This window comes from Artibeus jamaicensis, unplaced genomic scaffold, assembly GCF_021234435.1.
Source record: "Artibeus jamaicensis isolate MK-2021 breed Jamaican fruit bat unplaced genomic scaffold, CSHL_Jam_final scaffold_537, whole genome shotgun sequence".
NCBI classification, from domain to species: domain Eukaryota; kingdom Metazoa; phylum Chordata; class Mammalia; order Chiroptera; family Phyllostomidae; genus Artibeus; species Artibeus jamaicensis.
The window spans coordinates 28064954-28209132 of NW_026522047.1; the positions used below are offsets into that span (position 1 = coordinate 28064954).

At 38.2% G+C, this 144179-nt stretch overlaps 1 protein-coding gene and 1 long non-coding RNA gene across 4 annotated transcripts; one reads left to right on the forward strand and one right to left on the reverse strand.

Annotated features, from left to right (window-relative positions):
- Positions 1-3338: 3338 nt before the first annotated feature.
- On the reverse strand, positions 3339-30453 carry LOC119034631 (uncharacterized). Its single transcript, XR_008390298.1, has 4 exons — positions 30369-30453; positions 27069-27221; positions 6456-6631; positions 3339-4786 (listed from the first exon to the last, which is right to left on the reverse strand). It is a non-coding gene; the product is annotated as an uncharacterized LOC119034631 (long non-coding RNA).
- On the forward strand, positions 28450-74190 carry GASK1B (golgi associated kinase 1B). 3 transcript variants are annotated; one of them, XM_037125725.2, is made up of 5 exons: positions 28450-28593; positions 29806-30949; positions 47009-47223; positions 67989-68215; positions 71163-74190. In XM_037125725.2, exons 2-5 carry the CDS (start codon positions 30040-30042, stop codon positions 71368-71370), a joined length of 1560 nt encoding a protein of 519 aa, XP_036981620.2. In that variant the 5' UTR covers positions 28450-28593; positions 29806-30039; the 3' UTR covers positions 71371-74190. The 3 variants fall into 3 exon arrangements, with proteins under 3 accessions (XP_036981620.2, XP_036981622.2, XP_036981621.2); XM_037125727.2 differs by having other exon boundaries at positions 28450-28588; XM_037125726.2 differs by lacking the exon at positions 28450-28593 and adding an exon at positions 28858-29116.
- Positions 74191-144179: the final 69989 nt, after the last annotated feature.

Consider the following 144179-nt stretch of genomic DNA (forward strand, 5'->3'; position numbering starts at 1 on the left):
CTCTCCAAGAAAACATTACAACCCAGTGTATCTACCTCACAATGCAGTGTCAAAATACAAGGCAAAACAGGTAAAACTACGAGAAGAAAGAAAGACGAATCCACTATTTTAGTTGGATCTTCAGTATTCCTCTGTTGATAATTAATAGATGCAGCAGGCAGAAAATCAGTAGGGAGCTAGTGAAACCGACTAGCACCATCATCATCTGGATCTAATTGACAGTTATATAATATTTCAACCAACCATAGGTGACTAAACATTCTCCTCAAGCTTGCAGAGAATATTAGCCAAGATAGACTGTATTCTGGGCTATAAAACACATCTTAAAACATTTAAAAGAATAGACATCATACAAAAGTATGCTTCAGACCAGAAACAACAGATGAAAAATCCCAAAATGTTACAAATTTTAAAAACATCACTAAATAACTCATGGATCAAAGAAGAATTCTTAAAAAATATATATTTCAAAGTGAATGAAAATGAAAAGGCTATTTATCAAATTTATGAGATGCAGTGAAATCAGTGCTTAGAGAAAAATTTACAGCATAGGATGCATATATTAGAAAAGAAAGCTCTGAAATCAATAATTTAAGATTGCATATAAGAAACTAAAAACAGAATAGCAAATGAAATCCAAAGTAAGCAGAAGAACAAAATAACATAAGTTAAAGTAGAAATTAAGGAAACTGAAAACAAGAAATCAATAGAGAAAAATCAATGAAATAAAAATCTCCTTACTTGAAAGATCAATAACATTGATAAACCTCTAGACAAGCTAACTAAAAAAAGAAGAAAGATGACACAAATGCTATGATTAGAAATATAGAATTTCCAGTCAAGATGGATGTGTAGGTTAACTCAGCTCACCTCCTTGCACAACCACAGCAAAAGTTACAACTAAACTGCAAGACAACTCTCACCAAGAATCGTCAGAAAATTGAGCTGTGTGGAAGTCCAACAACCAAGGAATCACATTCATCCAGATGGGTAGGAGGGGTGGCGGGGTGGAATATGTGGTCCGGAACCCACATGTGGTGGATTTAGGAGGGATAGCTCAGGAGTGAAAGATCCCAGACCATGTAGCCCAGGGTTCTAATGCTAGGCAGTTAAGTGCCCATAACTTCTGGCTGTAAAAACCAGTGGAGGTTGGGGTGGTGGAAGAAATTGGGGGATCCTCAGGTGTCTTCTTTTAAAGGTCCCTCAGTGGACTTAGGACTTACACAGACTCACTGCCTCTGGGCTGCAGCACTAGGGCAGCAGCTAGACAGGTACCAGTGGCATACGGGGAAAAACTGAAGTGTCTGGCATCAGCATGAGTGCTGTGGGACAGCTCTTCCTGGATAAAACTCCAGAGGCCAGTCAGCCACCATAGTCCCCTTTCTGAGCCCTCCCTGACACAGAGCCTCAGAGTGGTGACACCATATCAGAGACTCCCTCAACCCAGTTCACATGGGTTGCCTTGCCCTAGCAATTTTCTAAGGCACTGTGCCACCCAACTTACAGACGTGCTTTTCTACAATAGGCCACACTTCTAAAATAGGGAGTCAAAACATCTCTACCTAATACACAGAAACAAACACAGGGAAGCTGCCAAAATGAGGAGACAAAGAAATTTGGCCCAGATGAAAGAAGACAACAAAACTCTAGATAAAGAGTTTGTTCTAAAGAAACAAACTAAGAGTTTGTTCTAAAGAAAGTGGAGATAAGCAATCTATCAGATGCAGAGTTTAAAATACTGGTTATTAGGATGCTCAAGGAACTCATTAGGTACTTCAGCAGCATAAAAAAGACCCAGGCACAAATGAAGTTTACACTAAGTGAAAGAAAGAAAACTTTACAGGGAATCGACAGTATAGTGCATGAAGCTGAGAATCAAATTAAAGATTTGAAATGTAAAGAATAAAAAAAAAGCATTCAATCAGAACAGCAAGAAGAAAAAAGAATCTAAGAAAACAAGGATAGGCTAAGGAGCCTCTGGGAGAACTTCAAATGTACCAACACTTGAATTGTAAGGATGCTGGAAGGAGAAGCGGAAGAGCAAGAAATTGAAGTTATTTGAAAAAAAAGAAAGAAAAATTTCTTAATTTGGAAGCACAGAGTCCCAAACAAGGTGGACACCAAGAGGACCACACCAAGACATATCATAATTAAAATGCCAAGCTTAAAGACAGAGAATCTTAAAAGCAGCAAGAGAAAAGCAGATAGTCACTTACAAAGGAGTTCCCATGTGACCGTCAGCTGATTTGTCAAAAGACATTTTGCAGGCAAAAAGGGGCTGGCAAGAAGTATCCAAAGTGATGAAAAGCAAGGTCCTAAAACCTAGATTACGCTATCCAGCAAAGCTATCCTTTAGAATTGAAGGGCAGATAAAGTGCTTCCCAGACAAGGTAAAGCTAAAGGAGTTTATCATCACTAAGCCATTGTAATATGAAATGTTAAAGAGACTTATTTTAACAAAAAAAGATGATGAAAGCAATGAACCCTAAAATGGCAATAAATTCACAACGATCAATGACTGAATCTAAAAATCAAACTAATGAAACAAGCAAAACAGAGGAAGAATCATAGATACGGAGATCATTTACAAGGGTTATCAGTTGGGAGGAGGAAGGATGAGAATGGGGGTAAAGGTGCAGGGATTAAAAGATACAAATTGGTAGGTTCCAAATAGATAGGGGGATATTAAAAAACAGTATAGGAAATGGAGTAAACAAAGAACTTATATGCATGACCCATGAGGATGAACTAAGTGTGTGGGGGGGATTGCCAGAGAAAATGGGGGGTACCAGATGAATGGTGCAAAGGGGGAAAAATTGGAACAACTGTAATAGCATAATCAGTAAAATATATATTTTTTTAAATCAAAGGGCTACTGATACCATGGATATTAAAAGAATGAAAAAGGAATGTTAAACATGACTTTATGCACACAGATATGATAACCTAGATGAAGTGGAGCAATCCCTTGGAAAAAATAGTAAGCCGAGACTCTGCCAATAAAAAATAGAAAATTCATGTGCCAAACAGATGAAGCTCGTTGCAGACCTTACACTTCTCACATAAATTAACTCAACACATATCATACACTTAAACATAAAACACACAACTTTAAAACTCATAGAAGATAGCATAGAAGGAAATCTATGTGACATTGTGTTTGGTGATAAGCTTTTATATACAATACTAAAAGCTCAATCAATGAAAGAAATAATTGATTAGGAACCAATGATAGTTTTAATCATCTATTCTGAGTTTAATAAAACAATATTTATTTATATTAACTTCATAAAGACTTTGAAGCACTATAAAATGGTAACATAATAAAATAACAGGAATAAAGGATAATAATAGAGAAATTACAAATAAGAAAAATAGTAAAGACAAAATAAAAGATGCAGATTCTAGGGACCCACATAGATACTATAAATACTAGCACTAAATTTTAGAAGCAGTTTTGTAAACTGGGGATGATTCACAAAAGGTCTATATTCGAGGCATTTTTAAAGGTACTATTAACTGGTACTCTTAAAGGTACTGTCATCCTTAAGATTTGAGGATTCATTTGACAAATCTTTGTGGAGTATGAACTATGAACTAGACACTGTTGTAGAATATTGAAAATAGACAAAAATTTATGCACCAACTCAGCACACAACTAGTAAAATAAGCTAGACAATTATATATGGTATGTAAAATATAACATGTGCTAAGGAGAAAAAATAAAGGAGGTAGAAAACTGGAGAATGTGTGTGTGGGCCGCTGTATGTAGGGACGCTGCATTTTTGGAAGGGTGATCAGCAAGTCCTCACTGGGAGAGAGAGTTACTTGAGTAAAGGTCTGAGAGAGGTGGGGGAGGAGGAAAGGGATGGCGTGAGCACAGAGGACCTGAAGAGCATGTGAGGAATGGTGAAGAGGTCATGATAGCTGAAACTGGGGTGGCAAAGGGGGGTGGCAGAAGATGAAGCTAGAGAAGTAACAGATAGTGAAGAGGGTGTGAGGGGTCTTGTGAGACATGAGGACTAGGGCTTTTCCTCTGAGGAAATCTATTCAGATCATAGGAGATGTGTTAGTTATACAGTGCTGTGTAACAAATGAGCCTAAAATATAGTGGCTTGAAGAACACGAAACATTTATTCTTTCTCTCAGTTTCTGCAGGTCCAGAATTTGGGAGCAACTGGGAGAGGGTTCTCAGAGTCTCTCGGAAGGTTGACTGAGGCTCCAGTCGTCTGGAGGAAGGATGTGGCTGGGCCAGGTGGCTGCACATCCATGGTGGGTGGCCCACTTACAGGGCTGGCAGGTGGGCTGGAGCTGCTGGTAGGAGACCTCACTTCCTCTTCGTGCAGGCCTCCTCGGAGGACTGCTTGAATGTTCTCATGACACAGTGTGTCTTTCCCCAGAGTGAGAAATCCAAGAAAGTGGAAGTGTCACTCTCTTTTATGACTTAACATCTGAGACCACACACCAGCACTTCTGCAATATTCTGTTGGTCACGCAGTTCACCCCTGATTCAGTGTGAGAAGGGATAACATAGCAGCCTGGCTCCCAGAGCTGAGTGTCAGTGTGGGCTGTCTTGGGTGCTGACTACCAGGGAGAAGAAAGAGAATGACTGCATGGATATCCTTGTGTGGGCGCAAACACACGGGATCTAGGGCGACAGCAGAGAGAACAGCCCTTGTGAGATGCAGAGAGGTCATCCATAGTACATCAGTGCAGTTGCAGGAGGTGGGGAAGATGTGGTGGTGGGAGCTTGTGAACGTTCTTTTCTGATTTCTTTCCTGCTTCTCTGTGAAACAGAAAACAAAGTCATAGGTCAAGAACGAGGACCTGGAAGGAGGATTTGGAGCTTCATAAATATTTCAAGACAGGGTCTCATTGTTATATTACTTTTGGGTCTTACTACTAAAGAGGAAAAAAACCCTCCTTTTTTGAAACAACAACAAAAAAGATTTTTAAATTTATTTTTAGAGAGGGGAAGGGAGGGAGAAAGAGAGGAAGAGAAACATCAATGTGTGGCTGCTTCTCATGCACCCTCTGCCAGGGACCTGGCCTGCAACCCAGGCATGTGCCCTGACTGGAAATCAAACCAGTGACCCTTTGGGTCACAGGCCGGTGCTCAATCCACTGAGTCACACCAGCTGGAAAAAAAGCCCTCCTTTTGATCACTGTTGTATTATAAACTGCACAGCCTGAGTCTTAGTAAAGTGAAAGAAAACCAACTCTGTGATTTTTTTCATTTTAAACAGCTTTTTCTTCTTTGGTCTCAAGAACTTTCTCTGTAGCATGGAAAAGTTTATGCTATAAACAACCTCTGGTTTGTAATTAGATTAGTTCGTTACTTCTGCTTATGGGGTAAAATGTAATACACATAATTAAGTGTGCTTAAAAGGGCACTTAAAATATAAGACATGATCTTTTCCTAGTCCAATCAGCCTAAAACCACAAGGGATTAAAATGTAGACAAACTCAGGTTCACTGACTTGTTTAAATATTAAAATATCAAAGGAACTGTGGGATGTTTCAGCAAAGAAAGGAAAAGAGAGTTGCTTTAGGACATCGCAAAAGACTGGAGTTTAGGTGCAGTGGAAATGAAGCAGTGTTTGATGGGCTCAAAGCAAAGTAGCATTGTGTGTAAAGGGGTCAATATTGGTTCTAGACTGTAAAATGGACATCCGGTTCTGTTTTCTTGGAAAGAAATGAAGACGTCAAGTGTTATGTCCAGAAACCTGCTGCCTGAAGCTCTGCACATGGAGAATAAATCAGGCTTCTCTCTGTCACACGACCTAACTCCTACAGACAAGAGTGGGATGTTTTATTATTACTGAAATAAGTTCAAAGAGATGTTCTGATAGTCTATAATTTGAGAGAAGATGATGTCTTAGTAAGAAATAAGTAGACACTCCAAGAGTTGGGCTGTTATAGCATTTTACAGCAGTCCTCGTATTTGGGAGAAATACTGTTTTCTGATAAATCTGTACTTGGCTTTATCTGAAGTTCTAATTTTGGATTGATGAATGGTAAGGAAGGTACTCTTACTGCAAGCAAATTTTTACTTTTCCAGTCTATATCATATAACTTACTATATAGTTCAAAATATTGATGCATAAGTCACTTGCCCTGAATAATCTTGGCCAAGATACCTGAAGAGTTTGTGTCACATATTTTTAATTTATAATATAAGGGGGTTGGAAGAAGTCCTCACCAATCTGTTTACATAAAATTAGAGCTCTTTTATTGGAGCCTGAATCACAGTGCCCCCTGCCTGTGTTTACAAGACCTTAGCATCCATGGGTACCATTACGTCTGCTAGTTTCCAAAGGAGGCCTCACACTTTCAGTGTGACACCTTCGTATTCTAACTTCCTTGTGCTAGCCTCCCTGGCTAACAACTACTACCCTCAAAGTTGTCTGAGGAAGACCCCCTGCTGCTGGAACTCATGGCATGGGGCATTATACCTGTGGTCCCATAGCTGCCCTTCCCGAAGTGGCGGGCAGAGCATTGCTGAGTTCTGGAAGAACCGCAGAGAAAGTCTCTCTTCACCATCATGTCTTCTGGGCCTTGAAGCAATCCTGCTCATGCTCAGTCTTTCTGTAAAGCTGCCTGTCTTCGTGCCTCATCTTCTGCAAGCAATCTTCACAAGGGAAAATAAGTAAAACAAGAACAAGCAAATAAGTCAACCAATAAAGAAATGAAGTCAATACCCTCAGAGACCGAGCTCTGAGTCTCCCTTACAGTGAGGATGGACCAGACCACAACAGTCACCATCAGCCTGGGGGGCCCCACAGTTTTGTCAAGAACAAAGGACTTGCTCCAAGTGTGTGCAGTTAAAGGGAGCATCTGTTGTTTTTCTAAAAACAAAGGAATGGCCTGTCCAGCTATTTTAAGGTCCCCATGATTAGAAACCAAAAAACTTCTCAGGGCACCACATTTAAAGTTTTTACTTGATCTTACTCAACAAAAAATTCACATCTCTGGAGTCCAATCTTATCCAGATATTCATTCTATAGCTTAAATAACCATTAAAATGCCCTCCGGTGAATACACGTGGCCTCTCCTACTTTACCTGTTGACATGACCACGTGATTTTTCTTCAAAAGAATTTTCAGCCAATGAATTCATGGGATGAGAGTCAACATAATACCTCTGGTGGGAGGACAGAGAAGGGTCACTGAGGGCACTGATGAGAAGTATCCTTGATGAGACCTAGTGAGGACACTGGGCTGGGTGGGAAATGACTGAGGAAAGAAAGACACTGATGAGGCTCTAAAGGGAAGCCCTCCAGGTGGTATATAATAGCAACTAACAATTACTGAGCATTTATCTGGGCACTCACTGCACAGAGACTCTTATCTGCAGTGTCTTGTTCACTTCCTAGAACAATTTGGTGAGTTAATGCTAATCTTATCTTCATTTTATGGGTGAGGATACAAAGCAAGGTTCGAAGAGCAACTTGCTCAGAATCACACAGCTGATACACGGTAGTGCTAGTTCTCAAGCCAAAATCTCTCTGATTTCAGTGCTTGGGTTATTAACAACATATTTTCCAAAGTATTATGAGATATGAACCTCATTCTGATCTCTTTAAGGAGCTCTTAACTGGACAGGAAAGCAAGTATTTGAAGCAGATAAAAAACTGTAATGTGTCTATGTTACTAAATTCTTAATTTGGCTTCCTCCACTGCCAATCAACTACATCTCGACTTCCTTGTTTCTGACTCTTGAGTGTTCCTATTTTAACTCTATTCCCACGATCCTTATATTTTTTTTAGTGGATGTCTCTTTTTCAAACTTAACATACTAATTTCTCCCTTAGGGATCTCACTTCAATGTTATTTGATTTCGTGGACCAAACTCACTAGTAAGAGACAGCTTTACAGTTGCCAAATAATCACGAGAAAAAGACCACACATGTTTGAAAAAATTGTCAACCATAGGCTATTGATCTGATACAGGAAGTTTGTTAATGACAATTCATAATGGATCCAGCAATCCCATTTCTGGATATATAGCCAAAGGAAATGAAATCAATGTCTCAAAGAGATACCTGCTTCCCGTGTTCATTACAGCATAGCCAAGGTAGGGGAACAGTCTAAGTGTCTCTTGACAGATGAAAGAATAAAGAAAAAGTGGTATATAATGGAAGATTATTATATATTTTAATGGAATATTATTCATCCATAAAAAAAGAAAAAAGTCCTGCCATTTGAGACAATATGGATAAACCTGAAGGAGTTTAGGCTAAAATAAGCCAGTCACGGAAGGAAAAAAACACTTACATGTGGAATTGTAGAAAGTCAAACTCATAGAAGCAGAGTGTAGGAGGGTGGTCACCAAGGGTGAGGAGGGCTGGGGGACATGGGAGATGTTGGTCCCAGGGTACAGACTTTCGGTTATAAGATAAAGAAGTTCTGGGGATGTAATGTACAGCATGGTGACTATGGTTAATAATACTGTGTTGCGTATTTGAATTTGCTAAAAGAGCAGTTCTTAAATGTTCTCTTAACACACACAAAGTAACCATGTGAGGTGATGGATGTGTTAATTAGCTTGGTTGTGGTAATCATTTTTATATATGTGCATATATGTGTGTATGTATATATATGCACACATATATATGTATACATATAAATATGATCACTTATACTTCAATAAAGCTGAAAAATTGTAGTGAATATCTGACACCATGAAGGTCAAAAACTTAACACAGGCAACAAATCCAATATGAGGACAAATATAGTTCCTTTAATTTTGTCTTTAGTAGATTTGGTCTTTCGCCCCACCTGCTGGTATAAAAGAAAATCATTGGCTTTGATTTAGTTTAGCCTGATTTGTCCACTTAAACACTAGCTTTCTTTAATACTCAGGCTCTCAATCCCTCAATGCCCCATCTGCTAATTATCTCATCCAGGTAGTGTTGCTGTGGATGGGCAACAGGGTTTGGCTAACGAGTCATTATGATGATAAATGATGCAGAGTCCTAAGATGTCCTATGCATCTTCTAGTTTCCAAAACAGTGCCCCACTTAAGTTCTGTCTTTCCTATTGGGATTTATGGCTAAAGTAGAACTCTTATCTTTTGCTCCCATGACTCTATAGAAATTGTCCAGATTACCAATCCCAGCTAAATTTAATAGTTAATCCTCTGTCATTATTTATGTGACCCTTGAGCAGCATTTGCCACAGTTGTTTTTCTCATGTTTTCTAATCACACACTTTTCAAAACACCACATTCTCCTTGTTTTCCTCCCATACTCTGGGGCTCCTGCATCAGTCTGCTTGGATAGTGTTCTGCCTGGGTCTCAGACTGATATCCATCCCTGTCGCTGGACCCGTCCTGTGCTTCCTACTAGGATTACAGGCTACCCTCAGCAATAATCATCAGGAAACTGGGGGAGAAAAAAGTTTACTACTTACAGGTTCTGTAAATTACATAGGGCAAGTGGGGCCATACAGTAAGTTCACAGGAGAAAGAGAAAGAACCGGGCCTGGGGTTCTGCTTTTATTGGGGCCAAGGGTGGGATGCAGGGTACTGAGGCCTCATTCTGCACTGGTGAATTTAAACATTAGAGCAGGAAATTTAAAGTGCTGGTAGAGAAGATGAAATGTGGTCCAAATGGTCAGTATTGAAATCAACCAAGAAGACCTCTAAAGCAAAGAGCCTTAGGGTGGGGAGGTGGCCTGGCTCTTTATCGTGGTGTTTACCTGAGATAGACAAGAAGAAGTGGATGCCTCTTTGAGGTGGATGCCTAAGCTATGGAAGCTGAAGTCAGGCACTTGCATCACAAAAGGGAACACCACCTGTCAGGGCCTGCGCTGCTGTAACCACGGACCTCCTAACATTGGAATGCCAGATTGCGCTTGTGAAATCCAGTCCCCTATTTCTAACAGATCACTTGCTATCTTCACTTACAAATCTGAGAGAAAACTCCAATTTATCATCTTCCCCTCCTTAGTCAGTGGCAACCCCATCATTTCAGTTGCTCAGAGCAAAAATCTTGGGGTCCTTAGGCTCTGCTAGCCCACGGTCTCATTTCCTGCCCAATGGGGGAGAAATATAGATTGGGACTTTTTGTTCCTAAGGTCCTGCCTCTGTGATTCACAACCCTTTCTCTTGTTTTACTTCACAATGTCCACTCTGCTCTTGGACAAACATTTAAAAAATTATTTAAAAAACTGGAGTTGTAGGTAAACTTGCGGTAAAATTATATACAATTCATAGTTTAAATTTCAAGTTTATAGTCTGAGATTTTGTGTTTCATCAGAATCAACTATGTGCATCAATTGTCTCTTACAGACCAATAATAGTTTTAACTGGCCACATTTCCTTGGCCTCTTTTGGCCTGTCACAGGGTCTCAAATTTAACATGTTTAAAACATTATCCTTCCAGTAAGGGATACCTATAGTCACATTTGTCCTTCTTCTGGGAATAAAACTTCTGTTCTTCCTGGAAGTATTTCTCTCCATCCTCTAACTTTATTTTCTCACATGAGTCCACCCTGATGGCCTTGTTTGATTAGTTTGGGGATGTTACGTTGGCCCAAGCTCAGCCAATTACATTTCAAAACCTAGCTCACAATCCATTGATCTATTACATGACACAAAGTGGGTTGATTAGAAGCCTTCCTTAGCATTTTAAACTTGGAAGCACAAAGAGTAAAAATCATGGAGTTCATCTCTGCGCTTCCAAGTGTAAAAATATAGAACTAAGTTCAAATATAGAACCTATGGAGATATGAAACAAGGAAGTCATCGGTAGTCACATTTCCAGCTGAGTAAAAGAGAGTCATATGTGGTGAGAGAATAAAACAAGTATTCAGGGACGGGTACAGATAAAAAGTGGAGGACTAGATTCTGGTGACATTGCAGTCCCTGAATCGATTTTATCCCAAGGTCCACTTATATCTCTAGACTTTCAGCTGGTATTAATGAAGAATCTTACACTCTTTGTATTACAGGGACCTATTGCTCTTTGCCTAAGGGGGGAAATGACATTTATTTTCTGAAATGGTTAAGAAGGATATTGAAGAAGCTAATATGAGCAAAGAAATAGTTGTATTAACTAGTCCTCTATTAATGTCTGGAACTGCCACTTCAGACCTGCTGGGTCACTCTTTTTATTCATCCCTCATCACTGCTTGTGTTAGTTTTAACTTGGTCTCAATTGAGCTTCATGCAGTTAGACTTTTTCTAGAGGGCTGAGGGAGGGGGTTGCAAGCTGTGTCAGCCTTTCATCCTTCTTACACAGCAACAACAAAGACAAAGCTCTAGGGGAAAAGTCTCTGCTGGCTTTAATGGAAAAGTCTCATAAAAGTGCTTGATTGGCATAGCTCAGGTCTGCTCTCTACCTCTGGTCTACTCACTCTGGTCAAACGCATAGGTTCTCTGATTGGCCAGACCCAGTTCACATGCTCGTTTTATATCTGTGAGTAGGTCAAACATAACTGCACTCAAAACATAAAGATTGCTCCTAGAAGGGATGTTAAAATCCATTCTAAGAAGACAATATGGTAGCTACCATAGTCTACTGCACCATCGCTGGTTTAATCTTTTCTTAGATTTCATACAGCAAGAAAAGCCTCCCCCCCCACAACCAGTTGAGTTATTTTCTCAAATTTGCCATCAAGAGTCCTGATGAATATATATTTTCTCATCTCCTTTTCTTCTCCCTTAGATGCCTATTTCACTGAAGGACACTGTTTACTGAATCACCCTAGTTGGATATGAGGAATCCTCTTTAATTTCTCCCCATTCCTTCCTCTCCATATGTAGTAATGTGGGAATTATCCTCAATTTCTGCCCATCCCCCCTTCTCCATATGTCCAATCATACATGCTGCATCAGTTCTAACTCTAAAATACCTCCCAAACCAACCTCATTATTCCATCCCGACTGTCACAGTCATTGCTCATGCTTTCATCGTCCTTTGCTTGATTTGCCTTCTTAGTATTCTTCCAGTCACATTTCTTTGCATTCATCTTCTACCCAACTGTGCAAGTAAGATAATTATGCTATTCCCCTGAATAAAATTTTCTCTTTGCTCCCATTGCCAAGTTCTTGAGAATGTGTATTGGACCCTTTGTGAACTTTTGCTTAAGGATGACTAATGTGTCCTTGGTGTTTAGGTCCCAGCATCTGTTCTGACCTATGTATTTATATTTGGCTGCTGTGTTAATTTTGTCCTCTTCCTTTCAGGCATTACTGCTCTGGCCCTAAAGTTTAATCTCATAATTAGGTGGCTTTTATTTGCTCTTGGGACTCCTGGAAATCCTGATTCATTCTGACTTTGATATTTAACAGGCACCCAAACCTGACATTATATGTAAATCACTTATGGATTATCTTTAGAGGGGAAGGGAAGGAGAGAGGGAGAGAAACATCAATGTATGGTTGCCTCTCATGCGTTCCCTGTTGAAAACTTGCCCACAACCCAGGCATGTGCCCTGACTGGGAATCAAACCATGCTTTTTTGGTTTGCAGGCCCACACTTAATGCACTGATTTACAACAGCCAGGACACTTATGGAGCTTTTAAGAAGCACATATTTATTTCCTTGACCCAACACAGACAAACTGCATCAGAAATACTTTAAAAAATAACTTGTGGAGATTTGAAGCATAAGGTTTGCAGAAGCAGTCATTCAGTAAATCACCAGGCTTGACTGTCTGCTATCACCGGCTATTGGAGTTCACTGATGCCTCTTTCCTCCATGGGCTAGATTTCCTCCTGCACCTACTCCTGAGACTTTTGATTAGCTGACCTGACTTTGAAGTCTTTTCAGGTTTGTATCCTAATCTTCTCTACACTGGACCCTTGTGCCATCAACCAAGAGTCACTATTTCAAACATTTCACTCTCCTATAGTTATATAGCCCCTTTGTTAACCCATATCTTTGGACTTACTGTCTATTTTTGCTTTATCATCTATATTTCAATCTCTAGTTCCAGTCTAAATTATTTTGCCCAACTGCTTGGGCTACATCTCCAACCATAAATTCCTCTCATTCAGGAGCCATGAAGTGCCTCTGCTAGATGTTCACTAGCACTTTAGAATTATTGTAAAAGTTCCAGTTACTGGTATACAACAGCTGAGGGCAGATTGTAGGTATGCATCTCCTCAAACTCCAAAGTCAACAACATCATGTTGTGTGAAATGGACTGTGGTAGGAGTACATACACCACAGAAATCCCCTAATACTCATCAAGTATTACTGTTTTTCCCTGAGGGACTGAGTGGCGGACTCCAGCCAGCAGAGTCGGCCTGTTGTGACTGAAGAAGAGAATAAATGCACAGGTGACAGCAATTCTGTGGAGAAAAGGGGGGATCGCATGGCTGCTCTCTCAAGGGGAGAGCACCCCGACCCTTGCCTAGACAGGCTTTTATTATTTTTCTTGGTCTTACATCAAAGGATTTATTATCTATTACATAGAATATTATTGTCTACATTTTAGGTACAATCAAGGAAATGAAAATAACACATGCAGAAGGGAAAGGTGGTGAGCTGATTAGCTCTGTCCTTGGGAAAATTCACACAGACTTTGGAAATTACCTTGAGGATAGACAATGCACATTTGTTGTTTTAGACCAGGGTGATGGAGTTTTAGCAAGAGCAAGCCATAACAGACTGTATGCATTTTCTAGGCCTGATTCCCATGGGAAAACTCAGTTTGAAGGTCTGGCTCCTGCCCACCACCTCACTGCTGTAGGTTTTCCGTACAGAGCTGAGTCCCATTTAACAGACCCAAACAAGCTCGTCCCCTGCAGTGCTGGTAAACATTTAATATCATCCTGCCATTTGCAGGAGAATAGCCAGCTGTGGGAGTCCTGGTGGCATCCTTGAGTAATTGATATAAACCGGAGTTAAGGAGATGTAGGGATCCAGAACAAGTCACCCCAAGATGTGCCTCTGAGGTATGCAAATTAATTTGAGCTAAATGCGACTGAGACCCTGGAAGCTCATGGGAAATGTTTACCTCTTCTTTAAAGTTGGGGCCTTGCCTGTAAAAAGAGTTATTACCCAAAACTCTTTATGACCTATCCATAGGGCAGGACAAGCTTCAAATGACTAAACATTTTCTCGCATTGTCCTGTGAAGGACCTTCCTCCCTTCTATAGCCCCAAGGCATCTTCTTTCACCCTTAGTTCACAATGCCATCTCTATCTTATATTAACTTTCTGTCCTAGAACTTCTCATATGTGGGAAGCCTCTGACTCTCACCTGTATGTGGGGCTCCCATACATATATACGTGATTAAATTTCGTTATGCTGTCTTGTTAGTCTGTCTCATGTGGATTTAATTATTAGACCAGCAGAAAGCACCTTGAGGGTAAAGGAAGCGTCTTCCTTCCCTGCCGAGGGTACACCATAGACTAATAATACTGGTTGAGAGAAAAGGGTGACTGAGTCTGGGCAGGTGGGGAGTTAGTAGTTTCTAGTCCTTGAAAAGTAAAAATGTAAGCTCCCCACCCTGCTCCAAATCAACTCCATTCCTACATTGATCCATGTGCAAGGTCAGTGAATGGTAATAACTTTCACTGGGACCTTGCACATGTCATTTGAGCAATCCATGCCAATGACTCATCTATAAAATTGGGATTCTAACAACATCTATCTCAGAGCATTGTTATAAAGAAATGAGTCACAACTGGCAAAGTACCTAGAATAATGCCTGGCACAGTAATGGTTTCCTGAAACAGTATGTAAGTGTTTAAATAATTGCTCAGACAAAGACTCTTAGAATCAGCCTTGACTTCATTCTTTCTGTCATATCCCATGTCAAATCTGTCAGGAAACCCGTTTCTCTCAATTGAAAAAAACAACAAAAAAATAAATATCTGATTCTGACCTCATCTCACCACACCTCCTGCAACCAACCATCCTGGATGAATGAAGCCTCCATCATCTCGGTCTGAATTTTTTGATGTCCTGCTGAGGGTTTTCCTGCTTCCACTCTTTACTGCCCCCCCACCCTGTGAGTCTGTTTCTAAAATAACAGCTGGATCAAACCTTTTCTATTGCTTTTAGACCATGTCCACTCTTCAGCTGACTCTCCATTTTCCCAGGATTGAAAATCAAAGTCTTTACCTCAGCCCACAAGGCCTTCATCCTTCTATGAGCTCCACTCTGACACTTTTTATGACACTCCCTCAATCCAGTTTAGCATTTCTAGCCATTCTATAATGGAGTGACAGAGCGAAGTATTGTAGGATTGTGAAAAGAAGAATGGGTGAGAAAGCAAAAGGGAACATAGTGAATGAATGGGTGCAGGCCTGGAGGGCAGGGTTTAAGTAATACAGAACAAAATGTACAAGTTGGATAGAGTAGAAACAGGTCATGAATTCTGTCCAGAACAAGTTGAGTGAAAATGATCTATTCCCAGCCACCTGGAAATGAGCCTAATAAGAAGGCAAGAAAACAGCCTCAACTAGTAGCCTGCAGAGCATCTGGCAACCTTGAATGTGTCTGAGTCCTAGGCAGAAATGGGCCAAGTGTGGTCTGGCCTTTTTTGCAGAGGTATTCAGTGTTAGGAAGCCTGTGCATGTCTTGACAAAAGTATTTCCAAACTTGCTGGTATGTTGAACAAACTCTATTAATGATATTGATCTGCTCCTATCCTAGAAAATTACTAATGAGAACTTAATGTTCCTTAGAAACAGCTCAAATGGGGCTAAGATGAGGGCAAGGACTGACACAGCAGAGAACAAAACTGTGGTGACTAGGGCGCTTGGGAAAATCTGTCTTGATCTAGTATATGGCTATTCTTCCTTTTTCTTCAGTGATGGAGAAGGCATAGACCCAGACAGGTACAATGAGGGTCACCTTTAAAATATCATCTTGGTAGAGCTGGGATTATAAACCAACCAAGCAGATAATTAAAAACAAAACACATCCAAAAGCAAACCTTTGGCTTGTCCAGTTTAAAACCATTGCACTAAGAAAAAGATCCCACAACAAAAATCAGGATGTTGCCTTGTAGTCCAGCCTCATCTTCCATCTCTTCTTCTTCTTTTTTTGGTACTGATCTTAGTCTGTTGTCCTTATTCTAGTTTGTACAAGTACCTTTTGGCTTTGTTTCTCATCCACAAGCTCACTGTTATCTGCTGTGTCTCAGATTCAATACCTTTATGATTACTTGGCTATGACTCATCTACCCACTACCAGCTTTGCATAGGTCCCTATGCTTTAGGTACCTGTTGATAACAGTTGGCTTTAGTATTGTAATCTGTCCTCAGCTGACCTCTTTTTCCTTGCATGTACCCCATCCTGGCTTATTCCAGACCATATCTTTGGGTTAACCCCCAGATCACCCTCAGAGATATACCCACAGAGATAGAATCTGTGCAAATAGCTCATGTGACAAGGTAGAAAATTCCATCACGGCACATCAAACCATCAAATAAAAGATTCTGGAGTGCTAACAAGGTGAAAGGTTGGTTTTATACTATACAAATGTGTTCCAGCTGCGAGTTTAGCACCTGGTGATGAATCATGTCTACTCATATGTAGATGATGCCATTGGTTCCACACACAGTTCCCCACATAGCCAGTTTACCCTTCCCCCAGATGCTAAGAGTATAGCGGCTAAGACTTAGAACTACAGCTTTGTCCAGAGAATTGCCCTTGGTTAATGGGAGCTGCCTCACCTGGAGATGCCTGGGAACCTATTCCTCCCTCCTCATATCAGTGTACCTGGAGTAGATTTTAAATCTCACTCTTTGGGTAGGTGGAGTTGGGGGGAAGGATGCATCTTCCCACCTAATCACCATGCCTGGTTCTCTGTAAAAGGCTGTAAGTGTGTGACTTTGTCCTGAATGAGTGGTAGAATTTTAAAGTGATCCTCCCTTCCACCCTTAAATAAAATCTACCTTGTGACCTGGAATTGTTAGTCAATTAAATCATTCAAAACTTTCTCCAACTCTGCTTAAAGAATTACTTCTAGGTGAGAGCTCTGATACATCTTCTTGGACAAGCTATCAAGCCCGTATTTCATCAAGCATGACTTACCCCAGTAATGACTTGCATCTTTTGAGATAATAGATCTCCAGACTTCTAAAATTGAGGTAGGAGGTTATATGTTAGTCCCCCTCATCAAATTGCATTGATGTGAGGCTCTAGAGAGAGGTATTGAATTCTGTTTCCATGGCAACTGCTTCACTGCTCAAGGGGAAAACAGCATTGCAATTGAAGTCTGTGTTAATAGCAGTTCTAAAAATAATCGGTAATGTGTTGAAATCAAGTGAAAGACCCAGGAAAGCAATGGGTAAAAATTATAACCGTGCAGGGTGGCATTAAACAATAAGATATTGTGCAAATATTATTGCAACTATAATATTTGATTTAATAATGATAGGAATGGTTGGTGACAAATATATATTTGAGGAAAATCAATTAATTTTATTTGTTCATTTATTCAGGTGACTGTTGAATACTGATTATATGTCAGGTATGAAGTAGGACCTCAGATACAGAGATAAGTCAGAACTATCTATCTTCCAGGCTTTGCAGGTTTTATGGGAGCAATAGGAAAAAGAAATCCATCACAATTATAACGGATGCTTAGTTTGTCTGCCCGGCACCACTATAACAGTTTTCCCCTGTGTAGCCACTGGGAGATTAAGGGTTTGTATGGGACTGATATCACGTCCAGCCCCAGAGACAATTCCAAATCATTTACTGTAGTAATTGTTTCAGCGGAGATCATGTAACCAAGGTGCAAACCGATGTGACATTGCTTTTATCTAGGGTGATTGGCTTCTGCACGAAGCTTAGAAACCTCATTTAGTGATTGTGAGGTGCTTACAGTTTTTTTACGTAGACATGAAAGAGGGATCAGGTAGAGTCTGATGCTTCAGGAAGCCACCTGGGACCAAGAGGAAAGTCAGCCTGAGGCTGAGGTCACCCACTGCCCAAGGGCAAGGTCAAGAGAACAGCAGAGAAATGAGGCCGGTTGGCACGGAACGGCACTAAAGCCCACGCTACCTCTGGATGTCAGACTGACACTAACATTTACTTTTGTGGAGGTTTGAATTGAGTTTTCAGGTTCCTTTGTTGCCTGAAAACCAAATACAAAAAAAGCATTCAACCACTTACAAAAAACAATAGCCAAGAATAAGTGAAATGTTGGCAATAAGTTGAGGGAATTATGAGTGCACACAAAAAAAGATAAATCAGAGGGAGCGAAAGGAAGTAATAAGTAACTCTACCTTGGAGAATGGAGTGAAGAAAATATCAAGAAGTTTTCTGTGTTATGAGGTAGAGAATCCAGCTTTGCTGTCAGCATAGCACCTGACTGTCCAGCTCTCGAGGGCTACCAGCAAAATGGGCAGCTCTTTACCCAGGCTCTATGCAGAGATGGATGTATCACGGACCTAAAGAAGCTTAAGCTCGAGTGGCCTTCACCTACACAGACCTTTTGGGTTGGCGATGAGAGCCGCACCCTCAATAAATTAGCAACTGGGATGCCGGGGCTTGAAAGTCACTCTCAGGCTGGCAGGGTTTCTGGGCTGAGGGCAAAGTGCTTCCATGATTTCTATATTTTCCTGGCCTCTAGTTAACAACCCCCCATCCCCTCAACCTGGCCCTGTGGAGTGCCTGGGCCTTATCTTTAACCTCGATGATAAGGGTGTGAACTTCTCCCTGCTCTCAGCTCTGCCTTGAACAATAAGAATTGGGCTTCATGGTTATCTAGTATGTCCTGTCCTCAGACTGAAAGGAAACAGGTGGAATCTGCCTGAGTTACACTAGCTGCTGTAGGAGTTGTGTGCCAGGTAATCACTTCGCAATATATAGTCATATAAAATCATCACACTGTGCACTTTAAATATATACAATTTCATTGTATTTGAATACAGGTAAAAAAACACTAAAAATTTGTATGAATCACAAAATAATAATTGCTAAGGATAAAGATGAAGATGAAAGACCAGGGGTTTTGTGGTCTTAGGTGCAGTGCTCAAGTGTCATGGAAAAAAACAAAACAAAACAAAACTGAGTGTGAAAAACACTCTTCAAGTGAAAGTTCAGTAACCTAAACTTTAGTCTCTGCTCTACGACTAACAATAAGCAATCTTGATCATTTGACTGACTTGCCATTCCCTTTTTATACTGTCAACCTGCTTGGCAATGGAAGTCAGCAAGAAAGATTTAAAAATAGTTTAATGAAGAAATTCTATCTTTAAAATGATAGAATGATCCATCTCATTTGATAATGCTGCTAACATATAAAATTAAAGAAGAGAAAAAGTCATCTACGTAGCAAGAGGACCACTTACTTTGAATTCAAGAGCTCTGATTCTGGCTGTGCTCTGACTGACTTTGCAGAAGTCGTTCACATGCACGGCTCTCCAGTCGATTCCTCTACGAAGTCCATGCTTTAGCTTCCCCCTCAGACCTCTTTCTGCTCTAAGACTCTATGCTAACATGCAAGTATACTTCAATTATCCAAGCTTTGTATTGTTTCTTTTACGTAAAACGCTTGTATGAATCCTTTTTGGGTTTGTAGTGTTTTTTGAATCTGAAAAATTCTTGGCCACTTTTTTCTTTAAATGTTGCTATTGTTGTCTTCTCCATTTTTAAACCTTTCTCCATGTCTGATAAGTCTCTTATGCTTTTTTTTTTCTATTTTCCATCTTCTTAACTGTCTGTGCTTTGGTTTGGATGTTTTCTTCTGAGCTTTTCAGGTAATAAGTTCTCTTTTCAGCTGTATCTATTTTGGCTTTTAGTGTATACTATAAGGTGTTTATAGACTTTTTTATATATTCTTTCTGAGTTAATGAGTTTTTTGAATCTTTGGATTGAGGTCTTTCTTCAGTTCGACTACTTAGGATAAATGTTTACACTTTTAACAGTAATGTGGATACGATAAAAACTATAGGACTCCATAGTCATGTGATCAACAAAGACTACCCTACACTTGGTGAAATTTCTTGCCTTCCTTCACGATTTAATCTTTTTTTTTTACAGTAAATAAATGATTTTCTAAAATGTCTGAATCTTATAAGTTCGGATCGTCTCCTGGTTAAAGCTAGAGATCTTCTGCAGAGTTAATAACGTGATGATTACCTGTCATTTCCCTGCCTTCTAAGGTATAACCTAAACAAGATTTATGCCAGTCAGAGAAAGGGACAACATTTTCAAGTCTTATTTTATAGATCTGTGGGAATGTCAACCAAATTTCTTCTGACACAAAATTTTCTGTTGCTTTGGGTGATGGCCGCTGGTGGCTTGCCACATGGGTCATTTTGGGGGACAGAGAAAGTGGCTGGTGTGGGTGTACAGGAACGAGACTGGCAGTGGCTGCTGGGGCGTGGCAACCTGAGAGCCAGGAGCTCCATTTACACAGCATCAAAGAGTCAGGTGTGCAGTCCGGGGCATGGGTAGGCCCAGGAAGTAGCCAGGTAGCATTGGTCAGGGTTTTTCCAGGTGGCCAGTTTCAAGCAACACTTTCGCCTCCTCGATGGCCCTGTGCATGTCTCCTGGATCACTCCATTTCATGCCTTTTTTCTTCATATATTGGTCATTTGCTTTTGTTATCTTTGGCATATTTTATAATTTTCAGTGAGTTTTCAGATTATGGATGGTAAACTCTAAAGGTTCTGTATGATGGTCTACCAAAAAGTGTTAAGGTTATTCGACATAAAGAGTTTCAGTGAATGATCTTGATCCAGTCATGACTTGGTTTTAAGCTTAGTTATCCCCAACCCATTTTGGTTTTGGCTTTCCTCATAGGGGTGACCGTGAGCCCTAGGAAATGCCCCTTCTGGGTCTCCCTGGGTTTAGGAAGTTTTCTTGGTCTCGAATGACAATCTTTACCACTCCAGTGCTGCTCAGGCTGACATCCAACTCTGCTCTTGTGCTGCCTGCCTGCTGTTCAGTGCATTTCTTCAGGCTTTGCACATTCACAGCTCAGAACTCGAGCAGCAATTTGAGGACAATTTGAATGCAGATTTTGGAGGACTTTCTCCAAGGTTCCTTTCTCTCCAATATTTTGCTCCTCAAATCCTTTGGAATCCCTGAACTCTTTATCCTCATAACTTGGAGGCTGCTGCTTTCTTTCTGGGCATTTTACACCCTCACCACAATTTGGAAAATGCCCCTGGGAACATTCTGAGGTGGGTGTAGAGCATACCTCTGTGCTTGGCTCTCTAGCACCTTTAAAGGATTATTTATATGTTTTCCCGACTTTTAAAGTTATTTTTGGTAGCCTTAGTTCAACATATGATACACTGTTGAGTCCAGGCCCCCAGATTTTATCCCTTCAATTTTAATTTCAACAACTTTTTAAAAAGCATTTGAGTGTTTTTATTTTTTAATATGTACTCAATCATTTTTTTAGAAAATTATTGATTGATTTTAGAGAGAGGAAGAAGAAGAAAGAGAGAGAGAGAGAGAGACATTCATTTGTTGCTCCACTTACTTATGCATCCACTGGCTGCTTCGTTCTTGTAGGTGGCTCTCACTGGGGATCTAACCCACAGCCTTGCCATGTCAGAATGATGCTCTAACCAACTGAGCCACCTGGCCAGGGCTTCAGTCCTTCTTACTGCAAGCTCAACTTGCCTTCTTTTAAACATTTCTGTGTGTACCACATTTATATTTGAATTTTGATAATTCTAAAATTTCTTGGTGTTTGTTTTCTTCTTTGTATGCTTGGTGGTTATATTCACCTCCTATAAACTGATATTAATTTGTGGACATTTTAAATGTAGAAATCTTTTTAGAGAGCTTGTAAACAGTGGATCATATGTTTTTTAAAAAAATATATCCTACATCTAGGTTCAAAGTAAGAAGGCCTTTGAGAGCATCTAGTCTGACATACTGCTGAAGCAGAAGTTATATGTTTTACTGCTCAGTTATGTTCTCTGTGGAAAACTTAGAAAAGTAATAAGAATACTTAGTGATAAACTTAAATTCACCAAGCTACTTAACATTTAAAAGCTTCAGCTGCCGAAATTCCAAACCCATCTCATTAAACTTTTTTTCATTTATTTAAAATTTTCTATATTTTAGAAGGAAAGTTATCCATTAGATGAAATTAGATGAATTTCCTGTAATCCTTTAGATTTTTCCTCCTTACTTAAAAGGAAAATGTTTTTTCCCACTTCAAGATTCAATGAGAGAATAAGTAAAAATGAGCTTTGATTCAGTAGGAAACACATGAGAGATTGGTAGGTGAATTATTCATCAAACTGAATTGAAGAATCATAAAACTAATCACACCAGTCTAGTACTACCACAAGTGTGGTAGGCAACACATTTGGCCTGATTAGAACTGTCATATTTGAGGCTGCATGCAGGCTCGATCTACTTAACTATATGGAGATAAGACAGAATGGGAAGACCTGAAATCTGAAACTGGACCCGTCTGTTAGGTTTGGACGGGGGTCTAAGGGGGGAAGATGGGAGAAAGGTGTAGATTGATAGAGCTGAAGGTTTTCGAAGGGAGTCCAGTCTGAAAGGTAAGATGCTGTACAGTCTTTGACTGCTAGATCACTGAATATCTTTTTCATTGCTACATCCAAAGTAAGTTGATAGTGCCTGTTATGTAGTTGTTGCTTCAAAAATATTTTAAATAAAAAAATAAAAGAATAATATAGACATCCAAAGTCATGGCAACACACACCTCAGTCTCAGATAACACATTGTAAGCTTCTCCATAATTGGAAGGTATATGCCAAGAGAACTGGCTAGATGAGTTGATCCAATAAGAGGGTGATGTTTCCATTGATTGGTATGTAAATAGGCATGACCAACTCTGAATACCTCTATGTCCATAAGAAGTGAATGTTTCTAAGATCTATTTTTCCCTGCCATAGTGTCCTGGTAATAACAAAGTTCAGTTTTTGAGGGTGGGGTGGGGGGCAAGGTAAGTGCTTTTATTAATTCATTTAATCCTCACCAACCCTATGAGATCCTATTTTCAAGAATAGTAAAATGAATATTAAACAACTATACTGTTGTCTTTAACCATTATTGTCCTTGTAATATTGCCAGAGGCTTTCGGGAGAGTTTGTTTAAGGAGTCTGAAGGTATCAAATCACCTAGAGTGAAATTATTCAGTGTGTGATGGAAGCTTAATAACTTTGGCAAATGTCCCCTGATTTTAATTACAGTAAGTCCTCATATAAGGTCACATGTTGGTTCTGGACTTCATGTGAAAGAAGAAGTAAGGAAACCAATTTACCATAGACTGATAACAAGGAGAGTTGAGTTCCCACTGTGTCTCATCAGCATTACAACAAATGACATTGAATGAATTGATGTTATTCAAGGACCTACTGTACATTGCCAAGGACCCACCCTACTATGTATACAGCTTCACAGTGGTTACTCTAGACTAATACTAAATACCAAAGGCAAAACTGTCAAAGAGTTGAATACAAAGTAGCATGCAGAATGTAGTCTTGATTATCTCTGAAGTCCTTTGTTAAGTATAGAAAGATAGAGTGAGCAAATGCTGAGTAGTTTGCTGTACTTAGTAATAGTACAACTGACAACTCTTTCTTGAATTTGGAATTATATGTTGATCATGGTTTATCCATCAGTGTTTTTTTATGGTCTCTTTAGAGAGTGCTGAGTCATTAGCATCATCCTTGCAAGAAAAAGAGAGCAAGTAAATGAGCCATTCCTTCTTACTGTGTATCAAGCAAGCCCTGTGCTAAGTGCTTTCCGTATAACACATAGTTTAGTTTTTAGAACCAACTTGGGAACTAAATATACTAATCCTAGTTTTTCTGATGAGAAAAATGCAACAACATTAAATATCTTGGTGTCTTAAACAACAAAAATTTATTTCTCATAGTCTGAATTCTGAGGTGAGAGTGCCATGTGGGGTTCTGGCCACAGCCCTCTCCCTGGCTTGCAGATGGCCGTCTCCTTGCTGTGTCCATTCAGGGCAGAGAGCAGGGAGAGAGGAAGTGAGCTCTCTTTTGTTTTTTTTAATAAGGCCACAGATTCCCTTATGAGGGCTCCAACTCCGTGACCTAATTACTTCCTAAACGCCTCGTCTGCAAATATATTGGCCATTAGAGCTTCAGTATATGAATTTGGAAGGGACACAGGCATTCAGTCTATAACACTTGCCAAAAGCACCTAGCTGAGGTAAGAATATTTTGTTTACAAATCAACTTGATTGAATTAAATGCAGATTTATTGTAATAAATTATTATATTGCTTAGCTATTTCTATGTCGTAAGAAATTACCACAAATATAAAAAAAGGAGTGTTGTGTTTGATCTATTGATTAGCTCAAGGTTGTCTTCATTCTCTAAAGAGCTGCAAAACAATGTGCATTCTTAACCAAGGCATTGGTGATTTCCTGTGGAAAAATAATTGAGGTGTGTTATATTTAGAGAAATGACATGTTTGTTCTTATTAAAACATTTAACTTTCTTCCATGTGTTACAGCACTTTGTATCTGCTCATCTTTTTAATTTCAAAAGCCATACCAGACTTCCTAGCAAAGCACTTTGGCTTGTAATTTTTGCCTGTGACACACATTAGGTGACCACGGGAACTCTCTGACTGCCTTTTAGAGAACAGTGTGATTTTCCTATGAAAGGTATCTTTATGGATGCGGAACTGGGAATGGCCTAGAGCGGATTTGACTTCTTGCAATTTTCCTTAGACAGCCCCTCCATATACAAGTGTTCCGGGGGCTTATTCCATGGATCGTGAATTGTAATCTCTCAAATTTCTCTTTTCCCAATGTATACATGCTATGATCTCACTTTGAGAAAGGGACTAGAATCTATAGGGCTGGGTCAATAAAGGTGGCTGGCTCCTCAGAGTATGTGATTAACACATTCTGTCTTCTCCAACCAATGGATGGAATGTTGAGAAGGAAATTAAACCCTCACAAGAGGGAAAAGGTACAGAAAAGTCTTATGTAAACTGAAAATGTTTTGAGTTTTTCTCCAACTTTTCAGTTTCTTCTATCCTTCCTCTTTTGGCACGTTCCTATTTTCTTCCTGGCCTGCCCCATTCTTTTTAGAATTCCTTATCTAGGGCCAGGGTGCTCCATTTCAGCATGCATCGGATTACCTGGAGAGTTTGTTCCAATACGGATTACAGAGCCTCTCCTCCAATAGTTTCTAGTCTGGTAGGTCTGGGGTGGGGTTTGAGGATTTGCATTTCTAACAAATTCCCAAGTGGAGCTGATGCTGCTGGTCCAGGGCCACACTGTGACCTTAGACCATTGATCCAGGGATGGTGCTATATCATCTTGATATTTTCATTCATTTGTTCATTCAGTCATTCCTTCATTCAATATTTATTAGACATTACTGAGCCACACAGAGCTTCAGACACTGCATACTCTCCACAGAACCCAGCTTTAGTGACTGGTTCTTTAATGGATCTTTAATAAATGTTAAGTGGCTGTGCAATCTCCATTTTTCCTGAATATCACTGGCCTATGGGTACCAAGCACTTTTTAGTGGGACTGTCTCAAATTGTGCTGAGTAATACTCTGTCCTGCATAAAACAAGACCTCCATCACCCCTCAAAAGGACTCAACTGTGTCACAAGGATGCAAAGGCTCGCCACTCATTTGTCATAACCCAGCATTTCTGGTTACAACGCACTAGCTTCTCGTTGGATGTTTTTTTGTCTGTGCTTAAAGGTAACTAACTCTCTGCTGAGCCCACTGCTGCTGCTCCTGCTGCCTGGGCTGCTTCCATGGCAACCGTGAGGTCCATGCCAGGGGCACCGCCCACCAGTGCTTCCAAAATAGACAACGGCCTGGAAGTGGAGGGGAGCGTGGGACGCTCCCTGACTCTGCCTCACATTTTCTTCCCTGTAAACCGAAGTCTGCTGTGGGTGCCTCTGTATCTCACAGAATAATACTGGGTTGGCCCAAAAAGTTTGTTCGTTTTTTTTCCCGTATGACGGCTCTAGTAGCCCTTGGTCGTCTTTAACTTCATTTGAAACAATTTTGTTAGATTTTGATTGTGACATCTGTCATAACAGTGTGCGTGTAAAAAAGAACTTATCAAAACTGGTGAATTTTTTTGTGTAGTCATTTTAATACTAAAGACAGAAGAAAATATGCATTCTCGGCACATTATGCTTTATTATTTCAAGAAATGTAAAAATGCGACAGAAATGCAAAAATAAAATGATTTGTGCGGTGCGTGGGGAAGGTACTGTGACTGATTGGATGTGTCAAAGGTGGTTTGTGAAGTTTCATGCTGGCGATTTCTTGCTCCACAGTCGGGTAGACAGACTGAGACATTAATTAAGAACTATCGAAATGATACCATGTGGGAGATAGCTGACATACTCAAATATCAAATCAATAAAGTTATTGGTGAAAATGAAAAATGTGTACCATATTTTTAGGACTATAAGATGCATCAGACCATAACATGCACATAGGTTTTAGAGGAGGAAAATAGAAAAAAAATCTGAAGCAAAAAAATGTGGTAAAATATTTAATAACATAAATAACATAGGCCACTACCCCCTGCCCCACAACAAGCCATAAGACTATAAGATGCACCCCCATTTTCCTCCCAAATTTAGAGGGAGTGCATTTTATAGTCCAAAAAATATGGTGTTTTATTTCATGGAAAAAACCGTGCAGACTTATTGGCCAACCCAGTACATGCAAATATCTCCACCACTGTTTGCCTATAGTTCTTTCCAGGAGCTTGAATCTACAGGGCTGCGGAGGTGGGGATGGGTGGGTGAACAGGGTATGTGATATTAACACAGTCTGCCTTTTCTAATCCTGGTTCTCTATCAATTCATAAAACATTCATGTGTAGTTATCACACCCCAGCAACTTACCAGACATGCCACACACGTCTGAACCGCAGTGGGGGATATAACTGAGTCTCAAAAGTACTAGATATGATGGAAATAAGGACCCCAAGTTTCTCTCTACCTCTTTGAAGGTGTTCGTTTATAACCCCAGTGCATTTCTGATGTGCCAGATTTAATCTAGAGTAACCAGAGTCTTCCTTCTTTTAAAAGTACTCGGCAGCCTATTTCTTTTACATGAACTATGCCTTAGGTGAGGAGAAGAGAGATAATTTGTAGCCAAAGAATCAAGACAGTTTTATACAACCTTTATTCCCCTCCACAGGCTGAAAACCACTGCTGCTCGGGTTATTCTATCCTAAGCCGAGAATGACTTGGGCCAGGTGTCTCTCCTGGTTCCGTTTGTGTGGTCAGGCAGCGGGGATGGCAGGCAGAGTATTGAGCCCTTCAGCATCCACAGCTGAAATAGAGAAGTTTGGTTTCCTAGATTGTCCAGAGGCAGCAGAAGGATAAAAACCCATTGCCTGATTATCATTCCCTCACCACTATCTCATTCAATCATCAGAGAAGCTGATGAGGTAAGTGGTGTTAATAAATCTTCTCTTAGAGATGGAAAGTGAAGATTAGAGAGGTCAAATTACTTGTCACAAGTCACTTGAGCTAGTCAATGAAGGCGGGAAGCTTCAAACCAAGGCTTTTTCCCTCCGGAGTCCCTTCTCTCAACATTATAGCCTTCAGCCTGCACTAATCCCTTTCTCGTTCCTAACAGGAAGCAATGTATTGCTGTTCTCCTAATAAGGAGATATTTGGTGGGGGAGGGAGGGAGTAAAAAGGCATTCAACCAAATTTACTAAATCATAGAATTCTTATCTAAATCCTAAGCATTTTCCACTAAAAAAAGTTGCTTTATTAATGGTTAGCAGAGCCCCCCCCCCCTTTTAAATCTGGCTTCTGCCCAAGGTGTACTTTTAATTTTTAAAGAGTCGAATCATTTATTATTTTCAATATGTGAAAGCAGTAAGGTAGTTATAATAAAACAGCTCTCTCATGGTTTCCTTTCAAGAAGTTAGCATTTACTGTCTAGAAAATAAGTCTGTGCTTATAAAAATGTGCTTTAAGAGTTTTGGAGCACAAAGAAAGTTGCTTCGGTGCTTGAATCTTTAAAAAGTTTATATCCCAAATCAACTGGTACTTCTAGGCTCAGTCGACACTGGAATTGCAGCTCCTCTTTCCCCCAGGTGGCAGGCTGCTTACAGAGGAAGAGAGGTATGAGTTTTAACAGTGCTAAAGTAACAGTTCTATTGTAATTTTTGTCACTTGGAAGTTTATTCCTTCCTTCTCTATAGATTACAACTCGTTAATCTCCTTTGCTTTGTAAAAATGTATTTTTAGAATTGTATACCAAACTCTGATCTCTTACACACACCCTGGTATCACAAACTTTTTTTCCAGGGGGGGAAACAATACTATCCCCTTCCTCCCTTCTGGTTCTATTGGCCACAAAAGCCAAAAGAATAAGCCTTAGTGAGGCGCGGAGGTCATCCACCCCTGCCTTTGTGCCAGGACAAGCAAACTACCTAAGCCAATTACTAACCGGTTTTTAAAAAAAACCTCCAATCAGAGAGAATCCATGACTTTTTTTTTCTTTTGTGAACTGTTGCTCCATTCAACTGCACACTCTAAAAGTCTTGCCCTATCTATGTGCACCCTTATCTCACTGTTCTATTTTTTTCCTCATTTGCGTTAACCCTTTCTCACCTTTTTTGAACCTCCAGGCCTCCTTAGAAGTGGTGGGAGACAAATGTTTCTCCGCAAACGGTCGAGACGGTAAGGTGAGTGGTAGACCTAGGAACCCTGGTGCTTTAATCCCCAGCTAAGTGGGATGGACAGCGAGGTGGGGTGATAGCATTCCTCATTTTATAAGGTATTTATTGTGCGGCTAAGCAAACACTCTCAATTCAACCATGAGACTGACGCTTTTGAGTCTGTTTCCAAACAGGACACTAGAGGGCACCCAGGGGTTAAAAATAAGTGGAAAATTACTTGAATGAAAACTGCTCTGTACGGCATTTGCTTTTGCAGAATTTAAAATTAAAGTTTATTTTCTAAACAATTAAAAAATTCCTCTCTAAAATTGGGATATAAGCAACCGGTGTTCAAGCAACTGGAATTGTTTTGTTTTGCTTTGTAATCAGTACTTTTCAAGGGAGCTTTTAAAGCCGAGCTGAAATATTTGAAATGAGGAACATTCTTGACCATGAAATATGTTCTACTTACATGCCTCAGCCTTTAAAAGTTCTTTGCATTAGAGTCGGGGATTACATTGTTTCTGGAGCCAAGCATGGGGCCAGCTGTGTAAGTAAGGTTGCTTATGGTTTCTTCTTCTTTTTAATAACATGAGAAAAAAAAAAAACAGTGCAAGAGATCTTTTTATTTTCTTTCAGCTGATTTTGGAGGAAAGAAAAAGAATAAAAAGCAGTCGGATTTGTGTATTGTGTTTCTGTGTGGGTGTGTGGCAATAAATGTAACTGCTTTTAAGTTATATGGGTATTTATGGCTTTTTATCATAATAACTAGTAATGTAAAGTAATGGAACATTTTGAAGAAACATTGTAGTGTTAGATTAAGAGAATGTATTTCTGAACTTGAATGCTAGTTATTTAGTTAACTAATTAGTGCAGGATTTTAAAAATCCATATGGAATAGCTGTAGATTTAAAAAAAAATCTATTCTTTTTAATTATTTCTGAATTTCAGAAAGGAAGAGACTGGATTTGTCAAATTTTAATGCTTTTCCTTTAGAATCAAATTAAATTAGTGATAAGTTATACAATATTCTTGGATTTTTGTGGCTTGTTCTCACTAGTTTATACTATCAATTTATATGTCTATCTTGTTTCTAGTTTTTACACTTCATTAAATAAAAAAAACATTTAGTGGTGATATTTATGAAAGGAAAGAGTCACTTTTTCCCTTTAGTCTCGTAGAGGAACCTAACTAGCATGAGGCTGTGACTCAGTTAACTCTGTTTCCATTCATTCCCAGGAACAAGCCGTACTTCTCCTTGGGGAGGCTGATGGGAGTTTAAAAGGTTTGTTGTGGCGGGTGCCACAAACACTCCCAACCCCGTCACCAACCCTCTACTTCCATCTCTGTCCACTGTAAACCACGTAGACACCTACGCAAAAGCGACAGCTGGATTCAGGAAACCATGCATCATGTCACCAGGAGACAACTGCAGACTTTAAACTGTGTTCAACATGTGGATGCGGCAGAGAAATGACCTGTCCAGACAAGCGAGGGCAGCTCATAAACTGGTTCATCTGCTCTCTTTGCGTCCCGCGGGTGTGCAAACTCTGGAGCAGCCGCCGACCAAGGACCCGGAGGAACCTTCTGCTGGGCACTGCCTGCGCCATCTACCTGGGCTTCCTAGTAAGCCAGGTGGGGCGCGCATCGCTCCAGCACAAACCCACCGCGGAAAGGGGGCCCCACAAGAGCCGAGACACCGCCGAGGCACCCTTCCCTGAGATACCCCTGGATGGTACCCTGGCCCCTCCAGAGTCCCAGGACAATGAATCCACCCTGCAGCCCAATGTGGTGTACATTACCCTACGCTCCCGGCGAAGCAAGCCTGCCAATATCCGTGGCACAGTGAAACCGAAGCGCAGGAAGAAGTATGCAGTGGTGTCTCCAGCCCCAGGGCAGGAGGCTTTGGTGGGTCCATCCCTTCAGCCACAGGAAGCTGCAAAGGCAGCTGATGCTGACGTGCCCAGCTATGTCCAGAGAGGAAATCTGGCCAACGTTGGGGAAAAATACCGGAGGTTGATACGGGGTCCAGGAGTGCGAGTTGGGGGTTCAGATTTACAGCCGCCGAAGGCCAGGGAGAGCAACATCAGGATCTACAGCGAGAGCGCCCCCTCATGGCTGAGCAAAGAAGACATCCATAGAATGCGACTGTTGGCCGATGGTGCTGTGGCCGGCTTCCAGCCAGTGTCCTCAAACAGCCAAGTGCGCTTGCTGTTGTTCCAGGGGAGTGCCCCTGGCTCTGTGCCTGGCTGCGGCCCTAGCCCCTGCGGGCTGGTCAAGCAGCCTTTGGACATGAGTGAGGTGTTTGCCTTCCACCTGGACAGGATCCTGGGGCTCAACAGGACCCTGCCTTCTGTGAGCAGGAAATCAGAGTTCATCCAAGGTAACAGCTTCACATGCTTCGGTCTTTGCAGCTGTTGGGGTTTGGGCTTGATTTTCTCTTTTCTCTCACTCTCTTTTTCTGAACGATTTTCTCCTCCCACGTTTCACATTTGGACAGCAGCAGCAGCAGCAGCAGCAGCATCTCTTTCCATATGCTTGGCATTCTTTATTTTCCCAGCTTTGCAAGGATAGGAGAGTTTCAGGGAAATGCTGTACTCAACATGCCTACAGTGTATCAACTTTGCTCCCCATTTCCCTTACTGCACTTCCCAGTGGCTTATTAAATCTAATTAAAGCCAATGGCAATTTGCATGATGAGGAAAGGAAGCCAGGGTGGAGGCAAAGATCTTGTTGACAGACATGTTATTAGGCAGGTTATTATGGAAGTAAGCAAAATTTTGTTTGTTTCCCAAAGTAAGGGGGAAGTGGGTTCTCTCTCTTCAGCAGATGGAATCTTTTTAAGAAGCCCAGAGCCAGACCACATTAGCTTCAAATTCTTGATTTTTCACAATGGATTTAACTCCTTTAACAAAGAAAGTGAGACAAAAATAGGTTATTTGCTCAGTATATCTGCTGCCTAGCCATATAGTCTTTTAAGTCCATGACAGTGGTTTATTAAGCCTGATTTCCAAGAATCTCTCAGGCGACAGACATTCGGGCAGTTCTGAGTATGTATGTAGCCAGTCACTTCTGTTGCAGGCAAAGGGCTGGTCTGTGGCTGTGCACTTGCCATTTAACAGATATTCTCTGAGTCTGGAGGCTCTTCCAAGGTTTGAATACAAACTGGAGTGAGTCAGTGGCTTGGGTTTAAAGCAGAAGATTCCCAGAAGTTGCCACTGTGAATATATGCTTGCTTAAAAGGCTAAAAAGGACTCTGAAGAGGTTGTAAACTCACAGGTTTTTCCTTCTTCCCTGTCACCGTGAACTTTAGTATTTTAGTGAGATTCCCATGGAGTCTAGACTGGAATGGATTAACACTCTTGGCAGTGGCTGAGAACTAAACTGGATTTCCAGTGGCTTTAGGATTATAATTTAATTTCGCAGCAGAGAGAAAGAAGGAACTACTACCTTTTGCAACAACATGATGAACGAAAGCATTATCTGAGAATAGGCCAGGCAAAGGACAAATACCATATATCTCCCAGGAAGCAAAGAATAAAACAAACACAAACAGAATAAAAACAAACGAAAAAACAAGAGAGGGGAGAGGGAAGGGAACTAAGGGGAAAAAGGGGGAGGGATTTTGAGAACAAGAACAAAAGGGGGGGGGAATGGGAGGGAGGGAGGAGACCGGGCGGGGGGGGGGGAAGAGAAAAAAAAATGTACTTGAAAAGTAACTAAATAAAATTAAAAAAAAAAAAAGAATTGGTACTTCTTGCAATACCAATAACTTTAGTAGATTTGGCAGTTCTTGTTTACCCTGGTTCATATCTGAGTGCTTCAGATTCATAGGTATGTTTTAATGTCTCAAGTTCACAAAATAGTCCATCATGATTTTGTGAATGTTTCAGGGATAACCCCTCAGACTTTTCATCGATGGTTGGTAAAAGCTAAAACCATTTTTAATTGGATGTTCACTGTTTGCTCAGCACTGTGCTGACTGACTCGTATAGTTCATACATGCATTGATTATGATGGTTCTCACTTGGAGCAATGCAATGAGGTCAGCACTGTTATTATTTCCATTTAGTAAATGAGAAAATCGAGGTTGATTTAGGCAAAGTAATTGACTCCCACAGCTAATGTTAATGACAAAGCTAGGTTTTGAGCCTGGGCCCAGCAAGCTTTAAAACATAAGCTCTTAACCGTTGGGCTTAGGTGGCTATTACTTATTTCTCGAACTGGAATACCCTGGAGTAAAAGAAGATTTAGGTGGGCACTGAGGCTGTCCTGGGCCAAGCAGGGCATACAGTCCATCCTTGTTATGTTGTACTGTGCCTCCTTTCTATGTCATCCTAGGATTGTGAGAATATATCTGGTAGCACAGTACCCTGATAGGTCCTTTAGCTTCCTTGGGGTGCTCCCAGTGGGAGTGGGCAGAATAAAGTAAGTGGGTGGGAGCCAGGGCTCGTCCCTTTGTATTATAATTCTTGTCTACTAATCTGTTCCTTCCTACTAGCCTCTAGGTTTGTGAAGGCAGAGGTATTTCCTATCTTGTTTATTATTGCATTTATAGATCCTAGTGGAGAGTCTGGCACATAGTAAGTGCTCAGTAAATGTTTGAATAATTCAGGAATGCATCCTTGGCCTGTTTCACTGGCTCAAAACAGTGAATCTGTATTCATCCTCAGCTTCCAATATTCAGGACAAGTGCTACTGATTTTGGTCCTAAGTCCAGACCAGGATTTCTCCTGGAGGATCTTAGTAAGAGGTCACTGTAGAGGTGATGGAAAAGGTCTTTGGCATCCTCTGTGTAATTTAAATAATGAAGTTTATAGAGCTTTTTCTAACAAAGCCTAGCAATATGGTCTGCTGCCTTACACTATAACTTGATAAAAGAGTTTTTTTAATATATTTTTATTTTATTGATTATGCCATTACATTTGTTCTATTTCCCCCCTTCATTCCCCTCCACACCCCTCCCCCACCATTTCCCCCCCTTTAGTTCATGAACACGTGTCTCAAGTTCTTTAGATTCTATATTTCCCCTACTATTCTTACCCTCCCCCTATCTATTTTCTATCTACTGTCTATGCTACTTATTCTCTGTACCTTCTCCCCCCTTCTCCTTCTCCCACTCCCCTGTTGCTAACCCTCCACGTGTTCTTCATTTCTATGGTTCCGCTCCTGGTCTAGCTGTCCTCTTAGTTTGCTTTTGTTTTAGGTGTGGTTGTTACTAACTGTGAGTTTGCTGTCCTTTCACTGTTCATCTTTTTTATCTTCTTTTTCTTAGGTAAGTCCCTTTAACATTTCATATAATAAGGGCTTGGTGATGATGAACTCCTTGAATTTGGTCTTATCTGAGAAGCACTTTATCTGTCCTTCCATTCTAAATGAAAACTTTGCTGGATAGAGCAATCTTGGTTGTAGGTCTTTGGATTTCATGATTTAGAATACCTCTTTCCAGCCCCTTCTTGCCTATAAGGTCTCTTTTAAGAAATCCGCTGACAGTCTGATGGGAACTCCTTTGTAGGTGACTGTCCCCTTATCTCTTGCTGCTTCTAGGATTCTCTCCTTCAGTTGAATCTTGGCTAATGTAATGATGATGTGCCTTGGTGTGTTTCTTCTTGGGTCCACCTTCTTTGTGACTCTCTGAGCTTCCTGCATTTCCTGGAAGTCTATTTCCTCTGCCAGAATGGGGAAGTTCTCTCTTATTATTTGTTCAAATAAGGTTTCCACTCATGACTGTTCCTCTTCCCCTTCTGGTACCCCTATAATTGGGATGTTGGAGCGTTTAAAGATGTTCTGGAGGTTCCTAAGCCTCTCCTCATTTCTTTGAATTCTTGTTTCTTCATCCTTTTCTGTTTGGTCATTATTTTCCTCCTTCTGGTCCACTCCTTTAATTTGAGTCCCAATGTCCTTTCCATTACTCTTGGTTCCCTGTGCATTTCCATTCATTTCAATTAGTTTAGCCTTCATATGTTCCTCTAATTTGTGACTAAAATCAACCAGTTCTGTGAGCATCCTGATCACCAGTGTTTTGAACAGTGCATCTGAAAGTTTGGCTATTTCTTCATCCTTTAGATTTTTTGGCTCTGGGGCTCTGAATTCTTGAGCCATGTTTTCATCTGTCCTCCCTCGACTGTCACGTATGAGGAGAGGCACCTTAGGTGTTCACCAGGGCGGGGCCACCCAGGTCGCTGGTTTGTGATGTTGTATGTGGGGGTGGGGTCAGAGAGGGAGCAATGGCGGTCTTCTCCGCTCACCGATCTGCCTCACCACTCGCCCTTGCCTGTTTATCTGAGTGCAAATGTGTGAGCCTGCTGCCCTGTGCCGGGGGCCTTCGTGGTCTGTCTCAATGCACATCTCTTCACTGGTTTATCTGCGCACAAATGCGTGACCTCAGACAGCCAGCTGCGCCCGCCACGCCCTGCCGTAGCTACCCGGCACCTGGGATCCCTGCCCTCGGCTGCTTGCCTGCCGCCTGGGTTGGGGGGATCGTTTTTGCCCGACTGGCTCCGCTGCTGGCTTCGCCCCTCTCACCAGTTTAGCTGAGTGGTTTACTGTTTTTGGACTCCGTATTGTTCGATTTTCTGTGGTTTAGTTGCATTTATTGTTGTTAAAACTTTGTTGTTTTTAGATTTGGTTGTGCGAGGAAGCAAAGTGTTTCCACCTACGCCTCCATCTTGGCGGAAGTCCGATAAAGAGGTTTTTTTTATAGTAGAAACAGTAAGATTTAGTTTGTGTATATATTTCTTTGATGATCTTTTTGTCTTTTAATGTCTAGGAGATTGGGTAGCTAGCAAATCCTGTAAGTTATCTTCTCTAAATGTTGTTTCTGTTCTCTATTGATCAAAGCTTGTGGAAATGAAGTCATACCTGGTATGAAGAACAGAACTCATCCGTATTGTTAGTTGAATACAGATATTTGGCTTATCTCAGTTAACCTTTCCCAGAAGCCTGTGCAGTAGACATTTTTTTTAACTTCAATTTTGAGATGAAGGAAAAGTAATAAGAAGACAGCTGAAATTCAAACCCTTGTTTTATAACTTCCAAGTCTTTCTTGTTTTCACCAATCTTCTTTCCTCGACAGATCATTTAAGGGGCCTTAAGGTATGTCTTCTTTCTCCATCACCATGACCTGTTAGTATATGTGGTTATTTAATATAAGTAGAAACACATGATTAGCTCACTGGTGCACAGATACCGGCTGCTATGGAAACCTTTTTTTTTTTTCTGAAGGAAACAACAGTTTTGATCATAGCAAGAGTGATACTGACATTACTATATATCGGGCACCATTTTAAGTACTGTGTGTGCTGATCTCATAAAAATTTTACGAGGTGGGTGTCCCATGAGAGACATTTTGTGGATGTGGACATAGGGGCCCAGAGTAATTAAGGATGTACCTTGCTCAGAGTCATATAAATTGCCTGGATGTAGAATGGGCATGTATTGTAATATGCAAAAGGTGATGTAAGAGAATCAGATACTGTGATTTGAATGACTTCCTTGTCCCCAGCCTCTCAGATGAAGCTTTCTGTTGATTCAGTCAGTCCATAGACAAATAGTCCCAGTTCTAAAGTTTATCTTCAGGTGGCTTTTGTTTGTTTGGTTTTTTGCTTAGTAAAATTGACATGGGCTATCCAATCAGCACAGAGCCGTAAGCACAGGTTAGTCTGAGATAGGATCTTGATTGTATAACAATGAATTGTAGTTGATTCTTCTTGAACGTATGTGAATTTAGTGGAGGTACTGGCTTTGTATTGTTTAGCAGACCATTTTCTGACAGGTGTTAGTTACCCCAAAGATAACCCAGAAAATGAGAAGGGTGGATGTGGGGGAGGGCAAGGTTATAATTACACAGGATGCCTGCAGTGTGCGGCACTACAAAATCCAGCAATTATCCTCGGAGCAGAATCTCGTCCTATGCATGTCTTTGCAGGAAATGCAGAAGTATTTTGAAATATAGCATCAAAGGGCTTAAAAAAAACCATACTTGCAATAATGAAATCTTTAGTTGTGACTTTATAAAGTCTCTGGTGCCTATACTACATTTGTGTTTTTGTCTACCAAATCACTGAACACTCCTGCACAACAGATAGTATCGATGCTACAAATATGGGCATCTCGAGGCTCAGCATGGTTATGAAATTTGCCTAAGGACACACAGCTAGTGAGTGGTGGAACTGGGATCTGTACCCACTGCTGTGTGATACTAAATCCTCCTCACAGTGCTTTGCTTTACCCACTCTACCTCTCAAGTATAACTCGATGTAATTATGGAGCAGTGACAAAAATGTGCAAATGTAAGCATGGGGATTTCTGATGTACCACCCTGCCAACATTTCTATCTAATGTTCTTTTTCAGTCTAACAATTTAACATTGATAATATATCCATGAGATTTTTATTTTTGTTTTTAATGCAAGCCAGTGATCACAAGATTTCCTTGTTTTAACAAAAACAATCACACGCATGCTAATGTAACCAAACGTATTAGTATGTTTTCTGCCAAACCATCCTTGCAAGAGTCATAAATCATTACAAAGGTCACGAGATACTGTGTGATGCTGGTATATTTAGAGAATTATTTTAACAAAATGTTTTAAAACATTTGTCTAAAGCAAGACAAGTGGACTGTGTCTATGTTAAAGTCAAGAGCACAGGAAGATCCAGCGCTGCTCTGTGATCTTCAGTTGGGCAGCTTTGCCAAAGCTGCGCCTAGCAGCCCGCACGGTAACGGGGAGGAATCCCAAGGGTTACCACTTTGGTAGCATTTCAGCATTGTACTGTTTTTCATGCCCCGCGTGGAAGATGCATTGTGTATGCTTTATTTTTAGGATGCTGCTTTATTGCCACAGAGCTGTCCTGCTGAATGAAGGCAGCCTAGTTCCAGGAATTCTGTATGTCAGGGCTGCCTAGATGACAAACTGCAGGCATCCACTAACGTCCATTGAAATTCATTGTGGATCCCAGGTTGCTCACTATTTTTCAACTTGTATCGCCTCTTCTTATTATAAAGCAGAAGAAATGCATGGTCTCGTCCACGCTGGAGCAGCTCCGTGCGTTGCTCGCGCTGCTGCAGGTTCCGGAGCAGAGGGATGGCAGCTGTGTGTTTCATGTTGTGTCCGCTCTCGGCGAGGGGGACGGGGGCATTTTGCAGGGAGTTATGAGGATAACCCAGGTGCCCTCACCACTTGGAAACACACACAGACTTTGAAATCCTGGAAATCTTAGACATACGTGCACACTTTCCTACAATGTTTATTTGGGAGCACAGGAATCATGTTTTATTTTTTTTAAATCAGGATTGAAAACACATTGTGTTCTGTAATCAGAAAAGCCTTAAGGGCATTTCTTTAGCCATCAAACTGAGCTGGTCAGCTCAGTGCTTTCATTCCTCAGCAAACACAAGTGTTCCGAGCGTCTGCTCCCGGCACCTCTGCGCCAGTGTCTACTTGTCAGCTCATCACACACCTTCACAGACAGAGTAGGGCACCCTGGCAACTTTCTCTGTTGTGTCTCTGCCACTTGTGCCCTGACCTCACCCAGGCTGGCACCGAGGGACGATGGATGGTTGAAGGAGCTCACAACATAGAGGGTGCATGGGCTTCAGCTACATGCAAGTTGTTCCCTTCATGCTTACTTGAACTGTAGCATCGCCTTTATCTTTTTTTCTTTTGAGAAATACTTATGGAGCACCTGCTATGTGCCAGCCATGGTTGGGGGGCACGGCGGGAAACAGTCAAGAATCCACGTCCCTGTGGAGTTGACACTGGCCGGTCAGGTGAGAGTTAAGTGGCCTGGAGAGAATCTTGTTTTTGCCACTGATTTCAGGATTCACTCAACAGCAGGCTGATCTCAAGGTCATGACCTTTCCATTAGCACTGAATCTGTTGCTGTCTCGGTCCCTAAGGACACCACAAGTATGGGAGGACTAGACAGGCCCCGGGGCTCCCTCACACCTCAGTGCATGGGCAAATATTGGCGTTTCGGTCTAGTTCAGATGTAATCGATAACATTTACTTTCCACGTGTGAGGCACTGCTCTAGGCGTGGGGAAGAAGCTGTGTGGTCTTTAATTCAAACAGCTGTGTGGTTCAGAGTGTGGACAGGTGCGTTAGTTTGCCGGGCTGCCATCCGAGGTACCACAGGCCGCGTAGCTTGAACAGCAGAAATTCATTTTCTCAGTTCTGGAGGCCAGAAGTTCAGGATCAAGGTGTCGGTATGTTTGATTTCTTCTGAGACCTCTCCCCTTGGCTCACAGGGGGCCACCATGTTACTGTGCCCTCCCATGGCTTGTCCCCTGTGTCTGAGGGATCTTATCTCCTCTTATGAGGACGGTAGTCACATGGGATTAGGGTCCACCGTGACGGCTTCATTTTGAAATTACTTCTTTAAAGGGCCTATTTCCAAATACAGACACATTCTGAGGTACTGTGGGTTAGAGCTTCAACATGTGGATTTTGAGAGGACACAATTCAGCCCATAACTGGCAATCTAGACTCCTTGAGTTCGAATCCTGGTGCCAGTACTTGATCACTGTGTGACCTAGGACAGTTAATCTCTTTGTACCTTATTTCTTTACTAGTGTAATAGGGATGATGAAAATAAAAATAACGATGATGGTAATTGCGCTTATCTCATACAGGTGTTATGAAAATTGTGTTGACAGATATGAAATACTTACAACCATATCTAACACATAGTAACACTCAGTAAATGTTACCTTTTGTTTTCACCCAGTTTCTAAGCTGATTCGGCTTTGTGATGTTTCCTTAGATTTTCTTAGTTTGTTTAAATAGATTGATGTTTACTTGAACTAAATCAAAAGCACCTAAAATTGTCAATTAAAGCAAGTGCCTGGAATTGAAAGTAGATATGCCAGTATCTCATTTGTGGAGTGCCAGGCACCCCACGTTCATTATCTCACTAAATTTTCTAACAGCCCCACACATCAGATACTCTTGGATGGATTTTCCTGTGGGAGAAAATGAGGCTCAGAGAAGGATGTGTGTCCTCTAACTGCCCACAGGTTGTGTGCAGGGGGACCAGGATGTAGATGTCGGTCGGAAGGACTCATCGCCTCGTTCCTCATCCCTCGAGTGCACTGTCTTCCATTGGCCCTTCACGTGGTGTGTTTGCCTCCCAATGGCTGAGGCCCGGGGCTTTCCCAGTTCATCCTAGATCCAGATGGCAGCCTGCTTTCCCTCCGCCTTTGGGTCTTATTTTTGAATGTAGCCATGGTGCTAACCTGTTTTCCTTCTCATGACAGTGACTTGGTGTCAGGAGGAGACAGGCTGTGGTGTTCCCGCCACCCCCCTTTTCACCATTCTGGGGTCCCACAGAGCTATGGAGACCTGGACGAGGACAACTGAGTCCAAGCTGGGGAGACAGAGCGTGTGGAAACCTCTGCACGTCCCCCCTCTGTTCCTCAAGTAGCTCTCCAACCCTTCCCAATTCACTGAGAGTAAGGACAGTGAAATCATTGCTTACTAGGATGTCACACCGACCAAACTTTTATTCAGAGCCCGTCAACTGTTCCTTAGAACTGAAGGGCTGTAATGACAATTGGGGGAATGAATGAAAAATTCATTCATTCATTAATCACAACTTTGCATGCGTGTTTTGGCTTAGACATTATGTCAGAAGTTGGAGATCCACGGATGATTTGAAAATGGTCCCTGTTTTCTCCAGGCTTTCACCTTGGAGGGTTGGAGAAAGCTAAGCAAACCCATCATGCAAGAAGGGTATCATGAGGACCTCTGTGGAGATATTTTTAGGAGAACTGCTCCTGGGGTGTGTGTGTGTGTGTGTGTGTGTGTGTGTGTGTGTGTGTGTAAGAGGGTAGGTTGGGGACTGCAAAAACTTTTAGGAGAGGTTATGTCAGAACTGGTTCTTAAAAGTCGCTGTGGGTGGAGTGACATGGAGTAGGTGTAGGAAGGGTAAAAAAATAGATGGGTAAAAAATGAGTGAAGGCAGAGTGTGCTTAGGAAAATGCAAGTCGTTCTGTTAGAAGATGAAGGTTGTGGGGGGTTGTGGGTGAGGCTGAGGTAAGATACGGTTGTGGAGAGTGGGTGGGTTTTATGTCATGTAAGGACCTAGCTGTCACCTTGCCAGTAATGGGGAAGTATTGCAGGGTTCTAAGAAGAGTAGTGATGTGATGAGCTTTGCGCTGTGTGAAGGTCACTCTGGTCAGGAATTCATGGTTCCTTTATCTACGTTAATACACAATGAATTGCCCTGGACTGGGCCACCCTGATGTGACCAAGACTTTGTTTGCAAAATGTGACTGTTTGTGGAGCCTGGCACAGTGGCAGCATCATCGTCACTGTCCTTTGAATTCAAATTTGGTTCCTGTTTTTTTTTTTTAATGGAATATTGAGGTAGGAAGCGTCTGGGAGTTTCCATTTACATAGTTGAAATCCAGGGCAGGCCTAGAAAGTGGAAGTTCCTGTCGTTAGTCAAATTTTCAGAACAAAGGACACTTTTTTAATTAGTTTGATGGTTTAGATTGTTTAAGTAGTTTGTGATGAAGGAAGTCACAAGCCATTCTTGTCTGCTTCCTCAGCTCCACACTTAGCCAACTCCTGAGGAAATGCGGAGATTATTTTAACTCAGCTCAACCTAGAGAAAACAAATTTTGAAGTGAAAAACTATTAGATAAGTATATGGGGTTATTTTTGTTTGTTTGTTTGTTTGTTTGAACAAGGTATTCTAAATTACCCAGAAATGAATTTCTAAGACAAATATCTATACCCCAAACTTGGCTGGCTATATAGAATCTATACATGTAAAATCTGTGGAATTTGCCTCTTAACCACCTGTCCCTTTTTTAAGTCATAAAATGTAAGCATAGGTTTGGCTCTTTTTCATATTTGACAGTGCTGCACTTTAAGTATTTCATTGGGTTGTCACACAGCCCTGCCAGACTGATTTGGCTGGTATTCTTTGCACCTGAGGGGACCCCGTGCCTGGGTCAGGGTGGCTGAAGGACTTGGCTCAAGTCCTGGGGAGACCAATGGTGAAGTCAAGAACGGAATCAACGTTATGACTTTTTTCCCCTACCCCATGCTCTCAGCTCTTTTTAGCAAAGGTTCTCCTGATTAATGGTGGCATTTCACCAGTTTGCTATTCAGAGGCATTGCGTTTCTTCCCTTCTTGGCTTTACACTGAGAGCTCAGTTTTTCTTTAGTCCTTCGGTTCTTCCCATCGAAACTCACTAAACAGGCAAACAGCTCATTCGATCATCACTGTGCACGTGCCCTTATCTGATCCTACTGCACAGGAAGCTCTCGAAGGAGCTGGGCTTCCATTTTCAGCACGCCTCACTCTGACCTCTTTTTATCTGAAACGCAGGGACCCACTGGTCCATTTGAGGACAATTAAGGCACGATTGTATATACGTTTTCTATTAAAATAAATGTGTTAACAATACTTAAAACCCCGACCAGGAGTAAAATTTCACCTCATCCTTCACATTTTCTCCACCCTCCAGGCTGTTACAGAACCTTGCATTCCAATTTTCCCAGGGCGCACATTGATGAACTTGTTCACATTCAACAGCTCTACACCAAGAGATCTGACCTTCTTATTCGCTTCAGTTTAATACTTTTATTGCCAAACCCTACTGCCAAAAAATAGAGCAGATTGTACTTAAGGGATCACTAACAGCTAGACGCCTGCTACGCTGTCACTGGAGTTTCATCAACATCAGCAGTTGTCTTTGTCAGTTAGAGACCTGCAGCACTGAGGTTTTCCTGCGATGGGCTGGACAGGGGTGATGGAACCCCATGGGCTTTGTGCCCTGGAACAGGGACAAGCCTCCCACTGGAGGGGCCCTTGCTCCCTGTAGTGGCTTTTGTAGAGTTGTTGTTAATGAAGGGGTCTGAGCTGGCCTGTCACTTTCCTTCTTTGCCTTGTTCACGAGAAGGAACTTGGCCCACGTGACGGAAAAGAGTTTTGATTTGAGCGCACAGGCCATTTTTTGCTTAGGTTTGCTCAGCAACAAATATAGACCGACAAGCCCGAGTCATTCCAACGTGTTCAGCATCCACACACAGTTCAAGAAAACCAGTCAGCCAGTTTTCAAAGTGAAGGGCATTTCATAAAACCAGCCAAAGGAGTTCACTCTCAGAGAACTTTCACATTTATCTTCTCAAAAGGATGTCTTTTTTATGATTTTGAATAAAAAAGCAGCTTGGTAGAACTTTGGAATTCAGGGGAAATATTGAGATTTGGGGGAAAAAATTTGACTGGCAAGTCTCATTTTTAAAGGCAGCTGGATCACCTTTAATTCACTTGAACACCCACATAGCTTTTAAAACCTGCCTTCTCACCACTCTGACAGTTAGAATTTTACTCTTCACTGTTGAGATTTCTCTAGAGAGTGCGCATTACTGCATCATTTTGACAAACCTGGATGTGAAGAGATGAATGCGCCTCATCTCTGAAAGATTTCAGGGTAAGTTCCTTTAATCCATTTCCAGTTTTTAGAGGCTATCTTTCTGTCATCCCTTCAGATCTGTCAAAGTTCGGTTAATTCTTTTAACAGCCATCTTTCATGAAAAGTGGAGTTCTTACAGTAGTACTGCTAGGTAGCTGAGGTGGCTAAGAAAGGACCTGGAGCCAGAAAAGTCCAATTAAAGGCTTTCAATTCAAGGTTGGGGGGGACACTTTTATTCAGGTGGTCTGGTTCCCAACCCACTGCAGTCCCAGGGAAAGGGTGGAAAGGCTATTATGGTGTGTGGCAGAGTGTGCCCCCCTGCTGAGCTGCTCCAGGTGTCCTGGGTATCTGGTGGGGGAAGGCTGATTCTGTAGCTGGGAGGAGAGGGCAGGGGGCAATGAGGATTCTACCAGTTTCCAGCAGAATGCCAGCGACTGTGCCTTAGTTACTTCTGATATGGTGAATCTCACGGTCAGGTATTTAGCTGGTGATGTATGCCTTCTTTGTTCCAGCATAGGCGGTGGGTTAGGTCCATGTCCCAGTACATTCTAACAAATACTCCTAGCTCTGAGATCTGGAGCCTTCCTGACTACTCTTAGGATCTACAGGGCCATCTGTGTGCATGTACAGCAAGCTGACTTGAGTGTCAAAAGACCCCAGAGCTTCCCGTCCTGGGGGCTCATCATGAAAATTGTTGCTTCTTCTGCCTTTCTTCCTTCGCTTTCTATAAATCCCCTTTTGCTGAGGTCCGCTGATTCCAGCAGGGCAGGATGGAATGTCTTTATGTGAGAGTTTCAAAATATTTTGCTAAGGGAACATGAATGGGTATAGAGCAAAATAGAATATTAATTGAAAGTCATTTCTTTCTATCAGCTGAAAGCTCCCTTTGGCAGTTGGGGAACTTTTTAAACAAGAGTATAGAAAATATACCATTCAAAAAGTGGATGATCGAAAGTACAGAAGTGGTCAATGAAATACTGTGTCCTCGTAGACTAGATCAGGGGTTGATACACTACAGTCTGCAGAACAAAGCGCCCACTGCCTGTTTTTTGTGTGGTATGTAAGCTACTTATGGCTTCGAAGATTTTAAATGATTAAAAAAAGAGAATAGTACTACTATGACACTTGAAATAAAGTTTATTGGAGCACAGTCAAGGCCATTTACTGATATGGTGTCTTTGCTTTCCTGCAACGACAGTTGACCACCTGAGTAATTGAATAGCGACAATGCAGACTGTTCAAAGTGTGGCCCTCAAAGACTCAGATATTTACCATCTGCCCTTACCCAAGCCTGCATGACCCCTGGACAAGATTACTATATCACAGTTAGAGTCACTCTACTTAAAAACATTTCACTGTAAGAGAAATGCTTATGATACAATAGTTAGTGAAATAATTATAACAAACTGTATATAAAAGATGATCCCAAATAGTTTATTTTCTTGGCGTAATTTTTACCTCTTTTCCCAGGTGGAAATGGAAGCTTTATGAAAAAAAAAAGCATTAATTATAGAAGTCTAGAACAGTGCTTGGTACATAGTAGATGCTCCACAAACAAATAAAGGCCAGTTTAAGACTATAAATTATGTAATCCTACAGTGTATATGCATGTAATAATAATTATAGTAAAACCTTCCTGAGATATGCCTCTATGTCAGGTACCAGGTTGAGAATTTTAAGTGTGTGAACTCCTTTATCCTAAGAAAGTCCTTTAGGAAGGTACACTTACCACCGTCATTTTGCAGAAGAAAAGAGCAAGGAGAGGTTGCATACTTGCCTAATATTACAAAGCCAAGAGGTAATATGACCACAATTGAAAGGTCTGTTGGATTCCAGAGTCTGAGCTCTAACTATATCCTATACTCCTTAAATTTCTAAACACAAAAATTTAATTTTCTCACCCGTCTTTTAGGTGAGAAAGAAAGTGATGGGAAAATACCAGAGGAACATCCCCAAATAACAGAACACACAAAAAAACTGGGATAGGAGATTACAGTGTTTTTGTTTTCTTAGCTACACATTTCAGTGTTTTTCGATGATTCTTGAAATGAGTAGGTTTATTTTTCATTACTTTTAAAATAAAAAGCAAATGTTTCTAAAGGAAAGGAAAGACAGCTCAGAGCGTTGTTAATTAACCATTTCAATTGTTTAGATAGATCATTTCCTTGTTTTTATGAGGGTCTGAGGAGAACTGCCCAGGAGACCTTGCCGGCCTGTCTCCTGGGTTGATGTGTGGTGTTAACCTAGTATCAGGTTTCAACTCCCTGCGAATTCATCCCAGCGCTGGGAGTACAAAGTGCTATCTGTGACTTGGGTCAAACACACTTACTGATAGCGCTTCTTGGTGTTTATCTTCAGACGTCTGAAGTCCCCTGTCTTTGAAAGCTGTGTTTTGTCTTCTGCTTGTACTTGGTTACACTGGTCTATGTATACCTCCTGCTGCATAATGGACTGTTTTTGCCTTGAATATATTATTATTACCATTTTTAAAATTGGCATACTATTTGGAGTACCCTCCTTTCAAATTATATTTATATCTAAGAAAATAATGACATCTCAGTAGTCCCAAATCATGCAACAAAATAACATTAACAGAAAAAGAGCGAGAGTGGCAATGTTAAAAATGAAGTTCTTTATTTCTGGTTCATATTTTTTGGTTGTTTTTTTTTTTCTGTTTTTTTCTTAATTGTATGGCAATGACTGTGGCATATTCTCCACAATCTAAAAGGGCTTTTCACATACCCTGGCCTAACTTTCAAGTCTAAGGGGAGAAAGGTTTTTTTTGAACAAAAATGGAATACAGATGGTTAGAATGATTAAGTGAAGGCTGTTAAAATGACTGAGGTCACTGTAACACCAAATTCAAGAGCGGTTAGATAAGAACTCTGCAAGAAGGCAGGCAAGCAAGGTGGTAAAATGAAAGCCTTGAACAAAATGGAAAAGTTATATTTTGACAACCTCTTAAGTTATTTCAAAGGGCTTTTAAAAATTCCTGTGTCATGTCTAGACATTCCACTCATAATTTCAGAGGCTTCTGGTGTCCAGGCTTGCTGAGAGTGGGCTGAGTGGGCTTTTTCAGGGCTTTCTGACTTAGTTGTTGGTTTGCTTCCCTCCCCCCCCCTCCAAAGAGTATCATTCTAATTTTTTAGTTAGAAGCAAACCTGTTCGGGGTCATTGCTTGGTGACTTTATTTGGTAGAAATGGGAGCTTGGCAGTGCTGTTCCTGGTTTTCACTGGACGCCCTCATGGTCTTCCCTGTTTACTGCGACTTCTGTCAGGCTTATTCTTTGTATGCAGTTCAGCAATGAAATTTCTAAATCATCAAGGGTGAGACAAAAACAATGTGGGTGACAGATATTTTGAAAAATCATCTGTACACTTGCAGTTGAAGAAATGACATTTGCTTCAGTGCACTTTGTGAGGTTGTAGTGAGTACAGGATCTGTTGCCAAAGAGCACTGATATTTCTATCAAAAACCAAAAACACTCTTGCTTTTTTTTCTTTGGAGATTATAGTGACTGGTGTGAACCATACAATTTCACTGTTAAATTTGCGACTTCTAAAAATTCTTCATAATGCGGCTTCAGAAAATCAGACAGTTGTTATTACAAATAGAGAACAGCTCCACTCAGACACTGAATAGACGATTATAAATGTCTGGAATCTTTCCTTTTTGTGGTGGCTACTTTTAGATGTGGACTAAAACCACATTAACCAGAGGACGTCGTTATTGGTGGTTAGTGGGCAATTGTTGCCCGTCTATAAAGTGTCTTGCTTAAAATTTTTTTCATTGTCTAACAGTACCTTTCCGTTTTATAAGACTTCTCTCAGGAAGCATCACTGAGGTGTAAAATATTGAAGCCTCAGAAGACAATGGGATCATAAAGTGGCATCTAATCAAACTCTCACATTTGGCAGGTGAGAGAGAGAAGCTGTGAAAAATGTACGACTGCCCAAGGGCACGCACTGAGCCATAACAAGCTAAAACCGTGTTTGTGTCTCCATTTCCCTAGATGGCCGCCCATGTCCTGTCATTTTCTGGGATTCATCTTTATCTCCAACAAGTAATGAGACCCACTCTTCTGTTAAGCTCACCTGGGGGACTTACCAGAAGTTGCTAAAGCAGAAGTGCTGGCAGAACGGCCGAGCACCCAGACCTGACTGGGGTTGCACTGCGGTGCATCATCAGGAGTGGTCCAAGGTGGCCCTCTTTGATTTCCTGTTGCAGGTAAGTTCATCAAGTCTAGCAAGTGGTTTTCTAAGATTAGCACCGAGTTATGTAAGTCTGACACTAAGGACTTTTCTGCATCTTGAATTTCAACGCAACCAGAGTTTAAGTTCTATAATGCCGTGTTTGGTAAGTTTAGTACCATATTACACTATTTTATGTCCTTTAGGGCAGGGGTCCCTGAACTCTGAGCCGTGGGCTGATACTGGTCTGGGCCTGTTAGGAGCTGGGTCGCACAGCAGGAGGTGAGATTGAATGTAATGTGCTTGAATCATCCCCAAACTGTTCCTCCTCCCCCTTTCCCCAGCCCCCAGGTCTGTGGAAATATTGTTTTCCGTGAAACCATTCTCTGGTGCCAAAAAGGTTGGGGACTGCTGCTTTAGGAAAATATTTATAAATGTCTTTCAACTCTTTTATTAATTCCTTAAGAAGCAATTCTTTAGTATTTCAATTTTGCAGTAGTTATATTTGCCATATATAAAAATGTATTGAGCTAACCCATGAACAATTCGTTTTTTTTTAATCCTCACTTGAGGAAATGCTCATTGATTTTAGAGAGAAGGGAAGGAAGGGAGAGAAAGAAGGAAAGAAACATTGATGTGAGAGAGAAACATTGATTAGCCACACCCTGATGGGGGAGAATCTGCAACACAGGCATATGTCCTGACCCCAAATCAAACCTGTGACCTTTTGGGTCATGAGATAATTAATGCTCCATCCAGCTGATCCTCACCACTCAAGGTGACCCATCAACAATTCCTCAAAGTATATAATCTTACCCCATTTGGAAAGTGAGTAAATTGAAGCTTGGTGAGGTTAAGTAACTAACCCAAGTTCTTAAAACTACAAAAAGCTGGAGCTGGGATTCCCTGGGATCTGTCGATGTGTTAACAGTTGGTCATCTTTCCATCATTTCTCACTGTGTTTCAGTGATCACTTGGCCACATAGGTTACAGCCAGCATATCCCTTGTTTTCTGTCCAGTAATTTTTTGCAAATATTTAATTAAGATTAGACCTTAGAGAATAATAAATATTGACCATCTACATAATTGAATGACTCAACATTTTATAGGTTTCTTGTAATGCTTAACTCCTTTTGATAAAGATCTCATGACTCTGTCTATCCCTCATTCCAATTACTGCTCCTTTTCTTCCTCCATTGAAAAAAAACTGGTTTTCTGTTGTTGTATTGTTAATTAGTATTTTGTGGAAATTTAGGACTGTCATAGGACATTTGCAAAATAACCTCCTTTTTGTGTATGTGTGGGACATTTCAGGAAGGAGCTAAAGAGGGACATAAATGTAGGAAGAAAACGAGTTTAGTGTAGAGTCACAGCCCAGAGATTGGAAACTTTCAAGGGGAGAATGATTTATACTGTCAGTGCCTCAGAGTCACCATCAGAACTGGGCTGGGAAGCATGGGATTCGTTTTAGCAGGGAGGCAGGCAAGAGTCAGCAAATGCTGTTGAAGAGTCCAGCTGTGAGGCCCAGGCTGGTCTTAATCACCCTACCCGTTTTACAGGTAGGCAAGCTGAGGCATAAAGAGGTTATTATTAAGAACAGTGATAGGTCTGAGCTCTTACCCTTCTTGCAAGCTAGCATTTCGCCAGCCACGTGCTCATGGATGCTAGCAGAAACAAAAGGCTCCCCAGTCAGGCACAAATGACCTCATTACTCATGGCATAGCAGGTGGCAGGAGTGTCATGGTCCTTTACCCCTCAGGTCCCGGTGGGGTGGTACTGAATGGCCCTGGTGAATGCTGCATGCGTTAGTGATGTGTCACTGCTCAGAACGCTAAGCTCAGGAAACTCCCAATCTCATTAGAGGCTGCTAGCAAAACTGCTTAAAATTTGCCCTGGAAGGACACAGTGTCTTTATTATCTCAGTCAGGAAACAAATCTGTCTTCCCTCCCAGAGGGAGACACTTTTTGTATCTTCAAAGGCTGATGCTACACTAACATACCTGTACAGATAATGCAGAATAAAACCTGATAGAAGAGCTATAGAAATGCCCTGAAGAATTGTCTCTCAACAGTTACTAACTTGTTCGGTGTTATATAGTTCATAAGTTCCCCAAAAGAGATTTTAGCATCTAAGTTTGACTAATTCTAGATTTCATATTTTTAACCATTATTGTATGACAACTGCCTAGTTATTTTTTGGTTACTAAAGAAAAGTTGGTGTGATAAAAATGCATTAGCAATAAGATGGAGAACGAATGGGGACTTCTAGGGTTATGTACTCACTAAGTGGCCAGATGTTTGGGGAGTGGTCAGCACAGATGCTGAAGTTCCAAGGATGATGAGTGGTAGGCGGATGGAGAGGAAACCTATGACCCTGGTAGTGAAGTCTTGAGGTTTGTAGCTGATGAACCTAAGAGCTAAGCTATATCATATAAGTAGGCAGACCCTTTAAGAAGTTGTCTCTAGTGATATTTGTTTTAGTTCTGGAATCTTCAACTAAATCTCATCCTGTCCTGCGTCTTCATTGTTGAGGGAAGCTACATCTATCATTCAACCACTGAATATGTGTTTGCACAAATCTGCTGGGCATTATACTGTAGAAAACAACCACAGAGGTAACAAAGTAATATAAGATTGTATACCCTTTGCCCCATCCCAGGTTTGATTTTTTAGAAAAATGTATTTAGTTTGAAAAATGTAGTATATAAAAACAAAAAGATACATTTCTGTAAGAATGACTGAGCAAAATAATCTAAGTTCTTATTGTTATGAGGTCAAAATGGGGAGCACACTTTGCCATAAAATAGCTGGTGGAGGAGGAAGAGTGTGAGCAGGACTGTAGGCATCAAATGATTAAGAGCATAAGGCAAAACATGAGGAGGAACACGGAATTGGCAGCATTTGTATGATATTTGGGGCATCCTAAATATACCATTCTGTTTGAAGCAGAGCTATTTAGGGGAGCAGTGATATATTCTGCCTGGAGGGATATGATAGCACTTGGAGGAAGAGAGCTGCTGTCCTAAGATGTGTGTTCATTACCCTGCCTGAGCAAGAACAGATTCCGGTGCATCGACAGCCTTTGTCATCATGTCCATTGTCTGTGGTCTTGAGGACAAACATGGGCACGTGAATTACTATTACAAATTTTCAACAAAGATAAATATTTCAAATCCTTAAACTAATATTATAATATGAACAATCTAACAATTATCCTACCTTGCTATGTTCCTGGCACTGTCCCAAGAGCTCGATACTAAGCACTAAGCTATTATTTTACTTAATCTGCATGTCAACCTTATGAATAGGCATTATTGTTATTCCTATTTTAGATTTGAGGAAATCTAGGCGAAGAGAAAAGGAATAACTTGGGCAGGGTCTCGTAGCTGGTGTGCGATAGAACTTGGAGTCAAACTCGAGATCTGGCTTAAGAGACAAACTTCTGAACAATGCTTTTATTTAGTTTATGGGGGAGTATGCCATCATCATCCAATTTTCCAAGTCAGAAATTTGGGAGTCACCTGGATGCTTTGTGATATATACTCGCACATCCATAAAGTGATATCCTTGATACCACTTTAGGTATAACTACCTTTTAGGTATAACTTATCTATCTTTTAGGTATAACTTATGTTCCTATCTTAGTTCAGGCTTTGTCATTTATTGCCTGGGTGACTCCCACCGATCCTCTCACACTGTATGAGCCCAGATGACCTCTGGCTTGAGATACTAGGCATCAAGCTGCTGCTACCTCTGCAGGGACTGAGTCTATTGGTAGGTCAGTTCTTTTTGTAGTCTACCCTCTTGTTCCTTCTGTCTGGGGGAGGTGGGAGGATTCTTCTTGGTTCTGATAATCCATGAGGATGAGATCCCTGCAAGACTTTCCCAAACCTGTTCAAGTTATGATACTGACTGGTGTTTTTAATTTTGACTCTGGTTAAGAAGCCCCAAATCTTGATATCAGAAATTAGTTCTATTGTTAAAAGTGAATTGGCTTACTATTTACAAAAGTATACCGAATTATATGAGGATGGCAACTGTAAGAAGGAACTTACATTTTTTCATTTATCCAACATTTATTTACTTCCCACTGTGCAATGGACAAAAGGCTAATTTGCTTTAGATGTTGCAGCTCTTTACGACTTCACTGGCAAGGTATGAGTGCCCATTTGCCTCTTTCTCGCCAACTTTGGAAAGTGGAAAAGTAATTAATGTTTTTTTGCTGATTTTTATGGCGGGTAATGGGGTCTTGTTTATATTGCAATATTTCTAGTGCTTTTATTATGAGTGAGATTGAGGGTGTACATATTTTCAAATATTGATTATTTGTATTTTGTTTTTTATGACTTGTGTATTCAAATCATTGCCCTTTTATATTATATACCATAATATTTTCTCTTTGATTTATAGAAACATTTTGTATAGCATATCATGAACATTTGCCTTTATCACTACTGTATGTCTTAAATTATTTTTCTTGCTTTGTTGTTTTTCTTTTGACTTTGCTCATAGTAGATTTTTCTCCAGAGAAACTTTACACTGTTTAAATAAATCATGTCATAACTGATCATTTTAATTCTTCTATTTAGCATCATACACTGCTTAGAGAGATGTTTGCTGAGCAAATAAATGAATAAATAAACAAATTGGGCCCTTTTTCATGCGTACCATAATAAGTAGTTATCTTTTATATAGTGATCTTTTTTATTAATTCCACTGAATTTTTTTTATTTTAAAGTGTGTTGGAGCGTATTGAATGGATTTTGTGAACAGTCTTAGAAAAGTTGTGCCTGGAGCAAACTGGAGTTACTTGTTCTGTTATGCTGTGGTGAGGCCCAGAGAATACAGAGCCTCGTTGTTTGTTCTCGGTTCACAGCATTCCTTTGGTTTCACCCAATCAACAACCTACATTCATCAAGACGATGCCGTTTTACTGGGTCTGGAAAATGTGATAGAGGCACAAGTAGCCTTTCATTCATGAAGCGTGGGGGGGACGAACTTCTTAGGCGAAAATTCACCGCTATTATGATGACAGAGAGAGCATTTGAGTTTCCAAGATTTGGTCAAATTTCTTTCAAAAGATTATACAAAATAATGAAAGCAGATTTAAGATGCAGAAATCTTGCTCCTTGAACTCAGAGATAGTCTGGAACTGACTTGGGAATGGTTAGGCACTGAGGTTCTGGAGCCAGCCTGATAAACTTGAATCCCAGTTGCCAATACTAATTTTTTTTAACATTGAGAAGTTACTTAACACCTCTGTCTCAGTATCTTCATCTGTAAAATTAGATATAATGCTATGGTTTGTGTAGAGGGCTCTTAGAGGATTCGATACTTTTATACACATAAAGGATTTAGAACATGCCTGGTACGTAGTAGGGACTTACTGAATATTACGTATTAATTAGGAAATTGATCATCCAGCAATAATAATAGAGGTAAATATCAACATAAGTATTAAATGAAATATTTTATCATTACATTTATTCATTAAGTTGTGTCATTCCCAAATCATTTTATTTTTCCCACTCTTATGTACTTTCATGCTTATATAGATCTTAGGATGTTACATTTTTATTATTTTTGACTAATCTGTCTTCTTTTGTAAGCCATGAATCTCTCAATGGCAGTGCCTGTCTTATTCAAGTTTGTAAACTTTTAATGAGCACCAGAATGTCTGAAAATGTCAGTTACTCAGGGCATAGCTTTGATCAATCAAAACCACCTAGTTAAGCCCTGCCCGGTGTAGCTCAGTGGATTGAGCATGGGCCTGCAAACCAAAAGATTGCAGTTCGATTCCCAGTCAGGGCACATGCCTGGGTTGCAGGCCAGTTCCAGCAGGGGCCAGTTCCCAGCAGGGGATGCACAAGAAACAACCGTATATTGATATTTCTCTCCCTCTCTCCTTCCCTTCCAAAGATAAATAATAAAAAATAAAATAAAAAACCCCACCTAGTTATATTAAAATATTAAATACAAAATGTTAAATTAAAAATGTTAAAAATGGCCCTGACTGGTGTGGCTCTGTGGGTTGGGCGTGGCCCCCTAAAACAAAAGATCACTGGTTTGATTCCCAGTCAGGGCACATGCCTGGGTTGTGGGCCAGCTCCCCAGCTGAGGGCGGTGTGGTGGGCAGCTGGTTCGTATCTCTCTCACATAGACACATCGATGTTCTTCTACCTCTCTCTCTCCCTTCCCCACTCTCTAAAAATAAATCAATAAAATCTTTTAAAAATGTTAGAAGTGAAATAAGTAAATAAAAGTGTACTTTCAATAAGAAATACAGTTTGTTAAGGGAAGAGAAGTTTAGAAAATAAAAAATCAAATGAATAAAAATGCTTAACATTTTTACTATTGAATGAAGTTCTCACTGCACTTACATTTTCTAAGATGGAGAAATCTTGCTCCTATTTGATGAGAAATTAAGAGGTTTTTACATAAAAGGGAGCCAGCAGAGATGTGTCTTGGGAGATGGTTGCTTGTACCATCAACAAGATAAGCTACCTAATTTCTTTTCACTTAGATTTGACAGGTGTTTTCTGAGCTTTTCTCTGTTATCTTCACTTAGTGGGTTTAGTATTGGTGATAAAAAGGTGTATAAAACCATGTGTATGCCCTCAAGATTTATGCAATCTAATTGGAAAGACACAATCATAGCAGAATATATCAGGTGTCAAAATTGAGTTAACTTTAACATCCTATGGAAACAAACAGGATGGTATTTGTTCTTGTGGAACTGGAAGTAAGAGAGTGTGGACCAAGAGTGTGGCATTTAGTACAGAAATGAGAGGTGTACAGGAGACAGGAAGAGAGTTTCAGAGAGGGATTCTAACAAAGTGTTGCAAGTGTGAAAATGTTCAGAGTAGGAAAATGATGCTTATGGAAACTTCCTGTTTCATGAAGGTAGTTTTTTCTTGGATGACTCTGAGTAATAAACTTATGTTCCTAAATTCCACAGGCAAAGATGAATTGGAATGGCTTTCCTCCACAGTTATCTGTCTTCAGTAGACTCTTCTAACTCTTACTGGCTTCTAATGATTTGACTGCTTAATATCATGCATTATATTAATAGCTGCTAATCTTTGACCTGTTCTCTTCCACTTACATTCTGTGTCATTTTTTCACTCTTAAGGTATAATAGTTAAAGTGAAAATTCCAACTAACTATAATCTAAACAAAAGGGAATACTACCTTTCAATAGAAGAATATTTGTTTCTGCAGGAATGTTCTATATGCTAAGCAAAGAAAGATTTCACATATAGTCACTGTGAGAGGTTATAGGGTCTTCCAGTTATTCCCTGCTCTTCTTACACCTACCACTTAGTGATCAACTGTCTCCCCTTCTACTTTCAGAGGTCAGTGAGGAAAAAGACTTACAAGCAGATGCTCTGGCAGGGAGAGGTATAGCAACCCAGGCTACGAGACACTGGGATTTCGGATAGCGTGGGTCAGTTTTATTGTTTTGCAGAATTAGTACATTGCCAATCTAAATAGCCTCTAACTATTATTTATTGGTAAAACCAAGCAAGCAAATGATATAGTCTCTTGTTCATTTGCAATCAAACAATGAAAGATAATGCAGTCAGATACGGTCTGGCTTCAAGTAGCAAAGAAAGACGGGGGTTTGCTTTGGTGATATTGGTTGGCACTCAGAGTTGGCTGGGATTTGGGAGGTAAAGACTACCAAGGATCAGAGGGTTTAGAGAACAATATAGTCTTACCTCTTTTTGTGTATTGAAAAAAGTACTTTTTTATGATGAGAATCACAGTGTTCAATTGATTACAAAGAGTTACTAAGGTAGAGGACATGGGAAGTGTGTCATTCTAGGGCATTAAAAATAACACTCTAATCCTCACAGGTATAGACATGCTGAGTAAGTACTGAAATTTACCGTGGTTACTAAAGAATGCTAATTGTGTAAACTGTTTGCCCTTTATAACCAATAATGCAATTCAAAAGTGTTGTTTGACACAGTTTCTTCTATACATATGTGGAACCAGGAGAAGTTATTTTCAGTGTTAATAATGCTAAAATGTAGGACTTATCTTATTTAAAGAGGCCTCAGAAGACTTTCTGATTCTTGTGACACTATGGTTTTATTCTTCTGAACATTGCTTGCAATACATGAGCAAACTGGCCAGAAAACTTAGTGTTTAGTGGACACCTACAATGTCTTTCTTGCTTTATATGTTTAGTTGTGTAGAGACAGGGGACATGATATAAAAGAAGCATGTGGATTTGCTTTCGAGTTCAAAAAACAGACATTTTTTGCAGGAAAATGAATGTAAATGAAATGGTTACAATATGCCAAGAAAGTATTTTTATTAAAGAAGAATTTGAGCTATCATAAGAGTTTCATGATTCAAACTCACATTATTTAATTCTTTTATTATAGAATTTTAATTTATGACTTTATTTTAAAGCCAGTCATTATAGTTGGTAAGAGAGAGTAAATGACATCATGTTCACGCACGTACAGCTATAATAATAATTTATACTGTGAATAGCACATGGTTATTTCAGCCTCTCAAATTTGGTGTATCGAAGTAAATTTGTCACCTCCCTCCCAACAATTTGCCCTCTTGACTTACTTATTGCTATTAATGACATTACTGTTTTAACAATCAGCCAGGTTTGACATTGTCGAGTCATCTTTTGAATCTACTTTTGCTTAGTGCCTCCTCTTTGAGTAGAGCTAAACTTTGACAGTGCCTCAGAATCCTTCCAATTAAATTTTCCTTTTTATTCCTATTAACACTAATATGATCAGACTCCTAAGAATATATGCCAAGATGTTGTTAAGAGACTCCTAACTGATCTCCCTGTGTCTGGTCTTTCTTGACTTCAATATTGTACAAATTAGTGCTGAATTTACCCTTCCTACTTCCCTTTTAATCATATTGCTCCTTGCAGAAAACTTTTGTAGACTTCATTTGGTTAAAAAATAAATGTTAAATGACTTAGTGCATTAAATAATTCATCATGGAAAAATTTAAGCATATAAAAAAGTAGATAGAAGACATAATAAACCCTCATATACCTGTCATCCAAATACTCATGACCAGTCCTGTTCCATCTCTAATTCTATCTAGTTACCTTGCCCACATTAATTTGAAGCAAATCGCACAGCATGTTTTTTCATCTGTAAATATTTTAATATGTTAAGTCAGTGGGAGATAAAACAGACAAGACCATTACCATTATTACCACACCCAAAAAGAAAAATGAGCAATGATTCCAGGCAAATATCTAGTCAGTGGCCACGTTTTTAATTTTCTCATTCATGTTTGTATATCTATCTACTCAACCATTTATCTGTCCATCTATCTGTCCTCTATCCATCTATCTCACAGTTTGTTTATATACATTTGTTTATGTATGAATATACATTGGTTGTTTATGAGCTATCCAATGTGTGGTATTGTGTTATGGCAACTAAATGCACTAGGATACTGACCGATAGCAAGGAGTCAATATGTCAACCCAGTTGTCTAGAACCACCCCATTTATAAGAATTTGAATTTATTGTCTTTATACATATGTATCTCCAAATACTGCAGGCCGGTAGTGGTAAGGGTCATGTAGGTCTTTTTTTTTTTTTAAATTTTCTGCACAGTAGAGCTGCTCATGATAACATGAGATGCTGTGGCTGTGAGGACACCTGAGGTCATGTATGGCAGTTCCCATGGCCGTGCCCTTCAGGTCGGGCTGCCGTGAGGGACTGTCGTGAGCACAGGGTTCTCAGCCTGCAAAATTTGGGGAACTGGTTGGGGTTTTATTATCAGATTTTGTACCTTAAGGTTTTCATTGCCTTCATTGAGTCATTAAAAATAAAATCCCAAAGAACAAAGACTGAACAAATATCAGGTTTCCACTTTCTAGGATTATCCTGTGATTATTTTTTTTTTGCATCTTTGCTTTCAGTATTAAAAATATCTTATATTTACTTTAGAGATATGAAGATGTTAGAAATAAGTTAAAGTCCCTTCTGACCATCTCTTTATGTCTTCTTCCTGCATTTTCTCCCCAGAGGCTAACACTCTCATGAGATTAGTATGCATTTTTTCAGCCAATTTAAAAGTCATTTTACATGCATGGGTAGTGGATGTCTGTGTTTTTTAAAACTTACATATTGCAAATGCATTTGATCACATGCCTTTTTATGTAACTTGTCACTCCTGTTCTTAACAATCACTCCTATTTTAACAGTTAGACAGGGGCAGGGTCTAGCCAGGCTGTGGATTTTATGATGCCAGACGAGGCGTGTAGTGGGAGGTGGGTGTGACTGGGGTCTATTCCTGAGAACAAAGGTCTGCATGGCAGCAGCCAAGAAATTTCCTTTGTGGGGAACCAGAATCTTAATGTGACTAATACCACAGAGCATTTATTCATTGCTTTTGGCCACTTTAGCATTATGTGAAAGGCTTTGCTTAGTTTTGTGCTTTATTTAAATAGTTTGCTTTAAAATTCTTCTGTTTTTTTTTCTGTTAGCATAGCTTTGTACTTTTAATTTTACTTTATAAACAAAATTAAGAATTATAAGCGTACAGGATACTGCTTATGGAGTTTAGTTAAATTCAACAAATTTGAATTGAGGGATTTCTGTGTTCTATCAAGACAATTCCCAATCAACCTGTGGACCTCAGCCATCATTTGATATTTTGTGACTTGGCTGTCAACTCTGATATAACATTATTTTCATGCCTTGGAACTATTGGCCTCTTATTTCTCAGAGCCATTCCTTCCCAGGTATCCTCTTGGTGGACCCACTCTGACTGTCCATAAGTGTGCCCCATTTACTCAGGCTGGCTCCTTAGGGTCCTCCCTTCCAAAGAGAGTCTGATCTGGGAGGTCTATAAAATCTCCCCTTACAGAAACTGACCTGTCAAATTACACCTTCATTCCTGAGAAGTTGGACCTTCTCAAAATCCTGGGGGGGGGGGTGAATTAGGGAACCAACGGTTGGATTATATTGGCCTAAACTTCTAGAGGCAAACAGTTTCACTTTTTGTGGCCCTTGAATGGAATGTATTTCTGCTGCTAAAAATTCTCTGCAAGAATATGACAGGATGGAGAACGTAAATACAGAGGCATTGACCCGTGAGTCTCTCTTTGGAGCTTTGACATTATTTCTCCGGTGGAGACCTTGTAGAAGCCACTTTCTCTCACGTCACGGACTTTGTTATTTATTTGATTTCCCATGGAGGCAGCTTGGAAGAGAAAAAGTTGTCTGGCCACACCGACCCTGGTTTGTCACAAAGGCGTAGCTTGTCAGCGGCCTGGCCTCTATAACACCGCCGTGTTTCTCTGGATCCTGGCCAAGTTCAAACGCCCTCTGTCTCTCAAAGCACATCCCTTCTGTCAAGAAGCGTACAGGTTCCTCAAATGTCTACTTCCAAAGTAAAAGCCTTTAGAACTTTATACAGAGTGGGGCAAAAGTAGATTTACAATTTTTTGTATGGAAAATAATACAATAATTAATAAATGACACAAGAATAAAATCTGTGTTTGGCATACTCACAACTACAAACCCACTTTGGCTCCACTCTGTGTATTCTTTACATGTACTGTCTAGCATTTATTCCCATTTATTCTGGTATTGATTGTGTTAATGCTTTATTTGCATAAAGTGCGGGCTATGAAATTGGTCAACTATCTAGGACTTTGCTCCTGTATCAGTCTGAATTATAGGGGAAAATGTCCGGTCAAATAACTTCTAGTCATAAACCTCATTGCCAAGTGACAACCGACTGAACATATCTGGGTCAATTCTAATTTGATTATTGATCAAAAGTACAGCATATGTTATTTAACTTATGTCACTTTTGCTTATTTTGGTCCTTGCCAGGAATTTTTATCTTGTGCTAAAATTAATCATACTTAGTATGCTTCAATCCTAAATTTTTGTATACATAGCCGAGCTAGAGACTTTAGGGGTTCAAAGAAGCCTGTTTAGTCCCATAAGTAACCTTTAGATATTCAAAAATTGTTTAATGCGTTGTTTGAGCTAGCTTTGGGGATTGGCTTATCCACTAACTCTATGCCATTGAACCATAGGCACTTTGAAACTAACCTTAACTGAGTTTCACTGAGGTTTGACTGAGGTTCAAATAGGAGGCCTAAGATTTGGCTCTCTCGATAAATCTTCCAGGAAGCAAATAAGAAAACCATGGGAAAGTTAACCTAGTAATATTTTCATAGGAACACTTGAGAGAGAGAGGGCAGGCAGATATTCATTGGGTTCAATATATTTTTTGCATGTAATTATTTTAGGAAAATTTCTGGTTAGTTTTGCCCAATGAAGTAGATCCAGAAAGGATTAAATGGAAACTGGTTCATAAGGCTTCTTACAGTAATTCATGCTCTACCAAACTGTGTTAAAGTTGTTTATTTACACAGATGAATAAGACATAAATGGAATTTCAAAAAGTTATTACTATTTATGGTCAAATTGAACGAGTGGGGCAATGGCTTTTCTATGGCCCTTTCAGAGGTTAATGAGGTCAAAACTATTTCTGTAATAATGTTGAGACAGGGCTTTATTTTGTAGCTATTTGCTAACCAAAGGAGCATAGCAACAAATCTATTTCAAATGGGAAGTTTTATATGTACATGCAAAAATAACCTTTGGAAAAGTTTAATAAAATAGAATTTATCTTTTTTCCAGCTTTACTGAGATATAATTGATGAATACAGTTGTATACATTTAAAGTGTACAGTGTGATAACTTGATATACATAATACTTTATAAAACATTTGCCACAATCAAGCTAATTAGCACACCTATCCCCTTTCATAGTTACCTTGTGTGTGTGTGTGTACACTCTCGTGAGAATGCCTGAGGTCTACTGTGTACAAATTTCAAGTATGTAGTGCAGAATCTGCAGGCTGTATGAACTATCGCTTGGTCCTCAGAATTTATTCATGTTGTAACAAAGTTTCTGCTCTTTCACAGCCGTCTCTTCATTTCCCCCATTCCCCAGCCCCTGGCGACCACAATTCTGCTCTCAAGTAATCTATATTTTTAAATAACCAAAAAATAGTCTGTCAAAATTAGTTAAATTTTTGTAAAGAGAACTGATTTTCATGAAAAAATACGAGTTTAAATAGCTTTTGGATATGTTACGTTAGACTGTTAATTATCATTAAAGAAAAACAGTCAGCTGACACTTGATAGAGTTGGTAAGCAGACTTTATTCAGGACCCTTGTGATAGATACGGGCACCAGTGCACTGGGATTTTACAGTGGGTGAGTGGTTGGGCTCAACCCTGAGGACAGCAAGTTTGGGCAAGAACTGGCAGCCAAGGAGCTGAGTAGGGGCTCAGAGGATGGAAAATTGCTTAGAGGAAACATCGGGGGAAGGGGAGGTCTGGGTAAACTGGCCCGACCAGATTCTTGCTTAAGACAGGTCTGGGTCATCTGGGGGATGGTGGAAGATGAGAAACCGGATTAGATGTTGAGAGCGATCAGATATCAAGGATGGGGTTGAGGGGTAGGTTATGGTTAAAATGACTTAGCAGGGTTCTTGCTAAAAGTAAATTTCTGGGTTTTATAGGGAAGTGCACACACAGGCTTAAAGGAGGTATGGGAGCCTGATTAAAGTTCGGTCAGGCAAAGAATCCTTGTCGCTATAATTAGAATTGAGTTTTAGTATAATCATTTAGCTTATCTTTACTTATTTTTATCAGTTTCCTTATAATAAAACACTGTATTCTAGGGGATGCTAAAATTGACAGAAATTCCGTAAGAATATTAAAACTTAATATACATCAAATCAAGCAAGGGAAATGATTTCAATGACAACATTGATGTAAGCTTATTTACAACGCTATTCAATGTTAAATCATTATAAACGGTGTTTCATTTCATTGAAAGAAAGCATTTAAACATTTTACTTATATGAAGGTTATTTTATGGTTGTTTTAAATTTTCATTTGCTTAATATAAATCAGAATTTTGTAAAATATAAAAATTGCTGTTTTTCTTAGTCTGCTTTTTATAAACCTTTATGGGAAGGTGGGTGTTCCTTTGGCAGAGGCTATTTCCATGCAGCTCTGCTGGTGCAAATGATAGAATGTGAATTTCTTTCTCTAAAAATAATTGTCACTTGCCTGGTGACTCAAAAATTTTTCTGTGGCCAAACTGTGTTTGAATTCTGATACTCAGAGGTGCAGTGTATGGATTCTAAACACAGTATCTGTAGAAATAGCTTTAAATATATTGTAACATTAAAATGTTTGTGCTTATACATAAGAAACACTGTTACGTTTTTACTTAGGATTCAGTAATGTGGAAGAAACTAGAGATTCTGCATTGAATTGGTGTACATTGATAGTTATTTTTAGAGGTGGAAATCGAGTATCAGTGCTGTTATGCACTGAGGCAGAAGCTCAAGGGAGCCTATGCTCGCTGTTAGACGTCTATGTAGCAAACTATTTTTACTTTTATCATCCTTCATCAACTGCTCTGCTAGTCACATTTGCATGCATACCAATTTAACGGGGACCTGTTACCATGGCAGCACAGAACAAAAATGAAGTCTATTATTTTATGAGGTGAGAGTTCCCAAGTGATACAGGTGCAGGCTGGCAAATACGCTTTGTTTTGCACAGCTCCCAAACTAAGAGGCTGGCTCTGCAGTCAGGAGTTCCATGGAGACTGGGATTTGTCTGGAAGCTGCCCTTCTCTGTGGTCTGCCCTACCTTCCCATGTCGACCAGGCTCCAGGGGTCCAAGCCCAGTGCGCCTGATAACACAGCAACCACACACTGGTTTAAATCAGGACAAATTCATGTAGAAGAAATTTTCACCGTGAGTTGTTGGCAGATGAATAAATAAATCCATATGTTTTTGTGTTTCTCTGTACCTGGGGTAGGGCCAATAATGTTAATGATTCTCACCATCTTTTTTTCCCTTGCCTTTTTGAAATAAGGTAGTTGCTAAAAATAGGACTTCTTTCCTCCATGCGTTTTCTAAAAACAAATGAGATGTCCTGTGAGATAAGTTTCAAAGGAAACTTCCGGAAGAAGTTCTAATTATAGAAAAAAATGTCCTATTGTTAGTTCTGTCACATCTGTTTGTTGTGTGTTTATCAAGTGCCCATTATATGCAAGGTGTCCGGGTGGCCTCTCGGTGGGACGGGAGCTCACGGTTCGTACTTACTGAAATTAAACCCCAGTAAAGAAGCCAACCGAGAGCAAGGGACAAGCACAGGCTGTTCCATTGTTTGCTCCCTTCCTATTTTTTCCCCCAACTCCATTTACTAGATGCTACTTTAAAAAGAACCATCTTAATATACCACCATTATTCAGTGTATTTGACACTTCACAATAGTAGACAGTGTTTTGGAGGAACTTTGTAAAGAGCCACATAGAAAGTGAATATCAACTTTCAGCAGAGTTCTTTCAATAATAAACATTTATCAAGCACCTCTATGTGCCAGGCATTGGATGAGTTACCATGGCGAGTTGTCAGATTCTACTCATTACATGTTTTATTGCGTAATTGAAACTTTCTCTGTACAAATGAATTTTGGGGGTAAATGTGATATTTTTAAATGACAAAAGCAGAGGTAGAAAAATACAAAAAGGTTATGTAGTTTAACTAAAATAATTGAATAGTTATTTTATATAAAAATGTTTGGTGGAGGCCAATTTATAACTACATTAAGAACATCCTTTAGCTCTTCAGCTTCCAACTACATTCAATCTTGGCTTCCTTCAGTTTTTACTCTTTTAACATTTTCACCTGATGCCCTGCTCCCTTGCCTGTTACCTTTCTTTCAACTCTGCATGAGGAAAAGAGAGGGAAATTTGTGAACACATCAGCTTTTTTTTTTATGGTTTTTTCTTACAGGCAAAATGCTCTTATTCATCTTTTGCTGACTACTTGCCTTCACATTCCCCTTATCCTCACTGGTGGAGTCTCCACTGTGCTGATTTAAAGAGCAGTTCAGGGACTCGAGCCAGTTCACACCAGTCCATGATTAGCACCAAACTTGCAAGTAAGCATTAAACACTTTGATAGTAATTTGGCAACTTTGTTTACTGAATCTAACAAAATATTGGTATTTCATATTTTATTTTTCCAGTCATAAAGTATTTATGTATTATTTTAACAAAGCAATAATCCCCATAGGTTGCGGAGCCAGAGAAAAAGAACGACTAATGCTTGACCTTTCAGTACAGTTTGAGAAGCACTGGTCTAATGGATTCTCAGTTCCTCCGAACATGTCTTTGGATTAGCTACCTTCATTACCTTGCCTGTTCTTTTTTAGCTAATACTGCCTGTCTCTCAAAACCCAACTCTAATATCCTCTCCTTCATGAGTTTTTCTCTTACTCTGATGTTCTATTTCTAAATACACAGTATTTATTGACTCTAGTGTCATTTAACAGTCTATATAAATATGTTTGCTCTTTTGAAATACTGTCTTGGAGGCCACACCTGGGAGGTACCATCAGGATTGTTAAGAGCATGGATTTTGAAGTCATAGACATTTGGGTTAGAGCCCTGAGTTCTGTAATTTTTGAACTGGGGTCAGTTAACTAGCATTTTTATGCCTCAATTTTCTCATTGGTCAAATGGGACTATTGGTAGTACTCATAAGGTAGCAGCACCTTAAGGTTTCTGTGAGGATTCCATGAAATAGTACATGTAAAGCATTAAGAGTACAGGTCCTGGCTTATACCGAGCACTCAAATGAATGACTCTTAGTGTGTTTTTCATGATTAATATTAGCAGCACATTTAGAATTTTCTATTGCCTTTTCACAGGCATTGCCTGAAATGAGTCATTTAATCACATTGTTTTGAGAAATGAATACATGAACAAAAATGACCACAGCTGCTTTGATAGACCCACTTTTTGAAGACCCAGCTAGAGTGGGTGGTGTGCAGAAGGGTGGAAAGTCATCAGGTACCCAGGGCTCTGTGGATCTCTAAGGGGCTGTGGAGAGCTGGTCAGTGCAGCAGGGGCGTCATATTCAGGTGCTGTGAGCATCACGTAAGTCACTCAGAAAATGCTTTTCCTCCAAGCAAAGCTAAGACTACCAAAGAAAAATAGAATTAAAAAAGAAACTTTCGAGAGAAAGGCCATATGTCTAAAAATATCCCACCAACAAAAAATTTGGCTGGAACACCTGGATTTTTCTGAGTATAATTTTAGTTAGGTAAACACTGAAAAGATATATTTTCCTAAAAGAGCTAAGAGTAATTTTGTGGAAAGTGATGGTTGGCAGTAATCTTCAGATTCAGCAGATCAATTTTTGCAAAAGATTTTCCTTGTTTTAAAGAGGGAGCAGATGTAAATTTGAATGAACTGCAATAATGATGCTCAACACTCACAGTTGCTTTGCTGACAAAATTTACCCTCAAATGATCTTCGTAGGATAATTATCTAAGAACATAGATGTGGACTACCATACTAATCATGCTATAGTTAAATAAAGTGATTGTTTTTGTTCACTAAGCATGTGTGTTAAAATTATATTAGAGGTTCATAGCTATCTAGAGTATGCTTTATCAGGCTTTAAAAAGTAGGTAAACTCTCTTAAAAGGAAGCAGAAATATATTCAGTCTGTAACCAAATTAAATACCAAGGAAGGGCACTGAATTTAAGAGAGTGGATTATGGTTTTGTGGTCAAATTATTTTTGGTATATTGGATGTGAATTCAAAGGAACACTATAAATGAAATACTGAGAAGAGCTAGGGAACAAGATTTAAGAGCTATTTAAGCCCTTGCTTGACAAAGGCAATCATACAAAGATGTAATTCACTATAGTTGGAGGATGAGAAAAACAAAGCATATCCAAGATTTGAATGCTATTCTATGTCTTTAGTATACACACACACACACATAGATGTACGTGAACATACCCACCAAGCACATGCACAGAGCTGAATAAAAGGAGTGGTAAACATTTCCTGGAGGAGGAGTTGAGTCAAACACACACATTTGTTTTCAATATTAAGGTCTGTTCAATTTAAGTGGCACAAATGGTCTGTCGGGGAAGTGGTGAAATCATCACAGACTGTGGAGTGATTCAAAATTAGATCAGATGAAGCACTTTAAAAATACCCTGTAGGAAACAATGTAATGTTGGGAAGGCAATGAAAAGATGACCTAAATTGTTCTTTTCCACCTCCAATTTTTAAATGCTTTTTATGGAGTTTAAAAATGGAAGAGTATAATATTTGCAGGAGTACTAAAGTTAGGGCCTAAACTCGAATGTGCTTATTAATATGAATACATATGATTTACATGGCTGTGTTGTGAGAATAGCAGAAATGCAACTATATATGTGTTAGCCCTTTCCCCACTACTCTGAAATCAACAGTGAAGGAAGAGTTCTTGCTTAGGAAGTCATTGGTAGATTTGTCCTGGAGGGTTAAGTTCTAAATGTGTATATCCAACCTAACAGATGATGCTATCATCAGAATTAAGTAGGATTAAGCTGCACCCCCCAAAGGTAGTATCATTATAACTGGACATAAACAGATAAAGATTGTGGGAAATGATCCAGAAATTCTTTGACATTATTAACTAGTGAATACTTTAAAAGGGAGATTGGATCAGAAGCAGCTTTAAGAAGAGTTATTTTTCATGTTCTCCTGGACTGCCTGATCTTAAATAATTACTGTCGGAGTCTATCTTTTTATATCATTTGGTTTTATAATCAGATTCAATCTCTTTATACCATTTGGTTGTCCTTGTTGGCAAAGGTAGTCAAGGTACTATATAAAATGAATGAAAGCGTAGAAAGGGCTCAGTAAAATTTTCTAATTGTTTCTAATGCATGCTTTTTTTTCCTTTAAACTATAGTGATTTGCTTGGAGCACTCTTGCTCACCTTGGGGAAACTCTTATCTTCATGCCAAACAAATGCACTTTAACTAGCTGTGGGAACTTCCTGTTTCCTGGGTCAGCCTTGTGAGTTTTTGGATAAACTATTGGTTAGACTATGGCCCTGGTGGATCAGCTGCCTGGAACCAGTCCCGACAGAGGCCTCCCTTATCTACATATGGTTTCTGGACCAGCAGTGAGCTCTTGGAGCTGGACTGCCTTGCGGCTCAATGACCACCCCTGCCCCACGTGACTGGTTTTACATAAACTTCATAGGAAATTTGCTCAGGCTAACTTCTCTTATAACATCTGAAAGTATGCTTCTTGCTACAAAGTCCACATGCATGCAGAAAACTGAAGACCTAGTCCTTGAAGTTTGCCGTGGTAGTGAGACAAAATTAAATGACCATTTTCCTCTGGAAGTAGTGGTGGTGGGAGGTGTCAGCCAGGCCAGCATTTGCCTGGGCACATAGCCCAGTGATTGGTGGTGGAAGATATTTCACAAACTTTTGTTGGATGAATGAATGAGTGATCATATCAAAAAGGGCTAAATTTTGGAACTCCTCTTGTTGCATCTGTTTCTTAGCAGTTGGTGTCCTAAAGTGGCCAGCCCTACAGGATACACAAAAAATCACAAGAGGAGGAGAAAGGATGAGGATTTCCTGTCCAAAGAATAAAAGTGACAGTCTGTATCTAGCCATCTTTTGAATCATGAGCATTTGTACCATCTTTAACAGGCCTTAAACTACTCAACTTGACATGTTAGAGAAAGATCATGGGACTTTGGAGACAAATGCAACTGTCTAAATCTTAACTTTGCTACTAACTAATATCTTACCCAGAGCAGATTATTTAACCCCTCTGATGCTTAGTTTTCCTTATGAAAATGGAGAAATTACCTTTAGCCTTGGAAGCCTTTTGCCTTGTTTGGAGGTAAATATGTGTGTATCTGTGTATCTCAAAATAGTAATAATAGTTTTTGTTTCTTGAGCATCTTGTAGATGCCTAGGTCAGGGCTGGAGGGTGCATAAACATTTCCATTCATTTTCCCATTAACTGTGCATGGTGAATAGTATCATTGCCACTACACAGGTAATTAAATTGAGTGTTGGTGATGTAAAGGAATCTATGCAAGGCTACAGAGCTAATGATGAATGTGCGAGCAGAGATTTGACTTTGAGTTCATCTAATACCTGAGCCCAGACTTTAATTTACTCTGATGAATAAATATCAGTCCCTTCCTTGCTCTAAAGAAATGGACATTAGACAACTCTTCCTTTTCTAATTAATATCTTTGTTTAGCCTTTTCCACATGGCAGTAGCCCTATTTCCCATAGTAAACCCCAGTCAGTCCAATATTTTGCTCATTCTGCTCACTTATTTAGAATCTGGCTGTGTGCTCCATATAGGTAGTGTTCTTAGTTCTCATTATTGGATGCCACTTCTTTTTAATAGATTTGTTCTATGTTATTTCAGTGTAGTTACAGTAATACTAAAGCGCAGAGAGATTAGGAGATGCAGGAAATTTTAGAGCCACTAAGATAACTCATGTTTTCTATAACCCCATTCGAGGAAGAAAACAAGGTACAGTCTTGTGGGTATATAAAAGTACAGCAGTTTCTGTCTTCTGTCCTGAATAGAGTTAGAGAGTCTTCTGGCTGTGCGTCTGCATGTGATGTCAGTGGGAACTTTGAATATTAAGGGTGGAGATGCCTGACTTGGATGATCTGCCTGCGGAGCTGTTAGCAGAAGCTGGAAATGCTTATAACCTTGGCTTAGTCAGCAGGATATGAACCTTGCACTTACTCTGATAGTTGCCTTTAATTAAATGAGCCTGGTCCTATTCAATTCTGGCCAGTCAGCTATTTAGAAAGCAGTTGTTTGGAAATCTTCTAACTTTCCCAAGTTTTGTTTTTACTCAGCACCTTGGATTTTTGTTTTTGTTCTCCATTTTCAGATTTATAATCGCTTGGATACAAATTGCTGTGGATTCAGACCTCGAAAGGAAGATGACTGTGTACAGAATGGACTGCAGCCAAAATGTGACGACCAAGATTCTGTGGCCCTTGCACACATTATCCAGCGAAAGCACGACCCACGGCATTTGGTCTTTATAGACAACAAGGGTTTCTTTGACAGAAGTGAAGATAACTTAAACTTCAAATTGTTAACAGGCATCAAAGAGTAAGTTTTATAATGTAGTAACATTAGATTTGCATTAAAGAAGTAGAGAGGTGTGGAGGAAAGTGACATCCTCTGTTTGATCAGTTTTAACCCTTGAAATGAATTGTGGTTGTGGAGTCTGGGGAATGGAGGCCCAGAAAAGGAAAACAAGCCCAAGTGGAACAGAATGAGAGAGAGGGCAGGGTGTCTCTGTCACCAACCAATGCAACCTACAAAGCTCCTGCTACATCTCATATCCATCATGTTGCTTGGCCTCATTGTGAAAATCCACGTGGATTAGGATGGAAACATGCAGGAATCTCTAGAATAGGAGCTGGCAGAACAGGGATAAACCAGTGGCAGAACCTCCATTATTAGGCCATGGAATGGGGGAGCTGATGGACATGTAGCTATTGACATGGCAGGATGTTCAAAGACACAGTAAACTCAAGTGACTTTTAGGAGTGTGGTGAAAAATTAGAGACAATCTGCTGATGAGAAAGAACATAGTATCACAGGACAGCAGCTATTTAATGAGGTAGGAAAATTTTTGAGCATTTGGAAATCCTTTTAGTAGACATAGATTATGAAATAAAGTACCCTGAACCTACCTCTAATTAGAAATAGAGGAAACTAAGACACGAACTAGTGGCAGAAACCCGGCTATAGTCTCCGCCGTTCAACCCACGGTGGAGATTGAGGGGAGAAAACAGACTCCACCTATAGATACTCTTCATTGTCTTCCCGCCTTAGAAATTAGAGTGACTGAGAAATTGGGGTGTATTTGAGACTTGAAAATAAAGGGGTGCATTAATAATAAACAGCTGTGTGAAGCTCAGTGACTGCTGGAGAACACGTGAGCAAATCTAAAATTGGGGAGGTAGCACGTAGGTCTTCCAAATTCAAGTCCAGTCAGTTATCTACAGGAACTTGTAATGTGCAAGGTGTTGCTATGAGTCGTGTAGATAATGCTCTGAAGCATGTTTCAGCAGTTCTTCCTAGCACTGACAATGAGATAATGTGAATTTTGTGTACTTTCAATGTTAGAGACAGTGCTTTTCCTGTGAGAGTTTCACAAGCCTCAATTTTATGAGTTTTTGTGAAGTCTTTCCCTGTTAATATCTGCTCTTCACATTTCTTTGTGGATTAAAGGTAGAATATGAGTATATGACAGATTCTCTCTTCTAGATGTCTAAACTAAGACAGTTTTATGTGTAGAAATATTTAAAAGCCATAGGCATAATTTACTGAGTTGATATTATGGGTCATCTTGAATCCCTGACCCTAAATTTTCTTTTAGAATTAAGAGTGCATGGAGAATACAATCTTTTCATTCATATACATATGAATACTGTTTTATTTATGCTTTCAAAGAAGATTGAACTTTTATTAAATGCATTATAAAGAGCAATGATTTTAAAGTTCAGTCTTTTTTGAGTGTGTATTTACACATTGAAAAGCAAAAATGAAGGCTTTGCTAACTTAGATTCATGCATAGAATATTGCTATTAATCAATGTCTTGTAAAAACAGATAATTAAAAAATTTTCCTTTATAAGAAAGATTCATCACTGAAAAGAACCATGGTTTTTAACAAATTTATGTCATACATTCTGCCATAGCTAAATTAGTTGAAGGACCATAGAATTTCTGAATCATGGATTGTTAATACTTCATAGAGCAAAAATGCTTACTTAATCATATGGTCACTAAATTACATAGTACATGTCTTTGGGGAGCTTAGAGCATCTTATCAGCATTATTTAATTCCACACGCACTCAGACTCATTAAGCGAATCTAGCTCTGTTTCCTTTGGTCTTCTGCAGCTTCTGAAGGGCAGGAGCACCTGTATCCCTTGCATTCATGTCCCCCCCACCCCCCCACCCCCGTCTCTGCCCTGAGTGAGTAATCATCCCCAACTTGCTCTGTTGACATTTGGAAAAGGTGCTTAGAAGTCCTGAAACTTCTGGTAAACAGTACTCTTCAAACAAGTGTATGTTCTTGTTTTTAAGAAACACCTAAGTTTACTTGAAAATTGTTAGTAAACCCTAACATTTTTTACTGGGCTTTCATCAGTATTTTAATGAAAGCTGGGAGAGGCCAAACTGGTGTTTCAGCAAAACATTACTTAATGATTCTGAACCAGAAATTTTATGAAGCTTTTCAGATAATGTATGAGCTAGACCCCTGGCTGTGTACTTTGAATGAAGAGCAGAAAGTACAATGCACTCTCTTAACAATTCAGCAAGGACCTTTCTGAATGGGTCTTGGATTTTCCAGAGAGATGGTCCATTGTGGAATGCCCTAGCTCTAAAACTGGAGTTTTACTACATTTATTTGAAAACAGTTTAGTGTTCCAGTATCATAAAATGCTCCCTGATCCTCAGAATTCCTAAAATATAATCTGAATCAAGGGCAATTCTCTCTTTAATTGGGTATTTTAGATCGATTCCTTTCTCTTCTTATGTATATTATGGATTATTTCACATTAAATTCAACCATGCAACTTCTACTCTGGAAGAGAACTTTGTCAAAATTGTCAGCATTTTGCTTCTCATATTTTCTTGCATAAACCCCACACATTGACACTTATGAGAATACTATTCTACATGACAGATCAACGCAGTTTCCATGGGCGAAGTGATGTTTAAGAGTAAGGAAAGTGTTTTTGCTGACTAACAGAGATCTTTTTAATTCTGTGCCTCCCTTTGTCTACATATAAAGACCTTAAGTCAAATGTTAATATGTCAAGTTCTCAATGGTATAGATAATTTAGTTCTCTTGCAACATATTCTTCTAAGATATTAAGAGAAGTGTCTGCTTGACAGTGACAAAAAAGTTTTGATTCTTAAGGTATATACTCTTTGATACTGTGATTTGTGCCTGATTAGTGGAAGGGAGAGATATTGGGTAAAGCATAATATTTCCAAACAATTATTAAGAATGAAATATCATTTTATCATTTTAGGTTTCCTGAATCTGCAGTTTCTGTTTTGAAGAGCCAGCACTTACGGCAGAAACTCCTTCAATCTCTGTTTCTTGATAAAGTTTATTGGGAGAGTCAAGGAGGTAGACAAGGAATTGAAAAGCTTATTGATGTAATAGAACAAAGAGCCCAAATCCTTCTCACCTACATCAATGCCCATGGGGCCAAAGTATTACCTATGAATGAATAACAAAAGGATCTTCTGGCCGGAGTGCTAGATATATTTATGTGTTGTTGTTTTTAAATCAAGTACACAAACCTCAACTCCTTTCGGGAATGAGACAGAGTAGATGAATACATAAAATGAATGAATTTAGCCACGTATATATGATGAACCTGAGCATGATAAGCAGCTCATAAAGCTTTAAGAAACATACTCCTCAAAAAAATATTTGTTTCTATATTTTACTACCACTGTCATGTGAGTCTCCACATCTGGTTACAGAATGATTGCAATGATTATTCCAGCTAGCTTTGGTAGAACATTTGTCATGTTGTTTAATAGAGCAGTGTAAACCAACTTTTTAAATAAATTATGTTTTATGCCATTTTCACTGGTCTGACTAAACACGAATGGGAATGAGCCTTGAAAAAAATTTTTTTTGGTTGCTAATTATTAAAACAGAGCCGTCACAGCCTTCACTCAGAGGTGACTCTCCACTGGGAGAGGTGCATGGGATCTGCAAATCCATCAGTGCCTACAGTCATTCTAAGTGGAAATGATGAGTTATTCCCAAACCTACCAGTTTATATCCTATTGTATCTATAAATAATCAGCCATTTGCATGATTCCAAGCAGTAAGAATCACATTTTCTACTTCTCTTCAGATATTTATTTTATCTTCAGTGGAGGAAACATCTAAATCTAACAGTTTATACATTAGGTAGTTTTGCCGTCTCAGTTTAGGTCTAATTTATGTCTCGTTGCTTAAAATAAAATAATATTAAGGTTTAAAGTTACCCATTTGAAACTGTACTTATAGAGCACATCTTAAAAAATGTTCTTTTTAAAGTTTTTGTCATTTTTACAAGGATGTACTATAATTTCTGTATATTTCATTAAAATGGTGGAATTCTTCAGATTTGTTCTGTGTAATTATATTTAACCTGATTTAATTGATATTGTCTAGATATAGACAATCAGATCAGATATTGACTGTGTTGAAATATATTGTTTGGCTTCTTTTAATATAAGAAGTATGAAAAAATAAATGAAAATTTGACTCTGGTCCTTTCTCCTTGAGGAAGGCACATGACTAGAACAAAAACAGTATATTTTGTTATTATTGAACCTGAAATAATTCTCCCCAAACCCCCTTTACCAAGTTTTTAATTAGGTGAAGGATGTGGACATAACAGTATTCATGTGTTGGATCTTTATATCCTTGGAAGATACTCACTCACATTATCATGTATGACAGATATTCATATGGAGATTTCAAATCTTGAGCAAATTATCATTATCTTCCCATCCCCATGTACCCAACCCCTTATTGAACAGCTGATACACTGACTTTTCCTTTCCCTGGAAGTTTAAAAATACAATTTAAGAATGTTTTAAATAATAATACTACAATTTAAGAATGATTTTAATAATAATTAGAACTTATCTGTAGATTCTAATTTATACAAAAGTATAGGGGCAAAAAGTTAAAATAACATGTTAATTACAAAACAAAATAGAACAAGAAGAAAGGAATCACTTTATCATCTAATTATTGCTCCTTTAGGCTCAGAGCCAAGTACAACTCTAGCTTCCTTCTTTGCAGGGCTAGCCTTTGGGGAGTTGGTTGGTAGACCTTCCTCCTGTTCTGTTTTCCCTCTGTAGCTTCCATTGGTCTCACACGTTCAGAGTACCCTTTGGCTCTCTTCAGTCTTCACTTTTACCTGTTGTATTTGGGCTTTTGAAGATTGCTTTTCTTCCTTTCTGATTAATTATTAGGTTGATGAAAAATTGGCCTAACAGAAGTTTGGGGACCCAGGTTCTATTTTGAGCCACTAACTTGAACCAACTCTTGGTCAAGAGTTATTGCCTTACCCCTTGTCTTTTTCAGGTGGCATATTTGAATTTTAACGGGCATTAATGAACTATACCATCTTCATTCCGATTTGTGATAGTGGTTATGGAAATTCCATGCTTCTTAAAAGTTATCTTTGATTTTGTGTCTCAAGCTACCTGGTTTTGGGCAGCTTGGTTGTCTCACATATGGGTCTGGCTTTGTTTATTTGCCTTCAGTTATTCCAAAATGCTTAATATTCAATAATGGTCCAGGGACACATGTTAGTTTCAGTCACCTTTGCTTTTGTGAACAATGTATTTGCTTTTATAATCAGTGAATAGTTCATGCTGTGTTATTTTTGAATAATAGATAGCTAAAGGCTAGGCTTTTAATTCTAATAAATAATGCTCTTCATTTATTTTACTTGAAACAATGAAAAACGTGGTGCCTTTCAAATGTACTCAGATTATGCTGTGGTTTAGTTCACACAAACACATTATGTGGTTTATTTATAACTTGATAAATTTGAAATAGAACAATTTACCTTGGCAGACATACAAAAGCTATTCTCGTGTGATTTATTTTCTTTAAGTTGATGATATAAAAATGTTATCTTAAAAATCTGTAATAAAAATATTATAAATTAAAAATGCATGTTTTTTCTTTTGTGGGCAGGTTCATTTTCTTTTGTAGATGAGTTACTTTTTAGAAGTTAAATATAGAGGAATATTTGCCACCTATATTCATTATAAAAAAAACAATTGAATAGTCTAGAATTTTATTGGATTGTGTTTGTGTAGACATATATTTGATATTATTATTAGTAACATACTTCCTCTTGGTGTAGATAAGGCATTGCTTTAGGTAGTATGCAAATTATTTAGTAGATATCGTAAGCTATATGAATAATTTCTGGCTTTCTTTCCTTTGTGTGAGTCATACAATTATGTTTCAAGTTTCCTTTATAGCATACATATTTATTAAATTTATTAAGTACCTCTGGAACTTCTAAAAATATAAAATGTCTTAGACTCTAATGATCAAAATATTTATAATCTCTGAACTTATGTAATAGCTTATTTTTCCATTGTACCCTTAAATATATGTTACGTTATACATAATGAATAAAGTATTTTAGATGCAGAGTCATCAAAACACTGTCTTATGAAATTCTAATGCTTACTTCAGCACAGAACAAAGTAAGGCAAGTTAGGGCACTGGTCTGAAAATATGTTTTGAAAATTCTACAAGGGTTAAATAAAGGTGATCAGGTCCTTTCTCCAAAAACTAAATGATATCATCAAGAATTAAGAGCTTTGATTCATGAAAGATAATTCAACTCATCAGAAAAGTTATCTGACACTTAGCCAGAAGATATCTTTTTAAAACTTTAGTTTATTTATGTTTATTGACTTTATTTGGGTGATATTGGTTCATAAATTTATAAAGGTTTCAAGAATACAATTCTACAATACATCATCTGTATATTGTATTGTGTGGTTACCACTCCAAGTTAATAGCCAGAGGAGATTTTTGAATGGTTTTCAGTGCAGTGCTGGCTTTGATTTTATATTGAATAGGCTATTTAACAATGTGTAGGGCAGAGGTTAACTTATGGATTTTTATACCAGAGAGATGCAAATAATTTCTGTCTGGTGGAAAAAGGAGCCTTAGGTTTTACAATGTATTACCCTGTTGTACATTAACCAGTTTTATATCTAGTTAAGCAATCTTATCCTAACATTGACTATAAATACTAGCTTTCGAAATACTCTTTGAAATGATTTTACCACTTTACTGGTTTTCTTGTTAATTATTTGAATAAAATCTTTGATATATATTCATTTTACATCTGCCTAGGAGTCACAGATTTACCATTTTAACAGTTTTGCTTAAATAAACTTTTGACAGCTGATTCATATAATTTTACTTTCTTGGGAGTCATGATTTTAAATTTTTGAAAATTTTATTTTAACAAAGTTCCAAAACATATTTACATAATTTAAGATCGGAATGGTACCATGGGATCTGTACCTTGTCCAACACTGTTATCTTCTGGATAATGAAACTGAGGCTTAACGAGGCAGTTACTTTGCCCAAATTTACCCAAATAATTGATTTAGAATCTTTAGTGTTGGAACCAATTAAATAAGTTAGAGAACCAAAACTTTCTCAGAGATTTTATTATCTACAAAATAAAATAAGAAATACTAGCTTAATAAACCCCAAAGGTGTTACATAGGCATATATGTTTGTATTATTAATTTTAGGGCATATTTTTGTGAACTGGAAGGGAATGGAATCAACAAGGAAGCTTCTCATATTATGAAACTTGTGATTATCACATCACACAGTTGATTGAAAATGTACAGTGTGTCATGGATTCTGTGCTGGGCAAGGTGGATGTACAAATTAATAAGTAACTTTTAATGTGTTAACCATCAATTGAGACCTATAATTAGACTTTAACTTATAGTTTTAGTGGAAAAAGTTGAGGAAAGAAATTCCTTGAGGAATAGCTAGAAAGAAATTTTTTACTTAAAGCAAAGATTTCTTACTTGCAGAGAATTTTGCTGCAGCTCTAATCTATTGTTGACTACTACTGTTTAAAATGATAATTTGGAGTCCTTTTTGTGGCTGGATAAAGACCTATTTATATGAACATGTCCCGAGGATGTCACTGTGTTCCAGTATGATGGTACCATAGTAGATGCTCATAATGAACATCCTGATTAATCAAAAATGTGCTAGCTTATGTAAATTGTGGATCAACTTCCAGAAGCTGATTGAAAGTGCAGCCTTGCTACATAATTCTGCACATAATTTCAAAGGGCTTTGGTTCCCTGGACAGCCATTCATGGAACCCTTTCCTCAGGTCTGTGATCTCCCAGGCTAAGAACTCTTGATTTACAGTATGGTTTGAATGTGGGAAATAATATTATATACTTCACAAAGACTTCACCTAATACATTTGACACTTTTTATACAAAGGTGGAAACTTGGGTTTTGGGAAAATTACTTAAATAATTTTAAAAATATTTAAACTTAATTTTAAATTATTTAAATTGTATTTAAATAAAATATTTAATGAGATACTAATGAAAATTGAGAGTGTTTAGTGAGATACCAATAAAAGTTGAGGTACATTTACTTTAGTAATAGCTTAATAATTTTAGCCCATGTCATCCATTCCAAATTCACTGTTAAATTAACTAGAGACTGAAATCCTTTGAGTTTATTTTCTCTTAATTAACTAGAGAGTGGAATTCTTTGAATTTGTTTTTATTTAATCCTTTAATTTATTAAAGATTATCAGTTACTCGATTTTGCCCTGATGTACTGAAGGTCTCAGGTGGTCATTTATTTTGTAGTGTCTTAGAGTGTGAGGAAAGTCAAGTTAATGTATGCAGTTAAATGAAGTTATTTGATTTACTACCAATGGCTTTCGGGACATGAGCATAATGCTCCTGCTTTTTATAAAACAATTTCCTACAAAAATAAATGAACTTACCCCAATGGAATTATTTCCTTGACACTTATGGAAAGAACTGTAACCCTTTCTTGCTCTTCACTTCTCACTGTTCCACTCAGAGGATTCGAGTGTCTAGACTTATTTCACCTTTTATCCCCCTGCTCATTCAGGCACAGCTGTTTCAAGTCAAAATATGGCATCTTCCCTAATTTTTAAGTTCTTTAGCCCTCCTGGGATAGGGCTCTGCTGTTAGACAGGTTTGCCTCTGACAGGTTGTTGGCAGACTGTTTTGCAACCTAAAAATGCACATGGTAAGTGAATGAAGTCACAGAAATCCTTTCTTATAACACCATTGTGTATGGTTAAATTAGCTCCTTCTTTTCATCCTAGAAAGGTATCTTTTTACCCACATGATTGCATTTAGTTTGCTGATAAAAATGTGCACGATTATGTGCACTTTAAGAAAACTATGCATCTTCTTTCTAAAAAAGTGATCTGTATTTCTTAGCAACACTTGTCCAGATTTCTAAAGCTTTTGAGACAAAGAGCTAAAATATAAAGAAAACCTCCCTTGTCAGTGGCTTTAATCACATGCTGCAGAAGAGCTAGCTGTGCCATATTTCAAAAGGCGAACTGGGGCTGCAGAGAGTGGGACCAGTCACTAAATGAGACCGAAACAGCTGTGATTTAGCACGATGTGCCAACATTTTCTTTAGCTCCAGGACATCACACATTGTTTGGCTCATAAAGTACTCTATGTTATTGGCTCAACTTCTGTTTAGGAGAACCAGAGAGCTTGTTCTGTATCCTCATTTCAGTCCCTCAGGAGTATTAAACATTGAGGTCAACATTTCTTTTTTCCACTTCACAGTACTTTTAAAAAAGAAACTGTAATTTAGGTATCCTATCTAACTTTGCAAGAATGCATTATAACATAGTGTGCAAGAGTCGGAACTTTCATAGGAGAATGATGAAATAATTCATAGCATCTCCTAGGAAACGGTCAATCATTCTCTTTTTCAATCAGGTAGCAAGTGACAGTAAAAATAAGGACTTTCCTAAGAATTTTGGTGACAATTGTGACAATGCTATTGGCTGCTGGTATCGTGTCATTTCCTTTGTCTTACTCTTGTTGGTTGCAGGTAGAGATACTATGTCATGTTTAAAGAATGGCGTGGCAGCATCCAGACTAGTGAATTCCTAACAAAAAACACAAATTCCTAACTATATCTTGACTTCCGTCCAGGCTACCGGATTCCAACAGTAATGCTCGTTCAAGTTGTGACAACTGAAAATGTCTCCAGAAATTGCAAAATATCCCTGGAGAGGCAAAATCATCTGGTTGAGGACCAGTGTTTCTCCCACGGATGGAAAGTTTACTATAAAATTTTTTTTGGCCTCTCACATTCAGGTTGTGAAGAGCTTCCCTGTCCAACTCCTTGCATGGGAATGTTTTGTTGTGTGACATCCATCAGAACCCACAGAGTTATGGTGGCTTGAGGAAAGGCGTCATTGAAACAAGCTACCTGAGACTCAGGAGAAAGAGACGTGACTGAGAAAAAAAATTAGGTAAAAAATAAATGTAGGACTTATGACAAAGAAAATATCGTGGCAAAAATTTTGAAGTGTGCATGGCGGGTGGGGCTGTAGTTGGAGGCAAAAGTGCTTGAAAATCTGTACCTTTCCTTCCCTCTGTCCCAGGGTCCAGTATCAGAATTCTTTAGAAGATGCCTGCCTGGGCTATAAAGAATCCATACTCTCATCAGGGCCCACCAGCTCTCCTCTGGCAGAGGGTCAAAAGAACTGAAGGGTGTTTCTTTAAAAGCAAAAGCGGAAGAGTACAAAAAGGGATTAGAGTGGAAAGGTTCAGCCATGATGCAGTGAGCAATCAATGGGCAGTACAGAATTAGAGTGGGAAATGGAATGGGAGGGGGCAGAGCTCAGTAAGGTAAGCTAAGAAATGCTCCTATAAAAAAATGCTATCAGCCCTGGCTGGTGTAGCTCAGTGGATTGAGCGAGGGCCTACGAACCACAGTATCAGAGTTCAATTCCCAGTCAGGGCAGGTGCCTGGGTTGCAGGCCAGTTCCCAGCAGGGGACCCATGAGAGGCAAGCATACATTGATATTCTCTCCCTCTCTCCTTTCCTTCCCCTCTAAAGATAAATAAATAAAATCTTTTAAAAATGCCATCAAATCTCAGTGGCTTAGTGTTTGTCAGAGTGGATTGGAATGCGCTTTGGGGGAGCAAATGGGGAAGATGTGGAGAAGTATTCCTAATTTAGGAAGCTCTAGAAATTAGGCATGAGATAATTAAGAAATGAGGTAGGATGGGTCTAATTCTGGAGTGTTTTTCACACGTAGTTTTGGACCATCATATATGTTACAATTCAAAGGGAATTAACTCACCACTCTGGAAAAAATGTCATTCCTGTGAGACAACTTGAAAAGATATTCTAGAAACACGTAAAACAGGCTGCTCTGGGACTTAGATACATTTTCTTCAGCTAGAGACATCACCCTCATACTCTTCTCTAAAGAGATCCATCTAAACCAGAGGAAAGCCATCTGAGTTTGTGTCACTGAGGAAGTTTCAGGAGGATGGCCACAGACCCAGACACGGGAGCATGCACACAGAACAAGAAGCTCAGATAAGGAGTTAGATCGCTTTTCTTCCTTCTTAGTGAACTGATTTCTTTTTACAGTTGATTATAAAGTGTTACTGTTATCGGGATTGAGACTCTGAACCGAGGTTGGGGTGTTCCAAACCATGAGATTACACCCACGGCTCAGGATTTTCTGGCCCAGTTTGCTCTCAGCTGGTAATCATTAAAGAATTCATTTGCTATTTAATTGCTTTAGGACATTATTTATTCATTCCTGTAACAAGTATTTGCTGAGTGCCAACTATGTGCCGGGCACTGCTTTGGGTCTTGGGATACAGCAGAGAGAAAGAAAAAAAAAAAAAGAGAGTACTTTCATGTTTAGCAGCTTCCTTTCTTCAAATCTTTGATTATTAAACTGTAACTTAGTATCGGCGTATATGTGGTATAAGAGATATCCGTGGCATTAGCCAAAAATTTTTCATACTTAAGAAAAACTAATTTTATATAGAGTTTCCTTAACCTTCCCTTCTTTCTTCAAGTGTTCCTATTTAAAAAAGAAATATCGCTTTTCAGACATCTTTATGTACATAATCAGAATCTCTTGAGCAATAGCTCAAATATGCTTCATAATATCTCCAGCCAATGCATTTTATTATCAGGGATTGTGTGTTTTGTGCAGTTTGCATTCTGGTCTTCTTCCATTTTATCTTTGGTAGAAAAAACCTGCCTATATAAATCATAACAAAAAGTACAGGAACAAATAGTTTGGATTTTTGCCAGTCTTGGTAGTATGCTTTCAAATCAAGGAAACGCTCTAAAATCAATATTTAAATAGCACATTTGGCAAAATGTTCTGCCCTGAAAGAAATGGATGACATTTTTTAAAGCAGAAGAGTAATGGGAAGCAGACAGTGAAGTTCAAGAAGCCACCCTCCCTTACACTGCTTCCCCTTGTTGCAACACAATCCCCTTCAAGGGCCTTCACTGTTCCAGATCTCTTTCTTCATTATGAGCTGCCTTCTTTTCTTTTCTTTACATTTTGTTTTTGCATGCACTGAAGAATTGCTACCTCTATTTTATTTTTTCTAGAACCCCCTTCAATGCAATTTCTGACTGTTGGAAAACCCTATCTGCAATATATAGAGTCATTTCACCTTTGTAAAATCTCTAGCGGTTCTTTCTATTTTTTAACTAATGCTGATTTCTCCCCCTTTCTCTGGGCCACAGAGATACAGGCTTTGATATTCCATCCTGTTCTCATGCTTGCTCACTTCCCCAAGGCTCTGTTCACTCTTCACTTCCATATTGTCACTTCAAGAAAGTTGTAGGTTTGTTTCTGCTGCCTGGGCAAATGATTGCTAAGTTAGCCTGGCCATTTCAGAATACCTTCATGAACCTCTTGCTTGTCTCACCTTTCAAGTCTCTAAAAGTTTCTTATCTAAGAATTGGACATTATTTAAATCAACTGAAAGGGCATGAGATAAAGCCCGAGGCAAATAATGAATAGAGTGACACAGTTGGATATGTGGCCATTATTGAGACTCATTTGGTACAAATTTTATATTTACACTTTGAAAATTATTACATATGCATTCGAGAGAATTGTAATATAAAACAATATGACAGATGTCCTAATCTAATAATAACACCATATTAGGTTTATGCTACAAGCCTGGCGTTATGTGATGTGCTTAAAAATATTATTTACTTTAGTCCTGATGACTATCTGGTAAATAAGAAAATGGAAGAATGGAGAAGTTAATAATTTGTCCAAGAACAAACAGCCAGGAAGTGACCATCTGGAGGTTCACATGCAAATCCACTTGATTTTACAACTTACACTTATTCTGGTCAGGCCACAGAGCCTTCCCAATTCCAGCCAGTGCCTTCTCCACTCTGTCACAGTGACTTACTTCTCTGAGAGATTTCTATTTCTTATACCCTCTGAGATAAATTGCAGAAACCATGGCTAGGTGTTTAAGTGAAAAAAATGGACTAATAGACATCTGATAAAGATAAGCATAGCCCAGGCATATTTACAATTTCTCTCTCAGGTCTGTTTCTACTCATGTTATGTGAGATGGTAATCTTTAATGTTCCCCAGTATCAGTTCCTAATATTTAAAAGTGTTATCATGTTGGGCTTCATGATTCATAGGAGACAAAGAGAATTTCAACTCTCAGTTGCAATCTCAATTCATTTGTCATGATGCTGAGTTGCACAGAACAAAGGCGCATGTTAAATAAATATCTCTTTCTGTTCCAAGCCTCGATGAGCATTTTTCTTGATGCATTTGGATTCCTCGGGTAACAAAAGCACAATGTAAAGCTATTCTTTACATTTGATGTTGTGAATTTGAACAAAGGGCTGTGAGACTGCAATGGTGTGAAAGCCGGTCAAGTTCATGGAACAAAGGAGGGCAAAGCCCCCTTAAAATCACAGCATTCCACTTCATTTTACTTTGTGTTGTTATGCCAAAAATTGAATTTGCTAGTTTGCAAGTAGATATAATAGCCAGTAGAGCTTTGGTCAACTGATTTAGTTAGCATGTTTTAAAGCAACAGATTGGAAAAAACAAAGAGCAGATTAAACTCATATAAAATCAGCTCTGTGCTGGGAAAGACTTACTTTCACTTAGTGTCATATAAAAAAGCTATTTTCATGACCAAATGATGATGCTTTATAAAACTGTATTCCATTGATTTGACTGAAACAGTTTTTGCATTCTTCTTGCCAGTGATATGAGTAACAATCCCTTAAAATTTTTACTAAATCCCCAGTATATGGTCTGTAATCCAGTATCTATTTTGTTGGCTTATATAAAGTTTCAACACTTTCGTATTGAGGATTGCAGAAGATTGAGATGTAGAAACATACACATCTTTTATAGATAAGCATGTACAGTTTTGTTTTTTAAGGAACAGTCTCCATATAACCATCTCATCATGAATATGAAGCAGCTTCAGAGTTTGTAGCCAGTGGGCCAGCTGAGAGCGTGACCCACAGAGAGAGCAATACGAAATTCGTGGCTTCGGTTCAGATTTCTAGGGGTACAGAGTGCTTTTTAAGAATACAGTGTTCTTTCTCACAAAGCCAAGATAGTCTATCAAATTCATTCCACTGCCAAAACATAGACATCAGAGAGAGAGGCCATTCCCAAAAAAACTAGTTATAGAAAAACCATTTTATAGAAGGCTATTGTTGGAAAACAGAACTCCAGAAATTCTGTATATGAAGGCATGCATTTGTGTAGCAATTGATTAATTTTTGTTAGTGCATTAACCTATATCTTTCCAAAAAGGACTTGGAACACCTAGTTTCCAGGTAAGAATACAAAATACTTAACGCTATAAAGACACACATAAACAATGAACATTTCAAATATGAATTTTAAAAAATAGAAAAGTAACTAAGGAATAAGTGATTATTCTGAAGAAGTTTGGTATTAAACACAGGACCTCATGAAATTAAAAAAATAAAAATCAACAAATCACTCAGGACCAGAGCAATCAAAGCATAAGCAGATTTCATGAATCTGTAAGAGAGATATGTTGCCAATATCACAGCTACATAAAAATTTCACCAATTCCAGTATTAGAACCAAATTATTATATATTTCCATTATATAGTATATATACTAAATATGAATTTAAAGTATTATAATAGGTATATTGCCATATATGTTAATATACATACATGATATTAATATGCATATATTTAATACATATACCCACAAACACATGCTTGTACATATGTGTATTCAGAAATATGTATATACCATATACAACATGCTGTGTATGTATCATGTGTGTAACATGTGTATATTGTATGCATATATGCATCTATATCATTTAGCTTGTCTTTATGAAAAACTTTTTCATAAAGTCTGGACCATAAAAGGCTAAAGCTTTAGTGAAAATGACATTATATATCTGCTATTTGATGCAGTGTTTGACAGGGAAGCTCATATTTGCCTGTTTGGGGAAAAGGACACTCTAAGCAATGAGAAGGCTGACCCTCTGTCCTATTTTGGTTTGGGGCCTCATTTGCAGTACCTGAGAAGACCAGAATCACTCGGCTGAGATAGTAATATAAAGTTGGCCTTCACAATACCATGGGATGAAAAGAAGAAACAAGAAGTAGTGCAAAAGTTCCCCACAGGGTCAGCCTGTGAGCACTGGAGACTCCGGCTAAAAACAAGCCCCTTTGAAAGAAGTGAGAATTAAAAATTAAAATATAAAGAATTTTTTGACTGTGAAACCTGGTTTACAGACACAACAAAGAGAATCATTTGAAACCATAAATAACTTTAGCAGACTATAAATTGGTAATGGGCAATTGAATGTTTTAATTGTTTAGTAATTTGTCAAGAGACTATAACATGTAGTAATAAGAATCTGGTATGGGGGCTAGACAAAGCCCGACATTGAATCCCAGCTAGGCCATTCTCTTGCTCTGTGTCCTTGGACATGTTGCAGAATCCTGAACGTACTGAATTTTGGGATCTTCATCTGTAAAGTGAGAAAAAAACAGTAGCACCTGTCTGATTAAATTACTGTGAGAATTAGATGAAATAATGCATTGGATGTGCATCCTAATACAGTCCCTGAGTGCTGTAATTTGCTCTAGAATAAATTGTGTTTTAAAATTTTAAACCATTTATTAAGAAAAATGAATGCTATTTTGCAAAGAAGTGAAGACTTTGAAAACAGAAGGAAGATATTTTTATATTCAAATATCTGATGTGATTTCATGTATAAGGGGGAAAGTATTCATGGCCTTACTTAAAAGCAAAAACAGAACCTGGTTGGAAGATATAGGGAGAATAGTTTCATTTCAACTTAAGAAACTTTCTTACAATCAGAGGTTGTAAGAAATCAGATATTTATTCATAAATTCTCTCTTTCTGAAGTTTAAGTTGAGATGTTGAATCCCTTGTTAGGTGGGGTGGACTTGACTCCAGATTTTTTAGGTCAGCAGTTCCCAGACTTTGTAGATACATGCTCTTTCAGACAGTCATTCAGAAAATAATTGAGACAAGAGAAAAATCAAGGGTGGGGGGGATGAAATAATAAACAGAGAAAGTGGGTGATCAGGGACCATTGTAGGTATTATTTCTCAGCCTTTCATGAGTACACAGCGTGTTATTTTTATATATTAATATTTATTAATTAAAATATTTACTGAGAGCCTAATTGATAAATAACAGTTTACAAATCCATGCCCTCCTGGAGCTTCTATTCTAGGGGGTGAGGATGGAGGGCAAAGGCAGATGATAACCAAATCAAATAATTGCATAGAATGTTCAATGATTGTAAGTGGAATGGGGACAAAATTAGAGCAGGTTAGAGGAGGACCAGGAGTGCCAAAGTGAGGGGGCTTAACTTTAAATTGAGTGATTTGGGAAGACCTCCACGAGAAGGTGGTATTCAGGAAAGGCTTGAGCCCAGTGAGGGACTCAATCAGACTTGTACTTGGGAGAAGAACATTCCAAACTGAGGCAGCATCTATCAACAAAGGTCCTGAGGTGATAGATGCCTGGTATTCTGGGAAGAACAGGAAGGCCAATGTGCTTGGAACAAAGGGAGATGCCACAGATAGTATCAGAAGAGTAACAAAGAGCTGCGACTTGCATGCCATTGTAAGTACTTGGACTTTGTCAGATTTATGGGTTGAGACCACCTAATTTCCCTTTCAACAGGCTCACTGTGGTTGATGTGTGGATACACTGTAGGGGAAAGGGCAGATGCAGAGAGACCAACCAGAGGCGGTTGCAGTGATCCAGGTGCACCCTGACGGTAGCTGGACCACACAGTAGAGCAGCGGCAGTATAGAGAGGTGGTCAGGTAGCACTGCATGTGGGTATGAGAAGAACAGAAGAGTTGATCATGCTTAAGACTGGAAAGGATATAGGTTTAGGGTGGAGGGACCGGTTCACGTTGGAACAATTAAAGATTGACGTGTTTATTAGGTATGGTGCGTTTTGAAAGGAAGTAACTAACAACATAGGTAGAAAACCAAGCTATTTTAGTGCCTTGGGATCTAAGGAAAGGAAAAAACAAAACAAAATAAAATGCTGAGAGAAGGAAATGAGAAATTGTGATGGGGACTGAGAATTGATCATTCATTAGTGATCTTAAAAAAAATGTTTCTCTGGAGTAGTGGGGGTGAGCATCCAAGTGGAGCGGCTTTCAAAAAAAAAAGTGAGGAGAGAAATTGGAGATGACAAGTATATAATGAAATATGGTCTAGTATAATAAAACAATTTTAAAATTCACGTTACTTGGAAAATCTAATTTCATTACATTGCCCTTTGGGTTTCTCAATACTCCATGACTTCTTTCCCCTCTATCTCTCCCTAACCCATAGATCATCCTACATAAGAGCTATACATGGTAAGTGAAAATAATGCATTCACTAAAGGCTCGTTTGCACAGTATATGACCAAATGACTAAGAAAGTCAAGAGTGCCTTGTACTCATCTTCTATCACACTTTATGGAATGATCCATCAGTTAAGTCATAGACTTTCAGATGTAGTACCTATCGCTATGGTAAAGATATTTAATATTATAAAGGTATATTTACTCAAATATAAACGACATTGGTTTTTAATTTTCCAGATGCGATTCCTAAGCTGGTGTTTGATTCTGAACATTTTTTTGCATAGTTTAGATGTATTAACACAACTTTTGAATACACATATATGGCATTGAAAGGACTATCACACTAAAGCAAATCATTTCCATGCTAAACATTTATGAACATGAAACTTTATTTTCCAACTACTGCAGGAAATTTTAAAAAACCCAATCATTATCATATGTTCCATGAAAGTCAGTATTGTTTTAAAGCTACTCTTGAGGAAATCGCAACAGTAGCTCTAGATAAAATACCCTGGATACTCAAGTTAGATTCAACAATGCTCACATCAATCACACTGACAGCCAAAAATAGCTTGTTTGGTTATAATTTTGTTACCAAGTTAGTGGCCATTAATTCTGTCATATCTTTCCACAAGCCTGACAAGCTGATCTAGTTTATTTTATGAAAGATTACCCTTATCTCTAGAAGAGTCAAACTTGAACAACAGTTCTCTTTTTTATTTCTGGCCTTGAGAACAGACGCTCCCGGGTCTTGCATGAGAAAGCTCCTTTCACATCGCTATATTTCAGTGAAGGTCCCAACAGAAAGCCTCAGGCTGAGCTTGTCTTGCTGGCTAGTGTCCATAAATACCACAGGTGATGGTAGGTTGCCGACTCTCAGAACATAGAGACCAAATTGTACAGTAAATTCTAGGTTATTGCGTTTTACATCAGGGACTCCCATTCTATGTTTAGAACATCCCCAAGGCACCTCTTCGGCTTGTGTTCCATATACTTTTTCCTTCCTGCCGTACCTTCCTTGACTTTTCTTGTTCTGTTTTCCCTGATGACTTTCAGTTGCAAGCGGCATGTATTTATGGATGAGCTCCTATGCTTGCACCTTCCCCTGTGACCTGTCATCACCAAACAGAGGCGGGATTGACATAAACAAACAAACCAACCCCTGAAAGCAAAGACCTGGGGATGGAGAAAATGGGTGAAGGTGGGGGCTGCTGAAAGAGAAGAAGTGAGTCCTGAAAATGGAGCCTATAAATTACTTACTTACACCTAACGGACATAGGATCTAATTTCCACATCACTAGAGGTGAGGAAATAGTGAGATTTGGTGCTGAGATCTGAGAGCACTAACAAGCCTTTGTTCATGGCGCTGTGCTGGACAGATGCTGAGGACATTACAAAAACGAGTAAAATAAAATATCCGCTTTTAAGAGATGTAGGATCTAGTACTCAGAGGTATGTTTGAAAAACAGGATTGTAATATTGAGTGGCTCCCTAATAAAAGTAATTAGGAACTACTTATTACCTGAGCCTAAATAATTCACATAGGCCAAAAGATTAGTTAAATTTGTGTCAAAAGTGTTGCTTTATCAAATAACTCTTTGTTGAAGGTGGAGCTGTCTTGAACTTTTAAAGAATATCTCCAATTATTTCTCAGCCAATGTGGAGAAAATGAACTTCCCCTTTAGTGTGGGGAAGGATGAAGAAGTGTAGCACCAACTACCTCCTGTCCTTGCCCCCTGCGGCTGGTGTGCTCCTGACACCCTGGAATCACCAGGCCCCAGAGGAGGGAGATAAAAGAACTGGGCCAGCTGTGAAAACTATGACTTTTTGCCTTGGGGACCAATGGCAGCTAACAGCCACCTCCTGTAACTCTTGAATCTGGGTCAAGATTTTTGCCTCCCTGAACTTACTAGCAGGAAATAAAAATTGTGCTTCTCTCCGGCTAACAGGCCTATTCACCCGATCCCCATCTCCAAGCACAGAGACCTGGAAATTAACCTGGATATTTATTACCAAGCTGACATATCAGAGGAGCATTAGAAAGCACTAGTAAGTGCTGGAGTCACTGTTAAATCATGTGCAACAGTTGGTCAGGGAATGTTTATGTAGTATTTTTACAGGCCATTAGATTTGTAAAAGCTTCTGCAGAATTACTTGTAATTAGAGCAAATTAATCATTCGATAACCTTGACATTGTTTTCATTTTTTCTGGGCATGGGTTAATCCGCAGATTAACCAAGTATATGGAAGCAATATCTAAACAAACTTATAGAAGAGCAGCATTTGTCTGGCACTTCCTTTTATATGTGTTTTGTCCGGATGGAACAGACTTCGCTGCTCCTTTCAGCGATATCTTTTACAGCAGTAAAGGTATCCCGTTTTGTTCCAGCAAGTTGACATTGGATAAATTTCTGTTGTTGCATGTTTCTCGGGGTCAGTATTCTGTTTTGCAGAATGGAGTTTGGGTAAATCCTAGCTGTAAAAATTCTTTTATCTCAATGAGTAGTAGGGAAAAAAATTCTGCAACATTTCACAATGCTGAAATTAAGGGTATTGACTTATACGCTAATTACGAAGTTTTTGCTAAAATTTTATAATCCCAGGAGAGTAATAATAAAAACCACTCCTAATAAAAGCCGATCAGAATGAATGCTTCTGGGCTTCCAGCCTTTCCCCCTCCTGAATGCACCACTGAATTCAATGTAAGTCAGTGACAGAATCATTGGTTCCTGCTCTCCTTGTTCATCCTTCACTTCCTGTAATTTCTTCATCTGTCATCTACCGTTGGTTTTTTTTTCCACATAGCTCTGACCTTGGAATATTGTTTTATTTTTTCTGGATCACAGAGTGGACAAGCATCTGCTTCTACAGTTGCTAATGCCAAAGTTATTTCCCAAGAACAGAAAACACAGGTTTCTCAACATTTTGCAAATAAGTAACTTTTTTAAAGGATTTCATGGGAATGAGAATATTTTGCAGTTAAAAATAATATAAAACATGTTCACTCTTCTGGGAGATGAAAAATACCATAAATTATACATTTTCTTCCGCGGGCATAAAAATCTCTGTCTCACCTTCCCTACTAGAGGTGTCTGGACTTAATCTCTAGTCTAATGCTGGCTTGTCTGCGGTGGATCTCATAAAAATTTTAGAATGATGGCCCAAACAACACTATTTCAATAGTGCTTTCTCATTTAGGTTGGTATCACAAATCTTTGTAAGGAGTAAATGACACTTTTTTACACTTCTTCATGTTAGTGTTCTTCTCAAATATATGTGCCTCTGTAGTTGCTCCCACTTTGTACTGACATGGGTATGGCTGGGAGCGAGAGGTTTCAGGGAGATAGACAGGGAGGAGTTCCCTGTCTGCAGGTGAAAACCATGACATTGTGAGCAGTCAGTGCTTAAAACTCCACATACCATCTTCAAGAGGTGTCTACTGTTACCCCTTCTGCTCACAGATTGTGAAAGCTCAGAGGAACTTGGCAGGGCAGACAAGAAGTCCAAGCAGATTGTTCTATTTCTTTCATGACTAACTGTCACTTTATGACATCTCTGGTCCATATTTTTTCTTCATTTTACCGATAGAAAATGTCACTGGGGCCACACTCTGTGTTGCTACTATTTGCTGTATCTTCTGTTTAAACATCTGCAGAGGAGGCTATGCAAACACTATGCTTTTAATATTTTATTCTTTTAAATTCCAGGGGAGCATGTGAGCTACTTTTTTATTTTTAGAAAAGGAAATTAACCCAGATAAAATTTCACCGTTCATGGCCAAACTTTCATCTTTTGCAGCCTTATTAAACATTTTTATGAAAAGTCTCTTACCTATCTTTATGCACAATTCCCACCTCCTTTTATAAACAAAATAGTGTTTGAAAATTTATGTAAAATAAATAAAATAATTAACTTTAACATGATAATTATGCATGGTTTTTATGTGCTTTCAAAATGAGTTGTTCATGAATCCACTTATTATAACACATAGGTCAGTTTCCAAAGAAGTTTCTCTTATATGTACATAGTTTTTCTGCTAGATGTATTCATGTAAGCTACCTTAAATCTTTTCTAGATTTCTTATTGTTAAGGAGTAAACAAGTCAATTTTGCCCCTTTTTCCCACCAAAAAAATCTTTGCAATTTTTTAGTTAGATTTTGGAACATTTAGGTTGACATGCATAATCTCGATATTGAAAAAGCCATCCCCAAAGTTAAATGAATGTCTGTCTTTTCCAATTCCTTAATGCAATATTCAATCAATACCAGTTAATTTTAATAAAATCACATTTGAATAATATATTACAAGAAACTGTTTAATGCAAATCCAGCATTTTGATATAATAAAACCAACCCATATCTCGTAAAAACGAATCAATTCTATTTTCCTGAGTTCTGCAGAACACAAATTTCTAATTGTAGCAATGTTTGAAAACAGAACTCTTAACCTTAAAGGGCCAGTTGAGTCAATGCCATTATATGAATTCTCTGCATGTACCCTGTGGGGTTTAGACTTTGGTAAAGCTTCATTTTGGGGTGAGAAGTGAGTATATTTGGGGAAGGATGCTAGCTTCTAGAGGTTGGAGGTTTCCACAGAAAAAATATTAAGGATAACTTAAAGTTTTCTATTGTAACATATTTGCTCTAGTGACTTTCATAAAATCATATTTTGTTTCTAGTACATATAATTGCATTTAACATGTTTTGGAAAATGGAAAAAATCAGTCATGTTTGTACTATGCTGATGTTAATCACTGTTAACCTTCTGCAGCATTTTCTTTCCATTAGTTTTTATGCTCCATATTTTATGCTCCAAATGCCTTACTTAACATATCAACTTAAGTCAGGCAATAATAGATAACCTATGGAGCACTTACCACAAGTGCTTTATATAAATTATCCCATTACATCTGCTGAAACATACCTGTGAGTCAGGTGCCACTTTTTATCTCTCTTTTATAGACAAGAAAGTTGATGAAGGTTTATAAAGTTTAATTAATTTGCCCAAGGTCATTTGGCTAATAAATTGCAATGTCTGGCCTTGAATCTAAGAAGCCTAACTTTAGAGTTCTTGATTTGAATGTTATGCTATCTGGTGTCTCTGCAAAGTTATTTTTGGTTGAATTTGTATAGATTAAAAATACAATTTTCTATTTCCAGAAAATAACTCTACCATGTTTCTTTAAAAATTTTTATTTTATTTTATTTATTTATTTTCAGACAGAAGAGAAGGAAGGGAGAAAGAGAGGGAGAGAAACATTAATGTGTGGTTGCCTCTTGAGTACCCGACACCAGGGACCCAGCCCATAACACAGGGGTGTGCTCCTACTGGGAGTCTAAGCCTCGACCCTTTGGTTAGCAGGCTAGCACCCAGTCCACTGAGCCACACCAGGCGGGGCTCTACCATGTTTCTTGATTAAAGATATGAGTTATGGGCTCCAAACTACTTTATGTAGATTAATTGTACTATTCAGATTTTTTGGTCTAATTCTTATCAAAATTATGGTTAGCAACATCTTTAAGGAGTATTTGTTTTAGTAACTGAGCTAAAATGTGTTTAATTGGATTGTTTTACCTTTAGTCTTTTTAAAAAATTTTATTGATTATGCCATTACATTTGTTCTATTCCCTCTCTGTTCCCCTCCACCCTGAACACCTGTCTCCCACCATTCCCCTCCTTTAGTTCATGAACACGTGTCTCAAGTTCTTTAGATTCTATATTTCCCCTACTATTCTTACCCTCCCCCTATCTATTTTCTATCTACTGTCTATGCTACTTATTTTCTGTACCTTCTCCCCCCTTCTCCTACTCCCCTGTTGCTAACCTTCCACGTGTTCTTCATTTCTATGGTTCACTCCTGATCTAGCTGTCCTCTTAATTTGCTTTTGTTTTAGGTATGGTTCTTAATAACTGTGAATTTGCTGTCCTTTCACTGTTCATTCTTTTTCTTAGATAAGTCCCTTTAACATTTCATATAATAAGGGCTTAGTGATGATGAACTCCTTTAATTTGATCTTATCTGAGAAGCACTTTATCTGCCCTTCCATTCTAAATGAAAGCTTTGCTGGATAGATCAATCTTGGTTGTAGGTCTTTGGATTTCATGATTGGAATACTTCTTTCCAGCCCCTTCTTTCCTGTAAGGTCTCTTTTGAGAAATCAGCTGACAGTCTGATGGGAACTCCTTTGTAGGTGACAGTCCCCTTAGCTCTTGCTGCTTCTAGGATTCTCTCCTTCAGTTGAATCTTGGCTAATGTAATGATGATGTGCCTTGGTGTGTTCCTCCTTGGGTCCAACTTCTTTGGGACTCTCTGAGCTTCCTGGATTTCCTGGAAGTCTATTTCCTTTGCCAGAATGGGGACGTTCTCTTTTATTATTTGTTCAAATAAGGTTTCCACTCGTGACTGTTCCTCTTCCCCTTCTGGTACCCCTATAATTTGGATGTTGGAACGTTTAAAGATGTCCTGGAGGTTCCTAAGCCTCTCCTCATATTTTTGAATTCTTGTTTCTTCATATTTTTCTGTTTGGTCATTTTTTCCTTCCTTCTGATCTGCTCCCTTGATTTGAGTACCAGTTTCCTTTCCATTACTATTGGTTTCCTGTGCATTACCATTCATTTGAATTAGTTTAGCCTTCATTTATTCCTCTAATTTGTGACTAAAATCAATCAGTTCTGTGAGCATCCTGATCACGTGTTTTGAACAGTGCATCTGAAAGTTTGGCTATTTCTTCATTGCTTAGATTTATTGGTTCTGGGGCTCTGAGTTGTTCTTGAGCCATGTTTTTATCTGTTTGTGCCTGTTAAGTATGAGGAGCAGAGCCTTAGTTGTTTACCAGGGCGGGGCCACCCAGGTCGCTGGTTTGTGATATTGTATGTGGGGGCGGGGTCAGAGAGGGAGCAATGGGGGTCCTCTCAGCTCGCCCTGTCCGCCTCACCGCTCACCGTCACCTGTTTATCTGAGTACAAATGTGTGAGCCTGCTGCCCTGAGCCAGGGGCCTTCGGGGTCTGTCTCAATGCACGTCTCTACACTGGTTTATCTGCGCACAAATTGCGATTGACCGCAGACAGCCAGCGCACCGTGTTTTTCCTGTGTCCGCCCGTATAGAGCCTGCACCTGGGATCCGCGCCCTTGGCTGCCTGCGCACCGCCCGGGTTAGGGAATCTTTTTTGCCTGACCCACTCTGCTGCTGGCTTCGCCCCTCTCACAGGTTTAGCTGAGCGGTTCGTTATTTTTGGACTCTGTATTGTTGATTTTCTGTGTGGTTTGGTTGGGTTAATTGTTAAAACTTTGTTGGTTTTAGATTTGGTTATGCGAGGATGCAAAGTGTTTCCACCTATGCCTCCATCTTGGCGGAAGTCCCCCACCTTTAGTCTTGACTAAATTTCTTCTTTCTCCTGCATAGTTTCTTAAGCTTTCCTTTTTCTTGGATGGTGGATAACTAACTTAAAAAATGAACACATTTCACACTGCAAAAATCCTTGCATATTTTGAACTATTTCCTTTCATTTTTTAAAAAAGGATTGAGGCAATATTAATCATGCTTCATTCTAAAATTTATTTCTGCAAGTATAAAGCCACAGTAGTGTCTGAGATTTCTGATTGCATAGAAAATGAGAACTGGAGAAAGGATGAGTGAATTTAAGTGAAGCCATAACTTACAAAAAAGTCCATCTGAATTTTTATTGCCCAGTTTCAAGAGCATAAATCATGATTTGATTAAGAATGTGATGGTTCTACGTGCAACCATGTTTTTATATTTGGAGCTAGATGAGAGAAGTTGCTCAAGCAAACACTTCAGTGCTTTTTTGTGCACATGTTAATATTGAGAAGAGTTAGGAGAGTTGTGTGAAGAAACCTGACTTTGAGACTTAAGCAGCTGCATAGAACCTGAAGGAGATTTTGGCTTTTCCTGCAGGTTTATTAATTAAATAAGCAGTGCTAGTAGCAAACTTTTGCCTTATTGTCATCTGATAATACATTCTATTTCTTCAGAGGGAAATGCAGAGAGGAGAATTTCTTTCCTGGAGCCAAAATTGACAGCCGGAGGCTCCACTTTGGCTATAATCAAGGTGAGAGAGCAAAGGAAAGAAAAAATTGAAATGACATTGCCCCATATATATTTTTGTGTTATTGTATATAAGCATCGTGGTGTGGTAGTGAACTGATAATAAGAAAAGGTTAGCCGCAGTTGGTACCTGGGGATATCTGTCGCTGTCACTAACGAGAAGGTTAACTTAAGAAACAACTAACCTCTCCGAGTCTTAGTTCCCTCCTCTGAGGACAATGAGAAGACTGGATTGGTTGATCTCTCCTAATATCATATTTATTGCACTTTCAGTAGCCTCACAGTTCTTAGTGTGATGTCGAGTATATACGCCATAAAGTAGTTGCTGATTTAAGTGGCTGTTGAATCAAATATTGGCTATTGTTATATTACTGATATTACTAATAAAATTGGTTTGAGAAACAGTATTAAGACCAACATTAAAAAAAAAACAATTAGAGAAGACTCTTGGGAATAAATGCTAAGAAGCATTATTCAATCCTGAAATATATAGAACATGTTATTGCATCTTAGACTTTATCATTTTAATCTTGGTAACTGAGAAGGAACTAGTATCAAAGGCCAAGAAAGGAGGGCTTATCAGTAGGATGTGTATAGAGAACAGGCTGCCCTATTAATGTTTTTCCATTAAATATGTTTGAAAGAAAAACTGGCAGATTTTTTTCTTAAAAATTTGTGTTTGATTAAATGTTGTTAAAAGGCTTTCTCTGAATGTCACTCTCATTACTGAACAATGAGTGGAGCAGTAAGTTTTATGGCACAAGATCTTAGCAGTGGAAAGCAGAATGGTGATCCTCTAAAAGATACCCATCTCCTAATGCTTAGATCCTGTGACTATTTACCTTAAGTAACAAAAGGGACTTCGAAGATATGGTTGCCTTAAGGATGGTGAGGGAGTGGAGAGTGTCCTACATTATCTATTTGGATACAATCTAATCGCACGATCCTTTAAATCAGATAATCTACTCCCTGATATGGTCAGAGAAAGATGTGGCTACGGAAGAATAGTCAGAGAGATAGAAAGTCACTGGCTTTGAAGGAAGCTAGGAGACCAAGAGAGGATGACTTCAGGTGGTCCTTAGAAATGGGAAAAGCAAGGAAATGGATTCTTTCCTAAAGCTTCTAGAAAAAAATGCAGCCCTGCTGACATCTTCATTCTAACCCCTTGGGAACTGTGTCAGAATTTTGACCCACATAACTATAAATAACAAATTTGTGTTGTTTTAAACCACTAAGTTCGTGGCAATTTATAACAGCACAAATTAGAAGCTAATCTGTCAGCTACTGCACATCATTAAACAAGCAAGGAAGGAGACATTTTCAGCTTTTCTCTGCTCTCTTGAACTGTATTTAGCTTTTGTCCTTGTTCCTTCGGTAGTTTTTTAGAAGGTTAAGGAGAACTTCCCCTTCTGTACAAGATACATGTTGGCCGAAAATACCCTCTTCCTTGATAAAACCAAAAATCAGAGTGAAACACAAAAACAATAAAAACAGATGGCACATAAAAAGTGTTTCCAAGACCTTGAGCATCAGGCATCAAAGCAGAGTGATCCCTGAAAGCAAATGAAACACGTGTTACCACTTCCCCAGTTTATGGCCCTTATGGTACCAGACAGGATGATGCAGGGCCCTCAGCGAGCCCAGGGTGCTCCCCGAGTCCAGGAGTTAAATGGGAGGGTTGTTTTGGGGAGGCCAAGAGACTCGAGTTCTCAGGAGCGAGTACTAGAGAGGAGAGCTGCAGATTTAGATGCCTGGAGGTGGGCAGAATGCACCGTGAGCAATCAGTGGAGCACTGAGCAGTATCTGGCTGGAAAGAAAAAACTACCCAAGGCTGAGGAACAGCCAAAGAACAGGGTTTGAGGAAACAGTGACCGGCACTCACCCAGGGCTGAGAATAATTGTCGGTTTCACCAGTCAGACTAGAAAAAGTCATAGTTCAAGAAACCGCCTGCCCAAGTACTAGGAAATTACTAGCTCTAGACTGAGTACCTCTTGGGAGACGCTTAAAAAATCAGAAAGGCAAGGTCCCCCCCAAAAAACCCAAAACCTCTTACATTATAACCAAGTACCTTAACTGCATCCCAGAATAAAGAACCAAAGAAGGTGAAATTCATCATGTTAGTTATTAAACTGAAGATTACTAGGCATGTAAAGAAGTGGGAAAACACAATCCATAATGAGAAGAATAATGAAAACGTTGAAATTGCCCTGGAACTGCCACAGAAGTTAGAATTAACAACAACAACAACAACAAAAGATGTGAAAATATCAACAACTCTATTTATAGTGACGCAAAGCAGATCAACGTTCCCCTGAGCAGGAGAAAGGTGAAGGGAGTGAGGAGTTGGGGGCAGTGGACACGCCGTTATTCTGACTGTGGCGATGGGCCTGGCAATGCGTACGAACGTCATGTCACTCGGAGGGGCTGATGGGGTTAAATACGTGTGTATTTCGAAGGCCCTGAAGTGTGTAATAAAAAGTAAATGTTTGCAATTACTAAGTATTAATATGATGTCTCAGGTATTTCTTCAATCGGAGTTTTCTCATTTCAACTCAGTTTCTCACAGTTAGAGCCTTTCTTTCATCCTCAGTGGTTTTGTTTTTCACCCTCCGTCTTTCATGCTTTTTTTATTTGTTTGTTTGTTTGTTTGTTTCACTTATCTTTGTACTCTTATTCTGACAAGGCAGCCCTACTGCTGTGGAAGCCTACTTCTTTTGCTAACACTAGATATTTTTGTTAGTGGAAAGCAGTGGATGGTGTCATGGTCCTTGGATTAATATATCAACCCAGTAAATGTCTTTTGGATGAAAAAAATTTATCACAAACATTAGAAGAATGTGTCTGCTTTCAACAAACTCCATCAAAGGTGTTTTATATGACTGATCAGCTTTTGTATTAAGAGACCCCAACATTTAACATGTACAAAGTGATAATTAATAAAACTAAAGTCACGATCTTTTTATTTAAAAATATAATCAGGGTTAAAGAGCATCCTGATGATATTGAGCATTGCAGAATAATGATGGGAAAAGATAAGCTATTTCATAATTCTAGTCCTTGGGTTTTATCCCTCTGGGACTGTTGTAGGAGGGAGTGAAATAAACCGCTAGATCTTCTCAGAGATAGTATAAGTGGGACTCCTGCAAGGAACTCTAAAAAGCATTTTAGTTCTCTATGCAGCAGCGTGAGAGGTGAGACAGGGAGCAAACACCGTTGTGCAGTGTGTCAGCCCAAATAATCCATTCGTTATGTTCTGCCTTTTCCTTCCAGTATCGGAAAGGGATATATGCTAGAGAAATCCAAAGATGAAACAAATTACTCACAGCAATTCTCCCATCTAGAAAAGGCTATGTTGGTGGCACCAAATAGTATAGCAATTTCCTTTCCGCTAAATGAAAGAGGAGGGAACTCCAGAGAGCAGTGGTGATTATTTAATAGAGATCATGAGTAACTAGAGTCAAATACCATTTCACCAGTGCCCTGTAATAATCCCTTCTACTCCCTGTGTGCATAGCCAAACTTGTAAATAAGAATGTCTTTATAAATGTAGTTGCATAAACTGTCTTGTAGGAAACGTGTACTGACTACATAAATGCCACGGCAGCAGCGTATGTGGGTTTTATTCAACCACAGAGAGTCAGATTCAATATATACAAGGAGAAGAATCAACCAATGTATGAAAACAGTGTACACTTTAAGAAATATGGAAGTGTTATTTTGTTCCAGTGTTTGTGTGCATTGCTTTAGAATACTGTGATTTATCATTTCTTTATTGTTAATAAAATTACTTTTCTGTGGAATTGCTTACAGCCATTATATTTTGAGTGTAACCATTATTTCAGACAGTTGTGGTCATTATGTGGGTTAAGAACCGGTAAAAATTGTTTCCATTTTGGGCCTTCTCTGTCACCATGGAAACCATCCATGAGTTAAGTGTTTGTGAGTGATTTGTGGTCTTCGATGAAGCAAACTTTCGACGAAATAAGTTCATTCATGACCCATTTTTTTCTGTGTGTGTGTAAAAATTTCAGAATTATTTTCCCAAGATTCGGTTGCAGAGTTTAGTTTCATTAGTTTTAGTTTCTTCAGTTCAGTTACCAGTGTGCTTCTAATTTTTGTTTTGTCTGTTACACTTGCTTTTTGAAATTCCACTGCTTCCTCTTTGCCCTGTGGTGTTAGTGAAGGGCTGTCACAGCCTGTGTCAAAAGTGCCCGTTCTGTCTGACTTTTTATTCAGTGTAGAGGTGCAAACAGACACATGTACTTTTGACACCACATCTGCTAAGATGCTCCCCCTTATTTCTTAAATAATTTTTGGAATTAAATTAACTTTCCTTTTCTTTAGAGCAAACTCTTAGTTAAGTTTGCTGACATTCTTATTTCTGAGGCATAACCAAAATATTTCAATCAAGCATTTAAAAATATTAACCTCTCTAGTTCATCTACTTATTTTTATTAAAATACTTTTAACATATATTATTACTAGGATAGGTATTTATAATTTTATCCAGGAGTATAAGGGCATTTTAATATTTTTGGTAATAGTATTCGAACTGCATTGTTTTAACACTTTAGAAAGTAGGTACACTAATAATTTGACATTTAAAGAAAAATTTAAAATATTTTGTTCCCATAGAGCTCCAGTAATACATACTATATTACTTGAAAATGTGTGCCAAATCTGGCTTAGTGAAATTAATAATTATTTAATGATTCAGAGAAAAAATACAGATAGATTACTAGTGAACACTTTTAGAAAATGTTAAGTTATTCGATTATAAATTTATGTTTAGGTTTTCAGTAGAATTGTTCTTCTTCAATATATATGTTTATTATAAGTAAATTTTGTACTTTTTAAAGCAACCCCAATGACCACATGTATTTAGTTACTTTTTTCCAACTATTTTCCAACTAGGGAAGAATAGAATTGTGATTTTTGAACATTTCGTACAATTTGAACCATTTAAAAAATGGTTCATTGAGATATAATTCATATCCCGTCTAATTTACCTCTTTCGAGTGTACAGTTCAAAGGCTTTTAGTATATTCACTGAATTGTGTAACAATCACTGCAACCATTGTTAGAACTTTTCATCACTCCAATTAAACTGTTACATAAATCCATTAGCAATCACTTACCATTTCCTTCATTCCCAGCTCTGGATGTAGGCAATCAGCAAATTACTTTCCATCTGCATAGGTTTGCCTGTTCTGGAACTTTCATATAAATAGAATCTATAGTAGATAATCTTTTAAGAGTAGTTCCTTTCATTTAGCATGATATTTTTAGGGTTATCCATATTTTTGCATGTATAGATACTTCATCCAGTTTCATTACTGAGTAATATTCCATTGTGTGGATATACCACCTTTTATATATTAATTTTCAATTGATAGACATTCGAGTTATTACCACTTTTTGGTGATTACGCGTAATGCTACTATGAAATTTCCTGAGAATTTTTGTGTGAACATATGTTTTCGTTTCTTGTGGGTATACAGCTAGGAGTTGAATTGCTCATCATAAGGTAACTCAATATTTAGGGGATGGAAAGTTTCTTTTATATTATATTTTATTGATTATGCTATTATCATCATCCCTACTTTTTACCTTTTGCCCCACTCCCCCCCCAGGCTCCCCTCCTCCCTCAGGTAATCCTCACACATTGTCCATGTCTATGGGTCATGCCTATATATTCTTTGGCTAGCCTATTTCCTGTGCTGTATTGTACATCCCCATAATTACTCTGGAACTACCACTTTGCACTGCTTAATCCCTTCACTTTTTCTCACACTGCCCCAATTCCCCTCCCATCTGGCAACCATCAAAATGTTCTCTGTATCTATGATTTCGTTTCTGTTCTGCTTGTTTATTTTGTTTTTAGATCCAATTAGATATGTATTTATTGCCATTTTATTGTTCATAATTTCCTCCTCCTCCTCCTCCTTCTTCTCCTTCTGGAAGACCACTTAACATTTCATATAATACTGGTTTGGCGGTGATGAATTCCTTTAGCTTTTTCTGGTCTGAGAAACTCTTTATCTGTCCTTTGAGTCTAACTGACAGCTTTGCTGGGTAGAGTCATCTACCCAGCTGGGTTGTAGATCCTTGCTTTTTATCACTTGGAATATGAACTAGCAGACTGTTTTCCAGAGTGGCTGCACCATTTTACATAGTTTCCAGAGACTTATAAAAATTCCAATTTCTCCGCACCCTTGTAAACTTTGTTACAATCTGTCTGTTGGATTATAGTCATCTCAGTGAGGATGAAGTAGTGGTATAATTTAAGTTTGATTTGTATTTCTCTGATGGCTGATGAGGTGAGAAACTTTTCGTGTGTTTATTGAGCACATACATATATCTTCTTTGGAGAAATGCCTATTCCGATTTTTTGCCTGGTTTTTAATTGGGCTATTTGTCATTTTATGATTGAGTTATAGATTTTGTTTTTTAAATTAATGAGAGTGGTCTTCCTAAAGCTATTTTTTAATTAGGAGTTTTAACTGACTTTTAAATAAATGATTTTCACCCTGGCTGGTATAGCTCAGTGGGTTGAGTGTGGGTCACAAAACAAAGGGTCATTGGTTTGATTCCCAGTCAGGGCATATGCCTGGATTGTAGGCTAGGTCCCCAGTGGAGGGCCATGTGAGAGGCAACCAAACATTGATGTTTCTCTCCCCATCTTTCTCCCTTCCTTCCCCTCTCTCTAAAAAGGAAGTATTTTTAAAAATTAAAAAATATTTTTAAAAATGATTTTCACTGTTAATGTAGATCCTATTCTACTTAAGCCTAGCATATAAATGTTTATACTATATTTAAAAATCAGTGATAGAAAAATGATTTTATTAAACAGTACTTTTAAAATACTGCTAACTTCTCTGTCAAAGATAACATTTCTTGGGGTGAAACAGAGAATATTTTGGAAAGCAAGAACAGCTTACTAGTTAACAAACAGTACGGCTCCGTATCTTGAAAATTTTGCAGTTCCCAGAAGACCTTGGCATTTAGACAGTAACAATATTGTTTAAGTAGAAGTCATTTTTTAATGACGCTAACTTTTTCCTACCCTGTCCTCGTAGTTTTCCCCTGACTGTCTGGGTAGGAAGATTAACAATATTGTCGACACCAGCTACATGTCTGAATCTTAAAAACTTAAAGGTGGCTGGGCGGCATAGGAGAAAATAGAAATATTTTCTGCAAAACAACAATCTTCTAACATATTGATCCTGAGGATTACTGGACTTACGTATTTCATTTTAACATGGAAGCTCTCTGAGGAACAGCACACAAAATGAGGGCAGCAGGGTAAATTGTAATATACTTGTATGCATATGAAATATGAAAAATGTTTAGAAGAAAGCAGCATTATTAGATTATTTTTCAAGACTATTCTTAAAGTGTCTCTAAGAACAATATCACTTTTTATTTGTAAATATTAAAAAAATTATATTCTTGGCATTTTCATCATTTATACACATTCCTCTTTTACATTAAAACACATTACAAAATTTCAACCACCATACATTAATATCTTTTTTATTTAAAAGAAAAGGTCATATGTAAAGAGTAAAATTTTTCTTAAACTTTTTAACTGCAAGTTTTTTGAGAGCAGAGACTTGTCTTATGGACCACAGAGCCTGACACATAAAGAGTACTTAATACATGTTCACTGAATGGTTGAATTAAAACTATGTTTAAAACTTGAGTTTTAAATGACTTTAAAAGAATGATTCCACTTTAGTGTAGAGCTTGTTCAATGTAAGCCGAAAATATATCCCGAATTTTATTTAAAAGTATCTATATAATTTTATACTTTATAAAATATAGCTCCCACCCTCTAACTGGGATGTCTAATGGGAACTTGACCTGCTTCAACTCAAGAAGAGTCAGAAGATGAAAAGTCCTTTGGGAGGTGGGAGCCCGCAGGGATGGAGGAAGGTGGAAGGTCCAGGAGAAGTGGCGCTGTGTTGAGACCAGGGTGAAGGGAGTGCCTTCCCCTTGCTGGGATTCTCTCAGACCCTCAGCAGTCTGGCAAGAAGGGTGGCCTGCAACACTGTCCCCCACCCTCATGGCTGCCAGATGCTTCCGACAGACTTCTGGAGAAGGGCTTACACAGGCCTGTCTTCCAGGGAGATGCTGGCACCGCCCGAAGCTGCTCTGCTGGGGTATGGTGGTCAGTGGCCACCCTGCAGCATTTTGCTCATAGTTCATGTTTGATCCCTGTCAGCTTCTTCGTGTGGCATTTTTGGAGCCAACATACATCATTTTGGTTCAGAAGTCATGCAGACTTAAGGACCCAGAAGATAAACACCGGATCCTCCTTCTTGCTTTCCTTATCAAATTTTACGTATCAATTTTTCTAAGGTAGGCTCTCCATTATGGCGTTGGGTATCTATGAGAGTGACTAATGCAAAGAGGAATCCAACTCTGGTCTGTGGACTTTGCAGGCAGGTGCAGCTGTGGAGTAGTGTGGTCTCAGGGCCTCCTGCCCTCTCACCTCCAAGACGCAGTGAATTCCAGCCAGATGCACACCTCAGTTGCATTTGCGTTCAGTTCTTTTCACCTTCTCCTTGGGAAAGACAAAGAAGAGGAAATGCGTTTGCTTTTTACATTCTTTAGCCATTGCTTTACAAAACAAATAAACATTGGCTAACACTGGAAAGATTATAGCAAACTATGAAGCGTTTGTCATTCCTCTTTGCTACTAAATATTTTTAGCAAACGCCAAATTAGCACGTGGCAAAGCTGCATGACAATGACTGTACAAACCAGTGCTGAGAAATAATAAAAACTGAAAGCATTCAACTGGCAACAAATCAATTATTTCAACAATTTTCTTTTACTTGTAAGAATGCAAGCAATCTTAGGCATGATTAGTATTTTTAGAGTCCTAGTTATAATAAGCTTCTTTCAATTCCAGGCTCAATTAAGAAATTAAAATTATGTAGAAAGTAATAAGCATGACAACAAACTTCACTTTACCTCAGCCATGAACACAAATGCACTGCCTTTTCTCCTCTAGTAATATAGAAATGCAATGGGTGAGATGTTTAAGTTTCTTCTGCATTTAAAAGAAAATCGAGGAAGTAAAATATGTAAGAGATTTTTTTTGGGGGGGGTGAAGGACCTTAGAGATATTATCAACAGTGATTACTCAACTGTTCTTATTCTGCAGATGAGGAAATTTAAGTCCAGCAATATTCATTTCACAAGAAGGTACGTGGGAGACCAGGCAGTACATCTGAAAATAGATCCTAGTAACAATGAACAATCTGCAACGAATCTACCAAAGAGAAAATATGCAAAAAATACCCCCTAGCTAAACATATGCCACATATGGTCAAAGTTGAAGAAGCAGCCTATTATCAGGGATCCAAAGTCCCTCAGTGATCAGAGATAGATGTTAAGACTGAGGGAAAGTCTTATGGTTCAGCAGCAAGAAGCTACAAAAGCACTGTCAGGAAAAAAAAACTGACTTTAAGTGACCAATTTTTTTAACAGCTTGCAAAATCGGCTTTATTGTATACCTCCCCCCACTGTCTCTGTCTCTCACTCACACACACACGCACACGCACCATTATAATTTGTGTTATCTGAACCGTTTGGCAGTAGACTGCGTATCTGTTACATATTATCGTATGTATTTCCTAAGAACAGGGATATCCTCTTACATAAACATACTACAGTTAGCAAACTCAGGAAAGTTGACATTTTGATCTAATCTACATTTCCCCCTTGTATGTAACTAATTACACTAGTTTCTGATTTATTATTTTTGTTTTTGCAAACATAAACAGAAATATGTTTTCTTATTTCCTTAAATAGGATTCTTTTGCACAATAAGCCCATTAAACATAAAATACAAAGCCAATTTTGCAGTAAGAATATCTTAGTAGATTTTGAAATTATTTTTACTTTTTTATGTCTTCCTTCCTTCCTGAGTTCCTTCCTTCCCTCCCCATGCTTTCAAAGCCTTCTAGAACAAGCCAAAACTTATTTCCCAATGGTGCTGTACACAGTGAGAAATCAATACGGATCTTCCAAACAGAGAATTAATATGATCAAATCTAAGATTTAGGAAGCCAGTTGTGGCTGCTGTGTGAAGAAGATAATAAGATGGGAAGACAGCAGGTTGGGAGACTAAGTTAGGAGGCCCCTGTAATGTTCCAGGTAAAAGCTGTTGAAAGTCCAAATTAGGGTCAGGGCCGGAGGAGTAGAGAGTAGTGAAAAACTGCCATCATCTGAATTTAGATGATGAATAAGAGGGAGAAGGCAGCATTGCTACTGAGTTTTACAGCATTGGAGGCATATTGCTGTCATTATCTAACAAGGTAAGAGAGAAGGATAGATTCGAGGGTAAAAGGATGAATAGTTTGGTTGTGAACCTGCTGAGTTTGAGGTATCGGCGTCATGTTCTTTCTGAGAGGTCCATGGAGCAATGTGAGAACATAAAACCATGTAGAGAAAAACACAGGGAGCTGAATAGATTGGGTGTTGAGACAATGAATGGCTCCACAGTTTCAGTTTATTGTTTTTGTGCAGAGCCATTGTTTCCTTTTGGGCCTGGGCAGGTAGGCCTGTGGTGAACAAGCACACATGCTAATAGCACTTGTTCTGGTGGTGAACAGGTAAGCGGGGCTGAGCGTCATGGTCTGGATTTTAGGTTTCCCATAGTTGCACAGAGCTCCTTCAGAGTCTGGTCTTGCCCTGACCAGTGTGACTCGGTTGGTTGGGCATTGTCTCACAAAGAGAAAGGTCACTGGTTCGATTCCTGGTCAGGGCCCATGCCTGGGTTGCAGGTTTGGTCCCAGTTGGGGCATGTGTAAGAGGTGATTGATTCATGTTTCTTTTCCTCCCTCCCCCTCTCTCTATACATAAATCAATAAGTAAAATCTTTAACAAAGAGTCTAGTCTTTCTGAAGTCAGTGGTTTACCACAGGCGCTTTGTAATAAAGCAGTGTGGTGTCTGTAAAGACGCTATTCTGCAGGACTTGAATAATATCTTAGAATACGTGAAAGCAAGCACTGTTCAGTGTCCAGCTCCTGTTGCTATTCATAGAGAAACACATGCACAGGGTTTTCTGGAAAAAAGTCACACCTCTATTGTTGCTAAAATTCTTTCCATAGAGAACAGATTTTGTTTTTCTCTGCATATAGTTTCCTGTTGTACGTGGAGAAGAAATGCCTTCTCTTGGGTCTGACAAACAAACATGCATGGACAATGGAAAACCTTGTTTGAAAGAGAAATTAGAATTACTCTCTATTCACTGGGACAGCAGATAGCTTTCATTTTTTAAACATTTTATTTATTTATTTTTAGAAAGAGGGGAAGGGAAGGAGAATGAGAGGGAGAGAAACATCATCAATGTGTGAGCATCGTTCAGTTGCTTCTTGGATGCCCCAGCTGGGGGGGCGGGGACCTGGCCTGCAACCCAGGCATGTGCCCTGACTGGGAATCAAACCAGTGACCTTTTGTTTTAGAGGGCCACGCCCAGCCCACAGAGCCACACCAGTCAGGGCAAGAGAGGATAGCTTTTATAAGAATTCTCAGTGTCCTGACTCTGACCTGCCTCCCCTTTTCTAAAGCCACTTTTAGTTATGTGAAATGGCAGTAGTCATGCCTCCTTAGTACTGGGATAGGCCAAGGGTATGTAAGAAGAATCCCAGCACAGGATGTCTCAGAGGGAAGGATACTGAGTTAGGAATGGCGATAATGATGAAGATAAGCACATTCCTACAAGAGCCCTCCTATTGTTCCTTTGGTCAACACTAGGAGTGGAGTTGCTAGGAGGCTGGAGGCCCCTGAAGCCCTGTGCCTATTCAGGCCATCTGACCCCAGCCCTGACCTTACCTCAACACCCCTTTGTGTTTTAAACTCCTACTTTTTAGCTCACAGGGCCCTGTTGATGACATAAGCTGCAGTGCCCCGGAATAGTTCATTATGATTATACTATTTGTTTAAATTCTTGAACTATTTTATATTCAACCTTTACATTAGGCTGGTGCCTATTCATTCTCTTCTTTGTTTTTTTTCCAAGCAGGGTTTGTTATTTCTGGATTCTCATAGGAGAGGCAGGTACTTCCTAGGTGGTAAGGCACAGCATTGTTACTGTGACAGGGGAAACTTGGTTATATTTGTTCCTGTGTATTTTGACACTGTATGTGCATGTGTGTGGCTGCACATTTTTGAAAAATTTATTTCCATGGACTGGCCTGTTTTCTGTTCTTGAACGTGCTTTGAGTCTTCCCACCTCTCAGTCTTCTTTCGCATTTTTATCTCTCCTCCTTTCCACATTTCTCCACGGCAAATGCCCCTACTTTCTCCATCACCTGACTGTTTCTTAACTTTCAAGATTTAATGAGACAAAAATTTCCATAATCTATCCTCATGCCCTTTTACTGATTGCAGCCATCTTTTCTTATTCAGAAATTGTGCTATTTATTTGACAACTGTACTGCTTTGTACTGTTAGGTTCCTTTTTCTATGTCTAAGCCTTAACTTTCTAAATAAATGTCATTGTTAGAATAATGACAAAACCCTGGGGTTTTTGAGCTCGACAGATTCGGGCTTGAATTCTTGCTCTTCTCCTCAACAGCTACAAAAACTCAAAGTTACTTCATCTCTTTCGAACTTCAGTGTCCTCATTCGTAAAATGAGCACAATCATAACCATAAATTGTCATGAGGATCAAATGAGATAATACATGCATTAGAACAGTGATTAAGAATTAGACCAAAGCCTTGCTCAAAACTATTTTTTGACTAATCTTTTAAAGAAGTTGCTAAGTCCATACATTAATCAATGAAATGGGTGTAATGTTGGGTGAAGAACGACCACACACTGAGGTAATAACTTGGTGGGGAAGCAGTGGAGGATATGCTAGAAATGACTATTTCGAAGTAGGAACTTTCTCATGGAAAACTACTAATGGCATCAATAACCATTTCCTCTTTTAGCAGTATTCATCCTCCCTCCTAATTGTTAGGAATTAATCCCCAAACAATGGTCACGTCTCCAGACTAAACAAATCAGGCCAGGTGGCATATATACTTCCATATGATTGCCCCTTTGCCCAGGAAACAGTAGGAGTTGAACAAAAGTTTAACTTTTCTCCCACTAGAAGACCGAAGTCCCATGTTTCCAGACAGAATAGATAGGACAGCCTCCCACACACCTTCCTGGGGAAGCCTGGGTGTCCTCTCCAGACCTCTCCAGGGTATGTAGAAGCAGAGGATTCACGTCTCTGCTGGTCCAAACCTACTGCCCGGGGCCAGTCTCATTCTAGTCAGCCTTGTTTTTGAAAACATTTCTTCTGTCCTTAAATTTTTCTTAGATAAATTGACTTAGATGATCTCTTCTTGACTCTGTTTCCACTGTTTCTGTTCCTGGCCTTTAATGCTGTGCCCCAATCCAGCTTTTTTGGATTGGGATTCTCCCTACCCCTACCCTCTTGGAAGTACCGTGAAAGTTTCTCCCAAGTGCTGGTCCTAGCATGGTCCTCCAGCCTGGTGCTGCGGTCCAGGGGGGTCAATGGACATCCTGCCCAGTCCCTGGATGGGCTGCTGAGGATACCACTTCCATTACCAGGGATTTGCAACTGACCATGGCAGCTTCCTGTGCAGGAAGTGAGAGACCTGTTGGTGTTTTACCTGGAAGCATGGCTGGCTGACTCTATCTTCTGCCCAGACTGAGCCATAATTCTGGAAACAGTTGGATGAACCAGGTCCTGCAGACGGTTGACATAGTAAACTCTGGGAACTTAGCTGAAATCAGGTGAAGAACATGCTCCTGAGCCTAGCATCAGGGCACCAGCAACATCATGCTCGATTTGAGAAGATGAAAAAACTTGAGGAAATTTTCCAAGGCTGGTGCATGGGGTCCCCAGACCCCTCACCTCCTGTTGTGTAAGTACTGTCAGGATTATTACAAGAACATACCTACTTCTGCTACTGAAGTTCAAAAGAAGCAAGTATCCTTACATCTCAGCATTCTTTTTTCCTTTTACTTGATGGATAGTGGCTTGATTATTTTGATGTAACTGTGAATCCTGTTGAAATAAATAAATGAATTCCCTTTTTGTCCAAGGGCAAAAAACAAACAAACAAACAAACAACCCCCCCACAAAATCTCAATTTGCTGTGTTTAGATTCAAATACATAGTGTACATCATGGTGTGTGCATGTCAAGACTTCTGATTGCAGTGGAGTTTTGTAGACTGTACGTCCAATAAGAAAGGAAGGACATTTGCGTTCTAATTTAGATTTTATCATTAGCTAATCTTCTGATTTTGTATGCATTGTTTAGGCTCTGGGATCCCATCTCTGTACCTGCAAAATGAATGTTACCACCTACTCTAAATGCTTCAGAGAGTTTTAAAGTATAAAGCATTTTAATAATGGCATAGGTATTTGAAAATGTTATATAAATATGACAGTTTCCCACTGCCAATCAATTATTTTCCAGCAGTTTAGAACAGAGTCTGAATACAATGGACTGGGTCTTATAATTATTCATATATTTAAAAGATCTTTCCCAACGAAATATTAATCAGTATAAAGAGTTGCCTAAAATTCTCTTGGCGTATCTCTCAACTATCTAGATATGTTCATTAGCCATACTGGGCATAGAAAAAACATTTTTAACTATATAAGTAGCATAAAGAAATTGTTACTTGTTATAAACAGGGAAAGTACCAGGGTGAAAAAAATAGGAAGAATAGAATAGCACTAACTCAGATTTGTATCCATTACATATCACTCGCAAATCTATTACTTAGATAATTTCTATGTATTAGGTATCATCTGAAAAGAGAGAACAGAATTTAAAAGGCTTAAGAAGAAAATTCAAAATACAGAATGAAGCTTTGTTCATGGAGCTTTGTTCATTTATTTGATTTTTCTTGTTGGTTATTTTTCCTACCTTAGACAATAAAAAATGAAATAAAGTTAGAATTACTATTCTTTTTTTAAACTCATGACATTTAATGACTCAATTTTTTCCCCTGAAAAAATGAAATAGGAATTTGGAAGAGAGGAAGTTGGAAAAACTGAAAAAATTTTCTATGTCTATGTACTAGTTCTTTTAATTTCAGCATGGTATCTTTAAGCATTCATTCATTCATGTAAGCGTCGGGATTTAGGAATTTTATTTTATTTTATTGAAAGAAACGCAATTCAATAATTTATTTAACACATGTCTCTTTAACTATGTTGAAAGGTTTCCTTCCTTCAAATTTTCTTGTGCTATTTTATCATATGTTTATCCTTTACATTATAATATTCTAATAACACAATTGAAATTCTGTAGAATATTTTCTAAAACACTATGATTTTCTTTGTGAAATCTTTACAGTAGATTAGAAAATAAGCTGTGAAATAAAAATATAAATTAATTTACAAATCCTGTCACTTGTAAGCAATGTGCCCTTGAGGAAAGAGGAGGATCAGTGTATAGGGTCAGACCACATCAGATGGGTGCATTCATGGCTTTATGCTATCTGGGCCATGAGAGGCACATATAGCTAAGATTTGGGACTTCAAATTATTGTTTGCTTTTCATTATACATTTATGAACCATTTATTTCTTTCAACTAGATCGGGGGATGCAAACATACAGTACATGCCAAATCTGTTCTGCTTTCTGTTTTTGTAAATAAAGTTTTGCTAGAACAAGACCATACCCATTCACTTACCTGTTGTCGATGGCAGCTTCTGCACTACAGCAACAGAGTTTGGTACTGGTGACAGAGACCATGAGGCCTACAAAGCCTGACATATTTACCACCTGGCCCTTTACAGAAAAAGCTTGCCGAAGCCTGAAATGAATCACATAACTAAAAATCAAACAAACGATATGAGAGGTCACTTCATTTTCCTTCATTGCGGCAGAAAAATCAATACTGATTCATTCCTGTTTATCTGGATGTTTTAATTTTTATTGTTTTTATTACGTGCAAAAGTTGGGAATAACATTGTCTTTCCAACTTATCTACCAAACATATGGGAGTATCTCCTTTACAATATTTCCTTTTGAAAATATTACCAAAGTTAATGGCACTGGGTGTCTCCTGAAATTTTTGCAAATGGCAGATAAATCACAGTATTAGTTATTATCCACATGAGCAATGACTGTCTCAATTATTAAGCAAATAAATGTTTGAATATCTTTACTAACATTTTAAGAATAAATAAACTGTTCATTCCTTTTAGCTGAATATTTATTAACCCTTCTAATAAATTTTAATTCTCTGGTAGCCAGATCTGGGGAAGTATATATCTACAAATAAAGTTGTTCTCAATTATTTGTTTACTTGTTTTCTTCTACTCCTCTGTAATTCCTTAAGCACACAATGAGAAATGTTATTGTTCTTGATAAGATCATGGTATGATCAAAGTGAGTCAAAGTCAAATTTCTGAGTAAAGGCAACCTTTGATGACTCCATTCATTATAGATTCTGCTCTAGAAATACAGCCTATGCTTATGAAGGTTTTGTAGGATTGTTGTAAGATAAGATTGTCCCAATCAGTTTGGTGAGGTGTGTAAGAGAGCTTTAGGAAAGAAATTGACCTCCATTTAATGATTCAGAGCTTTTTGAGTGCAAGTTGATGGAAGTCTGAGAGTGTCCCAGAGAGCTGTGAATAAGGGCATATCAAGGGCGATTTAAGTGAACGGTTTTTGAGATTAAAGCGAATATCTGAATGAAAGTACTCAAGGGAGAGACAAGAATTGGAACTGGTTCTCATATTGGTAAGGTATTTTCATATGAAAGCTTGTCAGAACACGGGCTGTGCGATGCATTTCACATTGTCATGGGGAATTTTGGGGGAGCTCCTTAGCATCTAGAAATCCTGGGCTATTTAAAATAGAAAAGCTGAAGTATATCCTAAAAGGGGTGTTACCATCCTACTAATTATGCTGAGTTATAAAAGAAATCCTGACTTCAAGCATTACTTCCAATGCTTTATTTCCAAGAGTTATAATAGTACAGTAAATACTATAAAAGCGTAAAATTGCAGGCATGAATAAAGATTTCTGTGTTTGAATATGAAACAAGTTTTAAATAAAGCATGGACAATTTTTAGACTTTCTGACTTCACAGCATTCTGCTTCCATTATTGCCGTTTATCACCTTAATCAAAATAGCACAAATATTTAAAATTTAACTTTTGCCAATTATTTAGCCTATGATAAACCCATTGCTTATCTCAAAGTAGACAATTTTTTTTATTGGTGTATGTTTTCTTTAACAACATCATTTATTTGTTTGAATTGCTAATGCACAGAGAGTACAAAATTAAAAAAAAAACCAATATGCAGTAAAATGTAAATCTCCCTGTCACTGCTGTCTACCAGCTTTCTAGTTATCTTTTTCTAGAGTGATTGGTCTGGCAATACTGTATAGTGTTTCTGGGTTTAATTTTAATTTATATGTTCTGAGAAAATAATTTATTCCATGCAAGTTCTCATTGTCATTGAGCAGAATAATGAGCAAAACATTCTCTCATGATTCTCTTAGTGGCTTTTTTATTTATAGTTATTTCCACAAAAATGTTTCAATATTTTGTATTTCTACTTTTACTTTTTCTTGATTGAATTATTAGTGGTTTACCTATGTTGTAATTTAGAGAAAACAACCCTGAAATTTATTTTTATTCTATTAATTTAATAATTTTAATAAATTAAAATCCATTTTTATATTTATTAATTCTTCCCATTTACTTGCATACATCTATTTAGTTTTTATAACCTATTAAGACAAATGCTTTATTAATTCATTTTCCATTTTATCTATTTTATATTTTATATATTAAGGCGATATTTAAAATTATAAGTTTTCCTCTGAGCAGTGCTTCAGTTATATTACACAAGTTTTTTTCAAATTTTGCTACCCTAGTGTAAATTTGGATATCTCTCACAAGTTATTTTCTTACACTTTTAATACTTGATTTTACTGAGCCAAATTAAACTTAAGTTACTTTAGTTACTTTAGTGGCTCTGTGTAGTTCCTAAGTAAAGTATATTTGCCTAACATGATAGGGTACCAACTATATACATGGGAAATACATACTCTTTCATCTGAAAAAATGAAGTCTTTCTATTGTTCAAAACAATAATCATATAGAAATGAATAAACAGAGGCTCTGGTTTGAATCATTAAAGCTCTCTTCTGCTTACATGGCTCACATAGACAGAGACTGAGAAAAATGGCTTCTGTTCTAACCGACCTCGAAGGGATTTGAATCACATGACTGGGTTGCTCCCGTTCCCATCTACGGGCATCTGCAAGCTTGAGAGTGACCAACCCTGCTGTGGATCTAACAAAGAACTCCACAGTGCCCAAGCCTGTGCGTGTCTGTGGATCCACGAAAGGTCGTTGAGTTTTATGGACATTCTGAGAATAAGCCCATTTTCCACAATACACAATCATTTTATTCACCTGGAAGATGGCCCGAAGAACAGAAAACTAGGATTTAAAATTTTATCTTCCTCACACGGTTGGCTAACTTGTACTGCAATTTGGTAATGTACAGGTTTGATGTTAGGACAGAAATGCAGAGGGGTGGCCCCGACCAGGGTGGCTCAGTTGGTTGTGCATCGTCCCATAAAGCGAAGGTTCACTGGGTCAGTTCCCAGTCATGCCTGGGTTGTGGGTTTGTTTCCCAGCCTGGGTGCATGAAGCAACTGATAGATGTTTCCTTCCCTTTCTTTCTTCCCTCCCTTCCCTTTTTCTCTCTTGTTCTACTAAAATAAACAAACCTCCCCAGAATGACAACTTGTCTTTGAGTGAATGTTATTACATATTGACATTTCTCCATTCAGTTTCATTGAGACTGTGGCAGCCGCTTGTCGATCTGTGCATCACCATCATGATCCACAGTGCTTGCTAACTCCATGCCTGACTCCAGTCTAAGAAGCCGGAGAGTAATAATGCAGTATTTGTTACGTGCTGGTATTGTTCTCGGGTTTTGCATTTATAACTTAATCTTCACAACCCATGAGGTAGTTACTGTTATTGTGCCAGGAATCCCCAAGTTGTCCAGTTCCTAATCCCCAGAATCTCTGAAGATATTGTTTTACAAATTATACTGCATGGCAAGGGGAACGGTTTCAGATGAAACTAAGGATACTAATCAGCTCTCACAATGTGGATAGTAGCCTGGAATACCCAGGTGGATCTGATATAATCAACAAGCGTCCTTTAATTTTGGAAGAGGGAGATTCAGAAGTGTTGTGCTGCATACGTAGTAGATACAGGACAGGGGAAAGCCAAGGAAAGCAGGTAGCCCCTAGAAACTGTAAAAGGCAAGGACACAGATTTTTCTCTCGAGTCCTGGAAGGACACAGCCCTGCCGACACTTTAATTTTAGCCTGGTAAGATCTATTTTGGACTTTTGAACTGATAATGAATGATATGGTAATAAATTTGTGTGTGTATAAGCCACTAAGTTTATAATTTGTTTGGGCAGCAATAGGAAGCTAATGCAATTATTATACTTACTGACAATGTTGGAATATGAAACAGAGATTAACTTGTCCCAGGTCACACAGATATTCACAGGCAGAACTGGGAACTGAACTTGAGTAGTCTTGCTCCACGTATGTTATTGCTATTTAAAGCCAGATTTTGTAAGCTATCAATTACCAACAGTAAAATTCACCCTTTTTAGTGTGCATTTTTTTTTAAAAGATTTTAACTTATTTATCTTTAGAGGGGAAGGGAAGGAGAGAGGGAGAGAAACATCAATGTATGGTTGCCTTTCGTGCATCCCCTGCTGGGAACTGGCCTAGCAGGGAACCGGCCTGCAACCCAGGTATGTGCCCTGACTGGGAATCGAACCTCGATTGTTTGGTTTGCAGGCCCGTGCTCAATCCACTGAGCTACACAAGCCAGGGCTGTTTTGATAAATACTTATAGTCATATAACCAAAACAAAAATGAGACTACAGAATATTTCCATCACTCCAGTAAATTTCCTTTACCTCCTTTGTAGTCAGGACTTCTCTCTACGCTAAGTGCCTGGAAACCACTGACATATTTCTGGTTTTTATGATTTTGCCTTTTGTAAGATGGGATAATAGTTCTGTGATTGCTTTGGCAGTTTATTGGTACCAAAAAGAGTGTAAAGTTGAACAAAATGTCCAAAATAATCATTTTAAGGCCCTGAAAAATAAGAAAAAGCCTATAACATTTTGAAAAGAATTAATTCCCCAAAACCTGTGACAGCCTTGAGTCAGGACAGCAGGTGGCTCTGGCCACCTCCCTGGAACTGCTCACAACCCTAGTCTTTGGGTGGCAACAGCTGAGTTTTACAGGTTGTGGCTGGGTACAAACACCTGTGGCTTTGCTGCCAGCTGTGGCCCACTGACTCAATGCAGGGCAGGAGACAAAAACCTCTTCTTTGTTGATCAATAGTGGCAACAGAATCCATTGAGGATAAGCAGAGAAAACCTTTCAACCAGCCATTTCATAGGGGGATTCTGGAAAAAAGAAAGACGTAAAAGTGCTGAGATAAGCTCTCCACATGCCTGCTGGCTGACTGGGAACCTATTCACGTTCAGAAGAGACCTAACAGAGTCCAGCAAAACAAAACAAAACAAAACAAAACAAAACAAAACAAAACAAAACAAAACAAAACAAAACAAAAAGAGAAAGCCTAGAGAGACTTGAGAACAGGCTGCAACTTTGAATGCATTTCTCAAACCACGTAAGACACATTGGCACAGGGTGGAAACCTTACATGTTCAAGGTGTTTGAGCAAAAGCTCTGTTCAAAGCATTAACTAACCTCTTAGTGAGGCAGATATTGGAGGCCACACCCAGGAACCAGGCTAAAAAAAATAAACATAAGAATGAAAGACCACAGCAGATACATTAGTAATTACACACCATGGAGAAGATAGATTCTGCTGTTTAAATCCATACAAAGACTTTAAAAAAATAGTCCAATAGCCCTCAAAAAAAAAAGAACCCAAATTGCTACAATAATCTAAAACATACAGTTTCAAATAAAAATCATAAGACATGCAAAGAAATGGGTAAGTGTAGCTCATGCTCAGTAATAGGAGCAGATAATCAATAGGAACCGAATCTGAATGGGGTTCATTCGCTGAATTTTATTAATATTTAAAAGCAACCATTATAGATATGTTCAAAATAGTATAAGAAACAGTTTCTAACAAATTAAAAGTAAAGCAGGATAACAGTAGATAATAAAGAATATCAGTAGAGAAATGTACACTATATAAAAGAAAACAATTTTTAAAGTTGACAATTACAATAACTATAATGAGGAGATTCTTAACAGATATGAGCTAGCAGAAGAAAGGACCACCATGAATGTGAGTTAGCATCACAGAAAATAGCAATTTAAAGAACAAAAAAAAAAGGATTGAAGAACAATGAAGAGACCTGCTTCACAAAGCCATGTATTTCAACTATAAATTCTACCTATCTCTTATTTCCAGCTGGCAGATAGAAAAATGGAAGTATTTGAACAAGTATGGCTAAAAACCCACCAAATTTGATGAAAAATATAATCCCACAGATCACACAAATGCCATGAAACCTAAGTGTGGTAAACATTCAAAAGAATACACTGTCAAATTGCTGAAAGTCATAGGCAAAGAGAAAATTTTGCAAACGACAAAACAAAAGTGAATTGCGAAATTATGATTAACAACTGATTTCTTATTGAAAACAATAGAGACCAAATGGCAGTACCCAATGCCATACTGGAAGTGTTGGCATGGTAAAATAAAGTCAACGAAGAATTAAATATCATGTGTATGTGTGTGTATTACATATAAAACTAAATATTAATGGAGAAAGTAATATGGTAAACTAAAACTGCTTCTCTATAACAGATGAAGGCAGTAAAAGAGGAACAAAAAAGATGTGAAAAGAGTGGCAAAATGTAAATTCAGCTTTAACAATAGTAATTTTAAAGGTAAATAGACTAAACACGCAAATCAAAAGGCAGGGATTGCCAAACTGAATAACAAAGCAAGACCTCACCCTGTATTTTCTATGAGAGAAATACTGTATATGCAAAGAAATAAATAGTTGAAAGTAAAAGACAGAAAAAAGACATACCATTCAAACAGCAATAAATAACCTGAAGTAACTGTGTTAATATCAAAGTAGACTTTAAGACAAGGAATATTACTACAGACAGGAAAGGACTTATCCAATATAGGAAGAAGATTCAGCAGCTGTGAATGCATTCAAACGTAGTCCCTAAATAAATTAAGCAAAATCTTATATAATTATAAGGGAAAGAGACAACTCAACAATTACAGCTGGAGATTTCAATACGCCTTTTGCAGTAATTGACAAGGCAACTAGAAAAAAGAAGTAATAAGAATATGTGAGACCTAAATATCCCTGTCACCCAACTTTGCCTGACAAATAGACAACTTTTCACCTAACAACAGAATCCACAGTCTTTTCAGTATTCATGACTCATTCTCCAGGACAGATTTATGGGAGGGCATAAAACAAGTTTCAGTAGCTTCAAATGGATTGAAGTCATACTAAGCATATTCTCCAACCACAATAGAATTATATTGGAAGTAAATAACAGAAAGAAGTCTGTGGTTACAGGAACGTTTATAACTTAAAGCACTTATATTAGAAAGAAAGAAAGACCTAAAATCAATATCTCGGTGTCTACATTAAGAAGCTAGGAAAACAAGAACAGCAAAGCCAATGCCAATAAGAGGAAGATGTAAGTAATAAAATTCTGGTGGAAATCAATGAAAGAGAAACAAGAAAAAGATTAGAGAAAATCAATGAAACCAAGTTAGTTTTCTGTAAAGATCAACACAGTCAATAGATATTTCACGACTGATAAAAAAGAGAGAGATAGAAGCTTGAGCAGTAAAAGGAGAATCAAACATTAAATGTTGACCTGATTTCATCTTGTCCGGATATAATGACAGATAATAGAACTCCTGAGATAAATCTGAAAATCAAGACTGGAGGCCATGAGGGTCTCAGTTTTATTTGGAGCACTAGGTGATGTTAGTCAAATAGACACTCCCTAGGCCACAACGACATGGGAATCGTACAGAGGGCCAGACACAGTTCCCAGCCTCATGTAATGCCAGTGAGCTTCCAAAGAACTCCAAACGTTCTCCATGCCACGAAGAAGGCTTTAGAACCTAGCAAGAAGCAGTAAGCAAGAGAATCCTCAAGGGTTTGATGAGGTATCCAAGAAGAAGGTTTTTCCCTTGAGAAAGACATGGTTCATATACACACATTTATTTGTTTTAATATGTTTTATTGATTATACCTTTACAGTTGTCTCATTCCCCCCCTTCATTCCCCTCCACCCTGTACACCCCCTTTCACACACCTTCCCCCACTTTAGTTCATGTCCATGTCTCATAAATTCTTTAGCTTCTACATTTCCCACACTACTCTTACCTTCCCCCTATTTTCTCCCCACCGGCTATGCTATTTATTCTCTCTACCTTCTCCCCCACTCTCCTCCTCCCAACTCCCCTGTTGCTAACCTTTCACGTGATCTCCATTTCTGTGGCTCCACTCCTGATCTAGCTGTCTGTTTAGTTTGCTTTTTTTTAGGTGTGGTTGTTAATAACTGTGAGTTTGCTGTCCTTTCACTGTTTATATTTTTTATCTTCTTTTTCTTAGATAAGTCCCTTTAACATTTCATATAATAAGGGCTTGGTGATGATGAACTCCTTGAACTTGACCTTATCTGAGAAGCACTTTATTTGTCCTTCCATTCTAAATGAAAGCTTTGCTGCATAGAGCAGTCTTGGTTGTAGGTCTTTGGTTTTCATGACTTGGAATACTTCTTTCCAGCCCCTTCTTGCCTGTAAGGTCTCTTTTGAGAAATCAGCTGACAGTCTGATGGGAACTCCTTTGTAGGTAACTGCTCCCTTATCTCTTGCTGCTTCTAGAATTCTCTCCTTCATTTGAATCTTGGCTAATGTAATGATGATGTGCCTTGGTGTGTTCCTTCTTGGGTCCAACTTCTTTGAAACTCTCTGAGCTTCCTGGATTTTCTGGAAGTCTATTTCCTTTGCCAGATTAGGGAAGTTCTCCTTTATTATTTGTTCAAATAAGTTTTCCACTGGTGGCAGTTCCTCTTCCCCTTCTGGTACCCCTATAATTTGGATGTTGGAACGTTTAAAGATGTCCTGGAGGTTCCTAAGCCTCCCCTCATTTTGTTGAATTTTTGTTTCTTCATTCTTTTTTGTTTGGTTGTTTCTTTCTTCCTTCTGGTCCACTCCATTAATTGGAATTCCAGTTTTTTTTTCCATCACTATTGGATCCCTGTCCATTTTCCTTCATTTCACTTAGTGTAGCCTTCATTTATTCCTCTAATTTGTGACAAAAATCAACCAGTTCTGTGAGCATCCTGATAACCAGTGTTTTGAACTGTGCATCTGATAGGTTGGCTATCTCTTGGTTGCTTAGAAGTATTGGCTCTGGGGCTTTGATTTGTTCTTCTGATTGAACCATTTTTGGTCAGGTCATGCCTGTTACATATGAGTGGTGAAGCCTTAGGTGTTCACCAGGGTGGGTCAATTCAAGTCACTGGGTTGTGACGCTGTATGTGGAGGTGGGGTCAGAGAGGGAGCAATGGTGCTTGTTCTGCACTCTCTGGGATTTCAGTCCCCTCTATTGCTTCCCACAAGCTGGCAGCTTTTCAATCAGTGCTTTTAGGCTTTATTTCCCATCACTGGAACCCTGGGTTGTGCGGTCTTTCTGCCCATTTTTGCCTAGTTAACCTGCGTGCGATTGTGTGACCATGGTTAGCCCCACACCTCCTGTGCTCCACCGCCTTTTCCTCTAGCAATGCCTCTCCACTGGCTGCCGACTCCGCCCCTCTCACAGGTCTGGTTAAATGGTTGTGGGGCTTCTGTATAGCTCAGTTTTCTGTTTGTTTTGTTTATGTTTTTGTTTCTAAATCTTTGTTCTTAATTTTGGTTGTTTGAGGAGGCACAATATTTCCGTCTACACCTCCATCTTGGCCAGGAGTCCATATACACATATTTTAATTGTTAGGTTGCAAAAACAGGAATTGTGCCTTAATTGGCCAAATTCTATTTATTTTCCAGAGAGTGCTCTGATTTAGGAGTGGACCATTTAACATGAGGCAAACAGATTCAAGTATAAGCTCTTGTGTCCTGATGATGAGACTTGGCAAAGCAATCTAACCTCTTTGAGTTTCCTCATGTGTAAAATAGTGTTAATCACAACCTACTTACACCTAATTCTACAAGACAGTGACATAGTATATGTAAAAGGTGCTTTTAAGTACCTTAAAATATTATGCTTCTTTGTAAATACTGTAAGTACTGTGGTATATTACTTATCTCTCTATAATTGTCCATTTGTGGGTAATAAGGCTTTTTAATTTTTTCTCTTTGACTTTTATTTTTCCTTTAGTTTATAAATTTTCAAAAGTCTCTCAAACTGTTATAGAAATTTACTGTTTTATAGTTACTTTCTAAAAATAAAATAAGCTGAGGGTTGTCCACTTTGTTAAGTCCTATAAGATTTCATTTTCTTGTACGTTTCTGCTAGATCTAAGACATTAGATTAAATCCACCCTTTTCTGAAGTTTGTACTTTGGTATTTCCACAGTTTATTCTGATGGATTCTTCTCTTCTTTACCACCTCAAAATTTATTTTCAGATAATTCAGGCTAAAATGCAAATGCTTGAGTATAACTTTAGCTGAAAACTCTGCTAGGAGTGTGGGTGGGATGGGGAAAGGAACTAGTATTTAGTAGAGACCAAAGTTTTCACACATAATGTACTTCATCCAATCTCCAAATATTCTGATTCAGCAATTCTGGGAGGGACTTGGACATCTGTATTTTTAAATAGAGCATTTTAAAACACTGAAGGACACCCCTGCTTAGAACCCGTGATCTGAGGGATAAAGCATTCTGGAGTGTCATTCATCAGTCAGCACATGGGAGGGTTTGGGAGGGTGTGCTAGCTCGCCAGCATCCTTGAATCCCACCACAGAGGAAACTGCTTACTGCCACTAACACCCATCAGCATATGGAGCACTCTACGACCTTGGGTAGGCTCTGAAATAACATGGGGAGGCTTCATCATGGGTGCTATCCTGAGAAATAGGAGCACAGTGTACCAAATATTTTATCACATGCTCTTTGTCCCCCATCAATATATTTATTCATCTTGGTGAAAAATGTTAACATTGATAAGCAGTTGGTTATTTATGAAATGTAATTCAAGGTTAGGCATATTTTCATCACTCATTGTGTTATGCTTCATCCTGTTACTTTATCCTCAGAGGTTCGATTTGACAGATATGTGAGTGAATTGCTGAGGCATTCATGTTTACACTAACCTTGGTTTCTTATAAGGTCTGTACATTCTCACGTTTTATTCCTGAAGAAAGTGTTGGACATAGTAACACATTTACTTCATTGTAATTATATGTAAGATGAAAAATTTGTGTAATAGTGAGCACTCATTTAAAAATATCTTAATTTCCTGTAGGATTTAAAGACAACTTTTAGGAAAGGGTTACCATGTAAGTCACATATACTTTTATCATATAGATTGGCAGCCAAATATGTCATATTTTCACACTCTTTTGTTGATGTAAAATTTCTATGATATTGTAAAGCCTTGACCTTCAACAGCTAGTCCTCCCAGCTATGCGGGGAGTGGAGTTGACTTTGCCTGGAAATGAGGGCAGAGGTCCTGTGCTTTAAGCAGACATGATAGTGATTTTTAAGTCTCCTAGATGATTCTAATGAACATTCAGGTTTAGAAAATTCAATAGTTTAAAGCCTATAAAATCTATTAAATATGAATTTTTGTTTTTACAAATAAATTTAATAGTGTCTGTTATCCTTTATAAAATGCACGTTTATTAACTGGCTTCTAAACACCAGGAACTATTGCAGTCATTTCCACACCCATTACTTCAATAAGTTCTTTTTGGAGACACAACTTAGTAGATTAAAAAAAGCTAACCAATGATATTAGCCTGTCTTTTTTGGAAGGAATGCAAGATAGCGTCATGATGCTTAGCCAAAGGAAATAGCTTCAACAGCTACTGTTTTAAAATGAAACAGTCCTTGTCACATTCCTTTTCTGAAATATCACCAAAATTCTTCTGCTGGTGGTTCAGGAAGTAGTGAGGAAAGGGGGTGAAGAGAGGACAGAGTTATTATATTTTCTTATTATAGACCTTCTATTCTGTGCTATATGGTGCCAACAGAAATAACTTAAAATATCCAAGGTCCCTGAGAAGGTTGAGAGGTACAGTTTTGCGATGTGAGCAAATGGGGTCCTATCCAGGTCTCAGTTGCCTGGAATGCCAAAGTGCTGGGTTACCTTAAAGTTCTTCCTCTCCTGATGCTCCTTAATGCAAGTACCCTGAGATGGGCTCAGGGTTGAGGACTCTTTCCAAGTCTCTTACAGAGTTCTCCATGCTGCCTTAGGTACCACAGTGTTCAGGAAACATTTTTTTTTCTGAAAAATTTTTTTGTTGTTGTTAACTTAGATAACACAGAGACAAAATGACACATAATATGTCAAAACTCTTAACATTCCTGCTTTCCTCTGCTGAGCCAAAACCTCAGAGCATCATTACGAAACTTCCTCTTGAGTCCCAAGGCTCATGACAGAGCTGATTCACTGAGCACTCACAATGAGGGAGGGAACGCTTTCCCAAGAGATGGTGTGGGAACGAGAGTTGGGAAAGTTGGGACTCAGCCTGAGGTCTGTTCTTACTCTTCTGAGATTTAAAAAAGGACAACTTAGATATTAAGGGGGAAAAAAGCAACACAAACTCTTCATTTCTTGTGCTTATAAAGTCAAAGGTCAAGGAGAGACCTTTGTAAAGGAGAGAATAAACAGATCATTTGTTTCAAACAACTACTTAGAGAGTTAAAGTTTTATACTTTTTCAGTTTAATCTCTGATGACGTAACACAGGTTCCAAGAGGTTTAATGATTCCAAATTGCATATTTAGTCAATTACATCCAAATTGTTGAGAATGATTTAGAATTTAAACAGCTGTCTTTTTGGATTTTGACAACTATAAGTATAACAAAAGTTTTCTGGTGTGGCATCCAATTCCTTCTGTCATTCTCAGCCTCGTGTTGAAACTGAAGGGTTTTATCTCCTTTGCTGAAACAGTGAAGAGAAGTGGCCACATCTCTCAGTCTTCCCTTTCTGGTCACCCTCCCAGTACAAGATCCATGATCTTTAGACTCCAAACACCAAATTCACTGTCCTACAATTTTGGTCTGAGCTAGATTACTTTAAAATTAACGATGATGTTCATATTAACACCCAGAGAGCCTTTGTTACTCCCAAATTCAATTTCATTTATTTAGAAAAGGATATTTATATGATTCAATACACTATTTTTAATCATCAACTCATAGCACCTTTTTCATCAACAGAGTGGCTTACATGTTCTTAGAGAGTTGGTCCAATTAGATGGGAGTAAAGAGTTAAAACATGAAAGAAAGCATAGCACTGATCTAGACAAAAATAAAAGCATTTGGTAATATCACTTATGTATTTAGTTAATCCAGGAACATTTTTTTAGTGATTAAAGGTGGAAGTAAACACTAAAAAAGTTTAATATGCTAATATTCTTAAATCTAATTTATGTTTAAATATACTTGTGCAGATCAATTGGTCTTGACTTGCACTAAAATGAATGTGTTAAAAATTGTAATAAATAGCCCTCACTGGTGTGGCTCAGGGGACTCAGCACTGGCCTTTGGTCCCAAAGATCACCTGTTCAATTCAGTCAGGGCATGTGCCTGGGTTGCAGGCTGGGTCCCCAGGTGGGAGTACGCAAGAGGCAACCGATGTTTCTCTCACACATTGATGTTTCTCTCCCTCTCTTTCTCCATTCCTTCTGTCTAAAAATAAAATAACTTAGAAAGAAGGAAAAGGAAGGAGAGAGAGAGAAACAGAGGTTGTGTGGTTACCTCTCACACAACCCAGACTTGTGCTCTGACTGGGAATTGAACCGCTGACCCTTGGGTTCACAGGCTGGTGCTCAATCCACTGAGCAAACCAGCCAGGGCAAACAAATGAAATCTCTAAAAAATTGTAATAAATAGTATACTAAAAATGAAAGTTAGATCCCCCTCCCCCCAAGTTTTTATCCCTGATAACAGATATGTGTTTCATTAGGTGTAGTTTTTAAAAAAGGGTTTTTTGTTTTGGTCTCTTTTTTCACATTTTGATCAATGTACGAATTAATAAGAAAAGCCAACTTAAACAAAAAACAAAAATAAAACAAAAACTATTTATTTAGTCTATCACTACCTTGAGAAAACTTTCAATTGTTTATTAAAAGTCATTTTAGATAGGACCATTGTATTCTTTTTGCGTCTTATTCATCTTTATTGAAGTTATTGTTTTAGGCTCTGCAGAAAATAATTTCAGAAAAACAATGATTTTGAAGGATTCATCAGGGCTTAAACAAGATCTCAAATAATATATTTTTCTTTTTTTCGTGAATGGAGGTAAAAGTAACAAAACTTGCTCACTTAGCTGGTGCAATCAGAAAGAGGGTATGGTTTCTTCATTTAGAACAAAAAAAGTCATAGCAAAAGAAAATAGGGATATTATACGTATATTGAGGCCTCTCAAATACTTTAGGCTCAAATTCAATAATGAGGCTTTTCTTTTTTGTGTGTTGAATTGTGTAATTAATTGCCTACTTTGTGTGCACCTTTAGTCTTAAGCCCTTTAATAAGTAATAATTTTGAAGGTAGCAATTTATCTTTTTCTGCATACTGTAATTATATGTAAAGTGGACAATTATCTGTTGCTCTCTGAAGTCCAACTACCTCTTTACATTAGAAACACCAATTTTAAATATGAGATTATAAAATGAGAAGTTAAACTTATCACTAACTTTATTTTCTGGCTTTCTGGTGAGAGTGTCTCACGAATACAATTCCCAGACATTGCTTGAATGACCATGATGGCTTGTGAATCTCAGCTGCTCGGAGTTTGAACGGTAGGTATGGAACAGGCAGTTAAAAGGTTTCTTATCATCGATTACCTACGGGACCTCACAAGAAAGTAAATAAACCTCAGGGATGGGAGCTCAATGAGAAAAGGTTAATATTGGGAATAAATAGAACCTTGACTAAAGAAAATTGAAAAAAACTTTTTTCTAAGATATTTGAGACCATTCTTTTAAAATGACCATGTTTGTGGGATATTAAAAAGCCAAGGAAATACAGTTGACCTTTGAGTAACAGGTTTCAACTGCGCAGGTCCACCTACCTGTGGATTCCTTCCTAACACTAAACCCCTAATAAAATTGGCTTTCCCTAGTCGGGGTTTCGCATCTGCAGATTCAAGCAAGCCTTGGATGGGAAACACTATTTTCCTTGGGGTTGGGAATGTGCGGATGCAGAGAACTGACTTGTATGCATGCACAGGCTATTTTAAGGTTATATAAAGGGTTTGAACAGCCAGGGTGCCGCGGGGCTCTTGGAACTCAGGCCTAGTAGATATGCAGGGAGCATTGAATTTGGGGGAATCAGAGTTACACCCAGATTTTCTAATGCGTGTGTTCTGTGCCCCTAACCCCCTCTTTGTTCAACGATCAGCTGTTTTCCATAGGCCCTTCAGATTCATTCTCTGGTATGTTGAAATCCTCTTCCTACTTTAGCAAAGCAAACTAAAATTCTGTGTGTTATACAGTTTCGCATGTACGTGAGCTAAAGTTTATTTCCTTAAACCCAGCAAGTTTCCTACAGAGAAGTTAACTTTTACTGCGTGTGTGTGAGACCGGAAATCGGTTGACACAGGGATTTCACAGAATGAAAATCTTGTCAACTTTAGGATCTACTGTATTTTGATGGGAATCGATCAGACTCTATGGGTTGTTGCTGACACCAGAGGGGCAATCTCTGAAAATATCAAATTTTTGAGCATTTCATGCTATGTGGGTGGGGGAGGGAGTGAGGCATCGCTCAAAGCACGTCAGCTGCTGCAAGTGTAGATCAATAGCAGTTGTTCCATTTTTTTTACGTGTGTATAGAGAGAACAATCAGCCACATCTCAGTGACTTAAAATATCAAGAGTGTAGCTTTCTGCTCATTCTCTAGGTGCTTCAAGAACTGCCTCGGGGCTCTATGACGCATATCCTCACTCAGCGGTGCCAGGTGTCAGGGTCTGCCATTTCGGGAAGACGTCACAGTTCTCCGGTGTCTCAAGCTTTCTACCTGCAAATGACGCCTAATTCTTCCCTTTCCAAATCACTGGCCGACATAGTCATGTGATTATGCCTAACTTCAAGGGGCTGTTATGCACAATTTAACCACATTACTGAAAGAGGAGAGTAAGAAATGGTAATAAAATATTAATGAACAATACGAATGATGATGATTACGGAATATCAGTTACAAATAATGAGCTTATTATTCATCTTGCATAAAAATATACTTTCTCCTTCATGCAGGGAAATAAAACTCTCTGGGTTTCAGTAAAAGGGAGTGTATAAGACAAAAAATAGGAAATGTTTGCTTTGATTTTTCATGGAAGCATTTTACCCTTCACATTTGAAAATGAGATCTCTGGCTGTTTGGACTAGGTCCCTAGGTTAAGTCCCAAAGAGCCAAAAAGACTGGAGAACTCTCTTCCTAGGTATTTACATTCCAAAATTTGTGAAGGCCAGGCCTTGGCTAGACGTCTCTAGGTCACAAAAGCCGGAGACAGCCAGTGTTTATCTGGACCTTGGGAAGATTGTGTTTACATTCCTAAAGTTTAGGGTGAGAATCCAGGATCTTTGTTTCCCCTCTTAAAGGGCTCAAAGTGTGTGTTTTTTTTCCTTCTTTCAAGAGGGAATGTGGACAGCTATCTTGCTACTGAATATAAACAGAGAAAAATCCATTGTTCTCTGCTGCTTTGGAGATAACAGACTTTGAAGTTGTTATGGGAACGACCTTTCACCGGACTTGCCTTGTGACCCCTGGGGTGAGAATCAGGGTGTGAGGGACCACACTGTCATCATTTGTTTTTTCAGTGAATTGTGATATTAAGTGTATTCTGAATGTCTCTGATTCAGAACACCTCCACCTCACCGCGCATTCGGGATAAAGTTGGTAATGACCAGTATTAAGGATCTAGTACTTCTCTAAGGGAAACAGTCCAATAGCCAGATCCCGTCACAGCATCGAGCTCAGGTCTCTGGTGATGTTCAGTGGTTGCCACCTCAGCGGCTGATGCTCTGTAGCAGGTGTGGCACCTTGACAGATTTATGAATAGAAAAAAGTGATTTGCTTTGCATATACTCAATTTATAGTGACCGGTCAGGTTCAGGACAGCCACAGTAAACATACCTACTACTGTTCTCTTTGGACAAAGTGTGCTTCCTGCAGAAGAGACTCATTCCCTCTGCAGCTAGAGCCTTCCCGCACATGGCTGGACACATTTAACAGCTATTGAATTTGTGTGATTACAGCTCAGTTGGGAATTGCTTACCGAAACTACCCCTGAGAGAAGAATTCACAGCTGGGATGATGCGCTCATGCAATTCCCCATCTTCTCAAAAATGTCTAATTTTTAATTGTTTGAATCATTCACTCAAACTGCATTATATTGCCTGAAATTCACTTTTTCTATTGTGGGTAAAATTTTTTAGTATTAGTAACAAAAATAACTGAATTCTTATCTCTGTATGCACACATACATAGTGCCAGTCTGAAAGATGAAAGATGTTTCTAGAACCCTCTTAAGGCATCAAATAAAAAATGAAGCTGAAATAAATTTCAAATGTGCCAAATTGAACATATATACAACTCTTGGAAACAATTTTTAAAAATTTAAATCAAGTTCTATTCTGATTGAAAATGTAAAGTTAAATAATAGGGCTCTCCACCTCAAATTTCTTTCAAATGAAGCACTTAATGTACTAGCATTCAGAGTCTATGTGTGTGTGTGTGTGTGTGTGTGTGTGTGTGTGTGTATTTGAACAATATCTCAAAAAATCACACAATATGTATTCATAAGAGGATGGAATACTTTTAATTTTGATACAGCATTACTTATAGAGAGTCTATTGGCACTTACATGAAATGCTCACTGATGAGACAACAAATGTTACATTTAAAATTAACCTCAAATAAAAATAGAATGTGTGAATGCAAAAGTCAAGTGGAATTATTCCCTCCATCTTTGTTTCCTTACATTTCCTCTTTCTTTTCTTTCATTTATTTATGGGAGAGAGAATTTTATTCTTATCATTGAATATCCAATGAGTACCTGTTATACAGACTTTCTATTACATAATATTCTGTAATTTGGGAAAATCTTTTATATGTATTGAATTAAAAATTGAGTTTGTAGTGCATTCATAGAGTTAAAAAGTCAAAATGAAACATACAAAAACGTGGGTGTAGAGAGTCATAACAATAGGACCGTCCCCGGCCACCCTGTATTGACTGAACTCCCTTCGAGGGACCATGACTTCGTATGTTCTTTGGGAACCTTCCAGTGTTTCTCTATGTTAATATGGGCAAATGTAAATATGTATTCCCCTGCACAAAGATACAACATTGTTGTGTAACTTGAATGTTTTTTTAAAGCTTAACTGTAAATCTTAGAGAACTTTCCATATCCAGATATAGAAGCATTCTTCATATATGTAACTATACCATAAGTTTACTCAACCATTCCCCTCTAGGTGGATATGAAAGGTTGCCACTGTATCTTTTGCTAACAAAAAAGTACTGCAAGAAAGTAACCTTGTCTGTAAATCATTCCAGGTGTTCCTGCAGGATAAATCCCCATAGGAAGAAGTGCTGCATGTAAGGGTGAGTGCATTTGCATTTTGTGAGATTTATTAAATTGCCCTCCACAGGGTCATGTTATTTTGTGCTCCCACCAGGAAGGAATGACAATGCTTTTTTCCATGTAACCTCATCAACAGAGTGTATTGACCAATGTGATACAGAAAAAATATTATCATATTTTAATTAAGATTTCATTTTATGATGAGTGAGGTTGCACATTTTTATTTCTCAGGGAATGTCTTTGATTTTTAATGACTAGTTCATGACTGTTTTTCTGTTGAGTTGTTGGCTTTTTTTCTTCTTGATTTTAAATTTACTTGGGAAATTACACTTTGCCTATAATAAATTATATATTTTTAATTTTTAAGTTTGCCACTTGTCATTCCTTTTACTTATGATGTCTTTGTGACTCATTTTTCATATAATGACATTTAAAAAATCTCACTGTTAATTTTATGACTCTTACTTTAATGACCTCTATACTTTATGTCATGATTAGAAAGGTCTTCCTTTTCCACTCTAATGTTATCAAAAATACATCTCTATATTTTTTATACCTTTATGGTTTCATGCTTTGCAGTTCCATTTGTAACTTGGATTTTTCCCAATTGTGCTACTGTATCATCTGAAATATGTATTAATAGTAGTTCATTATTTCACATTTTAAAAATTCTTATAAATGTACACTTACCCTGATTGCAGTGGGTATTACCGCTAAGCCCCTTGTTCATTACTTGTGGTAACAGTGGGCGTTTCCGTGTTGTTCTGCCCCCAGTGCTGTCTGCCCAGTTGCTGTGCTGGTTTCTGGGTGTGATGTGATGCCCGTGTGTGTGTTGGTGAATATTTTAGCAATTTTGATTTTTTGAGTTTAAAAAAATCTTTATTGGTGATGAAAAATAAGTATAGAATTTATCAAATGACATGTCAGCATGTAGGAAAATAATCATGCTTTTTTAACCTTAGCTCTATAAAGGGAATTAAACATAATTTTTAAAATTATTTTGCAATGAAAATAATTTGGTTTATTCTTGGAATAAATTGCACTTGACTTTGATTCATTGTTACACAAAAACGTTGCTCGATGGACTTGCTATGATTTTATGTCGGGTTTTCTCAGGTGGTGAGAATTGGTCAGCCTTTTGTTTTGCTTATTTTTCTGTCTGCAGTCTTTTTGGTGGTCTAATAACAATGTAACTCACACTTTATTAAAACAATTTACAATCGTATTTTATAATGTGTTATAGAATGGTTTAATCTCAATTGTTGGTTTAAAACCAACGTTGCTTTACAAGTTTAGAAAAAATTGTCTGTGAAACAGTTAAGGCCTAGTGTTTTTATTTTGGGAGCTCGCTCTTTTCTGTCTGACTTTTAGATTTCTTTTTTAGGGTTCCTGTAGATTCTGTGGCAAACTTTGGTAAATTGTATTTTTATGGAAAATACTTATGTCATCCACATTTTAACTTCATTATGTTTAGAGCTATGAAAGTAATATTTTAATATTAAAATTACCCTTCTATATTTATTTCATTCTTGCCATCTTTTCATATGCAATAGCTTTCTTTCTTCTTTTTTTCTTGATTATAATAGCTAAGGTTTTGATCCAGTTTATTGATTTAAAAAATACCAAGCTTTGATTTTTATTACTTTCAGTATTGTATTTTAATTAATTAATTTTGTTATTAGCTTTGTACTATATGCTTGTTCCTAACTTTTGTATTCTAATTCATTCATTTTTGCTTTTATTTCTATATTTATTCATCTTTTATGGTTTACATCCAAAACATATAGTATATTCATTATCATTACTTTCTGGATATTTTGAATTTTTGATTCCTAATTCTTTATTGATCTAAAAGTTTTTTAATGACTAGATTTCAATTTATAAAATGTAAATGAAGTTATTTTCAAATGTAAGAACTTATTTCTTTTTTGTTTTAATTTCTGGATTTTTTTATATTACAATCAGAAATGCCTTTATTTTTGCATTTTTGTATTTATGAGGTCTTTTTTATGACCTTTTTTAATGCATATGACATAGACCCTTGTGCTTGTTATCGGGGAACATATTTGCAACTATGCATCAGAGTATTGTTTAGCTCCTTATCATTCTTACTTAGATTTCGATCTGTATAAGGTCTTTGGCTCTTGGAGTTTTATAAAAAGTATATTACATAATAAGTATCTGAAGACATTGCACAAAACTGAAGTGGTTTGGACCAAATGATTTTCACATTTTTGTATGTTTCTCTGACATTTTTTAAACATAGCTGCAGATGTTAACTGAAGGCTTTCCAGGCATTGTTTAACTTGACCAGTTTGTTAAAAGTCAAAGGTCAAAAAACTGCCCTGTGGTCAAGAGGGCAGATCCGGACTTGGAATTCCTGTCAATGTCGAATTTGCGATTTCCACACCAAGTCTTGCTTCACGAATGTCATCCCTTTCTCTAGTGAAAGCTTATGAAAAATTTAGCAATTCTTTTGTTACTCCTTTAAAATTAACATAATAGTCCAAGTTGATGGAAGTTGCTGCCATAGAAGACTATTTATATAGAATGTGACTCCTGTCTACGTAGGGTCAAATTCCTTACATTTCAAAGACGTGTGTGGCACTCTTTTTCCACAGAGGAATGCTTTTCCACAATTCGTCAAATTTCATTGGACTTGTGTAAGTGGGCACAGCTATTATGCAGAGTGAGACTGAAAATGATGAAGGGGACGTCAGAGGACAATGATGACTTCTGTTCTCGTACAGAATGTATGTTTCCTACTCAAGTTAAAGAGGCAAATACAAAAAGTATGCCTAGGGGTCATGGTGAGAGAAAGAAGCAGGACACGTTCTTCTGCTGTTTTCTTCTCTATGTGCAATCTCGTGCCTATTTAGAAATGTTGGCGAGTTATAGCTGCTTGTTTGAAGCAAACTCATTTGATTTTGAAAAAAATGAACATAGAATATAAACATATTTCAGAAAGGACATTATGATGGACTGCTGGCTCCTAGGATTCTTAATTGGCACAACTCACTGGTTAAGAAATTTGGTTATGACTATAATGGCAGAATACTGTGACCCAGTAAAACAATTCTTAGATCTAAATCTTTATATGTAAGTATGATCATTGAAATATTATTTATGACAAAGTCATTCAAACCCTTTCCTGGAAATAAACTAAATGTCTAATAATAAGATAAATGAATTGTAGCGTATTTATAATTTGGAAGATTATATAGTCACATAAAATTAGTATGTTTGAAAGGATTTTACCATCATGGAGAAACATATCACAACATTATGTAAAATTAAAGCTAGTAGCTTATTTCTGTTTGCATGTTTATCCTTATATATGGACAAAATATTCAGTAATAGTCTAAGGAACATGTTCTCACACACATTAAAACGATTATTATTGGAAGTAAACCCCCAAAATGTTAAAAGTAGATATTTCTGTATAATAGGATTATATGGTTTTAATTTTCTCCTTAAGTATTTCCCAGAGTTTCTTTACCACATAGATATAAGAAAAAAATTTAACTATGAGTATTTACTGGGGAAGGTTATTACACTCCTTTTTTAAAAGATTTTATTTATTTATGTTTAGAGGGGAAGGGAAGGAGAGAGGGAGAGAAATATCAATGTACAGTTGTTTCTTGTGCATCCCCTGCTGGGAACTGGCCCCTGCTGGAACTGGCCTGCAACCCAGGCATGTGCCCTGACTGGGAATGGAACCTCGATCCTTTGGTTCGCAGGCCCGTGCTCAATCCACTGAGCCACGCCAGCCAGGGCTATTACACTTCTTACTTACCTTTAATTTTAGTTCATCGCTGGTTAACATTACATTTGTAACCCTTTTTGCAGGATTACAGATATGCCATAATCACTTTTTTGCATTTAATTTTGTAATAGTTTCAGTGATTAGTCACAGATTGACACATCTTTTAAAAATATTTTATTTATTTTTAGAGAGTGGGGAAGGGAGGGAGAAAAACATCAGTGTGTGGTTTCCTCTTGCATGCCCCCTACTGGGGAGCTGGCCCACAACCCAGGCATATTCCCTGACTGGGAACCGAACTGGCCACCCTTTGGTTCTCAGACAGGCACTCAATCCACTGAGCCACACCAGCCAGGGTTTTTTGTTTTTAAAGATTAACACATCTTGCTTTTCATAATTTTCCTTCCCCCCCAGTGATTTTAAAAAAAAGAGAAGAACAATTCTAGGCCCCTCCAAAAAACAGTTAAGTAGCCATATTGCTAAACAATAGAGAATAAACAAAAAGTATAAAAAGAATAATAAGCCGTAATCACAAAAAACAGTAGTAGGGTTATTTATTGCCATGAAATATACATATAGAGAAGGATTTGATCTTCAGATGTACTTTGTTAAAATTTTAAACTGAGAGTGAAATAGAGATCTGCATTCTTATAGAACTGTCTAACCGAAGTGTTAATGTGGTAAGAATTTTTTCTGCAGTTTTTTAAAACGATACTGCTCTGAAGGTTTTTCAGGGTTGGTTGTAGTACGATCTCAATCTGCAGTGTTCTGGTGTATTGTATGTACACTGTGGCCTTGTTAGCCACATCTGATAGGGCTGTCTTGCTTCAAGACAACACGGGAGACCTGGTGGTCACACATAGACACAGTCTTAAACTGTTAACTTTCCTGGGAACCGTCTGTGCAATGGGAATGTTGGGTTGGAAAGGGCAAGCCTCTCTACCTCAGTGATTTGGATCTACCAGGAAGACTGGGGAGATGGGGAGGGGGGTACCAAATAGCTTTGCTGATACAGTACATGCATGCCTGATTTAATCCTCTTTGAAAATAATGAGAAATGCAGAAGACCATCTCACTAGCTGGATCTAAGTACAGTATTTTATATTTATTGTTAATTGTTACTGTGGTCCTTCACTTCTAGGATTTCAGATAGATGTCATTTAACATTTATTTAGCCTTAATATTTAAATTGAAAAAATTTCAAAGATAGATAAAAATACGTATCTTCTTGCAAGAATTGTAATAAAGATGCATATATGTTCACGTGAAGCAAATTTAACATTTAGCAGGTATCATTTCTTTTTTTAAGTATATTTTATTGATTATACCATTACAGTTGTCCCAATTTTCTCTCCTTTGGGCAGGTATTATTTATGATGTATCTGTGTGGGTTTTTGTTAGAAGGAAATACAGTGAACACTGACTAGTAATTGTTAACATAGAACTTTTAGCCAATCAGATTGCAATTGCAAGACAACATTATATTTTTCTTATGTAAATGGAGTACTATGTAAAAATAAGCAGCAATTCAAAAACATTATTATGAAATAGGTATTGAAAGGGCAACGTTGCCTTAAAACTGACATCTGAGACTGTCAACCTTAAAGATATCTTTGAATCAAGTATATTTCTGGAATTATGCAGTTTGGTTTTACATGACTAAAACCCAGTTCACATTTACTTATTTTTTCTAGTTCATTGTGGATTTCTCTGATTTGGAACTAAAAATAGTGGTAAAAATTATTAATTTAGTTGTTATTTAACTCTTATAGCACTAAACTTATGTTAGCTGCTACACAAAGCAAATGATAATGTCCCTCCAAGATTCTGCATTTGAGACAATTATGTTTAATTTAGGAATTGAGATAATTGGATGTTTCTGCATTGTCTCATTTATCATGCAAGAACATAGTTATAGACTCAAGAAGGAAATAGTTAGTCCTATATATAAATTCTTCATTATTTTAGGCTTTACAATCTCCAGTAATAAGATTTTCCTTAAATTTAACTCTTGCCATTTCAAAATTTTGTATACTGGATTGTGATAAAAAAAATCTGACTCCATAGATTACATTTGACTGTTGACAGTTTTCAAGCCACATCCCTCTCCTTCCTCTTTTGCCCTACATCTGGACAATGTGATAAGATAATCTATATTTTTTCCTCTTTTGGCACTAGCAGGAAGTTTGAACGACACAAGGCTTGGTCTGCCTGCTGGACTCCTCCCCCCAGCTCCATGGCTGACTACAGCACAAGCCATCCAGTCTCCTTGCCCTGCTATGTCTCAAGCCACTTTCAGACCTGCTCAAAGCCTGCACATTTCTTTCCAGAAACTCTCATTATGTGAGCAATAAGCCAAATAACCCAAATAAAAAATGTGCAAAGGAGCTAAATACACATTTTCCCCAAAGGTTCATGAAAAGGTGATTAACCTCACTAATCAAATGCAGACTAAAAACTGCTAGGACATTATGCTGCACCTGTTAGAATGGCTATTATCAAAAAAGACAAGAACTAACATGTTGGTGAGGACGTGGAGAAAAGGGAACAATTGTACACTGTTGGTGGGAATGTAAACTCGTATAGCTACATGGTATGCAGTATGGAAATTAAAAATAGAACTACCATATGATATAGCAATGTCTCTTCTGAATATATATCAAAAGAAGAAAAAAATTTTGATAAGGAGCTTATGAAACTAAACTTTTATGCATGGCAAATACTAACTTTTGGATAAATACTTTGAGGACATCTATAAAAGTTGCTTATGCTATGATCATAAGTCATAGAGTTGTATTAAAAGAATACAACTGTGCATTTGAAAGAATAGCTTGAAGGAAACGAGAAGCTGAAACCAGTCCAAAACGAGTTATAGAGTGGGAGATAACCAAGTGAACCTGTCCAGTGTAAATCACTCTGATAAGCAATTCACACTTGAAAGGACCTGGGAAAGGAAGTTGATTAAATGAGAGGGGAATATACCAGAAGGATTGTTTTTTCCAGGATAAAGAATCCTGCTTGTTTTTAAAAGAGAATGAGCCAATAGAGAGGGAGTTAGAAGGTAAAATAACTGGACGTAATTAAGAAAGAAAATTCTCAAGAGCAGACAGGAAGGGAGGGGATCCAAAGTACAGGGAAAGAATTAGCTTTGGACACAAGTAGGACTAGACTGAAAAGAGATAAAAATGGGTCAAGATAAACTTGATGCGGCAGGGAGGGAATTTGAAGGAATTTATACCTGATAGTATTTGCTACTTCAAATCGGAGACTTGGTTATCTGTGAAGAGTGAGAAACTTGACATTTAGATTAAATAAACAAATTTATAACAACTGATATGAAATGGGAAAGTGATATGAGTAAAGTTAAATTGTATATTATAGAGCAGTATTGATGGGCAAGCAAGGGTCTGATTTTTGCAAACCTAGTAAACCCTTCATAGGGCCAAGTGGAACATTTTTCTGCCATTTTTGGGTTGGTTTAGTGCTGATTTCCCACTTAAAAATGTTATTGAGAAGTAATCCTTATAGAAAGTAAGAATTCAGTGATGAACTGGATTTAAGAGGGTAATTAGTGATGGTAGGATTAAAATAATTATGCAATGATGTAATGGAAAGCATCTGGAATTTGAAATAGATCCATGTTCATAGGTTGGCTATGCTATTTGTCATGTGATGTTGAGTATGCTAAGTAGACCCTTTGAAACTCAATATTCGCAACAATAAAATGAGAGTGCTAGGATTAAATGAGATACTTTATTTTTTAATCATATTATTGTCTTTAGTGTTGCAGTAGTCCAGTAAAAAATAAACCTGCATGGGATATAAGTCTATCCTCCAAATGGTGGAAGGAGTATAAAAAACATGTTGCAAGATCACGTGGCATGGGAGATACTATCGCAACAGACTGTACTTTCCGAAGGTGGTCACAACGCTATCTCCCATTCCACATAATCTTCTTACAATGTCTTTCATATGCCTTCCATGTAGAGATTGGATTTATATCCCATGCATTGAAGACTGTGGAGAGTGGTTTGGCTTATAAAGTTTGATATAAGTTTAATTAGCTGACTTCCAAGGCCAGCTAATTGGGGAGTCAACTTCCACCTTGCTCATTGAAACCCACTCTGTAGTTCTGAGCTACAGGATGAATACTTCTGCTGCCTGAGACCGCCATGCTGTAAGGGGCCCAAATCAACTACCCAAAATGACCCCGTGGAAAAGCCATGAGACTATATGAAGAGAGAGAGGTGGCTGGCCAGCCCCCAGCAGCTCTGTTTTTACCTACAATCTAACTGCAGTGTCCCAAGGGACCCTGAGCCACATTTGCCCAGTCAAGTTATTTATGGATTCCTAACAGATAGAAATTCTGAGCAATAATAGCCTTATTATTGTTTTAATGCCACTAAGTTTTTGAGAGATTAGTTTTATAGAACTAGTAACTGAAATGATTTTTCCACCCTTTATCAAATTTATTTCTTGAAAGATTTCAATAAATAGAAAAATTACAGTTATCGTCAGATTACATTTGTTATCTTAAGAATGAGATACTTAATTTCTAGAGTTGACATTATTTTCCTTCTCATATTTACTGCTAGATATTCATTTTCTTTGATCTGTGAGAGTTGTAATTCTCCTTTTTTCTTTCCTTGTTCCTATCTCTCTCGGGGAAAATGAATCTGAATTTCATAAATGAAATTGACAGCACAAGGGTGATGCCTTGCTTTCTGAATTAGTACCATTACTAGAATCAACAGTATCTTCCTTTAGTTTAAGACTATTGGAAGTTACCTTTATATGATGTGTAATGTATCTTCAATCTATTCTAATATTTCTATCATTTGGAGATAATCATGGTTTTCTGTGTATTCTCTACTTCTGCAAAGCTCATTATTTTGGTCTAATTTTTGTGCATGGTTGAGTCTTCATATGTTTTGCAGGGTTTTCTCTCTGCACTTTAGTGTGATCAGTGGCTTTTTGATCTATGCCAGTATAGTTCTTATTTGCAGTCTTATCTCATGTGGCCAAACTTTTTGAAGCACCTAATCTCTCTGGTTATTTATTGGGCCAAATTACCATAATTATGTTGACAATGGTGATGATGATGTGAATTCTTCTTTCTCTTTATTTTTTAAGGATTATTATACTACACTCATTTTCAAATTTTAGTCAGCAATAAATTACCTGCAATTAAAATAATCTTTATTCTCTTTGTACATTCTAAATTTCATAGTTTAATTAGCCTTCAGAAATGTGTATCATCAGGGAACAAAAGAAAATTTTTTCTAGTTTTCCTTTGCAGATAACTCCTGTTTCCTTACTGACTGTGGTTCTAAGATAAACTTGGGAGATGGCTAAAGGTGGTCTTTGGCATTCCCAGAGTTTTCATACTTTCTCTTTCTCCCATTCTGGTAATTAGCTCCTCTTCCCAGCATTTTCAGCTCTCAGGACCCACATGTTCTCTTTCCTGAAACCATAAACAAGCTTACTTTTGGATTGCTAATTCAAACTGAACTGTAAATGACTATTAATGGTACACATTTAACCCCTTCAAAAATACATTGTTTTTAATGACAAAACAGCTAAAGAAATGAAGACCTCAATGTAGATGTACTAGTGGATGGTGAGTTTTTTAAAAATATATTTTATTGATTATGGCATTACAGTTGTTCTATTTCCCCTCTTCATTCCCCTCTGCCTGCACACTCCCTCCTCCACCATTCCCCCCCTTTAGTTTACGACCACGTGTCTCAAGTCCTTTAGATTCTATATTTCCCCTACTATTCTTGCCCTCCCCCCGTCTATTTTCTACCTACCATCTATGCTACTTATTTTCTGTACCTTCTACCCCCTTCTCCTCCTCCCACTCCCCTGTTGCTAACCCTCCATGTGATCTTCATTTCTATGGTTCTGCTCCTGATCTAGCTGTCCTCTTAGTTTGCTTTTGTTTTAGGTGTCGTTGTTAATAACTGTGAGTTTGCTGTCCTTTCACTGTTCATCTTTTTAATCTTCTTTTTCTTAGGTAAGTCCCTTTAACATTTCATATAATAAAGGCTTGGTGATGATGAACTCCTTGAATTTGATCTTATCTGAGAAGCACTTTATCTGCCCTTCCATTCTAAATGAAAGCTTTGCTGGATGGAGCAATCTTGGTTGTAGGTCTTTGGATCTCATGATTTGGAATACTTCTTTCTAGCCCCTTCTTGCCTGTAAGGTTTCTTTTGAGAAATCCGCTGACAGTCTGATGGGGACTCCTTTGTAGGTGACTGTCCCCTTATCTCTTGCTGCTTCTAGGATTCTCTCCTTGATTTTAATCTTGGCTAATGTAATGATGATGCGCCTTGGTGTGTTCCTTCTTGGGTCCAACTTCTTTGGGACTCTCTGAGCTTCCTGGATTTCCTGGAAGTCTATTACCTTTGCCAGCATATAATAATAGTAAGAAGGTGCCACACTTAACAAGGCAGCATATAATAATAGTGAATGCTGCCTTGAGTTACCCACCCCTTACCCACATGCCCAAAGACAGTTCCTATACTTGGCCATACTATCAAAATATAACTAGAGCAAGTGCCTCTTAACCTTGGCTTTATAGAAGGGGCTTTAAAAAATACTAATGCCTGGATTCCCACTCCTCGTGAGATAGATTTGATTGGTTTGGGATTTGACCTGGGAATAAGGATTTAAAAGGCTCCCCAGTTAATCCTACAGTGCAGTCAAAGCTGAAGAAATATTGGAGTAGATGTGAATAAAGACTTATTTATCACTAAATCTTATGGCTTCTCCTCAGAATATATGGAAGTCAACGATAATATACCAAATCACTCTGCTTAGATCTACAACTCTTTTATGCTAGATGAAATCTAGTAGCCTCTTTGGCTCAGTGCATGTGGGTCATTAGATTTGTTCCTGTTGTTTTAGTGCTGTCCTTGTGAGATAATGAGCATCCTAATTATTAGTGAATTTTATACATGTATGTTTTGTAGAAGGCGTGACTGCATATTTTCAAACTTTCTTTGTAGAGACTACTTCTCGGACCTGATATCAGGGAATGGAATGGCTAATGCTCTCTGAATAGGCATTTGTTTTCCTATAAGAATTCCTTGAGCTTGATGTTGGGGACTGACAAGATGAAAAATAGTTCTGTGACTCATTTCCAGTCTCAAGCTTATAGAGCCACTTAAATGTTTTGAAAATCCTGCCATATTCTATAATTGTACTGAATAAATCAGAACTGAAAAGATCTTAACAATCTGAGCTTGATCCATAGGTTTACATATACTTAATGATATGAAAATATAGTTTACCAAAAAGTATTAAATGTGAGCAACAGGCAAATTTGAGCTTCATGCCTATCATACTCAGTTATAAATTACCTCCATAATATAAAATATGTGATATGTACCCCTTACATGCTTTTAAACATCAAGTGCGTGGAATGAAACAACATCCTTGGATTCTTGAAAGCATTTGCAATTACAGACCATTTTGGGCCAGTCATTATACTAGTTTGTGCTTTTCATTCCTTGTAAAGTTATTCTCAAGCAATGTTCTGACAATGACTCATAGTCAGGGGATCTGGCCAGTAGAACTTCTCAGTGTGAAGTTTTTCCTGGGGCATGGAGAGTCTTCTACCATCCTTAAATGTTGAAAGCAACATAGAGGAAAGTCAGATGGTAAACACACGTTGATCCCACTCAGGATCAACATTGAGGTTCTGAGGAAAACATGACCCTTTCCTCAGATTCAGCATAAGCTTCATATCAAGAAAGAATGCAAGGGCATTAAAGAACAACAGAATCTCACTTGAAACATAAACAATAGAGTAAGAGTCCACAAAATGGTTCAACTGAAACACTTTTTAGTTGCTCTTTGCAAAAAAAGAGATAGCCTTGCCATTTTTAGAAACTGACTAAATCAAATTTCATTTTTTAGACACAGCTTCAAGACACTGTAATACTCATTATAGATTTATTCATTCAGCCAATATTCCTAGGGTACATGCTGGGTGTCAAGCACCATGAAAGCAGTTGGGACTTAGGCGTGAACGAGACCAGTAAGTTCTCTGCCATCATGCAATCTATTGGGAGCACTAGGGAAATGCTGAGGAAATGATTATCATTTATATAGCTATAGAGGCAATATGGAAAGGTGCACCAAAATTTAGAATAGTACAAACACTTATGTAAATTTTAATATATGTGGAACTCTGTTCTAAATAGTCACACTGAATAACTTATTTAATCTTATAGCAACTGTGAAATGGATTCTGGATATTCTTCTTTACAATGTGAAGAAAATGAAACACAGAGAGGCTAAGTAACTTGCCTAGGGTCACGCAGCTAGTAAATGTCAGAGATAAGGTTCTCTTCTTTCCAGGTGGTCTGACCCCTGTATTTTATTTTGAGGTATATTTTGAGCTAGTGCCACAATTATCTATCTATCTATCTATCTATCTATCTATCTATCTATCTATCTATCTATCTATCTAATCTATCTATCTATCGTAAATACATAAATCAGTAATAAATTCTCATAAAAATTTTAAGAGAAAACCTATTCAAGTAATTTTAACACAGTAGCCCTTTGATATTCATTATCTGAAGCAATAATGCAAGTTATGTAGAGAAAAGACAACAAGAAAGCTTGAATGAAAATTATTCAAGACAATAATCATTGAAAGAAATCATTAAGACAATAATAGGAAGAAAGTGCTACTTTATGAGTTGTGACTTAACATATAAAATATTTTAAGTATATTAGTTTTATTTTTTCAAATATAAAATATTAATACTTGTAGAAAACTTAGCAATATAGAAATTAAAAAAAATGAAAAAAGTTATGCAAATTCGATCCCATTATCCAAAGAGAACCTTTTAAGTCTATTACTTTTCTGTGTTCGTAATTTACTTATAATTATGAGGATGTTATAGTGCTTATCAATCATATTTATATACCACTTATACATGTATTACTACAGCATATACATATATCATGGCATAAAAAGTTATTTCTAAACTTATTTTCAAAAGCAACTTGCACATCATCTTTTGAAGAGAAAAGAATTCTTCATGACCCTTTGATACCAGTGTTATGCAGAATATGATATTTACCTGAGCCAGCATAGTGGTTTTGGAGTTAACACGTCCTTTGTATCTTTTACATGTTCACAAGGATGGTCTGGGCACCTAAGTTATTGCTTAACAGCTGTGTGAACTGTCTGTATTAGGAATCCAAATCTCTGCAAATAAGTGACCACTCTCTTCAAGAGGAAATCTTTTCAGTAGGAATAAGTGCGTTTATCTTTTATAAATTATGATGCCCCTTTCCAAATATTAACCCCATGTCAGCTCCTGAATGAGTAAGATAAGTATGTCCAATCCTAAGCACTTTGATTCCTAGTGCATGCTGCTCTAAAGCCTCATGTTTATTTATTTCAGCAGCATTTAATACCACAACACATAATTTATTTGATATGATTCCAAAGTATTATTGGAGAAAATACATAATGATGCACTGTGTAGAATTATCTGAGAGACTAGCCTTTGATAAGGGAATTGCCCACTTGAAGATGGATGGCAAATGCTGCCAGTGACTAGAGAATGCCTGAGAACATTGGCTCATTTCTGAATGACTCTTTAAAGGTTTCTGTAGATCATGACTGGTGTGGCTCAGTTGGTTGGGCATTGTCCTGGAAAGCAAAAGGTTGCCAGTTTGATTGCAGGTCAGGACACATGACTGGGTTGCAGGTTCAGTCCTGGCTGGGGCGTGTAGAAGGGCCAACTAATGGATGTTTCTTTATTACATAGATATTTCTCTCCCTCTCTCTCTCTGTCCCCTCTGTCTAAAAATTAATAAATAAAATCTTTAAAAAAGAAGTCTTCTATAGAGCACATGGTTATAGAGGTCATATAGTTTAAATCCCAAATTCTGCTTGCAAACCAAGGCTCTTATATGTTACTGGGTACTTTTACTTCTTGGCTAAAGGAGAGAAAGAGTAAAAGTATGGTGAGAAAAGAAAAATAAACTGTTTGAAAAACTACCACCATCACCAACAACAAAAATAAAATCCCCAAATCTAATTGCAATAGAAGAGCAGATGAAGTTGAAGAAAGAGAGCAAAGGAGAAAAAAAGGAAGCAAAATTCTGTAAGAGGTACATATGGTGAGAGGAATGTAGAAGTTCTGTTCAGTGATATTAATTGAATAAGTTATTGAACCTGGTAGAATATGTGATTTGGAGGGCTAAAGGCTGAATATCAAGTATTTTCCTTAGGGATGGGCAGCTTTGAAGTATGGCATATCTGGATTTCCTGTCTTGGAACAAAAGAAGAGAATAAGAAACTCCTTTTACCAGGACCTTTCACCAGGACCTTATCAAGGTCCTTACTAGATCCTAGTAAGGCCCTTATCAAGATGAAATGTATATTTAGACAATATTATGAAAATAATATTTAAAATAGTAGTGAAGCTCTTTATTTGTTTTATAATGAAAATATCTTTTTGCGATATTCTCCAATGTAATTTCCATTCTTTATATCTCTTTATGATTGGTACACTTATCATAAGTTAAAAAAAAACCCAGCTGTTTGCCAGTATCCAATGGGAAGTCCCATAATAGTGAAGTTACTAAGTGATTACAGTGTGTTCAGCGCTAATCTAAGAGGCTAAAGTGAATTTTCTCACTTAATTCTCACAAAAACTCCATGGGTTGATTGCTGTTTTTGTACCATTGTCCAGATGGGGAAACTGAGCAGTGAAGATAACTTAGTAGTTGTGTACAGTCTGATTCAGAAGCTGTCCTCTTAACAACCATGTTATGCAAAAGTAAAAGAAGCCAATAATAAATGGGTTTTCTTTCATCATAATTATGATTCTATTTAATATTTTCAACATTGGTTCAACTAATATTTATCAAGTACCTTCTCAATTCAAAGTGCCATGCTATACTGGTATTATTATGGTAAATAATACTGTTTACCACATGGAATGTATAAACTACAGAGATCAAGAAATATAAGCCATGGATCAGTTTCCCATGCATTGCAGTCAGAGGTCTGGGTGCTCTGCATTTAAGTTTTATAAGTATTATTATAAGGTCAAATACCTCAAAATATATATACACTGGGTTTGTGAGGTTTTTCTTCTAACCTTAGCTTTGCTAAAAAACGTTGACTGTGTTATTAGGCAAGTTGTGACTGTGTTTTACATAAAGTATCTCATTTACAAAATGATAATACCTACCACAGATGCAGGAGAAAATGATGATGTAAGTTTTTGCTAGAGTTCTCAGCTCTGTGGTAGGCAAGGAAGACAAACACAAACTCCTTTGTCCACCTTCAATACTTATTTCCAAGGAGAGTCTAATCTTTAATCTCAAAATAAGAAGGGGGAGCCACCTGAGTGAGCCTAATTTGAGAGGTTACGGGTTTAAGCAGATATAGAGGATTGGAACAGCAGGCATATTATGAAATGAAATATGGAGTCCTTGTTTTCTTAAGGATGTTGAAATAATGTTGAAATTGTGGAGACTGAGTGACACATTGGATAAGCTGTTTACACTTTGTGCCAGAGGTAGAAAGGTGAAGGTGAAGAGTGAAGCTGTTGAGCTGCGAGCAGGTTACAAATAAACTAAAAAGTGGGCTGAAAAATAAGAGAATAACTGTGGTTCTGGAAGGAGAGTCTTCTAAGCCAGAGTCTTTCCTAGCATCCTAGTAGAACATCTTGTTTTTCTGTTAAAAGTGAGAATCCGCATTAAAGTTGTTTAGTTGTGTTCACATGCTTATGATTCTCTGAAGTTCATAATCAGTGTACTGGGAATGGCTTAAATTGTTGTAGTTTACATCGAAAAGTAATTAACATCATTATGGTGGTCACCAAAGGTCTTCCGAATTCCATACAATGTGTGCTGGTAGTTTTCTTACTCTATCTGTATCATTGTTTTTTGTCTTCTATAATGTGAAATAACTTAGAGATGATCAATTTTGCCTTAAATTCATTGCTCTTACTTTTCATGTCCCTCCTACATCTTTTTTCATATAACTATCCCCTGGATTTTCTCCTTTGAAATATCCACATTAAAAACCAAATTTGTAAATGCCCACAACTTCTGCAATTAAAAATTGATGGTAGTAGAGAGTGTATTCATGTGTTACATTCTAAATACATGTTCATAACAAAAAATAATGACTTCACTTAAAAACCATCTTTTTTTCCCTGAATGTGGGCAAAGTGGTGGTGGAGTCTATCAAGGTGTGGGTCATGGCAGGCAGTGTCAATGTCACCTGAAAAATGCAAATTAACTGGTTCTATTCTAGACCTTCCAAGTTAGACACACAGTAGGAGGGACTCTGGAATAGATATTTTAATGTGCTCCTCAGGCGATTTTAATGTAAATTCCAGTTTTACAAGTACTGATTCATATCACCTCCTCTCACATTCTCTTGGCCAGAATGCGATTATGTGATCCCACTTGAATGTAAGGTAGTAAGGCAGCCAGTTCCTGGAAAAATTCTACTGTTCCATACCCAGCTTTACTAGAATCTCTGACAAACTACTAGGTATCTCTAGCTAGCACTAATCTTTCAGGAGAAAATAAAATTTAAAACATACTAGAAATATTGGATTTGCCCAGCAGTCAACCCCATTTTATTCATTTTTATCACTTTAAATCTAAAATATAGCGACAACTTTATTTCATAATGTGGGCACTGTAGAAATTTTTTTTCACAAAAAAATTTTCCACATGCTCCAAAAGCCTAGATAAAGACTAGATAAAGAAAAAAGTTTCAGTGAAGAGAGTGTATTCTGAAAGTAGAAGACCTGAATTTCTTTTATGCCAATTGCTAACTGAGTAACATAGGAAAATTTGCAACTTCTTTTAAAAAATTCGAATGGAAATAAAGGTCTTGA

Excerpts from the sequence above, each read along its gene's own strand:
- GASK1B (XM_037125725.2), top strand. The coding sequence starts at position 30,040 with ATGACCTGTCCAGACAAGCGAGGGCAGCTCATAAACTGGTTCATCTGC. Across the intron at positions 30,950-47,008 it reads GAAATCAGAGTTCATCCAAG|ATGGCCGCCCATGTCCTGTC; the intron begins GTAACAGCTTCA and ends CCATTTCCCTAG. Across the intron at positions 68,216-71,162 it reads TTGTTAACAGGCATCAAAGA|GTTTCCTGAATCTGCAGTTT; the intron begins GTAAGTTTTATA and ends TTATCATTTTAG.